Source organism: Sabethes cyaneus, chromosome 2, assembly GCF_943734655.1.
Source record: "Sabethes cyaneus chromosome 2, idSabCyanKW18_F2, whole genome shotgun sequence".
NCBI classification, from domain to species: Eukaryota; Metazoa; Arthropoda; class Insecta; order Diptera; family Culicidae; genus Sabethes; species Sabethes cyaneus.
Window position 1 is genome coordinate 146,938,186 of NC_071354.1, and position 133,234 is coordinate 147,071,419.

The 133,234-nt window shown below is 39.6% G+C and overlaps 7 protein-coding genes across 15 annotated transcripts; 3 read left to right on the forward strand and 4 right to left on the reverse strand.

Moving 5' to 3' along the window:
- Positions 1-17,812: 17,812 nt before the first annotated feature.
- On the forward strand, positions 17,813-29,614 carry LOC128736925 (aldehyde oxidase 1-like). Its single transcript, XM_053831437.1, has 7 exons — positions 17,813-17,965; positions 18,037-18,895; positions 18,960-19,669; positions 19,731-19,944; positions 27,311-28,458; positions 28,891-29,479; positions 29,544-29,614. The coding sequence occupies exons 1-7, from the start codon at positions 17,873-17,875 to the stop codon at positions 29,612-29,614; spliced, it is 3,684 nt and encodes a 1,227-aa protein (XP_053687412.1). The 5' UTR covers positions 17,813-17,872.
- A 577-nt stretch (positions 29,615-30,191) lies between these two features.
- LOC128734350 (pre-mRNA splicing regulator USH1G) lies at positions 30,192-60,359 on the reverse strand. Of its 5 annotated transcripts, none has more exons than XM_053828506.1 (8): positions 60,087-60,359; positions 52,056-52,204; positions 45,181-45,324; positions 44,889-45,110; positions 44,509-44,837; positions 30,798-31,146; positions 30,514-30,741; positions 30,192-30,459 (listed from the first exon to the last, which is right to left on the reverse strand). In XM_053828506.1, exons 2-8 carry the CDS (start codon positions 52,076-52,078, stop codon positions 30,294-30,296), a joined length of 1,461 nt encoding a protein of 486 aa, XP_053684481.1. In that variant the 5' UTR covers positions 52,079-52,204; positions 60,087-60,359; the 3' UTR covers positions 30,192-30,293. The 5 variants fall into 5 exon arrangements, with proteins under 5 accessions (XP_053684481.1, XP_053684482.1, XP_053684480.1 ...); XM_053828507.1 differs by having other exon boundaries at positions 52,056-52,253; XM_053828505.1 differs by having other exon boundaries at positions 52,056-52,265.
- Positions 60,360-66,922: 6,563 nt separating this feature from the next.
- Positions 66,923-69,236, reverse strand: LOC128734441 (UDP-glycosyltransferase UGT5-like). The gene is made up of 2 exons (XM_053828643.1): positions 68,840-69,236; positions 66,923-68,778 (listed from the first exon to the last, which is right to left on the reverse strand). The coding sequence occupies exons 1-2, from the start codon at positions 69,078-69,080 to the stop codon at positions 67,457-67,459; spliced, it is 1,563 nt and encodes a 520-aa protein (XP_053684618.1). The 5' UTR covers positions 69,081-69,236; the 3' UTR covers positions 66,923-67,456.
- A 4,965-nt stretch (positions 69,237-74,201) lies between these two features.
- On the forward strand, positions 74,202-82,418 carry LOC128734138 (UDP-glycosyltransferase UGT5-like). 3 transcript variants are annotated; one of them, XM_053828172.1, is made up of 5 exons: positions 74,202-74,335; positions 75,949-76,073; positions 76,131-76,218; positions 76,286-76,471; positions 81,066-82,418. In XM_053828172.1, the coding sequence occupies exons 1-5, from the start codon at positions 74,284-74,286 to the stop codon at positions 82,190-82,192; spliced, it is 1,578 nt and encodes a 525-aa protein (XP_053684147.1). In that variant the 5' UTR covers positions 74,202-74,283; the 3' UTR covers positions 82,193-82,418. The 3 variants fall into 3 exon arrangements, with proteins under 3 accessions (XP_053684147.1, XP_053684149.1, XP_053684148.1); XM_053828174.1 differs by having other exon boundaries at positions 74,225-74,335; positions 75,930-76,073; XM_053828173.1 differs by lacking the exons at positions 74,202-74,335; positions 75,949-76,073; positions 76,131-76,218; positions 76,286-76,471 and adding exons at positions 76,814-77,012; positions 77,078-77,162; positions 77,309-77,494.
- A 70-nt stretch (positions 82,419-82,488) lies between these two features.
- LOC128736163 (protein SHQ1 homolog) lies at positions 82,489-83,984 on the reverse strand. The gene is made up of 4 exons (XM_053830643.1): positions 83,795-83,984; positions 83,545-83,719; positions 82,777-83,472; positions 82,489-82,719 (listed from the first exon to the last, which is right to left on the reverse strand). Exons 1-4 carry the CDS (start codon positions 83,947-83,949, stop codon positions 82,489-82,491), a joined length of 1,257 nt encoding a protein of 418 aa, XP_053686618.1. The 5' UTR covers positions 83,950-83,984.
- Positions 83,985-91,625: 7,641 nt separating this feature from the next.
- LOC128737177 (peroxisomal membrane protein PEX14) lies at positions 91,626-93,653 on the forward strand. 2 transcript variants are annotated; one of them, XM_053831763.1, is made up of 5 exons: positions 91,626-92,004; positions 92,062-92,376; positions 92,790-93,013; positions 93,078-93,275; positions 93,379-93,653. In XM_053831763.1, the coding sequence occupies exons 1-5, from the start codon at positions 91,921-91,923 to the stop codon at positions 93,383-93,385; spliced, it is 828 nt and encodes a 275-aa protein (XP_053687738.1). In that variant the 5' UTR covers positions 91,626-91,920; the 3' UTR covers positions 93,386-93,653. The 2 variants fall into 2 exon arrangements, with proteins under 2 accessions (XP_053687738.1, XP_053687739.1); XM_053831764.1 differs by having other exon boundaries at positions 93,078-93,653.
- A 2,890-nt stretch (positions 93,654-96,543) lies between these two features.
- Positions 96,544-125,236, reverse strand: LOC128733966 (CTD nuclear envelope phosphatase 1 homolog). 2 transcript variants are annotated; one of them, XM_053827890.1, is made up of 6 exons: positions 124,971-125,236; positions 124,601-124,903; positions 113,971-114,228; positions 101,010-101,192; positions 100,747-100,941; positions 96,544-98,361 (listed from the first exon to the last, which is right to left on the reverse strand). In XM_053827890.1, exons 2-5 carry the CDS (start codon positions 124,703-124,705, stop codon positions 100,750-100,752), a joined length of 738 nt encoding a protein of 245 aa, XP_053683865.1. In that variant the 5' UTR covers positions 124,706-124,903; positions 124,971-125,236; the 3' UTR covers positions 96,544-98,361; positions 100,747-100,749. The 2 variants fall into 2 exon arrangements, with proteins under 2 accessions (XP_053683865.1, XP_053683866.1); XM_053827891.1 differs by having other exon boundaries at positions 113,971-114,219; positions 124,601-125,236.
- Positions 125,237-133,234: the final 7,998 nt, after the last annotated feature.

The window sequence follows — 133,234 nt, forward strand, 5'->3', positions numbered from 1 at the left end:
ATGCACGTGTAATAGCAACCCATCCATTCTAGATTGAATTATGGCTTTCTGGCTTCATTGCGAACGAACAACCTGTGAATTATGGTTTTACTCTATAGGAATCATAAGGCTTGCTGCTCACATTTGTCCGGTAACACTTGAATGATTTTACCTTTAATTTACGGTACCCACGCGATAACCTAAGACATTAGCAAGCAAACACTGCACTAACTAATCGGAGCCACCGAAAGCCACTGAATAAATGAATGAAGCTCATGTTTTCTACTATCAGTCTACCCCGGAGGTACCAGCTACCTACTAATGACTGGAAACTTAAATGCAAAGGTACCAATTAATGATCGGATATGGAAAATGAAAGCTCTATTGGAGTAGGAGAAGCTAGGGTTAAATCAAAAATATCTACAAATAGTTTATTCAATTATGTTTGCTAAAAACCTATACAATGCAGATCTAACAAGCCAGTAGACGTATGTTCGTATCACGGCTAGGCGGTGCTGCTAGAGTTAGAACATTGCTCTAGCGTTTTTCAATCATATTTATTGTTTTCATTTATATTATAACTAGCTGACCCAACAAACTTCGTATTGCCACAAATTAACCTGTACAACCATAAATCATGAATCTCGGATGATCTTTGTCACAATCTCGAGTTTTGCAAGCCCCCCAGTGGGCGGCGCTTCCGACGGCGGGTCACCGGCAACACTCGCGACCGTCTGTTCCTGAATGATCTAGTGTTACTATAGATAGTTTTTGTGGTCTTGTATTGACTAATGTTTTATGGAAGAGTCTCGAATTTCTCGAGTTCGATTAGTTTTTGAGTTTCGCAAAAATTTCTGTTTTATTTGTATGAGAGTCCATATCCCCCTACCACAGGGGTGAGAGGTCTCTAACTATCGTAAAATAAATTCAAGACTCCAAAATCTCCCACATGTCAAATTTGGTTCCATTTGCTTGATTAGTTCTCAAGTTATAAGGAAATTTGAATTTCATTTGTATGGGAGCTCCCCTCTTAAAAGGGGAAGGGGTCGTAATTCACCATAGAAAAAATTTCTGCCATCTAAAACTCCCACATGCCAAATTTGGTTCCATTTGATTGATTAGTTCTCGAGATAAGAGGAAATTTGCATTTCATTTGTATAGATGCCCACCCTCTTAAAGGGGAGATGGGCCATAACTCACTTTCTAAAGAAGAGAGGGATCTCAATTCACCATAGAAAAAAATCTTGCGTCCAAAACCACTTACATGTCAAATTTGGTTCCATTTGCTTGATTAGTTCTCGAGTTATGAAGAAATTTATTTTTCATTTGTATAGGAGCCCCCCTCCCTCTTAAAGTGGGGAAATCCATAGAAAATATACCATAGAAAATATTCTTGCATACAAAAACACCCACATGTTAAATTTGGTTCCATTTGCTTGATTAGTTCTAGAGTTATGAGGATATTTGTATTTCGTTTGTATGAGAGCCCCCCCTCTTAAAAAGGTAAGGGGTCCTAATTCATCATAGAAAAAATGGTTGCCTCCAAAAACACCCACATGCCAAATATGGTTCCATTTGCTTGATTAGTTCTCGAATTATGAGGAAATTTGTATTTCGTTTGTATAGGAGCCCCCCCTCTTAAAGTGGGGAGAGGTTCTAATTCACCATAGAAAATATTCATGCCCTAGAAAACTTTCACATGCCAAATTTGGTTCCATTTGCTTGATTAATTCTCGAGTTATGAGGAAATTCGCATTTCATTTGTATAGGAACCCTCCTTCCTAAAGTGGGGAGGGGTCCCAATTCATCATAGAAAAAAATTTTGTCTCCAAAAACACCCACATACCAAATTTTGTTCCATTTGCTTGATTAGTTCTCGAGTTATGAGGAAATTTGTATTTCGTTTGTATAGGAGCCCCCCCTCTTAAAGTGGGGAGGGGTCCTTATTTACCATAGAAAATATTCTTGCCCTCGAAAACTTCCACATGCCAAATTTTGTTCCATTTGCTTGATTAGTTCTTCAGTTATGAGGAAATTTGTATTTCATGTGTAAAGGATCCCCCCCTCCTAAAACGGGGAGGGGTCCCAATTCATCATAGAAAAAAATTTTGTCTCCAAAAACACCCACATGCCAAATTTGGTTCCATTTGCTTAATTACTTCTCGAGTTATGAGGAAAATTGTGTTTCTTTGGTACAGGAGCCCCCCCCCCCTCTTAAAGCGGGGAGGGGTCCTAATATACTATAGAAAATATTCTTCACATGCCAAATTTGGTTCCATTTGCTTGATTAGTTCTCGAGTTATGAGGAAATTTGTATGGAAGCCCCCCCCCCTTTTAAAGAGGAGAGGAGTTATAATTCCCCTTATAAAGAGGGGAGGGGTCTCAATTTACCATAGAATAAATTCTTGTCACCGAAAACACCCACATGCCAAATTTTGTTCTATTTGCTTGATTAGTTGTCGAGTTAGGCAGAAATTTGTGTTTCATTTGTATGGGAGCCCCCCCTCTTAGTGGGGGGAGGGGTTTCTAACCATCACTAAAACCTTTTCTGACCCCAAAAAACCTCTACATGCATATTTTCATGCCGATTGGCTCAGTAGTTTTCGATTCTATAAGGAACATACGGACAGACAGACAGACAGACAGACAGACAGACAGACAGAAATCCTTCTTTATAGGTATAGATTATGACAAGTGAATTTTCAAGTTAAAACAAGCTCTACAGATTTGGTGAATTGTACTGCCTAATAATAGAGAAACTAATAATAATGTCATTGGATCGATAAAAAAAATGATATGCTTGGAATCGTCGATCATAGATGATAGTTTTAATAAAACGGACAACAATCAAAAAAATACAAAATTCTTGAAATTATACAATACTTTAAATTAATTATGCTGAAAAGAAGTTACAAGGTTATAAGGTGCTATGGAAGTCGAGGACATATCATGAACATATAAAATATAGAAAGCGATTATCTATTGATTCCCTCTTAAAGTTATTAATAATTCAAAAGCAGTTTTGATTTTGACTTGTTGAGTTGAGTGTAGTTAACATATCCAAATTATAGACTGAATAGTCCTGCATACAAAATTGTTTCAAATGAAATCAATTTGAAATAAAGTGAAGTCATGCTAATTCATTTTGGCAAATTATTGCATTTGCGATGAAAGCAAAATATGCTTATCGAGATTATAAGAATTTTGCAACTGTGCTCATTTGTTAAATAGTGTCATAAATAAGATCAGCCTATTGTTATCATTATGCATACAGATATAACCAAACCAGGATGCATAATAACAGTTACAGTGAGTAAATAAATACAGTACAATGTTTGATGAACCGATGTATTATTGCAAGTCGTTAAGATTACGGCCGTTGTAAGATAATTCAAACAAAACTGAATTACCGCTGTGATATTTTATTTGGTGTAGATTGTAACACCATACATGGGTTACTATTTGAATATTTATCTGAGAACCATATTAGGAAATGTCTGAGGAAGTAATCACAAGCAATGAACAGCCAACCCGGTGTAGGCTCAATCAATTTTAATGTAAATAACCCAGGTAATCAATAAGCATTACCAATGTTATTTTCAAATGCAAGACAATAAGGTTTTAAATCAACATAAAAATAATTTTGGTAAAATATACGGGTATTTTGCCGCTACCAAACTTCTTATCACGGTGTTCAAAATACCGTTATTAAAAAATAAAATAGGCAATTTAAACGGTAAATGCCAGTTGGATTGCCATCCTACACCTCTGAGCCAATTTTTAATAAAATCGGTCGACGAATTTTTGAGTTACGCCGTTTTGAAGTTTTAAAGGGCAGATTGCTCATATAAAGTAAATAAAAATCTATGGTGAATAACCAACTGGTTAAAACCACATTAAACAACAATAAAAAAAATAAAAATCTTCAATGACACTTCCAAAATGAACGTAAATTACAGCCGGTATTAGTTTTTTATGCAACATATGCCAATTGCCGACCATTTTAGGAGTTTTTTTTTTACGCTGTATTGGGACTAACTGGAAATGTTCCGGATTAAGTTATCGCTGTGGACAATAGCCAGTATCGAGCATGAACAATCACTTATCATGCAACACCTCAAATTACGCCAGAATTTAAAAACTAGATCACTGACAGTCAGATTAACTACCTAGCACCACGTTGGTTATATATGGACAAATTTCGGGGCATCCGGGAACACCCAGACCAGTGGCCAGTTTTGTCCATAAACAAAAGCTTATTGTGCGGCACCTTAAATCACACTAGAACTCAATAACTAGAACCATGAAAGACAAATTTGCTATCTAGGCTCAGGTTTGGTCATATCTGGACATATTTGGGGGACTCCGGAAAACCCTAGAAAATAATTAATTTCGAACATGAACAAAAACTCATCATACGACACCTTAAATCACACTAAAACTTTTAAAATAGATCCAAGTAAGCCAAATTGAGTACCAAGAACCACCACAATGGCCAATTCCGAACATGTCTTTATTAGGCCATTACAAATATTTTATAAAGTTTTTGTCCTTCCGGTGTTCGGCCACTGAAGGGGGGGGGGCGAAAAAAAACAAAGTGAATTTTTTAATCGAGCAAAAAAAACATGGATTTTAAGAATTTTTATTTAAGGTTTAAACGTGAAAACTGAATCTATTCTTGCTTATAATATATACGTTATTATTTTCTATGCAAAAATATACGAAAACAGACAAAAACGAAGGAAAATTTTGTTGGACGATTTTCGGAAATTCCATTGTTCGAATTTCCATTTCTGTTTCGTGCTAGAAGCGTTAATTCAACTCGGAGACTCATTTTTCGAGTTTTTCAGACTGTAGAGCCCACAGACAATTGATTAAATAAAAAGAAATTTGACTCATATCCAACAAATTATTTTTTTGCCCCCCGATTTTTCAAGCCAATTTCCAAGGGAGGGAGAGGGGTTGACAAAAACTTTAAATAGGATTTGCAATGGCCTTATCAAAAATGTACCACATTACGTTATTCACTTCCCAAGGGTTCCCGGGGTCCCCCAAATATATCCAGATATGACCAAATCTAACCCTAGATAGCAGATTTGGCTTCCATTGATCTAGCTATTAAATTCTAGTGTCATTTAAGGTATCGCACGATAGGTTTTTGTTCATGGACGAAATTGGCCACTTGTCTGGGTTGGGTGTTCCCGGAAGTCTCCAGAACTTGTTCATATATAACCAACGTGATGCTAGGTAGTTGATCTGACTGTCAGTGATCTGCCCTTTAAAACTCCAAAACGGCGTAACTCAGAAATTCGGTGATCGATTTTTTCAAAAATTGGTTCAGGGGTGTAGGATGGCAATACAAACTAACTGGCATTTTCCTCTAAAATGGCCTATTTTATTTTTTAATAACGGTATTTTGAACACTGTATTTTATAGTGCTGACAATACTTATTTGCAGCTGAGAAGTGACTAGAAGAATTTAAATAGAATTTTGGATGCCAACTTACAACGACTATGCAGTCAAAAATCCAATATATTTATTATAGCTAATATAGTTATTAATGTGTTTTGTTATTAGAAACTGATCTAAAATGGATAAACCGCTTGGAACCAAGCTTCCCTAAAAATGCAATTGTTGGAGCGGAAAGTCTATACAATGCAGCCGATCAGTTGGTTTTAGCAGCACTTGATCTACATTTACGAAAAAAGAAACCTCCTACACTTCTGCGCGATTTTTATCGCATACCATCGTCCCTTCTGGTGCTTAGGGCTAGTCTTAAAACACCAGTAGTGGAAAGAAGCCGATGCACTTCGAAGTTTATTGCCTACCTTAGTTGGCATCTGTCATCATGGATATCGAGTTTAGTATTAATGAGAAGATTTACAGGAGTAAGTATCATAAGTGGATAGTGAAACGTGAAAAACTAGGATGTAATAGAAGCTGACTGAAACTGAAAGTGCAAAGGATTTTTCTTCATTAAAAATAGATAGCAACATTTTAGCCTTATTCAGCTTAAACATTTCTTGAATCTAAAAGTTATTAATTTTATTTTGTTGTAGTAGGTATACATGAATCGTATAAATCATAATAACAGAAAAAAACTCAAATAAAACGTATAGAGAAGAGTTTCCAAAGTAAAATGCACACAAACTGGAAAAAGTGTAGGTTAAATTAGTGTCCGTTATTTAGTTTTTGAAGATAATTTCGTATAAATTTCATTCATACTACGTGCCTGTAAGATGATCCATGCAAAAGGTTCGAATTTGTATCACTTTTATCGAGCATTTTGACTGGTATTTTACCAATGATCCATGCTATATTGTCTTCTAATGCCGTTACTGTAAAGTAACCAGATTTTTTTGCATGAATGCGGGACATATTGAATGGCTTATTTGCTAAATTGGTTCTGTTGTACATAGTACAACAGAAACAACTTAATGCGGAATTACATACATAGCTGAAAGTACTTGTTTTAAAATTTTTTCTAATTCAAGAACTTCTTGGAAGATTCTTCTAAAATGCCTGCCACCTGTAGCGTTTCAACATTCAACTGGCATGGTAAAAATATTTATTATTGCGGGATTCTTTCTTGGTCATCCGGGGCTGCCTCGCAAAACTCGTCTCCATTCAACTCGGTCTTGGGCCACTCGTCGCCAATTTCCTAGTCGTCTCAGAAGTAGCAAATCGCTTTCGACCTGGTCGAGCCATCGTGCACGTTGAGCCCCCATGTTCCTGGTGCCGGTGGGCTTGTTGAAGAGAACTATTTTCATCGCACTGTCGTCCGGCATCCTTACGACGTGTCCGGCCCACCGTAGCCTGCTAACTTTCGCTAGATGTACGATGGGAGTCTCCCCAAGCAGTGTCTGTAGCTCGTGATTCATACGCCTCCGCCGCTCTCCGCTTTCAGTTTGTACTCCGCCAAATATCGTCCGCAGCACTTTCCGCTCAAACACGGCAAGGGCGCTTATGTCCTCCGTAAGCAGCGTCACGGCTTCAAGTCCATAAAGAACTACCGGTTTAATAATGGTTTTGTACATTGTTAGCTTCGTGCGGTGGCGTATGCTTCCTGATCGTAGCGTTTTCCCGCTTGGATGCGTCGCTGGATCTCCTTACTAGTGTTGTTGTCCGCGGTCACCAACGATCCCAAATACACGAACTGCTCTACCACTTCTAGTTCGTCGCCGTCAACGGTTACCGTCCGTGGGAGGCGCGCATTTGTTTCCTTTGAGCCTCTTCCTTTCATGTATTTGGTCTTCGACGCATTTATTTTTAGCCCAATTCTTCTAGACTCCGCTTTCAGTCTGGCGTAGATTGCCTCCGCCGTCGCAAAGTTCCTGGCAATGATATCGAAGTCATCTGCAAAGCCTAGAAGTTGGCTACTCTTGGTAAAAATCGTGCCTCTCGTTTCGATGCCCGCTCGTCGGATCACCCCCTCAAGAGCGATGTTGAACAGCATGCAGGATAGACCGTCACCTTGTCTCAACCCTCGTCGCGTCTCGAAGGGACTCGAGAGTGTCCCAGAGATGCGTACGAAACACATCACTCGATCCAATGTAGCTCTGATCAGTCGCGTCAGTTTGTCCGGAAAACCGTATTCGTGCATTATCTTCCATAGCTTGTCTCGATCGACTGTATCGTATGCTGCTTTGAAATCAATAAAGATGTGATGCGTGGACACGTTGTACTCCCGACATTTCTGCAAGATCTGTCGGATAGTAAAAATTTGATCCGTAGTTGCGCGAGCCCCCATGAAACCCGCCTGATAATTCCCTACGAAGCCTCGTGCTATCGGTGACAGCCGGCGTAACAGGATCTGGGAGAGTACCTTGTAGGCGGCGTTTACCAGCGTAATATCACGATAGTTGCAGCACCCTTTTTGTAGATGGGACAAACCACTCCTTCCATCCATTCCTCCGGTAGCTTTTCCTCCTCCCAAATCCTCGAAATAACCCAGTGTAGAGTCTTTGCTAGCGTTTCTCCGCCATGTTTATAAAGCTCTGCCGGTAGGCGGTCCTTCCCAGCGGCTTTATTGGTCTTCAGCAGCCTGATTTCTAGTTTGACTTCTTGGAGATCAGGTGCTAGGACGTCACTATCTTCCATGGGCGCTCCTAGGTTAATTTCCGTTCCTCCTCCTTCTGCAACTTCGCCATTGAGGTGTTCATCGAAGAACTGCTTCCACCTGTCGACCACCTCGCTGTCGTTTGTAATTAGATTCCCTCCCTCGTCCCTACACATGTCAGGTTTCGGTGTGTGGCCCTTCCGAGTTTGGTTCACCTTCTCATAAAACTTGCGTGTGTCATTAGCTCGGAATTGTTGCTCTAATTCTTCACGATTTCTGTCCTCCTTTTGGCGCTTTTTTCTCCTCAGGATCGTGGTCAACTGGTTCGTAGCTCGTCGGTATTTGGCCAGGTTCTCTCTAGTGGCAATACTTAGATAATTTTTCCAAGCATTTTTTTTCTCTTCCACCGCTTATTGGCATTCCCCATCAAACCAATCATTTTGTGTACTCCGAGGCTCAATACCTAGTACCTCTCCGATGGCAGAGCGTATTCTGCCCCAACCGTCTTCGAGGTTTGAAGCACCTAACTCCTCGGAAGAAGGCAGTGCCTCATTCAGTACTCGCGCGTAGTTCTCGGCAGCTTGTGGGTTATCTAGCTGTCTGATGTTCAGCCGAGGAGGGCGGCTTTGACGTGTCCGGTATACGGTGGACAGTTTTGAGAGCACATGTACTGCTACTAGGTAATGGTCAGAATCAATATCCGCACCCCGACGGGAGCGTACGTTCGTGATGTTAGAGAAAAACCGGCCCTCTATGAGAACGTGGTCAATTTGGTTCATTGTACGTTGGTCAGGTGATCTCCAGGTGGCTTTGTGGATATCCTTGCGCGGGAAAAAGGTGCTTCGGATCACCAGGCCTCGGGAAGCTGCGAAGTTTATACATCGTTGGCCGTTATCGTTTGTGTCGGTGTGCAGGCTATGGGGTCCTAGCACCGGTCTATACATTTCTTCCCTACCGACCTGGGCGTTCATATCCCCGATGACGATCTGATGTCCCGTAACGAGCAGCTGTCGTACGTTGCCTCCAGCCTCGCGTAGAACGCTTCTTTCTCATCGCCGGGTCTACCTTCGTGCGGGCAGTGCACGTTAATGATGCTATAATTGAAGAAACGGCTCTTTATCCTCAATACACACATTCTCTCGTTAATCGTCTTCCAATCTATCACGCGATCCTGCATTCCGCCCAGCACTACAAAGCCCGTTCCCAGTTCGTTGGTAGCGCCACCGCTCTGGTAAAACTGGGCCTTTCCGCCACGGATCTTCCATACCTTCTCTCCTTTACGACAGATTTCCTGCAGAGCTACGATGCCGAGTTTGCGGGGTTCCAGCTGTTCAATCAGCACCCGCTCGCAACCTGCGAAATTTAGCGATCTGCAGTTCCAAGTCCCGAATCTCCATTCGTCGTCCTTGTTCCGTCGCCTAGATCGATGCCGAATATTCCGCTCCGAATATGCTTGAATGTTGTTAGTTTAAGTTTAATTTAGGTGTGTAGTCGTACTGGGGCAACACTACCGAGTCTCGCGATGGGGCTGCCATCTTATAGTGCCGAGACTCACTATACCTCCTTTCCGGTTAGTATACGACCTTAGTTTCCACCGGGGTTGGTTACCCGATCTCCGCTAAGGTTGCTCGTATTCCGGCTGGTACCACGAGGAGGTCGGGATCGGAGTTGCTGGATAAGAGGCTAACGACCACTATGGGGTCTATATTCCGCATTATCCAACCGTTTACCAACCATTTATTTGTTTGTATACTTTTGTTTATTGACATATACATTCAACCAGAAATGAGCTTCGTTGCTTAACATACTTTTTTGTTGAAAATGCGAATAACACGCACAAAAAATCAACGCTAAGGCAGGTTATAGGACTTCAATTCTTAAACAAGCCTTATTTTATATGATTTTAGATTAAGTTAATCTGTTGTAAAATTACATCCATGCGGTCAAAAAACACAATCTCAATTACGGAAAACGATGATCGATCAACAATTCACAGTCCTTATCAACATATTGACGGCTACGGCAATAATATTCTCTTCTGGATGTACTCAGCAAACACGATTTTGTGCTTCGAAGTAGAGTTAAATTCGTGCGGAATTTGCGGATTCAACTATTGGTAAAGTGTAACTACGTAACCCGAGAGTCCACTGGGTCGCTTAACTATCCCTCGTGAAACCAACGGAGATAGTGCAATTGAATTGAATAACCAACCCCGATGAAAACCAAGCTTGTACGCTAACAGGGAAGAGAACACTCATGCGAAAGCTGAATGATGGTACGAGGAATAGCCTTTCCAGACTTGAAAGTCTGTTCTCATGTCAGGCGCAGCTGTTGACGTTGATTTTACTCCAAGGCGGAAAATCGTTTCATCATCCTAGTGAGCCTGTAACGAACAACTGCACTGCCCACCCAGCCAAAGGTAAATTTGACAACGAGAAGGAAACGTTTCATGAGCAGCTGGAGTAGTATAGGGCAGAAACACCGGTTTTAGCCATAGTACCCGTTTTGGCTATACTTGAGTTTAGCTGTTAATTGTGAAATTATATGGTTAATAGCACAACTTTAATCTAAACTAAATCAAATTTTTGATACTTCTCCAAATAATTTGCGTAAAAACTAATGCATGAGGAAAGCAGAAAAAAATTGACCTCTACTAAATTCCCACATAATCTATTGTCAGCATAGTATGAAAGCAATTTTCAATACATCATAACTTTTATCCAAAATTATTTATTTTTCATTGGTTTTCACACCTGGTATAATGGGTTATTTCTCGAATCATTTCGATCATTTAATAAACATAAAATAGTCTTTTTTCTTAAAAAAAAAAGATGTTTAATCATAGGAGGCCAAAAGCATTCACTGTTCCGCTTTTGGCCATCTGTCAAACCGATTTCAAGCTTCACGTGCTCGTTTTCGCCATACGTTATTTAGTTCTGAAATTTTGATTGTGGTTCAACAATTATTCCGTTTTTACCACTGGAAGATAGTAAGTGCTATATTGATTGATTCATGAATAAGGTGACTGATCATTGGATATTTTTGTTGAAGATTGCATACGATTCGATAGCTTCATCCAAAAACATTGCCAGTCAGGCATATAAAGAAAGTACATTTAAGGGGAAACCAAAAGTGGCTCAAAGATGGCTGGATAAATGGCTACCATTCGAAGCATGTATTGTTTTGCGCTTTAAAAATGCATCTGTATTGGCAAAGCACGCTTTCGCCACGTAATCAGTGCTGCCAGCGCTGTTATAATTTCCTAAAACTTGTAATTCAATTTATCGATCTGCTATGTATCAATAAATGCTCAGCAAAACATAATTGCTAATGGAAAATAAATTTAACTGAATATATCCCAGTAAACCATTTGGTTTGTATATCTCTATTGCAACTGAGATATACGAGATCATATCTGAACGAAAAAGTTATATTTCACGCCATATAAGAACATATATGTACCAAAGTGGAGGCGATATACGTGCGAACGCTTTGACAATTATTTGTAATTCTATTTTGCGTAGTTTTTATAACACGCAACTAAATACTCCTGAATATATGATTAAGATATAATCAAATAGTGCAATCGTCTATACTGCTTTATAATTCACAGTCATAAATTGTATATGAAGACACGCACGATTGCAAAACAACTTATTGTTCACTTCGATTTGACATACTCTAATCATTATACAATTCCAATATGAAATTGACATGAAAACGATTTAATGTGAACTTTCTATTACGATTTTGTGTTATCTGGGCTCGATCATTACGTGTTCATAAAAGCGACCAATGTATAATTTAGAATTAGTTAATAGATATTTGGTTACGCACATATTTCGTTGAACTAGCGATTTCCGAAAAAGCAGCAACACAGTATCAAACTTTCGTCACATCAATGAGCTTTTAAAGAGCTTTCAACTTTCGCCGCATCGATGAGCTTAGAGTGAAGTAAACAAACAAAACGCAAACGCAGGAATCAAAAACGCAATCCGATTCAAGCGGATTAATTAAACATCCTAGTGATCCTACGCATTATTCAGTTGCTGCTGTTAATTTTGATTGAATCGGAATGCCTTGATAAAGAAAACAAACCCTTTTTCGGGATGTTTGTGGTCAGTGCGGTTGGCTGCGAATCAGCTGTTTATGTTTGCAAGCTCCGCTATTTGACATATATTACCAATACTAATGCAATATTCAAATAAACGTTTAGAATTTTAACGAACACATGAGATGTACAGTACAGTATTTGTCGCACTAACACAATAACGTGAGCCACTTTCGGTTCCGCCTTAAGTCCTGTATACAGGATACATCAACAACTTCGGTAGACGCGGCCTGCAAAAAATACGGTATTCCGAGGTCTACAATTCGATACCGCATGAATGGAAAGTGGCAGAAAAACACAACCCAGGGTCCCGGAACGGTACTTTCCCAGACGGAAGATGAAAAGATTGTTGCCTGGCTCATTGAAATGCAACGACGCGGTTTTCCAGTACAGCGCCGTACTTTGTTGTACAAAGTGAAGGATTTTCTAAATGAAAACCCCCGTGATACTTCATTCAAAAACAATTGTCCTGGTAAATTCCACATTGTGTAAAATATTCACATTTCCTGTTAACATTCGTATACGTTAGGCAGGAAATGGTTCTCGTATTTCATGAAACGTCATTCACAACTGTCAATTCGGACTCCTGAAGCTGTGACATCAGCTAGTGCCCGAGTTAGCGAAGCTGACATAAGAAAATGGTTCGAGGAAATTTCCAGGTGAATGGACTTAGAAGGTACCACAAATATAATGTCCGACGCGTGTATTTAACGGCGAGGAAACGTCGTTTTATCTTCACCCAAAGAGTCGCGAAGTCATTGCGTAAAAAGGTTTCCGTAACGTTTACGAGGTAGAGCAAGCGAGTGGTAAACAGAACATAACCGTTATGTTTTCATTTAGAGCTTCCGGCCAAGTCGCAGACCCGTTGATTATACTCCCAGGACAGCGTATTAGGAAAGAAGTTGCTAGCCTTTCCCTCTACATGGGGACTTGGTCAAAGCGAACGCGGCTGGATGACCACTCATAATTTTAGCGAGTATATCAGAAAAATATTTTATCCATTCCAGAATTCAGGGAATGGATATTAAAGTTAAATTTTTACATACGTTGTACAAAATGCAACAGAATCGTGTCGAATAATTTCTACTAAGCTTCACTGAAAAGAGAAAAATAACTGTCGTTTTGTTATTTTTTCTAGAAAACCAATTTGTAAGTCTTGCGAAAGTAATGAGGACGTTAAAGAAAGGGTTAAATATCCGGTTCCAATACTGGTACGATGCAATTTTGTATTAAAAACTACAAGGTATACAGCCCTAAGGGTTGTGCGAAAGGATGACGTAGGACTATATCAGATCATTAGATCAAAGACTAATGTAAACATCATTTCTGGCATATGTATGTACATAAGAATCATTGTTTAAGTGGATGTTTAAAAGAGAAGAGCGAAATGTTCAGATTTAATTCTTCATTGAATGCAATGATTGTTTTGAAAATACGTGGATGGGGGTTCATAAGCACAACGCCTGCAACCATTGAGACATAGAGATTTCTTTAAGGTTAAAATAGTAATGAACGACCAGCCCACAGACCATCATAAACCATCCATCACCATCAATAAAATAAATGCATGCCTCCAAAAACCCCCATATGCCAAATCTGGTTCTTGATGCTTGATTAGTTCTAGAGTTATGAGGAAATTTGTATATTATATGTATGGGAGCCCCCCTCCTAAAGAGAAGAGAGGTCTCAGTTCACCATAGAAAACAAATCTTTCTACTACCTACTGAAACCCCCACATGCCAAATTTGGTTCCACTTGCTTGATGAACCTCACAGTTGGCCTCGAGGTAAGACGCTGGTCTAATAAGCCAATCGTCGTATGTTTGGATCTCGGCTGGGAGAGGCTGTTAGAGTCAATAGGATCGTAGCACTGACCCCGCACTGTCCTGTATTCTAACAGCTGGTTGCGAAGTCTGTCGTATAAAAATTTGACCTCAAATTTCGATTACGGAATTAGACCCAGACTTTGCTTTTTGCTTGATGGGTTCTAAAGTTAAGAAGAAATTTGTATTTCATTTGTATGGGAACCCCCCATCTTAGAAGGGAAGGGGTCTCAATACACAATAGAAAAAATTCTTACCATTAAAAACCCCCACATGCCAAATATGATTCCCTTCGCTTGATTAGTTCTCGAATTATAAGAAAATTTGTATATTATTCGTGTGGAATCCCCCCTTCCTAAAGAGGGGAGGGGTCTCAATTCACCATAGAACCAATTTTTGCCTTCTAAAACCCCTACTTGCCAAATTTGGTTCCATTTGCTTGATTAGTTCTTTAGTTTTGAGGAAATTTATGTTTCATTTGTATAGGAGCCCCCCCTTTCACGCCCTCCTTAATATTGCTCTCTTACCCCTCTATAAAATTGCTGGTCATTTTATCTATCCAACGACATATAAATTGTTCAGTTGTGCTCAGTAGTTTAGTAGTTATTAGCATTTGAAATCTTTCATTCAAACGTTACACTTCTATTTTCGTTTTCAAAAAGTGCTACCCAGTCCCAGTATAGTAAACAAAGACGTAGTCCTACGTCAAAAGATGACTAATTCAGTAAAATAGATTACCTGGTGCATTTATCATATTTTGCAACACTTTTTCTGCAGGGTGGCCAAAATAGGAACACAGAGTGGCGAATGCTAGAACAATATGGCCAAAATAGGAACCCATCAGAGATTTTTCATTTGATAAAAATTAAAACAAAAAAGTATATTTTCCTCACATCAACTAATACAGTATGAATATTACAGCGGAAATTACCTATTGATGATATTAAACATATTTAGTTTAGTCGGTTTTGATGGAACATGATCGATAACGGGGAATGTTGGACAAACTATGGCCAAAACTGGTGCTTTTACCCTACAACAATTGTTCGCCACGAGGCATCAAGATCTCCCAGGTCGCCCAGGGAAGCAATGTATAGACCTGTGATAGGAGCCCATGGTAATAATGATCAGCGAACAGGATACTCCATTGCAGCTCCATCGTTAGAGTCAACTTTTGCTACATTTAAACTATCGTTGTCGTATGTCCGTAATGTGATTTCGGCTCTAGATATATCTAAAAGCAGTGGACCAGATGGAATTCAAAACTCTGTGTTAAAAATGCGTATGGAGGGCTTCTTAGTTCCATTACATAGCTTATTCAGTGTGTCTTTCGCAATAGGTTTATTTCTAAAGCTATGGAAAATATCGCACATCATACCAATTCATAAAAAAGGTTCTAAGTTACTGGTTGAAAATTACAGAGGAATTGCCATTCTCTCGGCCATACCGAAAATGTTCAAACATCAAACCCATGATTCATGAGCATTTGTATCGTGTGATTGAACCAAAAATTTCAATTCTTCAACACAGTTTCTTTGAAAGATGCTCAACGGTAACTAATTTAGCGGAATTTGAACCTAAATTAAACGAGAACTGCACGATGGATGGTGGATGGATGGCAAGTAGATACAATTTAGATAGAATACAGATATGTCTAAGGATTTTGACGTAATAAATATAGATGCGATCACATCATTGCTCCCAAAGTGTGGAATAAGTGGTATAAATATAAGGTGGAATAAGTGGTATAAATCTAAGCGATTATCTAAAGAAACGATCGCAATATGTCAAGAATGACAAGAGCAAGTCAGTTTCGTTCCCGGTATGGTCTAGTGTGCTTCAGGGAAGTCATCTTGGACCATTGCTTTTCGTCACAGTCACAAACGACCTCCTAGAACTACTCCCTGGAGTTTACATCTTAATTTACACACACGATGGGAAGATTATTCTCCCGGTAAAAACTTGTGTTAGACCTTTTCGTTTAACAAATAGAGTTTAAAATTACCGCCATCCGGGGTGAGATTGTGCCAAAAACCAAAAATGTTTATTTGTGAAAATTTATTATATCTAAAGAAACTGGTGACCTAAATTCAAAATTATGATGAACATAACATATTTATTCATAACTTAGAATGGAACACAGATAATATTGCAAACTATTTAGCCTAACCAGGGTTTCAAAGTTCGCGATCAAAAATACTCGGAAATAACGCTTGTAAAAAATGTCCCGCATAAACCAACCCAAACAAGAAATCGCATCAACTTGCTATCTTGAAGGTATATAAACTAATCATTTACAATGTATTGAAAGGTTATTATGCGTTGGATAAGTTTTGATTACGAAAATAATATTTTTCGAAACTTTGTACTTTTCGAGCTTCACGGGGATGAGATTGTGCCAAGCCATAATGATCGATCCAATTTGTGGATTTCACATATACAACAAAAATACGTCAGGAAACACCAGCACACTCACATTCTTTACTACTGAGCACATCATTTTGACAGATTAGATTAGATCATCCATTTTGGAGCAAACAGCATCATAGGTCTGCTAAATAATTTAAACTAATTTTTACTTTTTCTCTGGAAATTTCAGATACTTTGAATAAACACTCTAATATAAGACAAATATATTATACCGTGTATAAACTGCCAGTTTTAAGCAGGGGGGAGGGGGGTGGTATAGGCCACATGTTCTGCGGCCACGGGTTCTCGAACGAAGTAATGGTCACTTTTGTTAAATGATCAAATAGGTATGCCCCCTTAGAATACACCCCTTCATATATCTCCCCCTTGTTAACCCTAGAAACGCTACTGGCTATATAAAGGCTATCCATTGACTACGAACTCATTTTTAGTTATTTCAGACCTCTCCAGGTTATTTTCGTTCATACTTTTTGTATGATGCGTTGTTTTTGGCCGACCTCCTGCCTCTAATAGTCCACTTAGTTCATGTACGGCCCCATGTGAACTACTTTATACTGATATTTATGTGTATTGTTTAAAAACATGCTAATGTTCACTGTTTAGGTTTTTAGCCTAACTTTATGTTTTTGGCACAATGTCACCCCCTAGAAGGGGTGAGATTGTGCCAAAGTGCATGCACTTCCAGTAAAATTAGGTTTCATTGTAACTAAACCATCTCTACGGTAGTTGTTAATTGAACAATTTAGTATATATTGACAGGTTTGAAATCAACTTAGTTCCTAAATTGTGTGTATAAATGTGTGTAGTCCCGGCTCCCAAATACTGCAGTCACAGAAGGAGAATCAGACAAGGTTGTTGATTGTTGAATTAAGTGTTGATCTATCTTGTGTAATTGCGGTACACTCCCGATTCACATCGAGTGCTATACAAAGAGCGCTCTTTGTGCGCAACCGGGTGTGAACCGGAAATGCGCTGTAAATTCATAAGAACTAAAATAAGATAGAGTTATTGCTAGATAGGGTATGAAACGTGAGCTGTCAAACCAAAAACAACATTGTCGATGAGTAAGAGCGTGGTGTGTGTGGAATGGTAAAATTGAAAGAGCGCAACAAAACTAGAAATTAGACTACCGGGATGCGGAGGTGGTGTAAAGGCATCACACTATGATCAGCACCCGAGAGATGTGGGTTCGATTCCCACCTGCCATTGAACAACCCAATGTATTTCCGGTTTATATATCGAAGCTTTTCAGATAATCCAATTGATTTTTTTTGCATCAGGTACATGTTTCCTTTCCAATAATGAGAAAACAAGCTGATTTTCATTTCAGTTTTCAATTTGTTGATTAATTGTATTCACACCAATTTTTTTGCTATTCAAATTTTAACAGTTGATCCACAAAACGTTCCGGTCGATACCTCGCTGAACACCTTTATACGTGATTACACCCAGTTGAAGGGAACTAAATTCATGTGCCGTGAAGGAGGTTGCGGATCATGCGTTGTCAGCGTTAGTGAAGTTCATCCGATCACCGGAGATATTATCACAAAATCCGTAAACTCGGTGAGTTGAACCACATAGGAACTAAGAGAATTCAGTATTCGTAATTTGTTTGTATTCTTGAAACATGACAGTGCCTTCTACCGGTATACTCCTGCCATGGTCGAGATATTGTAACGACCGAAGGAATTGGCAGTAAAACCACCGGCTATCATCCGGTTCAACGGCGGCTAGCCGCTTTTAATGGGTCCCAGTGTGGCTACTGTTCGGCAGGCATGGTGATGAGCATGTATAGCCTATTAGAGGCCAACCAGGATGCAGTCACCATGCATGAAGTAGAGGATTCGTTGGATGGCAACATATGCCGATGCACCGGCTATCGACCCATTCTTGATGCATTCAAATCATTCGCAACGGATGCCAGTAGCAATATCGTCACATTGTGTCGCGACATTGAGGAGATAGGAATAGGAAAGGATTGTTCGAGGAAAATTTGCAAGAATGTTTGCGGAAAGCTCCGCAACTCATTCGGAGAAAAAACGATTCATTTAAAAGAAAAAGATGGAAAAGAATGGTATAAAGTTTTCAGTGTTAGTAGTATTCAGGAAATATTCAAAACCATTGCCGATAAACAATACATGCTAGTAAATGGTAACACAGCACATGGAGTTTACCGTCGACGAGATGATTTGGAAGTGTTTATTGACGTGAGCTCGGTAAAAAGTTTACACGAAAGATCAATCGGACAGGATCTGACTATCGGGGCTAATGTATCTCTTAGTGAGTTTATAGAAATAATGAATGAAGCCGTTCGAGAAAATCTGCGATTTCAATACATGAAGAGTCTAATAGAACACGTACGGCTGGTTGCGAATCGTTCAGTACGTAATTTCGGAACCATAGCCGGCAACCTAATGATAAAACATCAACATCCTGAATTTCCCTCCGATATATTTCTTTTGCTTGAGACTGCTGGAGCAACAATATTAATTGGTGAGTTGAGCTACCTATTTTGAAAGATTTCTTAACATCTGATAAACCTTTCCAAATATTCAAGAAACGGATTCGCTGCCAATCGTTGTAAGCCCAATGGAATTTTTAACAGTGAATATGACTAAAAAAATCATCGTTAGCATTACGGTGCCTTCATTAGATCCTACCAATTCCGTGTTTAGATCGTTTAAAATTATGCCAGTTGCCAAAAATTCTCGTGCCTATGTCAATGCCGGATTCCTGGTGAAATTTTGCAGAACGGGAAAAATTTCTGAGCAAGTGACTATTGTGTTTGGTGGCATAAATCCTGCTTTTGTTCATGCTTCGCAAACTGAAAACTTTCTACTCGGAAGACCACTATTGAATAACGACACCCTGCAACAGGCAGTGCAAATATTATGTACTGAGCTGGAACCTGACTGGGTTCTACCGGATGCTTCACCTGCCTATCGGAAACAGCTAGCAATTTCATTATTTTACAAGTTTGTATTGAATCTGGCTGTCGATGATTCTGTTGAGCTAGATCCTAAGTTTAAAAGTGGGGGTTCAAAACTACAGCGCCCACTTTCAATGGGCAAGCAAAGCTACGATACATATCCGAAGAAATGGCCATTAACGCAAAATATTCCAAAAATAGAGGGTTTAGCGCAAACCTCTGGAGAAGCCGAATATATCAACGACATGCCCCAGATGGTGAATGAACTGCATGCTGCTTTCGTATTGGCTAAAGCGGTTCACGTTCGAATCGTAAAGATCGATGCATCGAAAGCGTTGGTACTAAATCAGTAACAAATAATGACATCTTTGACTAATCGTATCGTTTTTTTTTCTTCAGGCTATTGAAGGCGTGATTGCATTTTATTCGGCCAAAAATATACCGGGCATTAACAATTACATGCCTCTCGAGCTTGGCAATAGCGAGGTGGAAGAAATTTTCTGCAGTGGAGAGGTCAAATTTCATAGCCAACCGATCGGTTTGGTTGTTGCCGAATCATTCGAGCTGGCGAATCGCGCTGCCGCATTGGTAGACGTATGTTACGAGAGAATCCGTAAGTATTTTGTATTATAAATTTTATTTTCTACTGACTTAACGGAAAAACAAGACAATACAGCCTTTTGACTATGACCTTGAGCCGATCAAAAACGAATCGTAAGCTGCCCGAATCTGAGCTTTGGCACTAAAGAGAACTTGATTAAATACTGACGAGCAAGGAATCAGTTGACCACCAGGGACTGGCAACCCTATCCCTACTCAATGTGTTTGACAGTAGCCAACATCTACTGCCGGCGTGGGTATTATTTGCAAAAATCTGGCTAAGATTTGAAAATACTACCCATCTGCTAGCATACCGGCTTTGCAGAGTGCAACGAACAGAACGTATAGCGGTGTCATGCTGTTTCATTTACGCAAATGGTTAGATGTTGACTGCAAAAACATGGCTGCCTAGCAGGACCGTGGTTGACCACGATCTTGAGGTTTAAAAAGCGCCAGAAGGAGGACATAGCTCATGAAGAATTATGATAATTATACCGAGCTAATGACACGCGCAAATTTATGAGAAGGTGACCCAATCTCGTAAGGACTACATACGAGAAACCGGGTTGCTGAAGATCAACAAAGCTGCTGGTACGGACTGGCAGCAAAGCTTTATAAACATGCAACCTTCGCGGCGTAACACTGGTGAACACCGTCTACAAGGTACTCACCCAGATCATGTTACGCTAACTGTCACCGACAGCACAAGGCGTCGTATGGAATCATTAGGTGAGGTTTGTGAAAGTTCGCGCCACTGCGGACCATATTTTTACCACGCGACAGATCTTGTAGAAATGTCAGGAGTACAACATGCCCGCGCATCACACCTTTAATGACTTCAAAGCAGCATACGATACAGTCGATCGTGATCAGCTATTGCAGATAATGCACGGACTCGGATTTTCAGTTAAACTGAAGCAGCTGATCAGAGCTATTATTGGATCGAGTGATGTATTTGGTGCGCATCTCAAGTTTCCTCAAGACGCGACGAGAGTTGAGACAAAGTGATGGTTTATCCTGTAGGTATTTCAGCATCGCTCATCGTGATTGTCGTGACTAACCTCGCAAGAAATAAATAATACACGAGTGCTGCTATGAGAGGTTCATCGCCGTTTGCTCGAGTATACTGGTTATCGTTAATCGTTAAAATGCGGCTTTTTACCGCAACAATCTCTATTACGGGGGTGATCCGCAGAGCGGGCATCGAAACAAGAGAACGATCTTTAGCAAAGTTAGCCAACTTCTAGTTGGCTTCGAGGCATGACGCTGGCCTAATAAGCCAGTCGTCGTATGTTCGAATCTCGTCTGGGAGAGGCTGTTAGAGTCAATAGGATCGTAGCAACTGACCCTGCGATTGTCATGTACTCTAAAAGCTGGCTGCGAAGTCTGTCGTATAAAAACAGAAGGTCAAGTTTCGATAACGGAATGTAGCACCTAGGCTTTTAGCCAACTCCTAGGCTTCACAGATTACCGGTAGATATCCGGCAGCGCCTTCTGTTTGGAAACATCGACGGCATTCAGGGTCTTAGTGTGTGGGCAGCGCAGTTGTCTCAAGCTCATAGAGCCGCTTCAACCTACTGAATTCTGCATTTACTAACAATGAAGCCTCTGACAAGGCAAGTTATAAGAATGGTATTTGCCACCTGAAGTTCTAAATTCTGGGACCGAGCGAGGTCCGCTGGCGAACACACGACATCAACCGGGCAAGTCTTGCTCTACTCTCGCATACGAGATGAAAATGCTACTCGAGAAAGAGGAGTTGGATTCCTACTGAATCCAGGGGTACATGCGGCCCTGATAAAGTGGGAACCGGTAAACGAAAGAATAATCGTTGCCAGATTCAGAACACAGGTTAGAAACTTTGCAGCAAGCTAGTGCTATGCGCCAACAGATGCAACCGACCTGCAGGAGAAAGAGAGTTTCTATAGCCAGCTGAACAGGATAGTTTGTCGATCAGCTACTTATTTCTTTTTAGTCACGAAATTATTATAGTAGATCCTCCGCGTGAGATTCACCCCAAAATTTTCTATTGGTCGCAACTGGAGGAGAGACATTGGGAGGGTTAGCGGTCTACGGCACGACGTTTGATGTTTTGGCATTTCGTGCTGCATACCTTCCCATTCGCCGCAAATCCTGAAAGAAACAACAACGGCTTGGACCTTCGCTTCTCGTCTAATCGTCAGCTACAGAAGGACCTTCTTCGGGAATTTAATGTAGGAGATACATTTGGCATCAGCGCCGTTGTTGCCGTTCAGCTTCAAGGTTTTGTCATCCATCATGACAACCATCCATTAATCAGCTCCAGGCCGTAGTTTCCTCTACTGTACGAAGAAGGCGTCTCCATTCTACTCGGTACATGACCGCAATTCGTCAGCCACGTAGTTTGCGTAGGGTCCGCAGGTCGCCTTCCACTTGATTGAACCATCTTGCTCGCTGCGTGCCCTGCCGTCTCGTTCCAGTCGGAACATTATTGAGAGCTTTTTTAACCGAGCTGTCGTCCGACATCCTCACGACGTGCCCAGCCCATCGCAGGCGACCGATTTTTGTGGTGTGAGTGATGGTTGGTTCCCTAAGCAGCTGATGCAATTCATGGTTCGTGCGCCTCCTCCACGTTCCGTCTTTCATCTGCACTCCGCCGTAGATGGTGCGCAACACCTTCCGCTCGAAAACACTAAGGGCGCGTTGGTCCTCCATGAGCATAGTCCATGCCTCATGGCTGTAAAGGACTACCAGTCTAATCAGCGTCTTGTAGATTGTTAACTTCTTTTTTCCTTTCTTTTCAACGACGTATAGCAGTCGGCTTTTTACTTTTCTGTTGGGAAGAATAAATGCTTAATGCGAGAAATGTAGATTCAGGCAAACTGAAAATTCTTGATATTAGGCCAAAAATATAGACTTAGCGAAGGTGAGAGTCGAACTCACAGCTCCCAATCTCTAGTTGAGCGTGTTGTTTAACCAATTACACCACTAAGCCGTCTATACTCTGTGGTCTTATATCAAGGTTTTGTTATGACGCTTGCCTGATTCTATCATTCATTCGCACATTTATCCAGCGCGAATATATTTTTGTTGACTGTATGTGTTGCGACCGCACAGATTGATAGACATATAGCTATTCGGTTTGTGCTTAACAACGTCTCAGTCGATAACCGTTCGAGCCAGCGGTTACATGTAGTGTGAGGATCCACTACGTATTGTTCTTTTTTCCTTTCTTTTCAACGACGTATAGCAGTCGGCTTTTTACTTTTCTGTTGGGAAGAATAAATGCTTAATGCGAGAAATGTAGATTCAGGCAAACTGAAATTTCTTGATATTAGGCCAAAAATATAGACTTAGCGAAGGTGAGAGTCGAACTCACAGCTCCCAATCTCTAGTTGAGCGTGTTGTTTAACCAATTACACCACTAAGCCGTCTATACTCTGTGGTCTTATATCAAGGTTTTGTTATGACGCTTGCCTGATCAACAAAACATATATTCGCGCTGGATAAATGTGCGAATGAATGATAGAATCAGGCAAGCGTCATAACAAAACCTTGATATAAGACCACAGAGTATAGACGGCTTAGTGGTGTAATTGGTTAAACAACACGCTCAACTAGAGATTGGGAGCTGTGAGTTCGACTCTCACCTTCGCTAAGTCTATATTTTTGGCCTAATATCAAGAATTTTCAGTTTGCCTGAATCTACATTTCTCGCATTAAGCATTTATTCTTCCCAACAGAAAAGTAAAAAGCCGACTGCTATACGTCGTTGAAAAGAAAGGAAAAAAGAACAATACGTAGTGGATCCTCACACTACATGTAACCGCTGGCTCGAACGGTTATCGACTGAGACGTTGTTAAGCACAAACCGAATAGCTATATGTCTATCAATCTGTGCGGTCGCAACACATACAGTCAACAAAAATATATTCGCGCTGGATAAATGTGCGAATGAATGATAGAATCAGGCAAGCGTCATAACAAAACCTTGATATAAGACCACAGAGTATAGACGGCTTAGTGGTGTAATTGGTTAAACAACACGCTCAACTAGAGATTGGGAGCTGTGAGTTCGACTCTCACCTTCGCTAAGTCTATATTTTTGGCCTAATATCAAGAATTTTCAGTTTGCCTGAATCTACATTTCTCGCATTAAGCATTTATTCTTCCCAACATTGTTAACTTCGTGCGGTGGCGAATTTCGCTCGATCACAGCGTCCTACGGAGTCCCAAGTAGGCACGATTTCCTGCCATAATGCTTCTTTGTATTTCTCTGCTGGTGTCGTTGTCTGCGGTAACCAGTGAGCCCAGATACACGAACTCTTCTACCACCTCGATTTCATCACCGTCTAAATGAATCCGGGGAGAGAGGTCAGCATTCACTTCTCTAGAACCTCTCCCTTTCATGTATTTTGTTTTCGATACATTAATGACAAGTCCAATCCGTGTGGCTTCAGCTTTCAGTCCGATGTACGTTTCCGCCATATTCTCAAAGGTACGTAGTACGTGTAATGATGTCAACGTCGACAGGGAAACCAAGAAGCTGGACGGACTTCTTGAATATCGTGCCACTCGATGAATAAATGATGCGTGGGCATGTTGCATTCGCAACATTTCTGCAACACTTGCCGAAGCGCGAAAATTTGATCCGTGGTGGCACGGGCACCCATGAATCCCGCTTGATATTGCCCCACGAACTCCTTTGCAAATGGTGATAATCGACGACATAAAAGTTGGGAGAGTACCTTGTAGGCGGCGTTCAACAGTGTAATTGCGCGGTAATTACAACAATCCAACTTGTCGCCCTTTTTGTAGATCGGACACACGATGCCTTCCATCCACTCCTCCGGTAGTAGCCACTCCTCCCAAATCTTGACAATGATCCAGTGCAGTACTCTAGCCAGTGCGTCACCACCGTATTTCAGCAGCTCGCCGGGTAGCTGATCAGCCCCAGCCGCTTTATTGTTCTTCAGCCGACCGATCTCTTCTGTTACCTCCTCGGGGGGTGGTATTCTGTCGTCTTCTGCACGTGCTCCAAGATCTATTGCCATATCGTCACCTTCATGTTTAGCTATACATCGCTGTTAAGGTGCTCGTCATAATACTGCTTCCACCTATCGATCACCTCACGTTCGATCGTGGAAAGATTACCGTCTGTGTCCCGACACATATCGGCCTGCGGCAGATAGCCTATGCACGCACGGTTTAACTTCTCGCAGAACTTCCGTTTATCGTTAGCACGGTACAATTCTTCCGTCGCCTAGCGATCTTGTTCTTCCTGTTGGCGCTTTTTCTCCGGAAAAAGCTGCATTCTTCTCCTGCACTAGTTGCTCGCATTCACCTTTCGAACCAATCGTTTTTTCGGTTCGAATTCATTGTACCTAGTGCCGCTAGAACAGTACTACCGATGGCGGTCTTAATGCCTTTCCAACCATCTTCAAGAGTTGCTGCGCCAAGTTGCTCTTCCGTTGGTAGCGCTGCTTCCAGCTGCCGCGCGTATTCCTGGCCAATTCGGTGTCTCGTAGCTGCTCGATGTTGGGTCGCGGCGAACGACTTCGACGCGTGTTATACACCGTCGAGTTTTGAGCGCATGCAGACTGCAACTAGGAAATGGTCCATATTCGCACTACTGTAGGTGCGAACGTTTATAACATCAGAGAAGAATTTACCGTCGATTAGAATACGGTCAATTTAGTTTTCTATTCGTTAGTCTGGTGATCTCCAGGTGGCCTTGTGGATATCTTTACGGGGGAAGAAAGTACTTCGGACTACCATACCGCCGGAAGCTGCAAAATTTACGCATCGTTGGCCGTTGTCGTTCGTTGCGGCATGCAGGCCGTTTGGCCCGATCACCGGTCTATATATAGCTTCCCGTCCTACTTGCGCGTTCATGTCACTGATGACGATTTTCACGTCCCGTCGCGGACAGCCATCATACACCTGCTCCAGCTGCGCGTAGAACGCCTCCTTCTCGTCATCGGGTCTCCTTTCGTGAGGGCAGTGCACATTGATGATACTGTAATTGAAGAAACGGGCCTTAATCTTCAACTTCCGCATCCTTGCGTTGATCGGTTGCCAACCAATCACACGCTGGCGCATCTCTCCCAGTTCTATGAAGCCCATGACGGTTCCCAGCTCGTTAGTGGTGCCACAGCTCTGGTAGAAAGTAGCCGCTCGATGCCCGCTTTTCCATACCTTCTGTCCTGTCCAGCAAAGTTCCTGCAGTGCTACGACTTCGAAGTTTCGGAGATATAGTTCATCATAGATTATCCTATTGCAAGCCGGGAAGCCGAGCGATTTGAAATTCCATGTCCCGAGTTTCCAATCATAGTTCTTATTTCATCGCGTAAGTCGACGCCGATTTCTCCGATCCCTAGTTTCTTCTTCGTTGTTGGTAACTTTTTATTTTCCAGGGCGGCTTGTTGGGCCTGCCCCTAACCCCCTGTCTCGCCGGAGGACCATCGTGCACAGCACTGTTTAGAGTCCCCGCTGGCACGAGGACGAGTATGATAATTAGTCGCCCCTAACATGGAGAACAGACGCTGTTTTAGCCTCACCCCCTTGGCGAACAGACGCACGTGTTTGACGAAACATTTCCTCTACCGTCATGCTATCGTTACCGCGCCAGTATTCATGACAATCACGACGTCGCGTTTCATCGGAAAGATATTTTTCACCAGTAGCAGTGGCCTTTACTTATGGGTGATTGTGTGCTGCTTAGATACGGCTGATCTCGAACTGATGCTTCCGCAAAAAAATGACCATTTTGGACGGGTACTTTTTCACCGTTTAGCTGGTAGCTCTGACCTCCCGATCCAAGGCATGGAACGACAAGGCCATCTTGCTCTCAGTTTTCCTCTTTAGCTTTAGCTGGACTTAACGCTCGTGCAGCACTGTTCGGCGGCCGGGACCTGGCTTCCGTTCGATGCTCTCGCCTTTCTCCGATAAGAAGACGATGTTGTAAGAGCTGGATCTGAATCGGTTATATCCAGTGAACACGAAGTACCTCACGATGTCCAACGTACTCCATCCACTGGTGTGGAGCTGACACTACGAACAAAGTATCGAGCGTTTTCACTATGACCCACACTTAGTTTTGTATACAACAGGGTTACTACGATTGGCGATACATAAGTAAATTCACCCCCAGGTGGCAGGGTAATTGCTTGGTAAAATTAAATCATCTGTAATTCGTCCCAAATTTTCATAGCTCGGGCTAAATTCTTTCAAAACTTAATTGAGACGAGGGTTTGAATAACCACTATTGGTCATAAATATCATCATAAGAGTGCTATAAAGCTCAAAATGTTACTTGGACAATGACATTACATATGTGGAAGATACTTTGTTTTCCGATTTAGTTACATTAACGTTCTTTCTCTATCTTTCACCCTTAGCCAATATACCACTGTACGTCACTGTTCAGCAAGTATTAGAAAACCATGCGTACCATCGAATTGAGAACCAAGGCTTCGATCGCCACGGTGCTCTGTACAGCAGATCCAGCGCACAAGGACCGATTAAAATCCAAGGTTATCTGAACTTAGCTGATCAGTATCACTATTCGATGGAAACCCAGGCCTGCTTCTGTGTGCCGAAGGAAGACGGCATGGATATCTATTCAGCAACTCAATATACTACGCACGTTATGATAGCAGTTTCTGAGGCTTTGAAAGTTCCCCAGAGCCGACTTAACCTAAGCGTCCGTCGATTGGGTGGTGCCTACGGTGGAAAAATTGCGTATTCAGCACAAATTGCTTGTGCTTGCGCTGTGGCTGCGCATCTGTCACAGCGTCCCATCCGCATGATATTGCTCATGGAATCTAATGTGTCCGCCATCGGAAAACGTATGGGGTCACGCTGCGATTACGAAGTGGATGTAGACCGTGATGGAAAAATCAATCGATTAAACTGCACTTACACTCACGATGGAGGAGCTTCAACAAATACAAAACTCGCCTTCATGACCAGCGATGTTTTTAAAAATTGTTATCTCACTGATCGTTGGAACTTAGTGGGTAACATTGCGCGAACTGATGTACCTCCAAATACCTGGTGTCGTTCGCCTGGCTCGTCAGATGGAATTGCTATGATAGAGAATATTATGGAACATATTGCTCACGTCACTGGCAAAGATCCGTTGGCGGTTCGTAGGGTGAACATGTCGAGGGAAAATAGAATGATTGAACTAATGCCAAAATTTCGAAAAGATGTCAATTTTGATGAACGCAAGAAGGATATCAATATGTTTAACACGCGAAATCGTTGGAGAAAACGTGGCATTGCGATAATTCCGATGGAATACCCGTTGGAGTATTCTGGTACTAGGAACGCTTTGGTTTCAGTTTACAACATCGATGGTTCGGTGGCGGTTACACACGGTGCCGTCGAGATGGGTCAAGGTGTCAATACGAAGGTAGCACAAGTGATAGCTCACTTTCTTGGCGTTCCGTTGGAAAAGATCTCCGTGAAACCAACCACATCGTTAACGTCACCGAACGACTCTGCGACCGTAAATAGTAGAGCCAGTGAAACTGCTGCTTTTGTAAGTATGCTACGCACTGGTTAAGTGCGGACACACTATATATAGTACACCATCTCGAACAATAATAAAATTGGTGGACAAGACACAAACACGTATCACTCTTACAACATTTAAGGATAAAAACAATATTAAAAGAAATTATTTTTACCTACGCGTCGACCGGTTTCAGGCATTCTAAGCCTATCATCAGGACGATGTCCAACCCGATGCCGATGGATTGGACATCGGCATCGTCCTGATGATAGGCTTAGAATGCCTGAAACCGGTCGACGCGTAGGTAAAAATAACTTCTTTTAATATTGTTTTTATCCCTAAATGTTGTAAGAGTGATACGTGTTTGTGTCTTGTCCACCAATTTTATTATTGTGGTGCTCTTACGGTGGCACGAAAGCAAGAAAAAGTGACCATCTCGAACATTTAAAAAAATTACAGGCAGTCAAAAAATGCTGTGATATTTTATTGGAGCGTCTGAGACCTTTGCGGGAAGCTAATCCAACCGCACCGTGGGAACAAATAACTGCTCAGGCCTTCGCTGGTAACATAGACCTTACGGCATTCTACCATCACAAACCCTCAGACCTGGAAGCGTACGTTATCTGGGGTCTGACCTGTGCCGAAATCGAGGTAGACATCTTAACCGGAAATGTTCAAATAACTCGCGTGGAGATATTAGAAGATGTTGGCGAGAGTATGAGTCCTGGAATCGATATCGGACAAGTAGAAGGTTCGTTCATCATGGGACTTGGATATTATCTCACGGAAGCGTTGGTATACGATTTCGCGACTGGCGAGCTAGTGAACAACCGTTCGTGGAACTACAAAGTTCCCGGGGTGAAAGATATTCCGATCGATTTTCGGGTGCAATTTCTGAGAAACAGCTCCAATCCCCACGGTGTACTACGGTCGAAGGCGGTGGGAGAGCCAGCGTTTAGCATGACGCCAGTGCTGACGTATGCGTTGCGGCACGCTTTGCGTTCTGCCAGAAAAGACGCAGGACTAGCCGATGATTGGATTCCAATGGGTACGTCGAAAGCAGCGTCAAAACTAGATGTAATTGTATTGACTGTTATTCGCTTTTATTGTAGGTACCGGAATAACTCCAGAAAAGATCTTCTTGATGGCTGGAAACTCAATCGATCAGTATAAATTAAATTGATTTTCTTATCCAAGGTCGTCATTTTACAAATTAACATGAAAGTCAGTAGGCTCTTGATTATCACCAATTGCTGGGCAATCTGAGAAAACTATGGAGCTATGAAAGAAATAGTAAGACATGTTCGATAATTATGATAATTCCAAATTTGTGTAATATTTACTGAAGGAACACAAAAGATTCAAAAACTAGTCAACTTGATGTACATCAAAGTAAGAAAGCTCTCAAAGGTCCCACAAGTATCGAAACGTTTAATTAAGCCCGCTGATAACCAGAAAAATAGGTTTCCGGTATAGTCCAGACACCAATTCAATTAGGTTGTGTCAATTAGGACACCATTCCCATTTAGAAACAAAGCTTCATCATCTTATAAAATGACAACATTAATAATTTCATTACTTTTAGACTTTTTGTAGCCTAAATATTCAGGCTTGTATATAAATGATAGTAGCGGTAAATGGCAAAATGACCACGTCATTATTTTACAAATTAAATTAGTGAATCTCACATGCCCACCATAATTAACTGTTAAATTGATAATCAAAGCATGAAACAATACCAGGTAATTAAAATTATTCGTAGTTTATTCCAGTATGTACATCGACTGTGAGTTCATCATATTATTATTTTTTATATAGAAGTGTGTTTAAAATTTAACTCCCAAACTTCAAATAGTTTCACTTCACAGCCGGCTGTCCACTATAGTTCCGGGATTAGCAAGAGCTTCTCTTCGTTCCTGAATTGCATTGCACAATTTTCGGTGGGGACCAATAGGAAGGTCTAGTGATTTAATGTCCCCTTCGGTAAGAAGCATCAATGTTTCCATGTCGATCTCGTTTTTCTGAAAACTAAAAATGTACAATTATAATCAAGAACTACGCAAAAATTAAAACTTGTCTTACACTGGGTAGTAGTCTTCGAGTTTAAATGCGACTAAGAAGCGCAACATTGCTAGTGACTCGTTTTCCTCGTTGTCAGAGCTATCATGGTCGCTTTCGGAGTCTGAAATGACCAACTGCGAACGAGGCTTAATGGGACCAAGCTTCATTTTCGCTTTCGTAGACCCATCGGACGACTCATTGGTTGATTGTTCATTGCCAAGCTGTGCCAGCACAGTCGAAACTGATCGCCTAAAAAGTATTAAAATTAAACCATTGAATTATGGATGCACCGGAAGACCACTCACGTCATTGCCAAATTTCCCGAAGGTCTATTGAAAATACTGGGTCTACTTTGTAGCAAAACATCGTTCGTAAGCTCATCGTTGAGGTTGGCCAGGAAATCCGGTTGGCTCACGGATCTCGAGATGGTGTTGAATTTGTGAGCATTCGATCCACCGCTTTCACTGTCCTCGTCGTCTACCTCTTCGTACCCGTTGGAATCTACATCGAACACATCCTTCAGTTTGCCACGTTTTCCGCTATCCTCGACGGAACCGTACGTGCCAACGTACAAAATTTCAGAATCCCTCTGCAAGCCCTGTATTGATCGAATGCTGCGTTTGCCTGTCGGTTCCATTTCGCCTATTTTGAAACCTGAAAATCATTATGCGGGGTTAACGATCAGAGGGTCGATTCAGTTTTAAAACTAGTCCACTTTAGGTAAATGGTCGGAAAGTGGTACGCGTTGATGAACGTTAGCTTAAAACATGAAATATTTGTCATTGAACGCACAACTTACGGTTAAACGGAAAAAATAAATAATTAATCTGGGTTATCCCTTACAATACCGATTCATATCTATCAATTTCCTTGAAAGTAGTTGATAGCAGAATCCATTAAGACAGATTGATTTGAAGTATAATTGTCTTTCAACTAGCACGTAGACAGCTAGTTAAAGTTTTGCCGGTTGAAATGTCATGAATAAGCTACCGTCCTCCGCACTTTACTACTTTTTTCAGATATTTTCATATATGACAGCAATACATCGATAGTATGTGAAAAATAGCAAGCAAAGCAGCAAAATAAACGCTCAAAACCTATTTTCAGATAAAATTGTCGCTAATCCTACTCCACTTTGAGAATTATTCGTCACGTCACATGCACAAATATTGCGTTAACCCTATTTTCATACAAGACATCAGCCTAGAAAAAAATTGACACTTGTAGTTTTGTATCCCATCGGGCTAGTCGCTCACTAATTTATAACGGTTCACTTTCAAGACATCAAATTGGTCTAACGTCTAAGTTTATGTTGATGAATAAAACCGGTTGAAGTGGACAAGGCTTTTTTACTCTTTGACAAAATGGTTTACTTTAAGGATCTAGCTTCACACTGTAACGGAGATAACCGGAATGTCTAACCAAAACGCCTAAATGTATCTCTAACAGTATGTAAATGAATGAGATGCAACTACGTTACTGATGCTTGTCTTTACCGCAATCTGGCATAAATGGTCTTTGCGTTATGCAATTCTTATTACAAAAATATGGCGTCTTGCCAGGGGTCTGCTTTTGGTTACAGACGAAATAAGAGGCTTATAGGAATAGATAGATAACTCTTAATGATGATATTGTTCAATTTTTTTCCAATGTTAATTCGTTCTGTGTTCTGTGTGGCATATAATGGATAGATGCTTAGAGTTGATCACATGTTTTTGGTGCATTACACAACTCAAAAAAAAACTTCGCCGCAGCGTGCTGCCCGAAACGTCCTTTCCGAGTGCTTTTTTGACAATGCGCTGACTACTGTGTTAGTTTTTGGAAGATTTTTTCGTCTAGAATAGCATTTTTTTGTAATTATTCATGTACATTAAGTTGCTTTATTCGTCATGATAAGGGATGAATAATTCATCAACTTGTCGGTTCCACGATTTCCAAGAAGCGAAACCAGAAGCAGAAATTTTTGTTTTGTTTACTATTCTATGCGAATGCTACGAGATTATATCGGGAAAAGGAAAAGAAAAAGGAAAAACCTGTCTTGGCGACAGGCAAAAGCCGGCAGTGGAGATCTCTAATTTCATCCCTTTCTTCTGCCGATCCGGCGAACATAGACCAATAAATAAATAAGTGTTGAAGAAAGTCGGACAAGGTTTTTCAGTCCAGAACACCACAGGTAGGTAGGCCAAGTCAGAATTAGAACCAAATACTTAAATTCTCTAGAAGAATGGAAAAACTGCGAGTGAATAATTAAAATGGGTAATGCTGGTTTCCACTTAAGTACTCAATTCAGTTACTAAATTGCATGGATTTTCAAGTGACATTCAATCATAAGTAAATGCACACTGGAACCAGAAATGGTACCTAATTTCATTCAACACGTTGAAATCAAGAGAAAGGAAGAAATCGTGGACCCTCTGTACGAAACAATAGGAAACATGTTTTATATTTACATTTGTTGGGAATAAAAACTTGTCACATATTCACGTATTTAACATGGATGAGACGGCAGTATGAAAGGCTTCCACAAAAGGTTCCTTTAGTACACACGAAAGTAGGTAACTCAGATAAAGATTCATGACCGTGCTCTTTGGTGCAAATGCATCTGGACATTAGCGCCGACCTTTATGATCAATGCAAGCAGCGTGTACCAACTGGTAAGTAGAGCAGTCTTCCAGAAAGTTTGGTCCATTAGTAGAAGATTTTCAATAGGAAACTTGAGTTAAAAACTTTCAATTCTGAGTTTCGATACTTCGCTTTTTAGATTTTTTTGGGTATTTCGGGTAGCACATGTCATTTCGTTTGGATATAAAAAGAGGTCAACAAGAAACATTGAAAACAACAGGACACTGAATAAATTAACAATAGTTGACAGCAAATTAGTTGAAAACACAAAAGAAATTACCTAATTAAGCGTTCCAAAGAGACTCAGGAATGCAGAAACAAAGATATGAAGCAATTCCTCATTTATCATACTAGAAATATCTTCTACGGGGCATGTTACTAGGAATACACCCAGGTTGATGTCCCGAAAGTGAAGCATATTGGAAAAGAGCTCCAAATACTGGCACAAAGCAATCCTTGTAGCTTTCCATGAGCTGATCAGCCTACTGTCAGCTTGATTTGACATTATTTGCAGGTGAAATTTACAATGCCGATCTGCCGCCGGTACAATTCTGGTCTAACAAACTAGTCGTCATATGTTCGAATCACGTGGAACTGCCGATCTCTCAACTTCCAAGGGAGCACTCGAGTGCTCTCCGACGTATTGAAGAGCCGCAAGTTCGACGTCGTAGCGCTGCAGGAGGTGTGCTGGAAGAGCTCAACGGTACGTACGTTCAGAGATGGACATACCATCTACCAGAGCTGCGGCAACACACACGAGCTGGGTACAGCTTTCATAGTGATGGGCGAGATGCGGAAACGGGTGATTGGGTGGTGGCCAATCAATCCTCGAATGTGCAGGTTGAGAATCAAGGGCCGATTCTTCAACATAAGCATCATCAACGTGCACAGCCCTCACCTCAGAAGTACCGATGACGACAAGGATGAATTCTACGCGCAGTTGGAGAGTGAATACGACCGCTGCCCAAAACATGATATCAAGATCGTCATCGGGGATTTCAATGCTCAGGTCGGCCAGGAGGAGGAATACAAACCGGTGATTGGAAGGTTCAGTGCACACCAGCGAACCAATGAAATGGGCCTAAGACTTATCGACTTTGTCGCCTCCAAGAATATGGCCGTACGTAGTACCTTTTTCCAGCACAGAATCCACCATAAGTACACCTGGAGGTCACCAAATCAGACAGAATCACAGATCGACCACGTTTTGATCGACAGTCGGCACTTCTCAGACATTATCGACGTCAGATCCTATCGAAGCGCTAACGTTGACTCGGACCACTACCTAGTGATGGTTAAGATGCGCCCAAGACTCTCCGTTGTGAACAACATTCGGTACCGTCGCCAGCCTCGGTTAGATCTCGCACGGCTGAAGCAGCCAGACGTCGCCGCAAACTACGCGCATTCACTCGAAGCTGCACTGCCGGAAGAGGACGAGCTGGACGAAGCCCCTCTCGAGGACTGTTGGAACACTATCAAAACAGCCATCAGCAGTGTAGCGGAGAGCTCCATCGGGCATGTGGCCCGGAATCAGCGGAACGATTGGTTTGACGATGAATGTAGGAGGGTGATGGATGAGGAGAACGCTGCGCGGGCGGCCAAGATGCGCAGTGCCACACGTCAGAACGTGGAAAGACACAAACAGAAAAAGATGCAGCGAAACCAAATCTTTCGGGAGAAAAAGCGCAACCTGGAAGAGCAGGAATATGCGGAGTTGGAGCGGCTGCATCGTTCTCAGGAAACGCGGAAGTTCTACCAGAAACTGAACGGATCCCGCAAAGGCTTTGTGCCGCGAGCCGAAATGTGTCGGGATAAGACTGGCAGTATTCTGACGGACGATCGTGAGGTGACGGATAGGTGGAAGCAGCACTTCGACGAACACCTGAATGGCGCCCAGGCGGAAAACCATGGCGGCGGGGAAAGCGATTTCGACGGTGCAGCAAACGGGGAAGAGGTGCCAGCCCCAACGATAGGCGAAATTAAGGAGGCCATCATGCAGCTAAAGAACAACAAGTCAGCTGGAAAAAATGGCATCGGAGCGGAGCTTATTAAAATGGGACCAGAAAAGCTGGCCGTTTGTCTGCACCGACTAATTGTTAGAATTTGGGATACGGAACAGCTACCGGAGGAGTGGAAAGATGGGGTTATCTGCCCGATCTACAAAAAGGGCGACAAGTTGGACTGTGAGAACTATCGAGCGATCACCGTTCTCAATGCCACTTATAAAGTGCTGTCCCAAATCATTTTCCGCCGTCTATCACCAATTGCGAATAGATTTGTGGGAACTTATCAAGCCGGCTTCGTCGAAGGTCGGTCTACAACGGATCAAATATTTACACTGCGGCAAATCCTCCAAAAGGGCCGTGAATACAGAGTTCCCACGCATCATTTATTCGTTGACTTCAAAGCCGCATATGATACCATCGACCGGAAAGAGCTATGGAAAATCATGGACGAGAACAGCTTCCCCAGGAAGCTCATCAAACTGATTAAATCTACGATGGATGGTACACAGTGCTGTGTTCGGATTTCGGGTGGATTGTCAAGTTCATTCGAATCACACAGAGGGCTTCGTCAAGGTGATGGTCTTTCATGCCTGCTGTTCAACATAGCGCTACAAGGTGTTATGAACCGAACGGATATCAACACGCGGGGCACGATATTCAACAAATCTAGTCAATTCGTCTGCTTTGCCGATGACATGGATATTATCGGCAGAACATCTGTGGCGGTGGCTGAACAGTACACCAGACTAAAGCGCGAAGCAGAAAAGATTGGGTTAAAGGTAAATACGTCTAAAACAAAGTACATGCTGGCCAGCGGAACCGAGGCCGAACGACACCGCTTGGGCAGTAGTATATTGATAGACGGCGATGAGTTTGAGGTAGTCGATGAATTTGTCTACCTTGGCTCACTGGTAACGGCGGACAATGATACCAGCCGTGAGATTCGGAGGCGTATTATCAGCGGAAGTCGTGCTTACTATGGGCTCCACAAGCAATTGCGGTCGAGCAGACTAAGTCCCCGTACAAAGTGCACCCTGTACAAGACGCTTATTAGACCGGTTGTTCTCTACGGGCATGAAACATGGACAATGCTCGAGGAGGACCTGCGAGTGCTCGGAGTTTTCGAACGACGAGTGCTAAGAACGATCTTCGGCGGCGTACAGGAGAACGGAGTATGGAGGCGGAGGATGAACCATGAACTCGCACAGCTCTATGGCGAACCCAGTATCCAGAAGGTGGCTAAAGCTGGACGGATGCGATGGGCAGGGCATGTTGCAAGAATGCCGGACAACTGCCCTGCAAAGATGGTGTTCGCCTCAAATCCGGTAGGAACAAGACGACCAGGAGCGCAGCGAGCAAGATGGTTAGACCAGGTGGAGCGAGATCTGGCGGAGAGTACTCGGTGTCCGAGGAATTGGAGAGCGGTAGCCCTCAACCGAGTTACATGGAGAAATTTTGTTCAACAGGCTTTGTCTTAGGACGGCAAGCCACCTAAGTAAGTAAGTATGTTCGAATCTCGGCTGGGCGGTGCTGCTAGATAGAGACAGTGGGATCGTTGCATTAACCCCGTAATTGTCTTATTTTCTGAACTGTAAATAATCTTAACGCTCGATTCAAATGCTTGAAAATGAACAGCTGTATCCATTTCATTTTCACTCGTCCTTCCATCCATACACATTTCAAATGGAATCCACGTCATTCTCGAGTGATTTAACATTAACCATTACCCATTAACCATTAACATTAACAGTAGTAACGTAGTAACGCAAACCAAATAACATTTGATGTCCATATGGGCAACAACGAACATTGAAATGCTTCACCATTTCTGGTTTTAGTTTTCAAAAGGTCGCATAATTAGCCCTTTTGCAAGCATTATGCGAGCTTCTGAAAACTAAAACCAGACTTGACTTTGTGTTATATAAGGTGCATCTGCTATTCAAATGTGAGCCACATCAATTGAATATATGCGGCTCATGACGCTCATGACGGAGCTGTCAGATTCAAAATTCAAAATGGCTGCTGAAAATAATGTGGTAGAAAGAAAGCTGCTGCAGCAAAAATTTAAAGAGTACGGTTTGCCTGATGAAATTTCTGATATTTTGATTCGTAAGTATTTTTAACTTTCCAATTACTGCTTCATTATTTAAAATGCTTATGATTATTACTTGTTTGGAGTAAATATTTTTATTTATTTTTATTTTGTGAATGTGCAGTAAATGCTGAGGGTGAACTCGAAGGCCAAGATTGTTGAAAACAACGACGAGATAACAATAATACTGCAGGTAGTTAAATAAAATTTAAATCGTATCAAGGTATTGTGAAATAGGCACCAGGTGTCGCCAGCACCAAATTGGAGTTCGGATTCGGAATAAAATGCAAACGGTTTTTCTTCCGTACCGTCTATTAAACCTTGTGTTGGAACCCAAGTAGCACTTGTAACTAATCATAAAAATAAAAAAATAAAAAAAGGTTGCACAGCAGTTACATTTAGGATACTTGTAACGAGTTAGGTTACATAAAATTAAAAATAGTTACTTTTTAGTTTTCTAGTGACAAAAATCTCAAAAAGTTACCAGGTAGTTACTAAATGACCAAATTAAAACCTTTTTTTCGAACTGTCAACAACTTGGTCGTCGCAAAACAGTCACCTTTCAGTTACGAGTTACCAAATAGTTATCAAGTGACACAAATGAAACCTTTTTCCAAACTGTCATCAACTTGCTGGTCGCAAAACAGTTAATTTTCCGTTACGAGCAGTTACGAAGTCAAAAAAAGTCGGCTAGTAACATTTTCGCAACAATTTGTTCACTGTTCCTTGTAAACACAACGGATTAAGGAAAAACTAGACCTGAAGAATATTGCTAATGGTAAAGATAAACAATTGGTACACGGGTTGTGAAATGCTCTTGTAAATGCGTTTATTTACTTAATTGATGGTACTTGGAATCTTCTCCGCCCAGACATTGGTATTAAGTAAACAAATGATGATTATTCTCAAACGTCAAAACGATCAAGTTACATCGAAACGAAACCGGCAATGAAAATAGGTTACAGTGTAACTTAGAAATGACGACATAAGAAATAAGTGACTACAACAGATTTAATATTGGTTACCGTATAACCGATACCGTAACCAGGTCGAAGGCTAAGGTTACGTACAACTAGAATGTAACTGAAATGTAACCTTCTATGATTAACACTGGTGGTAACTGTTTTATTCAAACTGAAACTATTCTTTGATATTAAATTAACACTTTCTTTTTACAACAATCACTAAAAAATACCTTTTCCCGATATCAACAATGTGAACAATGAACAATGGCTGCTTAAAATCATTTCATGCAATATGCCGAAAACGATACAAAACTTCAAGGACGATGGTGTAGTAGTTAGAACCAAAGGCAAAATGGCTATGAATTTTACTGTGATAGAAGTGATAGCGAAAACAACTTGATTTTTAATGGTTTCTAGGTGAATGCTCCACTAATTCATTATTGCTAAGAATAAATTTAAAAAATCAAAAAATTAAAATTTAAATTTTTATATTTGATTTAGAAAACATCAATTTTTCAAAGAAGTAAGTAACGAAAAGCTATATTAAATGAGAGCGCGTGAATTTTTCAAAGCTAGAATCATGCATTTCACCATAAATTTGAAACTGCATTAAAATTTGTGTTGAAATAATAATTTATACACTCTTCTATATTCAACAGTTAAATTTACTGCTTGACGTTGACAGCCATAGATTGAAATAATAAACCTGCTACATTTTCGCTATGCAATAAAAGTTACAAGATAACTAATTTGCCACCAATTGAAAGTCAATTTACAGTTTATGTGTAACTTCAATAGTAACCATTTTGTAACTATACATGTTACATATTGGTTATTGAGTAACTGTTAATGCAACCAGATTTAGTTACATAAGTTGCGCTATTTCGGTTACACAACTGTTATATTTTAGGTTACTGTAACCGAAGTTTTACATTTAAATTTGTCGCATATCAGCCGCTGCGACTCAATTGTGACAACGTGTGCTACTTGGGAAGTAGTGTACTGTAGAGCAAATGAGATGCGCTAATGTCCCATCCTTAAAATTTAGACAAAGTTGATGTCCTGAAAGTAAACCGTTGAAGAAAAGAACGCACCTATCTCTTCTCTTCAACCGATTATATCGATATGTTATAAAAATATATTCTAAACTGAAGTCTTGTATAAAAACGTGGTAGATGAAATATTTTAGCATGTGACACATGCTTGAAGCACAAATTTTCAGCGTTTATTTAAAGACTAGCCATGAAATTATTTACAAGTTTTTAATATTTATAACTGCTGTAAAGTATAGAAATAACTTAAAAATAAAAAATAAGAAAACTTATCCAATTTAATTCTACTATGTGTATTTTATTCACGACAGATACGTATTTCGCCTACGATTTGCAGGCTTCCTCAGTGTCTGTTTGTCAATAGAAATAACTGAAAAGCAGAGTGCCAAGAAAACCTCCAATGTATATAGAACGATAATATTAATTGAAAATCTTGTTTCTTGCGTAATTTTAACTAGCATTTTACATGTTAGTTGAAAGACAAGCATACATCAAAGCGATATGTCATAATAAATGGCGTTTTTAATTATTTTCGAATAAATTTATTAGAGTGAATTAGTTTTGTGAATGATAACCCAGGGCGGGTGACATTGCGCATCTCGTTTCGAGTGATTTTCGTTCGTTTCGACCACGTTAAACAAATGGGCGTCTCGAACGAAAATCACTCGAAACGAGATGCGCAATGTCATCATATGATTATTATTTGCTGTTTAGCCAAAAGTTTTGCGTTTAATGACAAATATTTTATGGTCTAAACAAGATTTTAAAGCCAATAAACGTATATCGATTGTCAACTGGTGTGTAGTTTTCAACCAGTTATCCAAAGTTACCTGGTGCTACAAGCCACTCAAAAATCTACAAAATGTAGTATCACCAACAATCACCAAAGGATGTGTGATTGTGACTTGATGGTTTAATTCTTTATACAACTATAAATAAGAAGAAACTGATACACAAGATATAGGGAAAATATCATCTCGACCTCATCTAACGAAGTTATAAATTTGCGTAATAAACTGTGGAACATTTGAAAAATGTCCAGCGATATCGAATTGCATCTACATTCGTAGTTCTATGTTAGCGCAGCGTTCGTGCCCTTAGGTACAGACCTTCATACTTTTTTGGCCTCCTTTCATATTTTCAATTTGTAGTTGAAGAACAGTTCCCAGTAGTCACAAAACTGGTTGGTAAATGGTTGGATAATGTGTAAAACAGACCCCATACTAGTCCTTTGCCTCTTATCCAGCAATTCCTATCCCGGAATACGAACAACCTTAGCGGGGATCGGGTAAGCATGCCCGATGGAAACTAAGGACGCATACCAACACGGAAGAAGGCACAGCCTCGACACTGTATGATGGCAGCCCCATTACAAGACTCGCTAGCGTAAGCCCTAGTGCGGCTACCTATCTAAAAACAGAACACTAAAAAGAGTCAAGAAAATTCTACTCGGAGCATTCGGCATGGACAAAGGCGACGAAATAAGGATGTGGAATGAAGACTTGGTACCTGGAACTGCAGATCGCTAAATTTCATTGGTGGCGACAGGGTGCTGCCCCGACAGGGTAGAACCCCGAAACTTTGGCATCATGGCACTGCAGAAGATCTGTCGCAAAGGCGAGAAGGCGTGGAGGATCCGTGGCGGCAAAGCCCAATTTTTCCGGAGCGATGGAGTGACCAACGAGCTGGGAACAGACTTCGTAGTGATGGGCAAAATGCAGGATCGCGTAATGGACTGGAAAGTGATTGTAGAGAGGATGTGTGTGTTAAGGATAAATGGCCGTTTCTTCAACTACACCATCATAAACGTGCATCGTCCACACGAAGGTAGACCGATGACGAGAAGGAAGCATTCTATGCGCAGATGCAACGTACGACAGCTGCTCAACAAGGGACATCAAGGTCGTCATCGGGGATATGAACGCCCAGGTCGGCAGGGAAGCAATGTATAGACCGCTGATCGGCCTCATAGCCTGCACACCGACTCAAACGATAACGGCCAGCAATGCATCAACTTTCCAGCTTGTCGAGGCTTGCCCAGATAACACAAGATCGTAATAGAAAGTGCACATTAAGTCGTATGCATGTCAATTTTACATTGGAATTGCATAATGATTAGAGTGTGTCGAGGCGAAGTGTTCAATAAGTAGTTTTGCGGTCGTGCATATCGTCATATACAACTTATGGCTGTGAAATGTAAAGCAGTATAGATGGTTGTAGCATTTAGTTATATCTTAATCGTATATTGAGGATTATTAAGTTGCGTGTTTCAAAAATTGTTGTATAGAATGCAAGATAGAATTATCAAAATTTTTGCACGTATATTGCCTCCACTTTGGTACTTATATGTTCTTATGTGGTGTGAAATATAACTTTTTCGTGCGGATATGATTTCGTATCTCTCAGTTGCAACCGAAATATACAAACCAAATGGTTTACTGGGTGGTGATCAGGAGCACTTTCTTGCCCCACAAAGATATCCACAAAGCCACCTGGAGGTCTCCTGAACAACGAACCTAGAACCAAATCGATATTCTCATCGAGCGCCGGTTTTTCTCGAACATCACCAACGGACGCTCCCTACGGGGTGCGGATATCAACTCGGACCATTACCTAGTAGCAGTACGTGTGTGCTTAAAACTATCGACGATTTATGCCTCGCGGCAAACCCACCCTCCTCGGTTAAACATACGGCAATTAGACAATCTGTGAGTTGCCGGGTACAGGATGAAGCTCTGCCTTCCTCTGTGGAGCTAGATGCTTCGACTCTCGAAAACGGATGGAGAATGATACGCTCGGCCGTCAACGAGGCCGAAACCACGGTGGAAACCTCGAGTACAAGAAATGATTGGTTTGACGGGGAATGATCTAATCACAAACTAACGCGAGGTGGTCGACAGGTGGAAGCAGCATTTCGATAGCACCTCAACGGCGATATGGCAGAAGGAGACGCAACGGAAGATAACCTCGGAGTGCCTACAAATGATAGCGTGCCGGCTCCAGATCTCGAAGAGATCCAGCGAGAAATTCGTCCGCTGAAGAATAATAGAGCCGGCAGAAAGGACCGACTCCCGACAGAGCTCTACAAATATGGCCAAGAACCGCTAGCAGCGGCACACCATTGAATGAGGATTTGGGAGAAGGAGAAACTACTGGAAGAATGGATGGAAGGTGAAGGCTGTCCCATCTACAAAAAGTGCGACTAGCCGGTCTGTAATAACCGCGGCATCACGTTAGTCAACACCGCCTACAAGGTGTTCTCCCAGATTTTGTTGCGTCTATCCCCAATAGCAAGAGTAGTGTCAAGCAGGCTTTATAGGGGCTTGTGCTACTACGGATCAAATTTTTATTCTCCGACAAATCCTCCAGAAATGTCGAGAGTACAACATGCCCTCGCATCATATTTTTGTAGATTTCAGAGCACCATACAGTTGAACCTTGGAGCAAAGGGATAGTCTGTCCTGTATGTTATTTAATATCGCTATTGAAGGTGGGATCTGTTGAGCAGGCATCGACACGAGAGGAACGATTTTCAGCAAGAGTAGTTAGCTCCTAGCCTTCGCAGATGACCTCGATATCATTACTAGAAACCTTGGGACGGCGGAGGCAATCTACGCCAGCCTAAAAACGAAGGATAGGGATACAAATCAATGCGTCGAAAACGAAATATATGGTAAGAAGAGGCTCCAGACAAAGCAACGTTTACCTCCCACGGACACTGACTATTGACGGCGGTGAACTGGAAGTGGTTGATGAGTTTGAACATTTGAGATCGCTGGTCACCGCCAACAATAATATGAGTAAAAAGATACAACGACGCATTCAAGCTGGAAATCGAGCCTACTTTTCCCTCCGCAAGACGTTTCGATCAACAAGCATATAGGCCGCCGCACAAAGCTAACAATGTACAAAACGCTAACCTGACCAGTAGTCTTCTATGGACTTGAGATAGTAACTTTGCTTACGGAGGACCCTACGTGTAGTTGTCGTATTTGAACGAAAGGTGTTGCGGACTATTTTTGGCGGAATACAGTCGGAAAGCGGAGAGTGGCGGAGGACTATGAATCACGCACTGCAGGTACTGCTTATATGTACAACAATAGTTTGATTATCGTGGATTAGCTTCATGTAGAATTCATGATTTACAGGAGGTACATATTTTATCAGCGTTCAACATTGTTGTACTTCGTACGAAAAATTTTGCAATCGTTTAAATGCAAAAGTTCCATTTCCGTTTTAGTGCATTTTTAGCTCATTTATTTTCAGGTGACCCAGCTTCATCCGTTCCTTACCGTAATATCGAATAAAGGGGGAATATATCAGATGGAGAGGATTTACCGCAATCTGTTCTAAGACAAATTTCATCAATTTCGGCTGCTAGTAGGGACAGGAAACAAAATCAAATACCTATCCACCACTTCAGAAACTTCTGCTGACAAAGAAAAAATTTACCCACAGCAAGATGCCATAATTGTTACCGAAACTGTCATGATTATAAAATTTCAAGCGTTGTTGGATCATATTTCATCAACATTTCGCAAGCTGCAACTCCGGAGAATAATTGAAAATATGACTTGCGATGTTTATAAAGTACGGCTGCGATGGAACAGCAGATTTAAGAGAATATAAACCGACTTTGTTAGAGGACGATTTTATGGTGTAAGCTTTTTTGCCACATCTACTGCTCCGATAGGATCAGCAGTAAATGGAAATAATTAGTTTTCATAATTCACATCCATCATGTCAACCAGGTTTGTCTTATTAAGTTTGTACATCAGTTTCGACTAGCCGAAACTGATCTTTCTTGACTAGGTATTGCCAGCCATTACATCTTTTCAATTTACCAAGAAAACGATTGCTCTAACACGGAAAGAAAACGATAGTGTCGTCAAATCAAAATAGAATAAAATGTACAGATGGAAGTTAGCAGTCATGCAGTTATGCGCAATGCTTGAAAAAAGCTGTTCGAATGCCTTGATGTTTAATGTTCTAAAAATGTCAGGAATATCATTCCAGAAATTTGTTCCCAAATTTAAAATTTTCCAATATAACTCAAAACACATAATATTAGGCATTTTTAAATTATTCTAGACACCAAATTGATAGTTTTTGACTTTGCCTAAAAAGAATGTCTATCATAATCTTAGAAATAACAAATAGGTACGTTTTATAGTTAAACTTTTGCAAATTTTCTCCGGTTTGTTATTTAGAAAACAATGACATAAATTGTTAAAAATAATATAGCATTGAACGTGCAATTAGAAAACCAAAGTACCTACCTCCATTTTCGATCTGCTGCTTCAATTTGGTAGCCTCAGCTCGTTTTTTCACGGCCCCTCGTGCTCCGCTAACAGTGCCACCCACCAGCGCGCTAAATTTGGTCCCGTTTTGATTATTGGCGTTATCTTTGTGGGAATTTTTCAGATTTCCATGACTTCCGGACCATATTTTGTGCTTCAACATCTGCAGCATGTTGGAAGGTCGATGCGGACGTATCCGGGTGTCATCGTCGTGTCCCTGGTTAAGCTTTTGCTGTCTACTGGCAAACTCTCGCGCCCGCTTTTCAGATTTCTTTTTTGCTTTTTCTTTAAAATCTCGCGCTTTTTTCCTGGAAGAGCATTTAGGTAGATTTTATAGAAACAATATTCTAGTTGCTTACCTATCAACAACTTCTAGATTCGCAACGGCAGCATCCAGATAGCGAAGGATGTTTTCTCGATTATTGATGGCCGCCAAATCCTTCGCACTGTGTTTGTCAATGTCTAAAGCGTAAATATTGGCACCGAACTGTACCAGAAAATCTACGCATGGCATGTGACCTTTGGCTGCAGCTAAATGTAATGCTGTGTTACCAAATTGGTCGGATTTATCCGGATCTCCACTAAAATAAACAAATCAAGACCACATTGTTCATTTCATGGCGTTTCTTTGTTGTACATCAAATAACTCACCCTCTTCCGACCAGCAATTTGAGAGCCTCCAATCGACCCTCGAATGCAGCCCATAGTACCGGAGTCATCCCATCGACATCTTTGGAGTTCGCTTCTGACCTGGTGGCCTCCCTGAGCACATCCAGTAGGCCATCTTTGGCCGCTCTGCAATAATTAATAAATTGTATAAATTATTGTTAATTTTGATTCTGATTTTTACATAAAGATTGTCAGCCAAACGAACAACCCAGTGAGAGATTACGAAACGATCTTATTTGACAGTTCTGAGAGATGGTTTTCATAAACTTAGTTGCTTGACAGAGTTTCTTCAGAATACTTTTCCTTATAGCCTTTTGTTATAAAAACAAAACCTAGGGAACCTGAGACAGAAAATCAGGGCAAATCTTATTCTAAAATCCAACACTATGTAAACGACCTCCTTGACTTGTGAAGAAAAAGAGAATGTGTGTAAGGATTTGCGATCTTTGTACTTAGTCTGATATAAACAGACTGATAAATTTGATTAAAATTTTAAATTAGAATATTTCATTTTTTTATCTGGTAAAAGTTCACTTGAAATAAACGTCTCGCCTTTTTGCTTTTTACCGAAATAATAGTAGGGTAAATTAACCATTAGTGGACCAGTTAGTATTTGAGTTGCTTTCTTCCATGAATTATTTTAAACTGGTAACGCTAAACACGCAACCGATGGCACTTACAATACGAGTAACTTTCGATTAAGCCTAAAAAAATATCAATTTATGTTGAAAATATCTATATTTTGCACATTCTTTAAACAGATTGGAATGTCCGTTTTCTTTCAATGGACCTTGTGGTTTACAATAGGATAGCGACCGGGTCTATTATAGGAATTCTAGTGTATTTTGCATTGAGAGGGCCCACTAATGGCGCCATCTTTTGCGTTGTTAACCTATAATGGACCCTCACTTGTTGAAAATATCGATTTTAAGGCATTAATAATTGAATGCAGCAAAATCTATAAACTGGAATGTGTGGTATGTTTAGTACTTTCTGTTTCATGTCATATTTTCTCGGAAATAAGTAGCACAAGCTAATAAACGCCGAAACTGTACCCGAGGTGCATTATAGGTAAAGGATCCACTAAAAGATAGCTCACCCTAATATTCCGCTGGTTTTGCTAAGATTTTTCGATTAAAATTTAAATCTACATAGCTGCTGAAAGTGGGTTTGAATGTTATCTTTTTCTGATATTATTTATCAATGAATTTAAGAAATTTAAATCTGTCGAGCATAAAAAGTGAGCACATACTGTTATGAAAACAAACAGAATCAGTTTGTATAAATTTTTATTGCAGAAATTGAATGTTCAATGTGTTGCCTACATTATGGGTGCACGATGCCTCCACTCTATGAGCTTCGGTAGAAACCATACCACCACTATAGGCAAAACACTGATGGTATTAATAATCATTCTTTTTAACTTTTGGTTTTAGTGATGGCGTTTTGGTCATCGGGTTACTAGTAAACTAGATTATTTGCTGTCTAGGCCAACGTTTCAAGGACTTTATTTCCTCTTCATCTTGTCAAGTTTGTTGGGGTGGGTTTTTCCTACTATTGGTCGAACTACAACAGTCATTCCTGTACACAACCGTACTGTGTTGACAAACTTGACAAGAATTAGTTTAATATGTTTTTGCCCTGATGAAGAGGAAATAAAGTCCTTGAAACGTTGGCCTAGACAGCAAATAAACTAGTTTACTAGTAACCCGATGACCAAAACGCCATCACTAAAACCAAAATTAGTATCGTTGGTCAAAAAAAAAATCTCTCTACATTCTTTTTAACAAAATTCAAATTTTCAATGATTCCTACAGTCAGTTTTAGTAAGATCAAGAATGTACTAATCATGTCGTGTACATGTACATGTATATTTATTCTTATATCACTATATTTTGACCGAAAGTTTGAAATTTTACAACTAAATGCGCCACTACTGGTACGCTTACCCTATGGTATGGTAATCAGAGTTAATAATACAATTATTTGTGTTGCTGAGTAGCCAATTGTATTGCTTCGGTATTTTTGACAACATAGGTCTATTGAAAGCTGTAAAACACCAAGAGTAAACAATGTGTCAGAAATCCACAGATTATCAAAATAGATAAAGAGTCGCGAATATATTTCAAATTAACGTAATAAATCAAAATTTGTATAAAGGTAGATAGATAAGAATATAATTAGAAGGTATGAGTCAGAGACGCAATGAGAGCCGAAGGGCCCATCTTTCAGATTAGGGGCCCCATTTTCCAATATTCTCGTGACAGCAAATGTAGAACTATGCTGAATATCATCATAAGATATCATTCGCCTCCGGATCCGGAGTCGGATCCGCTGAAAAATTGCGCTTCGATCAGAATACAACGTATGCCATAACACACGTCGATTGAGACGTTTCTGATCGGAACGGGTTGAGGCCATTGACTGACAAAGCCCCCTCTGGGATTCGAATAAACACGGCAATCCTCCTGAAACCTGTACACAGCACTGCTTACCATTCAACGTAGCTGTTATCAGTTCGATCAGCTTTACGGAGAAGTCGTTCTCGTCCATGATTTTTCATAGCTTTTCGTACGGTTGATGGCATCATACGCAGCTTTGAAATTAATGGAAAAATTATGTGTATAAACTCATATTCACAGAATTTTTAGACGACAGCCACAGCCTGAATATTTACTTCGCCTTCAACGATTTACGATCAGCCTTCAACGAGATAACTGAAATTAAGCGCTTAAAAAACAAAACTTTAAGATCTAAAAAATTCAGTCAAGAGTAAGAAAATTGACTGACAGGTTAGTCGAGTCACCATTCAGCACTGCAATTCACAAACAAATTGTTTTGAAGAGTAGAAAACTGCGCAAGACAAACACTGTCAGCAGTTCAGAAGGCATGTCCATGAGCTGACTGTTAACATTTTATCGCTTTATTGGAACAGGTTGCACAGTGCTCAGGTTGCTCATATGGTCGTCTGTACTAAGAGAGAGTACAAAAAAACCGACAAAACAAAATGGAGAAGAATGCATCGTATTGAAAACTAAGCAAAGTGAAAATACTCCTGTTCTCTTCTTTGCTCAAGCATCTGTAGACTAGCATTTGCAAACTACATACAATAATATTATAACAATGTTTAATTAATACTATACATTATACTTATGGCTAGGTCGTAGTTTATTTTGTATTCTGGACATAGTGATGTCAATTCTTTTGCAATTTTTATTATAAATGCGCATCATCTTTGTAACTCACGTTGGCGTTGGTTCATGTAACTTTTCTATATTTGCACACTGCATATTTACACACATAAGCCCTCCAAGACGACACCCCAACAACCATTTGCCATACGGACGGTTGCCATAAGTACGATTACCATATAGACGAATGCCATAATGTATGTTTGCCATAATGGACGGGAACCATAATGTACGTTTGCCATAATTCATATTTTTGGTATGGAGGTCCAGAACTACGCTTCGACCAGTCCAAAGCTTAAAGGACCAGCGCGACCAGAGGCCTAATTGATCCAGTTTAAAAAAATCTCGATGCGAGGACTAGTGAAAACTAACTATAGGACGGTAAACCTAGGAAAACGGATAGACCTAGACAGATGTGATTTCTGCGGGGGGGGGGCAGCTTCTGACGGCGGGTCACCGGCGAACACTCGCCGTTGCCTGCGGCCGGCTCGCCCTGAATCATCTAGGAAACGGTGAATATATGGATTATGGCAAACGTCCATTATGTCCAAATATACATTATGGCATCCGTATGTATGGCTCCCGTCCATTATGGCAAACATACATTATGGCATTCGTCTATATGGCAATCGTACGTATGGCAACCGTCCGTATGGCTATCGTATTTTTGGCTCTCGCCCAGTCACCGTCCTCCAATAAGGCAAAGGGTAGTGCTGGATGCCCACCACGATTTACAAGTTGTCCATTAACTAATAAATTTGAATTTTGGTATATTGTTAGAAGTTCTAACTTAGAACCTAGTATAGGCTAGACAAATACTAAAGTCAAATACAAATACAAATACTAAATACTAAAAATGACATTTTGTGTTTTAAAAAGAACACTTATGCAAAGTTTCAGCTAAATCAAATATGATGAATCAAAAAAAAAACAATTTCGTCATTTAAGAAGGAATGCCTCAGCAAGTGAGCTGCTTGAGGCGATTTTGTTGTTGTTTTTGATTATGTTTTTAATTATGTTTTCACATGTTGCAACAGGACGGCTCGAATAAAACTGTTACGAAATTAAGATTATCAGAAAAATAATTTGTTTTTATAGCGATCTCAATGAAACAAATTAATATGCTGTAAAATATTGAGCATACTCTTCATCACCACAATCTAAGTTTACTGTTGAGTATTGTACTGCTTTTATAGTAACCATTTTTACAAACGAAACTGAAGGAAAATGAATATTTTGAGGTTATGCTTCGGAGTCAGTCCCGGTGTATTGGTTAGCATTCACGCCTCTCACGCCGAGGACCCGGGTTCAAATCCCAACCCCGCAGAAGTCACGAATGACTTAAAAGTGTTTAAGTGAAACCGCTTTTTTTGTTTGTGATTTGAGATACGCTTAAGTCTCGTTTCACGTCCACTATTGGGGGACGAAAAAGAAAATCGGTCGTCAAAAAAGAGGAGAGTCAAAAGAGAGGGTATTTATTCGCATTTAGAACGTAAAAAGAAAAAAAACGTTATTTCGAATTTCCTGAAATTACCTTACCATGGTAGGGTACGGGAGGGTATTTCCAGCCCATTAAGCAGTGGCCTGAACAATATTCAGGAATTACGTTGAAACTATATTTATTCGAGACAAGATCTTTATACCAGTTGATAGAATAATATTTACTGAATATAGGCGTATATTTTGGTCTTAATGAAACGCTACTGAATTTGAGTTATAGTCGCGAGAAATGATGAAGGCGCTGCGGCTTAATTGGGCCCATTTTCTATAGTGGTGTCTGTGTTTTTTAAATCCGACCGGCCGAAATAGCCTGCCCAGGGATTAGATGCTTTGCAAAAACAGATCAAAAGAGAGACCGATGGATAACCTGTCGCTATTGCCTACATTCCGGGCTCATTGGAGATAATTAGTTTTGCAGTGGCAGCAGCTTGCTGCTGGCGTAAGCGAAGCGAATGCTGCTGGTTTTTTCAGCCTGGTTACGTGCTAGTGAAAAAACAGTGGTTTTGATGTTTATTGAATAAAATTTAGCAAATTACTTACATTTTTATAAAAATAGTTATAACACATTAAAGCCTATGAGTGCAACATTCGTTTCAGAATAGTTATATAGCGGCAAAGTTTTTATTTGGGAAAGTTTAGCCAAAAAAGTAATGTATGCCGAAATAAGTAGCGTGCTGGGATTACCCTCCCGTACCCTACTTGACGAGGACGTTAACCGTTATGTGTGCGACAAAAAAAAAACACCTTTAGCAGGGCGACAAGGGTACCCATACCCAAAATTGATATTGTTAAAACATCAACAATTTTAAACCGATTTTGATGAAATAGGTGTCATTTGATTCGTTAATTTATCTAGTTTTGAATTATTTGGCCGTTTGGTCATTAAAAGACATACGGGACCCGAAAATCCAGAATTCCGACAGAGTGATGTCCGCTGTGAGGTAGAGAATTGATTGTATTGCAGGAGCATCAGTCAAGCGGATATCAAAACTCTTGAAATTCATCATCATACTATTTCATATAATGGGATGAATCAGTGGCCAGTCTAGGATTGGAGGTAAAACCTAGCAATATGGGTATAAAAGTTCTTGGAATTGGGTTGATACACATTTTTACATTTCGATGTACTTTGATTGGTTATTTCGAAAATGGCTTCTACGGGGTCACATATGATACCGTAGGATTCAAGATAATGCTTAGCATTTTTGGAACAGTTCACAACGTAGAACCATCCGTTATACATTCGGGACCAGTTTCCAGAAATTATCAATCAGTACTAAACTGACAATATCAGTTCAAAACTGGCCATCTGTAACCCTACAGGAACCCAATTCTGGAAGAGCCAATGCGATCTAAAGTGACCAGTTTATATCATTAGGTGAAAAAAGGGTCCACAATGTCAAGTTCAAAGCTAATAGCTTTGCAGAAAGCTGATATTCTTTCAAAACAAGCGGCTTCCCACCTTTTACCGGATATTGCTCCGGATTTATCGATTCCCGGGAAGTGCTTGTCATTTGATTACCAAATGCTTTACCTATTCAAAACTGGATGAATGTACGAATCAAATGCCACTGGTTTCATTCAAATCGGTTCAAAATAACCAAAGTTATTGACATAGCCAATCATGGGTACCCGGGTACCCTTGTCGCCCTCTTACGTAATAAAAAAAATCAAATGCCTCTCATTGCTAATCCCCTTTATGGATATTCACCAAATTACCTCAACTATGTAAGATCAACGAGTTTTACGATGTCGCAAAATTTCAATGACGTATGTTTTAAATTGAATGAGTTATAACTATTTTTAAACTGAAAAGGTACCTGGGTTCCCTGTTGCACACATAAACGGTTAATTTCAATTTTGGACGTAAAAATTTGAATTAATAAATTAAAAAAGAGGTCCTCTCTTTTAATTCAAATTACGGACGTAAAAAAGTGGACGTAAAATGAATGGACTTAAAACAGGTTCTAGTTTAGTTAGGAAGCTAGTGAGACGACACTGACATTAAGAATTATTATCAGCCTGGATAAGACCGTACGACAACTGCCTTACAAGTCGACACATGTATTGAAGTGTCTATCGATTCTAAAAAAATACAAATTAAGTAAGCATGTTATAACTTATAGCATGCTTCACCAAATCAGTGCATAATGATTTTGGACTTACCTGTGTATCCTATCTGATGACATCACTCCTGTTATCTGCTAACTAGCGGCCCCTTCCGTTGTCATTGATGTTGATTGATTAATTTACTCGAAGAAGTACTAGCACCGACGTAAGCTCCGTTTCACTTAGTTTTATCACCCGCACAAGATCTTTTCCGTGGAAAGTAAAAACAGTTGTTGAGCGTTGAGTAGGTAGATACTGTAGGAAAAACTAACATTGTTAGCATAATTAGTGGTGTGATGCATCGTTCCTCTTATTTACTATATCACTTTCTATCTTCATATCGTTGTTCACTCTCTAGTTCGGAACACCCTTTATAATACATTTCAAAACGAAAGAAAAGAATGGAACAAGCTAGAAAACCAACGACGATTTCCTCGAACGCGTGCACTCTTCGTGATGATTCTGAACTCATGGATTGAATTATGAATGGGAGTAGTAAAGATTTACCTTTCATGATAGGAAAAGCATCTGTGCTCGTGTGAAATAAGCTGAAAGCTAACCGAAGGCAAATGGGAAACCGTTAAAAGATAGGTGCACAATTTCATTTCGCGAAAAGTGGCGGAACGAAATGTTATTGGAGGTGTGAAGCGAAAGTAAGAAAAACAATAGTTGCTGCCGATACAGATAACTTCTAGCTAATAAAATTACATCACTTGCATTAGATAGGCAGATTATTATGAGTCTGCCAATTTGTGTTTTTTATTGTGTACGCTGCTGGGGCGGTACATTCAATAAAAGTATAATCTGCATGAATCGCACCACACATTACAACATGTATTAGATAAAAAGTATTGTATTTGGTTTTATGAGTTTAGTATGAACGAGAATGTTATATTACAAGAAATAATACGTATCTCATATTCACAGCTTTGAAGCAATATGCACGAAAAAGAATTGACTAGTAAATATTTTTTCCGCATTGCATTTTAAGTTGTATTTTTCGATACTAAAGTAAAAGCTATATATCATATACCAAACTTAAATACTAACCATTGTTACGGTCGTTTCGCGTTAGAGTGAATAATTAACTTCATTCAGCAATAGCTAACACCCTTCGAACAATTTGCTCGGAAACACGAGGTGACAAGATGTTTAACCTTCTACCGCTCTGAAATGGTCCCATAGATATAACTAATTACTGAGTCGTTATGTTACTTATTCAGCAAAATTTACCTAATCATGTTGATGAAGTATTAACAATCTAATTTGGCAAACAAAATTTCTTTATTTAAATGCGATGCATGGTAAATTTTGTATCAGTAAAATTGTTATAGTGTTATATAAAAAATTGTTAGAAAATTGACATAAAATGTTGCAGAAAAAATACTCAAAGTATTTTAATGAACATAAATACTACCCTGAATATCGATTCTCGGTACTAAATATTGGGGCTCAAAATTTAACCGCAGTCTTTATGTACCTTGGAAACGGAACATCACATTATGCAGAATCACATATCCATTGGAATGTGTTATTCATCTTCGGCAGCCTGAAGGGTTAATTGACCCTATGAACAAGGAAAAATCAAATTTGAGTTAATTGGATCAATTTCGCTTAGTTAATTATACAGATTCAAAATATAATATAAAAGCCTTATTCGCAGCGCATATATAGTTAACACTATAGCTCTTTTTCGGTCGCCTCGATGCGATGCTTAGACATATTCAGCATTGGAGAAAACACCGGAATCAGAATAATTGTTCATACGAAAGAGGAAACCATAACAAATCAGGAAACACCAAACCGAACTCCATTCACCCATCGTCTTCCGCAATGAACAAAAGAAAAAAATGGAAATATAAACCTTTACAAATCCACCTACTTACAGTATCAGCCTCAAACAGCATTTAGAAGTGACAGAGAAAAGTCCCATAACAAAAAAAAATTAACCATCGATATTCCCCAACTTATATTCCAAAAATGCTCATTTTCTGGTTTGATATTGTGATTATTCGGTTTTTACCGTTGTACTGGTGTCATAATCGTCAGTTATCGATCAAAGATTCAAAGGTGTAAATAGTAATATGTACTTTTTTTAACAAATTTCGCTATTTGATTCATTTTGTTTGAAAACATCATATAGCTAATATTTTAGTGATCGTATTGCCAACTCAGAAGGTTGGATTTTATCGAAACTTTCCTTCGAATGCATCCGGAAACTTGATTATCACACTGATTTAACGGGAAATCCGCAGTAATTAACTTTTCGTCGGAGAGCCCAATTTGGGAAGTAGTTTTTAGGCCCAAAAGCGGGATTCTGGAATACCTCATGAGTTCATTTTTGGAAAAAATTTGGATTTTGATTCCCATTAGCAGGACCATGATTTGTATGATCAAGATATATTGTGTGTGATGATCTCATAGATTAGAACTGTTTCTGTTAAATGTACCAGTTACATATTTACGTTAAATAAGGTAAATTAACCTATAATGGACTCTTTACCTGTAATGGACCTCGGGTACTATTTCGGCGTTTGGTAACTTCTTATTTCTACACTCAAAATAATTTTCACGTCGAAATTATTGGAAAAGCTATGTTAATATTTTCCATCCAACTTTTCCTGTACTATTTACGTGAATTTCAGGTAATTCGCACACATAAACATTAACACATTAACGTGAAAATCAGGTTGATGTTATTATTTTTTACAATAACAATCAGCTGAAAATCACGTAACTCCCTGTAGAGAAATCTACGTGATTTTTCACGTAAAAAGGACGTGTGGATTATTTTGCGTGTAAGTTAAGCATTAACTTCTTATTGCTGAGGATATATGACATTAAACAGAAAGTACTAAAAAGAACACACATTCTAGTTTATCAAATTTTAGTTGCATTTAATTATTAATGTCATAAAATCGACATTTTCAACCAAATGAGGGTTCATTATACGGTTAACAATGCAAAATATACTGCCATTAGTGGACCTTCTCCACGCAAAATACACTAGAATTCCTAGTCGTTATGGTATTGTAAACCACAAGTGTCCACAAGGAAAACGGACATTGAGATTTGTTTTGAAAAATATGTGGAATATAAAGATTTGTAACATAAATTGAGATTTTTTGGGTTTAAACGAAAGCTACTAATATTGTAAATGCCATCGGTTAGATGCTTAGCCTGTTCAAAATAATTCATAGAAGAAAACAACTCAATCACTGAAGGGTTCACTAATGGTTAATTTACCCTATACAAAATATAAACGTGTAACGATCTGTCCAAAAGAGACCAATCACTCTACATTTGTTGATGAAAATAGTTACAAATAGGATTTTATAAGCTGCAGGGTGCTTTTACAACTATTAATTCTAACGGATTTTGTAAACTACCGCAGCGGCATTATTCAATACAAAAATGGATTGTTTATAAAAAAATAACCTGCCTAAATAAAACGGCCAAATTGTGGGCATTTTTTGACCCGTTTCTCGTATAATTCAACGTGGTTTATATCATCTAAGATCACGTGAGTCATAAGTTTTATTTATGAGTACTCGATGTCTTCCAATTTTGAAATTGTATTTGATTGAAACTGTTTAAAAATGAGACTTAAACTTTCAATACCTCGCAAAGCTGATATTACCCAAATTTTGTATCGCGACCCCGGTAAGGTAGCATACCGAAACTTTTATTTTCGGGGGGGGGGGGGTTATAAGAACAAATACGATATAGCCTAACCGTAAGCAGCTTATTCAATGCAGTATTATTTTCAGTTAAATACTATTTTGGTTGAAATTGAGTGTTCTTCATCAGACATATGCCGCTTAGTTGGTTTTGAGGTACGATGCTGGTCTAACAAGCCAGTCGTTACATGTTCGAATCTCGGCTAGGCGGTGCTACTAGATAGAGTCAGTAGGATTTTTGCACTAGCCCCGTAACTGTCCTGTACTCTAGTAGCCGACTGCGAAGTCTGTCGATGGAGAAGGATCACGTCTTAGAAAGGACGTTTAATCCCACGGCTTTGCTTTGCTCATCAGACAAAAAATCAAATTGAAATAACAGAGTTAAAGTTATGGCTTCCCAGCCGGCATTGAGGTACGTTGTATGTTCGAATCTCGGCTGGGAGAGGCTGTTAAAGTCCATAGAACTGAGTCTCTTCGAGACGCAGCGAGGGTGCTGAAGAACAACTTATCCTGTATGATTCTCAACATCGCTCTTAAGGTGATCCGACGATCAGATTTCGAAAAGAGAGGTTTGATTCTCAGTAAATGTAACAAACTTGGCTAAGCAGATGACTTTGCCAGGTGGCTAAGCAGGTGACAGAAACTTTGCCACTACGAAGGCCATGTAGGTAGAGCCTAGCAGGATTGGGCTTTAAATGAACGCATCGAAAACCAAATACATGAATGATAATAGCTCAAATGGTCGCTGTTAAGTCAGACCGAGCCAAGTGACAAAAATCTTATTTCAAGAAAAATGCATTCAAAGTTTGCTGGTAAGTTTTGTAGCTATCAATTGTTCGAAATCATCTCATAACACTGACTGTTTGCAACATTTATGTAGTCTTATTGTATGCATGTATGTATGTATGTTTGGGGACTACCACTTATCGCAGCAGAACAACCGTTCATAGCAAAGGGCTTATCTGACAAGGGGTATTGTACAAACATAACCATTGGTCACGTTCATCAGGTCCTGTATGAAGGGCCAAAAGGATTTGCAACATTTATGTAGTCTTATTAGAGTAAAATGTAGCTTAAAAAATTCTTGATCTTTTGCTGTCATTAACGCATTCTTTTAAATTTTGCGATTTTTCTGGTCTGATTTAACGCGGACCAAATGAGACGAACGTGCTTTTTTTGCGGACGGTAATCGTTGACGGCGACGAACCAGAAGTGGTAGATGAGCTCGTGTATGTGGGATCGCTTGTAGCCGCGGATAACAACACAAATAAGAAGATCCAGCGGCATATTCAAGCAAGACAACGGGCCTACTTTGAGCTTCGCTGCGCTGCGCTGAGCGCTGCGATTAAGAGGCATAAGCCACCTTAGGAACCTGGCAATGTACAAACCCCCTATTAGACCGATAGACCATGCTCACGGAGGACTTATTTGACGAAGTACAAGCTGAAAGCAAAGAGTAGTGGAGGTGCATGAATCAAGGGCTGTGGAAGAAGCGTACACGCATCTTAAGCAGGAAGCTGCGAGGGTAGGGCTAATAATAAATTCTACCAATACAAATTATACGGTGGCTGGTAGAGAGTGTAGTAGCTCTTCGGGTTTTGGAACTGCCGTGGTGATGGAGATACTTTTGGAGTGGTCGACGAATTTGTTTACCTTGGTACGTTAGTGACATGTAAAAAGCCAAAGCAAAGCCATGGGTTTATACCGTCTTTAGACATTACCCTTCTTTATCGGTAGACTTCGCAGCCGGCTGTTAGAGTACAGGAAAATTACGGGGCCAGTGCAACGATCCTATTGACTCTAACTAGCATGCACCGCCTAGCCGAGATTCAAACATACGACGACTAGCTTGTTAGACCAGCATCGTACCTCGAAGCTAACTGGGCAGTTAGTGACATGTAACAACGTGTGAGTCGTTAAGTAAAAACGCGGATAGCGGCTGTCAACAGGGCCTTCTTGTATGGATTACGTCGCCAGCTGAGGTCCCGTAGCCTGCACGCTGCACCTCCGCAAAAAACTCGCACTCTATAAGACACTAATTCTCCCGGTGGTACTCTACGGTCACGAAGCGTGGACGTGGAAAGAGAGCGACCGACGGACTCATCAGCTCTTGATTTTGAACGTAATATCCTGCGAAGTCTTGGCGGCATATTAGACGAAGGAGTGTGGCGCAGGCGCATGAATCATGAAATATACCAATTATACAAAGATGTAGATATTGTGAAACGACTAAAACACGACAGGCTACAATGGGTTGACCGTGTAGCAAGGATGCCGGATGAGAGACCAGCGGAAACAATGTTTAGCAGAGAACCCGACAGAGGCTGACTCCGTATCCGTTGGATCAGCGCTGTTGACGAGAATGCTAGAGCAGCGGATGTTAGGAATGACTGGACACCGGCATCCCAAGACCGAGAAACGTGGAGATGTTTGCTGAATTCGACACGGAATCGATAAGCTCGAGGAAAAACCATCGATGCATTACATGTACACATGTTTACCCTGCATCAATTACATACTAGACGAGTTTCGGCAGTACAACTTGCAAATTCATTATTTGTTTGTGGACTTTAAGGCGACGTACAATTCAGTCAAAGGAAATCAGCAGTGGCAGATAATACTAGAACATGGTTTTTCGTGAAACTAATTAAACTGATTGGCGTGACGCTAGATGGGTCAAAATCATGCTCCAAAATAGCGAGTGAGACCTCAGTCGCCTTCGTGACGTTGAACTGAACTGGGGGACTAAAGTAAGGGGATGCACTCTCTAACCTGCTATTCAACACATTGCCTTGGAGGGTGTAATACTAAGTGCGAACATGGAAAGAAACGGGAGTATAGTGAAGTGTGAAGTAAAACGACGAATTGCAGCTGCGAATCGGGTTTTCTACGGATTAAGTTCCTCAGTTTATAAACTCGCACAAAATTGACGCCCACTAGAACACTAATCCTCCCGGTGGCCCTTTAGAGACATGAATCACGGGCGCTGAACGACGAGTACTTGGGGTTTGAGCATAAAATTTTGCGATCTATATTTGTTAGCAAAATGGAAAATGAAGTGTGACGCAGACGCATTTATTTTGTAATGAACATAATAAATTGGCACGAAGACTGGTCGTCCACCATGTTCAAAGAAATAAATGACAACTTTCTAATTTTCATTCTTTTATTTTCATACACAAATTCCAAAAGTTTACTAATCATATATCTCGTCAAGATTTTGGTGAAATTTTGGTTGAATAAACAAACAAATAAAAAAAGAGGTCATTTTAAACTACCAAGTTCTTACTTCTTGTTAAAAAAGTCGTAGTTTTTTGACAGTTCAATATTTTTGCGATCCATGTAATTTTCAAACAAGCACTCAAAATAAAGGAATCCGTTAATGAAAGGCCAGTTATTTAAAAACTCAGAAAAATGTTACCGATTTCAGAATTATAAATTGTTTTTAAACAGACACTATCTGTCAGAGACAACAAAAGAACATAATTATCTCAGACCTGTTTGAAGGGTTAGATTTTAATATTTCAAAGAGAAAAGTGTGCGATATTTTCTTATTTGATTAGGTTTGCTTTACAGAGTAGGTAATACCTGCACGTGTCAAAAATTTCTATTTGTTCAGCACAAACAGAGATTCACTGTGGCAAGCCTTATTTCAGAACAATAACACCGTTAATAATTGCCACAGCGAAACACCAATTGCGTACGCAAACGAATCACTACCATCTGATTATAATAAATTTGCGAGAGCAGATGTTAAATAGGTTGTTTGGAATTATCAATACTCGCTTACGTTTCATCACCATTTCACATTTTCAAGGATTTATCATTCTTCTCACTCAGAATACACGCCAATCCATCATTGTTACGTTCACTGATGTGCCAAAAGTTCAATCACTACTCATGTTTTGCGTCACTAAAACAACCACTCAAGCTCGGAGTCTAAAATGTACCGAAAACGAATATGTACTTCAATTAAACAATCTAGACGATTTGGATTGTCATATCACTAAAAGCACCCCCAATCAACCGATCTCGTTGAAGTTAAATGAAATATTCCAGTATTGCTTCCTTATCAGGTTATTACTCACCGATAAGATACGCTTACTGACCAATCGATAAGTGTTTGAAGGTTTCTGCTAAAATTCTATTGTCTGAACGGGTATGATAAACAACACTCAAAGATATACGGCAAATATTGGTCACTCCAGAAGCGAACAAAGACAAACACCGACCATTTTTCCGATATCTACCGAGCTTCCCTGTAACATTTCAATGAAACCACACTTTGCAATTACTAGCTGAATACAGTGAAAATGTTTGCACAATCAACTGAACTGTCGCCCGAAGCATCGATCACCAAATTACGGTTTCATGGAAACCAGTTTACAACTACCGCACATTAACTTACTATGAAAATCGTTCTCACAAGTTAACTTCGTTGCACTTGAATACAAAATGTGTTAACATTGACACCATAGATGCACCTTTGAACTGAAACTGTAATTAACGCGATCTCAACCGGACGCAATACTGCGTTTGGAGTGCCAAAAGCGAAGAACGGTTTTATCCACCGCCACAACCGCAACCCAGAAGGTGCCGAAACAGAAGAATCGTCAGCAGCTGCTAAGCAAGCACCGCATCTACCTTCCACGCATCTCGAACCACGACTACTGCGACTGCGATGCGAGGCGAGCTACAATGCAGTGGGGCGCACCACGGAACGGAGAACAACGAATGGGCGCTAATGTATTGTTCAGCCAGCCAGCTGTACCGTACAGTCGCCGTGCGCTCAGGTGTAATTTCATTACCAACACCGACGCGATCATTCGCAATTGATGGTGGTGCACAAGAACCTACGGTCTGGGTTAATCGTGCAATAGTAGGAAGCGAAAGAATCGGCCAACATTGTCTGTACTCGCGTGCAGCCAGCTGTTACACAAACACATCAGAACACACTTGGGGAGGAGCTTTTTCTTACCGACTGAATTTAAGACCAGGTAAAACGATAAAGTCGGCGAAAAAGCTTTTATCGAAATGGAGCTTTTGAAGAGTTCATTTATCAATCATGTACATACTGTAGTATAGAAGTGAATTTTGAATAATTCTTTGATTAACTTTGTTCAGCATTACTCGTAGTTTGAAGCCGTCGATCATTACAGGTTACACATTGATCTGTCGAACTTCAAATACAATAATTCCTTGATCTCGGAACCCCTCGTTCAGGAACAAATTCGCGAATTGTTTCAGTATAGTAGACCATTACTTAGCAGTCGTTTGATTCACGTTTACGTTAAAAGCGACACAATCAAATTTCAGAGGCGCAATTACATTGGGCTCATGTTGTCTTTCTTACAGCGGTCAAAGTTACCGTTTTCGATGACCCACCTTCTGTTTTAAGCTTGATAGGGTAGCGGAGCATTTTTAGCCTGCTGCTAAATTCAGCCTACATCCCTTTTCTTTTGTTGCGCTTTCCCAAAAAGTTTCGCCGCGATATGCCGCCTGAAAAGAGTGTAGCGTCCGTACGCTTTAATGTGTTATAATTATTTTCACAAAATTTCATAAATTTGACTGGTTTTTATTAAATGAACGTCAAAATTGTTCATATACCTTTTTCCAAACATTCTTCTTCATTCCTTATCACAGAATCTCAAATTAGAGAGAGTATGTACATGATTCTTTCAAACCTATTAGAAAATAATGGTGAATGGGGCAAAATGGGCTACTTTTCGTCATTTTCGCGCGTTGAGACCATCGCCAATCAATTTCTCGTGATTTTTTACATAAGAAAAGTCACTTAAAAGTGAGTAGCGGCAACAAAAAGTTCCGTTTTTTGGTCGATTCTGCCTACAGTAAACTGGTTCTGCATTAGCACTTAATAAGGTTGAAGAAATAGAACACACATAAAACACATGAAAAACACACGATCTGGTTCACATTTGCTTATTCTAGAAATTAAACAACTGTTAATAGAGTATAGTATCACAGAAGAATTTTACTTCTTTTTATCATGGACGAGCACAAAAATTTCATACTGACATGAAAGAATAAATCAATTTGCATTCACTAGATGAAAATTCATCTCGATTTTAAATCCAGCCTAAACCCAATAGATCCTACAATGGTTCTCAGCCTCTTATCCATTATATCTCTACAAAGACTATAAACTACAAAGGCGACAAGGCATTCGAAAACCGTTAAATTTTGAATCAAAACGGAGATTTACCTTTATTTCTCTCTATTTTGTTTCAAATTTCAGCGGTTATGCCTTGTCGCCATAAGGGAGAATTTGGCCAAGTATCAACGAGTGCGGTACGAATTGACCACGATCTTGTGGAGAAAAACGTATGAAAGTCTGTGCTAAGGACACGGACGCGTTTACTTAGAACTACGAATGTAGGTAATATTCGACTATACGTTACATTTTACAAAATTTTGTAATTTTTCTGTATTATTAACAAATGCTTTGAAATATCCTTTTTATCAATTCGCATAGCCAAAAGCATGTGAAGAATTGCAAGCCACTAACTAGCACAGATCTTTGAGCGATTCTTTGATTCTTCGCTCAGAGAATTGCTACGTCACATCACATGCATGAATATTCCTCGTTTTCCTACAAGAGCTCACCCTACTAGCACAGTTGTTATAAACTAGTTGTAGTAACCGATTAATGACCAATTTCAGTCATAAATAGGTTGCTGCAACCAGAAATGACAAAAGTGCGCTACTTGGGCAGTTTCGTGAATATTCTTAGAATTATTATTGATGACAGGAAGGGATGGTTGCTCTTTTCTACGACTTTCAAGACATCAACTTGTTCTAGGTTTAATTGAAACAAATAAATCTTTTCCTATTGGACGGGAAAGCCGTGTCGCTTTTTTCAATGTTGAGGTAGTTAAATTCACAAGTATATAAACCTACCGTCGCGACGTGTCGCGGGTCTGGGAAGCAAAATCATGCTTACATGTGATTGGTTGATTCGTTAATTCTAGACAGTGATTGATGCTTATGCTTGTTTCAATAGTGATATTACAAATTTCTATCATATTTGCTATATCGAACAATTCTTAGAAACATTTCTGATCGATTGATGCAAATATCTCTAAACCCCGTTGAAAAATGGCTGAGTTATAAGCGTGCAAAACATAACCACTTTTCGTTACATGTTTATTTCTCGTACTTTTAAAATGCACCCCAATATAGAAAACAAAAACGAACCGTTTAGACCAAGAAGCATACGCCACCACCTGAAGCAGACAATATACAAACCGTTAATCAAGCCGGAAGTTCTCTACGGAGTTGAAATGCACACAGTTAGTTAGAGAAACAATAAGCAAATTGAAAATGCTTTGAACTAACGGAACGAATTGAAATGCACTGGAGGCATACCCACGGTACGGTTGACCTTACAGCAGGAGAAATGATGTGAGCGACTAATGATTTGACACTGAGTGACAGCCACAGTTATACAGATCGAGAGAAATTTTCAGAGATAACTAGAGGACCCGGCGCGCGTTGCTACGCCATTCTAAAAAGGGGGTCCATGCATAATCCTGAAGATTTGATTAATTGTAATCTTGCAACCAAGAGCTTTCTTTTTGACTACCCAAGATATTCCTAAATCATGCAGCAAATTTCTAATCCAACGCATCAGCATTTGTGACTCGAGCAGCCCAACGTAACAATTTGGGTTTTATTACCAACCCTTAAAATGGTAATGTTGGCAAAATCGTAATAAAACATCAGTGCAATTCAATTGAAACCAGTTGAAAACTGGTCAGAAACTATAAACTTAGTGTAATCTCAACATTATTTTCATCATATTTTCATTTCAACAATGTATTTTCTCTTCAATTTTCTTTTTAAAATAAGTATTATATTATCTTACTTTTATTTAATTTGACCCATTATCTAGGCTTCACCGATTTATTCTTAACAATTTTGTTCCAAATTTATCTTATATTTTAGTATGAACGGCAACACTCGCGAGTTCGATTACTTTTTGAATATTGCTAACAATTCTGTTTAATTTGTATGAGAGCCCTCCCCTCTTCCAGAGGGGAATCGGAATCTCAATACGCCATAGAAAAAAAATTCTGCCTCCAAAAACCTTCACATGCCAAATTTGGTTCCATTTGCTTGATTAGTTCCCGAGTTATAGAGAAATTTGTGTTTCATTTGTATGGGAGCGCCCCCCCCCCCTTCTAGAGGGGGAGGAGCCTCAAACAACCATAGATAAAATCATGTCTCCAGGAACCCCCAAATGCCAAATTTGGTTCCATTTGCTTCATTAGTAATCAAGCTATGAGGAAATTGTGGTTTTATTTGTATGGGAGCCCCCCCTCTTCGAGAAAGAAGGGTTCTCAATCTACCATAGAAAAAATTTCTGCCTCCAAAAACCTTCACATGCCAAATTTGGTTCCATTTGCTTGATTAGTTCCTGAGTTATAGAGAAATTTGTGTTTCATTTGTATGGAATCCCCCCCCCCCCCCCCTTCTAGAGTGGGAGGGGTCTCAAACATCCATAGAAAAAATTATGTCTCTAGAAGCCCTCACATGCCAAATTTGGTTCCATTTGCTTGATCAATAGTCAAGTTATGAGGAAATTGTGGTTTTATTTGTATGGGAGCCCCCCCTCTTAGAAAAAGGAGGGTTCTCAATCTACCATAGAAAAAATTTCTGCCTCCAAAAAGCTTCGCATGCCAAATTTGGTTCCATTTGCTTAATTAGTTCCCGAGTTGTAGAGAAATTTGTGTTTTATTTGTATGGGAGCCCCCCCCCTTCTAGAGGGGGAGGGGTCTCAAACATTCATAGAAAAAGAATCATATCTCTAGAAGCCCCCACAAGCCAAATTTGGTTCCATTAGCTTGATCAATAGTCAAGTTATGAGGAAATTTTGGTTTTATTTGTATTGGAGCCCCCCCTCTTAGAAAAAGGAGGGTTCTCAATCTACCATAGGAAAAATTTCTGCCTCCAAAAACCTTCACGTGCCAAATTTGGTTCCATTTGCTTGATTAGTTCCCGAGTTATGAAGAAATTTGTGTTCCATTTGTATGGGAGCCCCCCCTTCTAGAGGGGGGGAGGGGTCTCAAACCATGCTAACAACATTCCTCACATCAAACGCAATGTGTATGCCAAGTTTCATCAAAATCCGTCGAGCGGTTTGCGAGTCTATACCGGACACACGAACAGCATTTCATTTTTATATATATAGATGGGAAAGGCTGCTATGAAACGATATACGTAGAGCAAGTCAACCAGAGAATGAACAAATTACTCAATAACTCGAATCATTAAACCAACGACATGCACTGATTACGTGCAAAGCGTGTCGCTGGTTTGATGACGCCAAGTACTCACGGGCTACTGAGTTACCTTGGCCAGTCTTTCAATTGAGTTCTCTAGATATACGGCATCAAGAATCAGAACTAGCCTCTTGCCCTCACAAAATGGAACCGTCAGCTATCCATGCATCCAGGTAATCAATAAGAATTTTCAATGCCATTCAAATACAAGACAGCTTTTAAGTCACGTTAAATGCTTCCTAAAAATTGCTTTGGCAAAATATACAGCTACTTTACTGCTAACCCTCTTCTAGTGCTGGCAATGCTTATTTGCGGCTGATTACCGACAAGAAGTCTCAACTCATCGTCGTCGTATATTGATCGTCGGCAATGACTTTGAGGTAGTCGACGAATTTGTCTACTCACTGGCTGACTGGCTGAAAATGATACCAGCCGTAAGATTCGGAGGCTTATTATCAGCGGAAGCCGTGCTTACTATGGGCTCCATAAGCAATTGCGGTCGAGCAGACTGAGTCCCCGTACAAAGTGCACCCTGTACAAGACGCTTATTAGACCGGTTATTCTCTACGGGCATGGACAATGCTCGAGGAAAACCTGCGAGTACTCAGAGATTTCGAACGACGAGTGCTAAGAACGATCTAGGCCGGCGTACAGGAGAACGGAATATGGAGGCGGAGGATGAACCATGAACTCGCACAGCTCTATGGCGAACCCGGTACCCAAAAGGTGGCCAAAACTGGATGGAAACGATGGGCAGGGCATGTTATAAGGATGCCGGACAACTACCCTGCAAAGATGGTGTTTGCCTCAAATCCGGTAGGAACAAGACGATCAGGAGTGCAACGAGCAAGATGGTTAGATCAGGTGGAGCGAGATCTGGCGGATACTACTCGGTGTCCGAGGAATTGGAGAGCGGTAGCCCACAACCGAGTTACATGGAGAAGCCTTGTTCAACAGGCTTTGTCTTAGGACGGCAATCCACTTAAGTAAGTAACTAAGTAAGTACCGACAAAAAGAATTTGAATAAAATTTTGGATACCGATTTAATGCAGTTAGCACTTTATAGGCAGTCAAAAAACAAATAAACAGCAACGTACAGTATAAAATGCCAGATATGCTAATAAGTGGCTGATTTACGGCTTATATTAATGCCTATTGGTTACCTGGGCAAAAAAGCAGTTAGAGAGTTGAAGAACGGTAAGGCAGCCGGTAGTGACGGTGTACCGTGCAAGCTTTTGAAAATGGGAAAGCGAACAGTTATACTGGGAAATCAATCGAATCATCCTACCAAACTAATTAGACTAACTTAACTATTGTTACAGTTTAAGCGTTAGTAGAGCAGTCATCGGACTCAGTCGTAACTTGCAAAAATCGAACCTATTCTAGATTCTGATAGCAATTATGACTGAAACTATAGGTTATCTCATCGAAATAATAAGTTTTTTTAACAGAAGAGTTAGCTACATATCCTAAATACAAATTTTATAGTATTATACAAGTATACCATGAAAAAAATGCTCGAAAAATATTGTTTACAAATACTTTTATGTTGAAAGTTGTATTAGAAATCTATACGAAAGTCGCTGTAATGACGACACTTTGATAGTGACCAGTGCACTTAGCGCAAACTACACACTTTTATGCGCCTTCAAGTAGACAAACGTGGTGCGTATGGTGTTTTGCTAAGTACAGAAATGACATCGGTCACGTGTGGATCCGGCGCAGGTCTTCACTAGGTATAAAAGAAAAAGTGGAGAAAATATAAAACTTTTTTGTTTAGTTCTATTTACATTAATTTATAGAGCAATTGCATTTTATTACTTTATAAAGTAGGAGAATTAAGCAGAAAAACTAAGACTCTACTAAGATGCTTCGTTCAGATTGAAGAAGAAAAAGAAGATGAAGAAGAAGAAGAAAAAAGATTACTTTAAAATACTAAAAAATAAAATCCCATCCGATTAACATTTATTTTACGAAGTTTTTAGTATAACATAATTTATTTTCGTATTTGAGATTTCACTATATTGGCTATCTATCGACAGGAGTGACAACGAATTAATTTTTATCATAATTTAACTAACTAAGTAAATCAAGTAGAGAAGTTCATAGTATATACATTATATTACTTGTTGCTTGTTACTATGCAGGACTGTAAAAACTACAGTCAAATTCCATTCTAAACCATTTAGATTCAATGTCGCACTAATGCCAGTCATTTAATATGACTTAATAATAGTAACACACATTTTACAGGTATTTAAATCTAAAATCAATCCTATTAACAAGACGGAAATAAGGCGGCAAAAAGTTCATTACCGGTTGTGCGATAAATCCTTTTCATTTGAAAAGTTGGCAATCCAATCGTGTACGTAACGCTTTGACCACAATTGATAAGCGTGAATTATTAATCTAATAGCATACAGTATGTGTATGAAAACTGATAATTGACTAACCTTCCCCGCTCTAGCTACAGATTTCAGTCTAGTTTATTTTTACCACTATTTCCGTAGTTTGGCGATCTGCCAATCAACTTTGCCACACGCCTTAGCACTAAAACTATACTTCCCACGGCAATCACAACTATTAATATCATTAATCCGTACACATCCAACAGATTGCTTTCAATAAAAGACAGTTGAACGGCCACGGAGCGTAACTGGGGAGCGCCACGATGTCGAATAATGTACTCGACCCAAAATACGGTTGCTTCTGCCGGACTCAGAGGTTTGTCTTGAAATCGGTTTGAGATCAACCTAGCCTTCTCGGTGAACGAAACATCATCGAGGACGGTTCTGATACTTTGATAAATGTTGTCCTCATCTATATGTTCGTACTCAATATCAATTCCGTAGCCGCCGTTTCTAGCACGGGCCATATTCAGTCGTTGATCTCCATAAATCGGAACTCCCATCAAAGGTTTACCATGATACAGTGCTTCCGTGGAGCCAAGAAGTCCACCGTGGGTGACGAATAGCTTAACTTTCGGGTGAGCTAAAATATCATTCTGAGGCATCCATTGTTTAATCAGAACGTTTTTCGGTTTGTCTGGCAGACTAGTATTTTCGTATTTCCACAGAACGTTTTCTTTCAATTTGGAAAAGGCTTTGATGAAAGCGTTGCGTTTTTCCACGGGAAAATTGCAACCCTTTAGCATGGAGCCCATGCTAAAGTAAATAACACCATGTTCAGAGTTATCGATGAACTTTTGAATGTCCTCAGGGAGCGCTTTGGGTTCATTCATTTGAATTCCACCAATTTCTATCATATTTGGCGCATAAGGATGCGGAAAGCTCAGTGTGAAGTGTTGATTAAGCAAAACCAAACTAGTGTTCTTCATCATCTGTTCGAATGAGAGCTCAGCATTTGGAAAATATTTGTTGTACATTTCTTCTTGGCGTGGTAGATACAAGTTTCGATAGTAAAATCGGTCTGCATTCCACACCAGTGTATTGACTGTTCTTTCCATCAACGTCATGCGATCGGTGTAGCTTAAAAACGTGTGTGGAATTTGAGAGTAAGGATATGGCGTTCCTACGAGGTCGTTTGCCCACATGGATGCACCGAAAGGTGAAAAAACGATAAGAGGAGCCTTGAAGTGTTGTGCGAAACCGTACAGAGCTTCGCTAACGAAGCACTCAACAATGACAGCGTCAAATGTAGCATCTGATTGTAGCAACTCTTTCACCTTCGGGTGGCTTAAAACCGTTTCTGATAAACCCGGTCCTATCAGAGTATACAGCAGATAAAGCACTTTCAAATATGGGTCATTACGATACTGGAACAAATCGGGTTCGGCACCTAAACAAGTTGGAAATTAATAGCAAAAACAACTAAATACGGCTGCATATTTGTAAATCACCTCCTTTATCAAACACAAGTTCTTCTAACACGATACTGCGATAGTTCTCCGGAGCCTGTTTCCAATGATGCGCTCCCACTACTGTTACTTCATGTCCTGCACGTGCTAGTGCTTTCATGATTCCTTCTCCAATCGCATAGTGCGACCACCCGGCGGATGGTAAAATTCCTAGTATCCGAGCACATTCGGTTGACCGCCAGCTTAGAAACAGCACAGCTAAACCCAGCAATCGCCCGTGCATTGTCACAGCCAAAATTGAACTGAATTATTCAATCAGTCTCAAATCACGGCCAAGATACTCTTATCTATACCGACATGTATGTACTAACAACACCGCAGCGTACAGCGAGACAAATTCTAAAAGCGCGCCATCGGTGTTCATATTGGCTGACGGCAACCGACTTACCAGAAGTACGCTGAAACAGCAGTTATGGCTTTAATGCACTTTCTTCCGTGAAGAGTTTACAGTTTATATGTGAACTGAGTTTGCTCATTTCGATCGAATTTTTATTTCAAATAGATGGACACTACAACTATTCCTTATTGAAAATACATTTGGATGATTTATTCAACTGAGTTTTTTTTGGAACGTCACGTGGGTACTTAACTTTTACAGGTAGATAGCAAATATGCCGCAGAAATGCAATTATTTAGTGGCAATGTACGCTAACAATATAAAATCAAAAGGTTATCAATTTCGGGAACGATGTAAGTAACCCCAATTTTAATAATTTATTGATAACACCAATTTCATGGATGAAGATGTGAACAAATTATGCTTTCTCTTTCAGTTTCTGTATTTTGTCTTACTCAGTGACGGATGCAAAAAACATATACTTATCTCAATGCATTTCAGCTTTTACCTCAGTTTCAACGAAATAAAATATAACCCTATAGTAAGCAAAATAGTGTCATTCTAAATCAATAATTATTAAGCCAAAATGCCTATTCAAAATTTCATCATGAGTTATATTTACCATCTTGCTAAAAATATAACAATCGGCCAAAAATCAACAAACTTTTGACACGTTCCAATATTACGGGACATAATTAGCAACCCTCTTGTTGTGTGAATTGGTTCAAGTTTCACCAAATTTTAGCTGGAAAAGACGTGACTAAAGGTGAGCTAATTTTTTAGTTCTGTGTCAGGGATTTGGAGAAATAACCGTAACGCTGGAACGTGTCTTTTGCACACATTTTCACACATTAAATGGTAAAAACTAAAACTTTGCCAATGTTTTACCTCTACAAATAAATTAGGAAAATAATGACATTTCGTTACTTCTATTTTGTACTACCAAACATTATCTTTTAAAGATAATTCAAGTTTCCAGGCAGTAATTGTTTTCATAACAAATGAACATCAATGTTGTTTCTTTGACCAGTTTAACAAATGTTTTACAAGCACGTTTTTTACTTCACTGTAATTGACATCACAAACTGTGTTAGCCATTTATATCTATTCCAACACGTATGGACAGGAAAGGAGTCTAGCTTAACGAGAAACTAGCAGTCATTAACTTTTCGTCGGAAAGCGCAATTTCGGAAGCAATTTTTGGGTCCAAAAATCCTGTTCATAAAATTGTAAATACTGCATTCTTCTTGCCAATCTAAACACAGCGAATATATTTTTATGAATAAAATTTTTGTTCCAAATAAAAAAACTGCTTTTGAAATTGGTAGAATCGATGACGACTAATTTCACCTTAAGCGTTCTATAAACTATAATACAATGTACCTACTTATTTTAGTTGCCTGGCGCTGGAGTGACTTGTGCTGTATCAAGAACTCGTCTCCACTCGGTTTTGGACTGTTTGCCGCCAATTCATCAACCGTCTCGACACACGCAAATTAACTTCGATTTGGTCGATTTATCTAACACGTTGAGCTCCTGTATGCCTGTTGCTGGTGGGGTCCTTGAAGGGAACAGATTTCATCGCGCTCTGTAGTGCGGCATCCCGGCGACATGACCAGCCCATCGTAGTTTGCCGACTTTCGCTTTTCCCAGCTAGAATTTTTGCTTGTATATAAAACTAAAAAATCAGCATTACATACAGATATCCCAAGCAACAATGTAGGTTTTATGACACTCTTATGATGGCTTTTATGCAGGCTTCATTTTCGATTTTCTGCGCAGTAGATGCTCATTTGACTGCAGTGCCTCAACAAAGCAAAATTCGAAAAAGTAGTGTAAAGGGCAATTGTAGAGCTAATTATTATCTACATTATTGTTGAAGAAAGTATAGTTTTATCTTTTGTATTTACGGCACTATGCGATTGCTACCCCGTTGGTAGCCAAATGAGCGCTCTTTTAGCTACCAACGAGGTAGCAGCCCCATAGCGCCGTAAATACAAAAGATAGAACTATACTTTCTTTAACAATAATGTAGATAATAATTGCTCTCTACAATTGCATTTACACTACTTTTTTGAATTCTCTTTCGTTGAGGCGCTGCAGTCAAATGAGCATATATTGAGCAAAAAACTGAAAATAAAGCCTGCTTATATGACCAAAATTGGTCATGGAAACCGCAATAAGAGTACAATAAAATTTACATTGTTACTTGGGAAGCGTGCTAATAAATCGTATTTGATGCACAAAACTGGCATATCTGTACTATTTTGGAGGCGATATATGTATTAAGGAATATTTATACGCATTTCATCTATATAAGTAGTCATATACGATTATATCCGATTCAGCGCGACTCGCTCCATATTGCTATACAAATCTGTACTGAAAATCGTATGTGTGTCAGTTATTATCATTATATACTGTCTCACACTTTTCAGGTCTTGCTCACTTGATCTAACCACCGAGCACGCTACGCACCTCCACATCTGGTAGCAACCGGATTCGAGGCAAATACCATTATTGCGGGGTTGTTATCCGGCACTCTCGCAACATGTCCCGCCCATTGTACCCTTCCAGCTTTAACAACTTTCTGGATACTCGATTTGCCGAAGAGCTGCGCCAGCTCGTAGTTCTTCTCCTCCATATACCGTATCCATATACTCACATACATCACCAAAGATGGTCTCAAACACACGACGTTAAAAAACGGCCTGTGCTTTCAGGTCCCCGTCGAGCATTGTCCACGTTTCGTACCCGTAGAGGACTACTGGTTTTATTAGTGTTTTGAACATGGTACATTTGTTACAGGGGTGATGCAGGGGTGACGTTCTAGTTTTATACGACAGACTTCGCAGCCAGCTGTTAGAGTACAGGACAGTTGTAGGGCCAGCTGCTACGATCCTAGTGATCCTAGTAACAGCCTTTCCCAGTCGAGATTCGAACATACGACGACTGGCTTATTAAGCCAGCATCATACCTCGAGTCCAACTGGGAGGCTTGCTAACGCTGGATTAATAACTGGGGAGCTTGATAACGTGTCCGAGATCCTCACACAGCGCTGTACGCCATCCATGATTAAGGCCACATCAGTCCTGTCAGCTTCCCGGGAAAGGCGTTTTCTCGGTCGATAGTATTGTAGGCGGCCTTGAAATCTACGAATAGGTGTGCAGGGACTTGATATTCGCGAAACTTTTGGAGAATCTATCGCAGCACAAAGATTTGGTCTGTTGTCGATCGCCCTTGCACAAAACCATCTTGATAACTTCCCACGAATCTACTTACTGGCGGCAATAGACGGCGAAGGAAAGCACTTTTTAGGTGGTGTTGAGAATGGTGATCGCTCGATAGTTCTAGACATTCCAACTTGTCGCCCTTCTTGCATATTACTCTCTCATTCCACTCCTCCGGTAGCTGTTCTGTTTCCCAGATCTTGACTGTTAGCCGGTACAGACAGGTAGCCAACTGATCCGGTCCCATCTTGATAAGCTATGCTGCGAAGCTATCTTTATCAGCTGCCTTGTTGTTTTTAACTTTTAAGGTGCTTGACGGCTTCAACTACTTCACCTATTGTGGGGGTCGGCACTTCACCGTCATCCGCCGTACTCATTGTAATGCTGCTGCTGAGAACGACACAGCTTAATACATATGGATTTTGAGTCACTGTGGAAATTTGGGTTTTTCCAAGGATTCTGTCAATTTTCCGCAGCGTATTGAAATGTAATGCAAGATGTTAGGGCCTTAATTCTTCTGTTCATAGTGATCTTTTCTACAGCGAATTATTATCGACTGCAAGAAACTCAGTTTCAGCTTTACTTTCGCTGGACGGTTCTCAAGAGTATCCAGAGTCTAACCAGAGCACCTCAGCTTGGTCGTCTACATCAAGACAACGCAGGACCTTTCCGACGCGATGTGGTTCGTAAAATTTTCTAAAGGCGAATTCTTCCGTAGTGCTCGGTTCATGTGTTTACACCTAGGTTTACGTCAATATATGCCTCATCAGAGGATAAAACTTTATTTGAGCTTAAAAACAATCACTGATCAATGGTTAATGCTAGTATGTATAAGTAATTCAATATTTCTGTTTTTGGTATGAAAAAAAACTTGTCCACGTGGACATTTTTCATACCGCCTCCTCCCTTTCCGTGGACGAGCGTGAACATATTCATACCCCCCGCCCCCCTCTAAACTGTCCGCGTGGTATATGGATGACCCCTAATGATGCTGCGCTGAGCAAATTTATTGTCGCGCAAAATTGGGCTGTTCCCAATATGTACAATATGCGTTACAATGTAACGACATCTGTTGTATTCAACAGGGAAACATTGATAGTTTCAAGCATACTCTCACGCATAGCGCATGATGAGACACTAGCGCCAACTTCTGTTCTTTATTATCAGAAACAAGAGGCGGTATCCTATTGCGTTTCCGACTTCGCACAGATCGTAATGTAGCGCTCGTTGGATCCAAGAATTACTTTTAAATTTCGTGTAGATCTGCTGTGGTAAATTTGCCCCGCAAACATTATCTATCATTGAGGAAGCCTTTGGTGATGATTATTTTTCAGAATGTCAAGTGCACCGGTGGTATAAGGCCTTTCTTGAATGCCATGGAATTCTCATTAAAATAGTTGCGTAAAAAATCTTGTAAAACGCGATTTCAGTGTAATTTCATTATTTTATTTTTTTTCACTTAATCATTTTCCGCAATACCGAAAGATTGTTTATAATAAGCAGAAAGGTATAATAATCATATGAGAAAATGCTTTGCGAACTCAAGCTGAATGTTTCTACCGTCGCAATACGAGCCACTGAACAAGCAATCACACTGCCTAATAGTATTACAATCATAAATACCTAGGTAGTACTTAAATGTAAACATAAATAAGTGCAGCGCTGTCATGCACAGAATATTACGATGCGAATTTATTTTCAACGATGTGATGCCACATCGTCTATTTGTTTGTATGAACTAGCGTTTGAAGTTGTTAGTGCGCTGTACAAGCTCCATCGAGTCTATTCTGTTCTGTAGCTGTGCGGTTTGTCGTATTCTAAGACCAACAAAGAGGTGTTTTACTTATCAGTTACACCGTATGTTTGTAAAGATTCTCGAGTGCAGCGATAAGCGGCATCCCAGCCCAGACGGTAAAGTTTGCTTTTGTTAAATGTAAACTGAAGTAGCCGTACCCCGCATGTCAACACGGGAGCACGTGCACGCTAGCGCTCGTGGAATAATGAAGATTCTAATGATTTGCAAATGACTAGATATTTTTCATAATTATCTAGAGCATTACAAACGTTTTCAATTGGCATTTGTATGTCGAATTTAAAGTTTTAGTTTTCAGAGTCTTTGCTGTGAGTACTGTTTTTGCTAACATTCATATGAGCAGAGAAGTATGTATGTGTGTTTCTTGTTGGCTAAAGGTATTAGCAACGACAATGTCAACTTGCTGAAAACTACAACTACCTATCTCTAAGTTGATAATAGATAAGCGATAGATATCAAACGTGTCAACTTACATCAAGATAGGGTGCTGGATGGGTTTGTCTATGGCGGGACTTCGTCTACTTTCCAGACATACAATAAACCAGCATTATAACCAATTTTGATGCAAATTACATTCAAACTAACCTGGTATTGATATTTATGGATTGTCTCTTCGCTATCGAGGAAAATATTATGTTAGAAAATTACTATTTTTTACTATTTGTTCAAAAAATAGAAATCCTCTTGGTTTTCATACCAGTTTTGAGTATAACGAAGAGAATCTGTGATTCAAACTATTTCCACTTTTTTTTTATAGTAGTTGGGTAGCTCTTGCACACGGCTCAAAGAATACATGCATAGATTTTTGGAAATAATTGCTGTCTGTCCATGATAAATGAAAGAAATCTTGCTTATGACGAAGTGAATTTTCGTATGACAAACTCCCGTTGGAGCATGAAAAATTGTTCCACTGAGAAATGAAAGTTCCGAAATATTTTTTCGGGCTAAATGGGTATACATGTATAGGCAAGATGTGCCAGATTTATCTGGTGTAAAAAAAATGGAGCGGATTAATTCTTATAAAAACTCGCAATAAAATATGGATCGTGTTTACGTATGACGAACAGGGTCCGTAATGCTTTATTAGCGTGATATTCGTTTTGCAAACAAAATTAAGGCCCTAAGGCGCTTTTTTACTCTTTTCAAATGGCACGCAATCATACTTATCTTGTTTTTAGAATTACACATTCGAATAAAAATATGCCCCAATATTTTTAAGCAATGCAATGATCGAATTTAATCAAAAACAATTTAGAATACAGAATCCTAATTCAAACATACAAACATACATTGACTTGCAAAGTTAGTAGATAATAAAAATTGAAATATTGAGGGGCTTGAAAATCTAAACTATATCTATATCTGTTTTATAATTTTTAGTAAAAACAATAAGACGCTAACAAACAAATTCCTTTTATTGACGGTTAAATTTTGATTGTGATTGTGTAATTGTTTATGATCAGTGTGACTCATAATTATGATCAATTGCCAATTTCGGCCAGTCATGATTCCAAACGTACAGATACTACATACATTGTAAAGCGCTATCGGAATAAAAGCTAGGACAAAAGCGATAACCGGTTTCTGCGAGTCATTCATTACCAAAAATCACTTATCACGCGCAGGTTGCCGTGTTCAGTTAGATATATTTTTGTTCAGAAATATTAGTGTTTTGAAATGAATTTTGTTCAGTTGTTCATTTTGGCATTAGGTTTACTATCATGGTATCCTGGTGTAGAGACGGCAAAAATTTTGGGACTGTTTCCAACATCCTCAAGATCTCATTATATCGTTGATTCTGCATTGATGAAAGCTTTGGCTGAGAGAGGACACGAGGTGATGGACACACTATGTACAAAATCAACAAACAATTACTTAACTTTGTTTACTTAGGTTACCGTGGTTAGTCCATTTCCGCAGTCCAAGCCTTTGAAAAACTATCGTGATGTAACAACAACTGATATCTGGCAAGCTTCTGAACGTAAGTGAATTTGAACCTCTTATTTACATTACTCATATGCTTTTTTTTCTTAATTTTTCTCTTAAAGCATTCATCTCAAATATTTTGAATTTCAACCGCAAAAGCCCCTTCGCAAATATAATGCGAATTTACAACTTGGGACACGCGATTGTTAATTCTACCCTAAATGATCCTGCGGTAGTTAAACTCATTGATTCCAAAGAACATTTCGACCTTGTCATACTGGAAATATTCATGACGGACGCAATGCTTGGTAAGTACAATTTACCAAATAAATTTTATTTACTATAGAACTATACTATATATAAATTAAACTTATAAAAAGTCAGATCGCTAATTATTTTTTTTTTATTTTGGGATATTCAAAATAAAAAGCAAAATGCGATTCATGTGAGTTATACCCACATAGCATAGAGCATAGAATGTTGACTTAAGCGATCAGCGAGAGCGGTTCGAACTATGAATGAACCACGCTTTTTTTATTTTTGTTTGAACTTCATTCTACGCATGAGTTTGATGGTTCCAAACAAATTTAACTATGAATTAGCGATCAGTCACTGTTGAGAACTAGAAGTTTCAGTTTGTGCCATCTCTTCCTAACTGAACGAAGAACGGTCGAAGTCAAGGTCAACATGCGGCTCGTGTGGTGGTTGTTAACTACATCTGTTATGATGATTGCTTCAATAGTATCAACAGAAGCGGCTAAAATTCTCGGTGTCTTTCCGTCAACTTCAAAATCGCACTACTTTGTAGGATCTGCGTTGATGAAAGCATTAGCCAGAAAAGGCCATCAGGTTAGCGGGCGGGTTAAATTTTGGTGCATCGATTATAGTGAATTTTGATCGTGTTAAATTCGTAGGTAACCGTTATCAGTCCATTTCCTCAGAAGCAACCCTTAACAAATTACCGCGATATAACCACAAACATTTGGGAAGCTATTTCACGTGAGTTGAGTGTCATAAAAAAAGCAAACTTGTTCTACAACTACCATCATCGGTGCCGGTGGTGGTGCAAATTTGATCCTAGACAACTAATTTTGTTTTTTTGTTATCGCCGTTTTGGTTACTATCTTCGTTCCAAATCCGACCAGCCATCACATCGAATCTTCTGAGTATCGCTGACGATGGTGTGCTTGAGAGTATAAGGAAAACCTACGCTTTTGGACATACGACTGCCAACGAAACGCTTAAAGATGCCGCCATTACGGCCCTACTCAATTCGGATGATAAATTCGATTTGATAATTTTGGAGATATTCATGAATGATGCAATGCTAGGTAAATTTAAAGTAATGTTTAAACGACGACTTTGCTTGAAATTTACTTTTCACTTAAAATTGTGTATTTTCAAATGTCAAATTGATTGATTACTGTATCAGAGACTTCGTGAGAATTTAAACCGATAAGTAGAAGGACATTTGTTTATATATCAACAATCAAACGCATAAGTTTACATTTGCTTGTATGTGGTATTAGTTTTTAAGCGATGTGTTTTGCGATTCAATTCGGTTCGGTTTTATTCTTCAAAAAAAAAAAAAGAATTTGTAGAGGAATAGCTTTAGGAACGTTCTGCTATTGATTCTCATTTCTTCTTTCAACAGGTACTTTAAAAAGCCATAGTTAGTGACCTAGATGGCCAATGGACAACTATTGTAACTTGTTTAGACTCTCACATTTCACGCATTTCAAATAATGTCAAATACGATGTCAAAGTTCATGAGATCCTTTTAGGCTTCTTACAAAAAGACACACCGCTGTTGACGTAGAACAACGTTAAGCGGGGTTTTGCGTTACTTATTCAGACTAATCTCAAGTTTTTAGTCTTGACCTTGAAATGCGGTCATACATATATATTAATAATTTTTTTTAGAAGCGATGGTTCTTCAATCGATTAAGGGACGGTAGGGGAAAGAAATGAAATTTTTGGCGAAGGAGGGGGAAGAGCGGAAAGGTAAGGAGAGGGGTGGGGGTTTTGGTAGCTATGCTTAACAAGTAATCGGTTTTGCAGAATCCTTTTGTCCAGCGCCTCTATGGTTCAAAGGTACAAGTACCAGCGAACCATACACCCTGGCGGGTGTTGTGGGTTCGAATCCGGTTATAATCTCAGATTATAGTTTGGTTCGACTCATGCACCTTCCAGCATAGGACAAAAGGTAGGAGTCAAAACGATTACTTGTTAAGCATAGCTACCAATACCCCCCTCCCCCTCTCCTCACCTTTCCGCTCTTCCCCCACCTTCACCAAAAATTTCATTTCTCTCCCCTACCGTCCCTTAATCGATTGTAGAACCATCGCTTCAAAAAGTTACTTATTCACCCAGGTGCTATGTCCGTTACGACTACATGTGCATTATGATGTTCCGCCCACATATTTTGTACATGGCTGTATATCTCCAATTCCTTGAGGGTCCTTCCTAGATCTGGCTTCGCTGGGTTTAACCGGTTATTCTACCGTTCCAGCGGCTATCTGAATACTGGGTTTCGCTGAAGAGTTGCGCTTGCTCATGGTTCATCCTTTTCCTCCATACACCGTTCTCCTATATATCCCGTAAAGATAACCCTAGATATACATACGACGGTCATAAACGGAAACAGCTACGATCCTGAGAAGGAAGAAGCACCAGAAAAAGGACAAAGATCGTGAAGAGCTAGAACAACTATTCGGGGCTAATAATACGCGCAAGTTCTAGGAGTAGGTGAACCTATCTCGTAAAAGATACACACCGAAGACAGATATGTGTAGGGACGAGGAGGGAAAACTGGCCACAAACGACTGCAAGGTGGTTGACAAGTGGAAGCAGTTCTTCTATGGGTATCTCAGTGGCGATATAACAGAAGGAGATAAAGTGGAAGTTAACCTAGGAGTAACTACAAACGATAACAGGGTCCCACCTTCCAATGTCGAAAAGATCCGGTGAAAAATCAGTCAGCAAAAAAATAATAGAGCAGCCGAAAAGGATTGACCTTGGGCAGAACTCTACGCTGACGGCGATGAACTGGAAGTAGTCGATGAGTTCATATATTTGATATATCTGATCACTGCGACAAAAATACGAGTAAGAGGATTTAACGACGCATTTAAGTTGTAAGTCGGGCCTACATTTCCTTCCACAGGATGCTTCGATCAAGGAGAGACTATTAGTTTACTTAGAGAACGTACACTTGCCATATTTTGACGAATAGTGTTGCTAACTATTTTTGGCGGAGTATAAAGGGAGAGTGGTGGTTGAGAAACGACTGAGTAATGCGTACCATCGGTGCCTTGCGCATTGGGCATAAAATAGACTCTACAGTGATCCACAGCCTCCTACCCAGCAACTCCTCTCTCTACCTCCTCGTGGTACCAGCCGGGATACGAGCAACCTCGGTGGAAACCGGGTAATCAACCCTGGTGGAAACCAAGGTCGTATGCTGACAGGGACAGAGTAGTGGTCAGGCAAGCCTGAACCATTAAAAAACCAATGCAAAGGACGATGTAAGTAATAATAACTCTAATCGGAACAATCGGCAAAGACCCAGGTGACGAAATTGGACTAACGATTGCAAATTAGGTACATGGAACTGTCGGTGTGTAAGTTTTCTCGGAAGTAGTAATGTGCTGTCTGAAGTAGTGAATAACCCCAAGTTCGACATCGTAGCACTGCAGGAGGTGCTGGCCGATCTATCCCCGAATGTGCAGATTAAGAATCAAGGGCCGATATTAGCATAATTAACGTGCACAACCCTCACCTCAGAAATACCGATGGTGACAAAGACGAATTTTACGCGCAGTTGGAGCGCGAATACGACCGCTGCCCAGGACATGAAGTCAAAATCTTCATCGGCTACTGTAATACTGATTGGGCGGTTCAGCACACACCCGCAAACGAACGAAAACGACCTAAGACTTGTCGACTTCGCAGCTTCCAAGAGCATGACCATACGTATTACCTTCTTTCAGCACAACCTCTACCATCGGTACATCCGGAGATCACCCAACCAGACGGAATCACAAATCGACCACGTAGTGATGATAAGGATACGTCAAAAACTGTCTGCTGTGAACAACATCAACAACATACCACAGACTAACAGACGTAACACTTCGAACAAATTTTCTTACAAAACATCGTTTCATTGACACCCCTAAAACTTGGATCACTAAACTAAAACTAGCATCTAACAACAGCGCCAGCGCTATTGGAATGCCGTGAAAACAGCCATTCCCAGCGTATTGGAGAACGTACTAGGCCGTGTGGCACCGAATTGACGTAACAAATGGTTTAACGAGGAGTGCCAACAGATATTGGCTGAGAAGAGCGCAGCGAGGGTACAAATGCTACGTCGAGTCACCCGTAAGGATGTGAAGCGATACAAACAGAAGCGAAGACAACAAACCCGATTCGTTTTCGACTCTTCCAGGAGAAGAAGCGCCACCAAGAAGAGAAGGGGTGCGAAGAACTCGAGCAGCTGGACCGCTTTCACGACACACGAAAGTTCTATCAGAGACTCAACGAATCTCTCAAAGGATTTGTTCCAAAATATGCAGAGATAAGGTGAAGGTACCCAGGTAACCAATAAGCAATAGTATAAGCAGTAAATCAATCGTTTATTAGCATCTCTGGTGTTTTTTATACTACAGGTTGCTCTTTATCAGGCTTTTGACTGCATAACTGTTGTAAATTGGCATCCACAATTCCAATTAAATTCTTCTTATCGGTAACTAGCTGCAAATAAGCATTGTCAGCACTATAACAGGACTAGCAGTAAAGTTGCCGCATATTTTGCCAAAATAGCATTTAAGTAGCATTTAATTTAATTTATGTCAGTAATTAACTCTTAATGTCACATGTGTTATTGATTTATTTTAGGTTTTGCTCACCACTTCAAAGCACCGTGCATAGGCATATCAACGTTCGGGGCCTCTAAGTGGACAAATGATTTGGTCGGAACACCCGCTCCCCCGTCGTTCGTTCCAAATCCTTTTCTCAGTTTCACCGATCACATGAGCTTTGGCGAGCGTATGATCAATACTGTCATGAGTGCGGCGGAAGTGCTGATTGAGCGCGTTCTGGATTATCCAGCGCAAAATGAAATGTACGAAAATTCTTTCCCTGACCCAAAGCCATCCCTACAGGAGCTTAAAAAATCGGCGGTTTCCCTGGTTCTGTTGAACAACCATTTCTCGTTGAGTTACCCGAGGCCTTATGCCACTGGAATGATCGAAGTTGGGGGTATGCACATCAACCGGAGTCCGAAACCTCTGCCAGACGATATTCAAAGGTTCATGGACAATGCGACTGATGGTATAATCTACTTTTCGATGGGTTCCAATATCAAGAGCAAAGATTTGCCTCCCGAAAAGAGACAAGCTTTCTTGAATGTATTTTCAAAGTTGAAACAAAAAGTGTTGTGGAAATGGGAAGATGACAAACTACCATCGAAACCGGATAACGTTCGAATACAAAGTTGGTGGCCTCAAGATGACATCCTTGCGCATCCCAACGTACGGTTATTCATAACGCACGGGGGTCTTCTGAGTACCACCGAATCTCTTTACCATGGAGTACCAGTTATCGGCATACCGGTTTTCGGTGATCAACACTTGAACATGGCTAAAGCGGAACGTGGTGGTTATGGATTGTCGGTAGCTTATCAAGCCATTTCGGAAGAACGGCTGTCTACGGCAATTGACGCCATCCTCAATGATTCGACGTTCAAGCAAAACGCACAAGCCATATCCCAACGATATCGGGATCAACCACAGAGTCCACTGGAATTAGCCGTCTTCTGGGTCGAATACATCATTCGTCATAAAGGAGCGCCACACATACGAACTGCTGCGATGGACCTTAATTTTGTGCAGTATCATAACTTGGACATCATAGCAACTCTCATCGTTGCACCTATTTTGATAATCTATTTATTAAGTCGTTTGATATGCCGTAAAAGAGCTCCCAAAAATATTCGTAAGAATGATCGGAAAAAGCGTAATTAAATATCAAGTCATAAATTCGATTCCGTAAATCAGACGAGTTGATGTATGCCAATTAAATATACTAATATTGAAGTGTAATTTCTGGTTGTCCTTTAAAGGTAGTGTACGAGTAATTTCAAAATTAATCAATAAATGATGTAAGACTTATACTCACTTAAAACTTAATAGAGGTGATGTTGCAAGCAGGTAGTTTTAAAAAATGGATTTCGATAATAAGACGGTATAATCAACTTCCGCATAAATAAAATCTTTATGCAAATACTTATACACATTTGTAACTGAAAGTTTCCAGGCAATCAAATCTGTAAATTTATATTTTTCAACTTATCTAGTACACTTTCTACAGAATCTGAAACACCTTCATCGTCAGTACTGGTATCTGTTTCGGTACCATCGTCTGTACTGGAGCCGTCCGTATCATCAGAATCAGTCGTATCATCATCATTATCCATAATCGATTTGATCATCTTGAGAGCAATAGATGCTTCTCCAAGCCCTAGCGATCCGGTAAAAACCGATGGCGAAAACTAAAAATAGAAATCAGTAGGTATACATGATCAATATAACTTGTCAAGCAAAACTACCTCGGCAATTTCCTTTCCAAGGTCTTGAATCCGATCTCTCGATAGCGTCGATTGAACAAATCTTACAAAATCTTTTATATAGTAATGATTTAATATAGTACACTCATTTCTTTTGAAAGCTTCATAACAATGCAGCAATTTCTCCAGAATCCAATCGACAAAATCATTTGATTTCAAAGCATCGATCAGTATTCTTGTACACATCAGTGCCAAGTTTTTACTTCTGTACAATGGATAGATACAGCATCGCCGATAAAATGCAATTAAAACCTGATGGATGGAATCATGTTTTTCAAAGTACGACAGCGTAGCCGATAATCGATGAATGTTGAAGTGAGATATGGCCTCGTTCAACTCGTTAGAGTTGACCAATTTATCATACAACGTTGCCAATAGAATATCCACCAAACCAGCCAGAACGGTTAAATCTGGGTGCTGCCATGTATACCGATTCAAGTCGCATTTTTTCCTATCCATAATCAATTCTATCTGGTACCTCTGCTCGTCAGTAAGTTGTATGTCTAACGGTACACCGTCTGGTCGTATCCCAAAACCATCTATCATATATTGGACGCAGTCCATTCCGTAGTGTTCTTCGTTAAAATCCTTCTGCTCGTCTGCAAGTCGCTTAGCCCTTCTCTCATCGTTGGAGAATTGTTCCGGGTTTGACAAAGTCTTGAAGTCCTGAGTAGTTTGCTGGAGAAAAGGTACAATGATGCGTTTTTGTAATATGATATGCGCATAATTTTACGTTTTTCATACACTTACAATATTTAGCACGGAATCATAAAAATCACCGAATCCATAATTGAAACCCTTTTGTGGCGGTTCATTTAAGTCTTTTTCAACACTTAGTGGTATGTGGTAAGTGATCGCACTTTTTTCATAATCTATGTTTGTTGGAAAAACTTCTCCGGGTACTAGAGTATTTTTGGAAGGTATTCTGGAATATTATAGCAAGTATATGAATGCAGTTCCTAAATTAAATAACGGTCAAATTATCACTTATGTACTATACCTTTGATAGTGAGGCGGTGCGGTGAATACAAGCTCCTGATCAAACACCTCCAGGGAAAGGATATCTTCATGTTCCACATCCAAATCCGGTGCAGTAATAACAAGAATTGCTTTTGCCTCCGTATACTGAAGCGAATAGGTCAATTTATCGCACATTTTTCATTTAATCACATTACACTTTGCAATTCGTGAAGCTAGCACGTTATGTTTGTGCTTGTTTATGTTTACAATCTGCATCTACACGTTGTTTCATTTTGGGTCAATAATCAGTATTATTAATATATACACACTCAACATTTTTCGTTGGAATCTAGCAATTTTTTTCTGGATCTGACCCGATGTGAAGTAGTAGAGGTGTGGAACAACGTACCGTTTGTTTGTGTTAGCAGCGCAAATAATGTAAACAGCAAGGGTGACGTCAATCTCGCCCTATTCTTCTACGGGCATAAAAAAGCATAAACATTGTGCCGTACAACGATCACACTAACACAGCTATACTTTTTAGCATATTACGAACACAAACATGCCGCGTTTGCCGTACCTAAGTAATAGTGTACATGGGATCTGACCGAGTCGTAAAATCTAGATAGAATTAACAAAAGGGCGAATGTCGCAAGCGTAAACAAACCGAGTGAGGGTTGATTTTCATATGCTGGTCCAGCAAAAAGTAACTCTCACCCGATTTGTTTACATTTGTGACATTCGCCCTTTTGTTAATTCTATCTAGAAATGAGCAATAATCCATCAGCAAAAGAAAAGTTGGTGTTTTATACTAGGTTTTATCTAGCAAAACAATATGACAGAACTAGACTGTATTTTCCTTAAACTGGACTTTTGTTTGCTGTGTGACCATCATCATCAAACCTATACCGTACATATTTTGCCGTATTTCCAGTAATTTTACAGTATTTACATGTTGCTGTAAAATCAGCACACAATCAATGAAAATTTTATGTGAAATCTTATATATAAAAATGGATTTCTGTCTGTCGGGATGTTCCTTATAGAATCGAAAACTATTGAACCAATCGGCGTGAAAATTTGCATGTAGAAGTTTGGGGCCAGGAAAGGTTTTAGTGATGGTTAGAGACCCCTCCCCCCACTAAGAGGGGGGGGCTCCCATACAAATGAAACACATATTTCTGCATAACTCGAGAATTAATCAAGCAAATAGAACAAAATTTGGCATGTGGGTGTTTTTGGTGACAAGAATTTATTCTATGGTAGATTGGGACCCCTCCCCTCTTTAGAAGGGGAATTATGACACCTTCCATACAAATGAAATACAAATGTCCTCATAACTCGAGAACTAATCAAGCAAATGGAACCATATTTGACATGTGAAGGTTTTCGAGGGCAAGAATATTTTCTATAGTGAGTTAGGACCCCTTCCCAGAGGTGGCATAAACCGCAGCGCAGACCAAAAGACACACATTCTTAAACAACACAACACTCGCCATGCGGTGTGTGTTCGCCCACAAATTCCCTTCAGTGTCTCTTTTGCTAAACACGCTCTTTCGTGTTTTATGCGCACCAAAAAAAGGCAGCCGCAAACGCAGTGATAAATTTGCTGCGTGCTTTACCACACCAAGAGCCGCACTCTGCGCGGCTGGATTGTACACCCTGCGCTGGGTCAGTTGAAGTGGTGTGATTGAAAAAAACATTTTTACTGATGCGGTGCCTGATCCGTACTAACATAACATAGACCATATTAGTTGTTCAGTGCAGCGTGTATTTTCACTTTTAAAAGGGCAGAAAATTTGTAAATACAAAACAATTTTTTTGCGCAATTCCGCACGGAGTGTGGCAAAGGGCAGCACCAAGTGCTGTTTGTCACTCACTGGGCGATTTTCACCGAGTGCTGTCGTTCGCTCCCACTCCGCTTTCGCTCGTACGCTGTGTGCATATTAGCTGTAGAGGTGTGTTGCCGAATCGCTCTGTGCGACAAGGCATAATATTGGAACATTGGGCGCATAGTGTGAGCGAATGACAGCCCTGCATGTGGGAGATTTTGGAGTCTTGAATTTATTTTATGATAGTTAGAGATATGGACTCTCATACAAATAAAACAGATTTTTTTGCGAAACTCAAAAACTAATCGAACTCGAGAAATTCGAGACTCTTCCATAAAACATTAGTCAATAACAAGACCACAAAAACTATCTACACTAGATCATTCAGTAACACTAGATCATTCAGGACGAGACGGTCGCGAGTGTTGCCGGTGTCCCGCCGTCGGAAGCGCCGTCCACTGGGGGGCTTGCAAAATTCGAGATTGTGACAGATCATCCGAGATTCATGATTTATGTACAACACAGGTTAATTTGTGGCAATACGAAGTTTGTCGGGTCAGCTAGTATATAAATAAAATTAAGATTATGGAAATTATGGAAACTTCTTCGGATATGCAGCGATCCAGCTCTGCCCATGATTCCGACACAGTAGCGTATTTTAATTCAGCTCACAAATGTTGGGAAATTAGTTTTTAGGGAATTTTATATTTATTGCAGGCTGTTCGTTAGTTGGGGGTTCGTTAATTGGGATACATTTCAACTAAAAGTAACAAGAATGTCGAAATTCTATGGTTTTCGAAATTTATATCAACTGTCAGTCGGCTCAATAAGCGAACACGATTCGACAGTTGGAGTGCGGTTGTGACTCAATTACGAATTCAGGCTGTATCTGAATAGTTTACTTTTAGATATTTTTATCCATAATGTTACACGTAACATTATCGTTCAAAGCCCCCTCTGGAATTTACGTGGTTCATTTTTACCCCGTTTTGATTTACCAGGAACGTAGGGTAATCAACGTATTTTGGACCCCATCAGCAGCTGTACATAATATGGACACCTATAGCAAAATCAAATGGAAGTTTCCAATTTATGTACAGCTGTTGATGGAGTCCAAAATAGGTTGGTTGCCCTATCCTTCGCGTAAAAAGCGATTTGAGCGATGTATATTTCTCCACCAAATCTTTTGACGTAGTACTACGTCTTACGGCACGTTTGGAGATAGGGTGTCATTCCAAAAAATCGAAAAATGCGAGCGTCACGAAAAATGAAAAGTTTTGAGCGCTAATAGCACAGCGGTTTTCCGATCGATTTTCAATATTCTTACACCAATCGATCGGAAAATCTTCTAAGAATTGACCCAAACGAAGAAAAGTATGGATTCTTGATGTTGAACTATTGAAAAATTGAAAATAATGAACCTATGCTTTACCAGAACTCTTGTTTCGTGATTGGTTGGAAGATTCTTTGTGATCTAAACCTATACCAATTTGATATCTGTGCTTGGGAAGTAAGCCAAAACAAGTGACCAAGTTTCCTCATTTCAACAAGATTTCTTAACACCGCGGTTAAGCCTAGACCATTTTGATGTCCTTGCTTGGGAAGTACGCCAGATAGAGTGACATAGCTCGCTCGTGCCAACAGATTTCTTACGAACGCGATTAAATCTAGTCCAATTTGATGTCTGTGTTAGGGAAGTGTGCCAGAAAAAAATGACACAAGTTCATTATCCCGACAGAACGCAAATTCTTTACTGCGAGACGATTAAACCTCGACGAATTTGATATCTGTGTTGGAAAAATGTGCTACAGCCAGGGATGGTTCGATCACTTTGACTCAATTTTGATTCATTTGACATGAACGTCTCAGCCGAGCAAAATTTGACAAAGTGGTGTATGAGACATTTGTAGAACTCGTTATGATCTACAATTTTGCTGAACAAAGTGTTGCTGTAAGTTTTGTAGTTACGACGCTACAATGCTAGTACCTCTTTAGTAACTAAATGAACGTTCATTTAGTTACCAATGAAGTACTAGCATTGTAGCACCGTAACTACAAAAGATACAGCAACACTTTATTCAGCAAAATTGTAGATCTGGTTATTATCTACAAATGTGCCATACATCAATTTGTCAAATTTTGCTCGGCTAAGACGGTACTGTCAAATGAATCAAAATTGAGTCAAGGTGATCGAACCATCCCTGGCTACAGCTGTAGTGTTCGGTTATAATACGACTCTGTGAATACGCATGCTTGCCGTTTCATTAGAAGTTTCATTAGATTAGAAAAGATGTGCTGTTGATAAAATAGGATTGAATTGGTAAAATCCCTTCAACGTGGAAACCATGGGTAATAAAAACAATCTTTAATTTCAGTAAGGTAGCAGGAAATCTTTTGAGAATTGAACGTATGCAATGTTACTACTTTGATAAATGTTACATACAAAGCATGTGGCATGTATATATGTTGCATATAGCATGTATACATGAAGAATCGAATGATTACAAGCATGAATACATGCTACTATCATTATAAATAGGTTTACGTAGTCCTGCGTCACCTATATATGCGGTCGTGTCTTGTACACAACCCCTCTGATTTTTTTATTGGAAATTCACCAGGGTGTCGACTCAAATCCAAAAATAAAATTCCCTGACTTTCCCTGATTCTCCCTGATGCTTCAAATATTTTTCCCTGACCCTCAAAACTCGAATATCAAGCTTATTTGGGCGATTTCTGGCTTAAGTTTTTAACCCTTTAGCATGGCTTATGCGAGCTGCTGAAAAGTAAAGCTAGATTTCGTCATGATTTAAGAACACATATCAAAGATTCTTAACCTATTTCTTACCAGCGTTTCGAAAACGCCCTCTTCTATCGAGTCTAGGGACAGTTATGTTTGAGGTATCAACTTGAATCCAAAGAAACAAAGATTGAGAAATAATCTAATCCACCTGTTTTTGCACAAAGCTTAGATGTTACATACAACAAAATTACAGCCGTGTAAACATAACAAATCTTGCTAATTTTCAGTCAGCTCAAACTAGTAACTTTGCCGCTGGAAGGTGGACACATGTCTGCGGGTTTTCAGTTCAACTAAAACAAAACTTTCCTGGAAGTTTCAGCTTGTTATCTTTGCTGCAAAAAGTATGGGGTTAAGGAGATGATTCCTCAAAGATTTTTGGTACAAAAATGTGCGTTTTGCTGGCACGGCAGGTACGGGAGGTACGGCAGAACTTTAGCTAGATATATTGTTATAAAATGTCCAAATGGCAAATATTTTAACCCTCAATGGTGGACAGTATGCGAAGTTAAGACTATAAGACTAAAGCTGTGTGTCATGATTTCGGATTGCAACTATCGAGGCTTGAGAGCAACAATGACTCGAAGGTAGTTCGGTGGCCGGCCGTTCGGTCCGATGACCGTATATGGGTGTTGAGAATTAAGGCAAATTCTTCAACTACAGCTTAATCAACGTATAGTCACCAACAAATCATAAATTCGACGATACTAGGAACGAATTGAACCGCCCAGTTAGCTTCGAGGTACGATGCTGATCTAACAAGCCAGTTGTGTTCGAAACTCGGCTAGCCGATTTTTGTTACATAGAATCAGTAGGATGGTTGCACTGACCCCGTAATTTTCCTGTACTCTAACAGCCGGCTGCGAAGTCTGTCGATAAAGAAGGATAATGTCTAGTGACGGTTAATGCTCAAGACTTTGCTTTGCTTTGCTAGGGACGAATTCTATGACAGGTTCGAAAGGATTTATGGAGTGGGCACGACTTGAAAATTCAAGACTCTAGCTCCCAGATCGATCCTGTTTAACGGTCAATACTTTTTGGAAGTCACAATATACAGTCTTTTCTTAGCGACTTTGACCACTATCTAGTCGTAAGATCCACGCAGATCCACTCCACGTTGCAGTGGAGTACACCAGAAAGCTTGATCAACGAATCGCAGAACAGCATGACGAAAGGGAATAAGACGTAAGTAGGCTGTGGAGGATCCGCCATGGCGCCAGCAACTACGAGGGAAGTGATAGGCACCAAGTGGGGAAGACAATCGCCCTTATTCTGCGAGTCACGTGACTCAATACGATAATTGTCTCTCGCCGTGACTCGCCACGGCGAGTCGAATTGAGTGCTGTCACTTAGGTGACAACCGTGTAACCTAAGTAACAACCCCGTGCCACCTAAGTGACAAACCGTGTCACCTAGGTGACAAAGCGAGTCACTTAGGTGACAAAGTGAGTCACCTAGGTGATAAAGTGAGTCACCTAGGTGACAAAGTGAGTCACCTAGGTGACAATTATCACCTCATTCGCGATGACTCCAAATTAGTTACGTCACTCGCCTCGCAGAATAAGGGTGAGTGTAACAGCTTGTTTGATGTCGAATGCCAGAAAATGACAGATGAGAAGAACCAGGCCAAGAGTCGCATGCTCACTGCGGATCACGTCAGAACAGAGAAACATGTAAGCTTTCTGCGTAGTACGTAACCAGCTGAACCAGTCCCGAAGGTTGCCAACTCGCATAAACGCAAATTCTACAGAACGTTAATGCTCCCGGTAACCCTTAACGGACATAAATCATGGACACTGAAGGAAGATGATCAATGCTTGGGGCTTCTGAGTGTAAAATTCTGCAATTGGTGAAAACGCTGTGGATCGTGTGTAAATAACAGTCTGTATCCCGGTTTGTGCTCTAGATGTCTGCACCGTGAAGTGCGTGAGGCCTGCCATTGCCGATTTCGAGCACTACAGCGAGTGAAGTCTGACAATTGTACGGCGCAAAACAAATAAGAAATTTACGGCAAACTGAAAGATAATCGACTCGCCACTAGACATGTAACAAATTTTAATTCAACCGATCAATCTGCGTATATTTTACACGAAAATTGATTTGATTCTAAAGTTGATCAACAATATTGCCGGGTAAACAAAATTTCCCTGATAGAATTTAGAAATTCCCTGATATTCCCTGATTTCCCTGATCCAAAAATGAATTCCCTGATATTCCCTGATTTTCCAGGTTTTTCCAGGAAATCGGCACCCTGTTCACTATAAAATAGTGTAAAAATTACAGTGAATGAACCACAAAATCCATTGTTCTTTGGTTTTATTTGTATGGATAAAAAAAGTCGAAAACTGTTGTGTAACAGTATACTTAATCACCCTCCCATGCGTTGTATGTAAACCATGGGTGGTTTACATTAAAATCTACTGTGAAACAAAAATATTTGTTTACCTCTTTCAATGTGGGTTTTCAAAATTTTCAAACAGTGAATAACAATGTGTTTTCGCTGATACATTTTTATTCGGGTAATGACCGGTCGTGCGTCGGGAACATTTTCGGGGGACGTATGTGCAAAACGCAAACCGCTCATGAAGTACACCACCACGCACACATATTAAGATTTTTTGACATTAGCTGGGGCCCTCGCTGAGGCTGCTTGCGGTAGGAATAATATCAACAAAATCAAATTTCAAACTCCCGGATCCTCTCCTCCACTCTTTGCTCCCCTCTCACTCCTACATGAACGAGCCCCAGCTAATGTCATTCTCGTTAGTGACGACACCGCAAATTACTTCATATTCGGCATATACGTCCTTTTGAAACAAAAACAAAATTAATGTCTTCTACACCAGTTCATACTCATTGGTCCGGATTCTGACAGCTATACGATGACAACCGTGCATGATCAGGCGTGCCAGATATGCAGACTGTTAGAGTTAATAAAAGATAGACAGTACAAGCTTTTTCTGTATAAATATTTTATAACTTTTAGAGATTTCTACAGGAAATACTACAGATATCTTATATTATTTTAGTCATTCAATTCTTTCAGTTTACCATGCTTTCATGAGACAGCAGAGTTTAAAATGTAATTTAATATTTATTATCTGTTTTAGGATTTTTGGCATCTCTGCTTAAGATCACGATTAAAGATTGTCGGCATTGTTTTTTTTATAAAAATCTGCATACTGATTATTGAATTTAATAAATTATTTGACAGATTCAGACTTCCTTGTTCTTTTTGATGAATATAAGAAGTGTACAATCGTAGGGCATAAAAGTTGAATTTATAATTTGTGGTTTTATACCGTTAAGGGGGAAAGTTATGTTATAATCCATGTTAATCGTACAACTTCATTCGTCAGATCATTGCTATCAGTAACTTTTGTTCGTCGTAACCAAGCTGATAAGAGGGCTCTCATACGGACAAAATTAACACTACTAAAAGAACGTGCTAGAAATAGTACTTCGTAACTCTGTTGCTAGAAAGTAAGCTTATTTCAATCGACATCCAAGATTAACCTTTCGGTGGAAATCAGCATGAGTGAGAGTGAAGAATCTCCGCCAGCTACGAATAGTGCAGAACCGGTGTCTCCGCCAGCCTTGCCATTACGAGAGCATTTGGTATCACGTTATAAATTTTTGTAATCGAAATTATTCGTAACATTTATTGATTTACAGATTTCAACCGCGGTAAAGTTCCTCAACAATCCGAATGTAGTGCGCAGTGCCATCAATCAGAAACAAGCTTTTCTACGATCCAAAGGTTTGAACGAGGAAGAAATTCAGCTAGCATGCGAACGTGCCGGGGTTTTCACAAAAGATCCAACCGTTACCAATCACCAGACTGTCATAAGCATGGGAGTGGAATCTTCCTCAGCCTTCTCAAAGTACGCCGTCCAGCCGCAGCAAGGTTGGTTTGGCAGAGTCAAAGAAATGCTCAGTTCGGTGGCACTAATCAGTGGACTCATGTACGGGGTGTACCTATTCTACAAGGTATCTAGAAAGGCTTACTTAAAAAATAAATTGTTCAATATATGGTGATGGATAACTATTTGCAGAGAACTTATTTTTTAGACTATCTGTGAGAGGTTTAATGTCGAATAATTTTATGTTATATTTTAACAATTGCGCAATTCATGTTTTTGACCAATCGACAGATGTCCCGAAATGTGTTACTAACAATTGTTTGGTCATGCTTCAGACAATCATGGCTGTAATAGCCCAAGTTTCCTAATCTTAGAGTCTTTTAAATGACCAACTATTTCCGGTTAAATATACAGCCTGACAGTACAAAATGAGAAAATCCTATGAAATTTGGTTCATTGCATAATTTCTTATAGTAAATTTAGCTTATGCCTGAACATAATTGTCCACAATCCTCTCAAATCCGTTTTTTATTCTTGCAGAAATATATAGAACCTGTGATTTTCCGAAATAAAGTCAAAAAGCCAGTAGATGAACAGATCGCCGACTTAAGTAAGACTGTCGAAGTTAAAATTGATAATCTTAACCTGGAGCTGATAAAAATCAAGGACGAATTGAATCGGGTAAATCAGACACAATCGGCTGCCAAAGAACTTGCCAACTTCAAAACAGATCTAGACTCAATCAAAGGGCTTCTACTAAACAGGTGAGTAAATTATATTGAATATAAAGCAAAACGGATTTATATAAACATTTTTCTCGCAACTTAGAAAACAATTCGCTTCTCCTGCTCTACCCGTGGTACGACCTTCGATCCCTGCATGGCAACTGCAGTCTCAGTCTCAAGAAAGAACACCTATCAGCGAGAGTGAACCTGAGAAAAATGACGACAATGACACCGGTTCCGGATCTGGTTCAAGTGACCATGATGTGGTGCTGAAGAACAGCGACAGCAGTTTAGAGATAATGTAATTGCATGCAGAAAACAACCGCTGTTCCTGACAGTATTGCACTGTTGTTCTGAGGTAGGAGCCGGTGTACCAATGAATACTCTGCTTTCTTTTTTCACAGATCGTAAAAAATTGGCTAAGGTTGTGGCACAGGATTAGGCGAATGCGCGGTGGAAGTTGTAAAATGGTATTTTGTAATTTTTGATATTTCAGTTAATATACAAGCATGAGTTCTTTCACGAAGAAGCGACAGGAAGAGCATTTCGCTTTTAGGTGTAGTGTACAGTTTAATAAGAGGGATGCTTCCTTTTTTGAATTAGTTAAAACCAATGTTAAGACATAGTGACAGACATTGCTCTAATAAATATGTGGCAGTTTTAAAGAGATTAAATAAGAGTCAGCAAATTAACTGTTTTCAATAAAATAATTCCGAATACCTATGCCGTGCTATTTCAACAAACCGTTCTAAAGCGACGTGACTGGATCACATGAGACAAGTTTTGCGACGCTCCCTGGGCTTTGGTATAACCCTGGGGATTGCTTGACTGGTCTAGCTTTACGTAGATGAAAACAGTAGTCTAGAATACTGCGCACGAGCGAGCAATACAGGGTCTTCATACTGTATCAGCAAAGAACTTCGTATTACTTTTTAGGAAGTTCAACATTATATATACCTAAGGCCAATTATTTCGAACTGTAAATTATTGTAAGAAGAAAACTTACCCAATTTAATTCTACTATGTATATTTTATTTACGACAGAAGGGCGCGTCAAAATCCTCTCCGACCTTATATGAGGGGGTGAGAAGGAAAGGGGTGTAAGTGACAAAATTGAAAAAATCGAGATAATGGTAGGAAACGATACTTTGAGCATGGTTTTATGCATGCTAGAAAATTCACATCAAAATTTTACCGTTTAATGACTTTTTTTAGAATCATGAAAAAAAAACAACAAAATAAAAGTTGGTTTTCACTTGGAAGGAAAGGGGTGTAAGTGCACTATATGAGCAATGCCAACTCAACTAACAAAATCGATTTCTTAGATTACTAAGATCATGAGCTATGAGTAGCGCAAGATACAGCCCACACAAGTACATTACATGTACGCTGTCGCGACGCAGTGAGACACTTCTGTACTATTTTCCCTACTATCAGCAAGGCTGCCTCCACTGTATTGACTTGATTCGGTTAACTCCATTTTGGTAGTAAGGATTTCAAACTGGAGCGCATTATTCATGATTGAAACAAACTAATGCACAATAAAGAGCTTTCAAGCAGTAAATATTATTGAAGTTATTGCCCAAGGTTTCTGTACGGCTTCTCGACGATGAACGCATTGTGCTGTTTGAAAGTAATCTTAAAATCGCAGTACTACGAAAGTTCAATTCAATGGATAAAGTGTGTATTTTTTTTACTATAATCTATAATTTATGTATTTTTTTTACTATAATCGCTATTGAGTGAGCGATATGCTTATTAAAATATTATGCGTGCTTATGTGTATTGGAGTCTACCCTTGCTTCCAAACTTGCTCTACTTTACCCACTCGTTCCTGGCAGCCAGCACTATCCCATAGTTTAGCGGTTCCTGGCGAGAACTAATTGCGTTCCTCTGACCACTACACTTAACTTTAAGAAGGAGTTTTGCGTTGTCATGAGGTTTCATCGGGTAATATCGAATTCACCATGAAGAAAGGGTAAATGAGGGGCTTGAGAATAAAGCCATGCTAAAGCCACTAATGGCCTGATGAATGGCGTGATTCTACTAAGATTACAACCCACGATCACTCGCTCGTCAAAGCAGATTCAGTAACCTTGTGGCTAAGGAGTCCCCCGCAACCTTGCGAAGGGAACTCGGAAATTTCTTTAGAGCAGCTTTCCTTTCCGATTTGAGACGTTGTAGCATAGTGTTTAGCTCGGGTTTGGTTCTGCGCGGGAACAGTTCTTTTAGCAACGTGACGATACTGGGTGGCAAGTGGATACGAAAAACCAAATTCCCTGATTTTTCCAGGTTTTTCCCGGTGTTAAATAAAATTCTAGGTTTCATATTGCGATATAATTTTTAACTGAAAATGTGTTTCGATCATTGATATTTGAATTTTTCATCAATCTACAAGGTAAATTGAGAAAAATTTCCCCACCTACTCTATTTCCCTAGGTGAATTCTTCAATCACTTTCTCTTATTCTGCCGACCAGCAAATTACACTCCTCCCGTGAGTTCCTTATCTGTTCTTTTTCCCGCGCAAGTTAATTCCCAAACTCAGGCGCAAGTGGAGTTTTAGTGCTCATTGCGGCTAGCTCTCGAACCCGCCGTGGCGCTTTTCCTGCTAGCCACGCGGAAATGTTCATATTTTTGTTCTCCGAGCCATAATGTCCGTCCTGAAACTTCAATGTCATTCGATTCGACATTGACTAACGCCAAATGAAACGCGCAAAGTGAGTGCAAAATAAATTTGTTATATCACTTCACTTGCCTCGCAGAATAAGGCCCTTTGCAAAACACTGAGCTAATTATCGATAACTCAATCCCTGGATCCCTGGCCACCCTGGATAACGTAATTCAAAATATTAGAGAAGGTCCTAGCGGCAGTCATTATCCAAAACTGCGCACTAATTGATGTTATTTAAAACATTTAGAATAACCCGGAAATCAGCATGGACGAAGTCATGGAGTATTTGTTGACTGATAGTAACTAGCGGAGTTGGATTAGGCCGAACATGCTTGACAAGCGGAAAAGACGCCATCGTCACTTTCGACATAGATCAAGAAGGCACCCATTTTCGTTTGGTATATCGTTCACTTGCTGGCCGGTTGCAGTACAATAGCAATCGAGTAATTCAATAGTGCTTGATGGGAAAGGTGGTAAAGTTGACGAACCAAGGTCATCGCTTTCGCTTTCATACCACTAACGTTTTGGTAATAGACTTGGATAGGATTGAGTTCTGGGAGAATAACTTCGATGGCGATAAGCTAACAACGAAGAACGGACCAACAGTAAAGCTGGGATCAGCGATATCAAACTTGCCTGGCAGGCGATTTTAGAAATTCCGTTCTCTGCACCCGCACGCAGGGCCGAGACGGCCGCAAGTCGCTGGCTGGAATGGCTCGACTGCGGCAGGGAGGTCGAAGGTGTCCATAATTCCAACTACAGTGCGTAGAGGTGAGTCTGAGTAGAATCACTAAATCAGTACAAGCTAAATTAAGAATGCAGGTATACTGCTACTCGGAATATTTCGGAGAGTCTTAGTGAGTGGTTTCAATAGACACAAATTGTTCATTTACGGCTTCATATTTGGACTTTGTTTTCTCATGATCGTTCTATCAAACTATATTTACAAAATACTACCTATTACAGTTTAGGATTAGTTGAATATTTGTTTACTTTTTGTTTGTTTGCATGGTTCAATGTAAGATTTGTGTTTAGTCGCTGCTCGTGAAAAGCGATAATTACATGTGTGTGCTCATCTATCCAATGTTTATCCAAACCGACATTCTCTGTTGAGCAGAGTACTGTCCGATTTACTGATGCTCTGTAATTGTAGTATCTGTTACAGTTTTCCAAAATAGTTTATGTTGATTCTTTGTTTACTTAGTTTGTTTCTAAATTACATTACTATTAAAGGAGTGTCCTCGAATACGGGGAATACCACCGGTAAAACAGGACTTGAAACTTCGATGTGATCGAACAAAGTAAACATGTACAACATAACAAATGCAGTCTGCACTCAAAGGAAGAATTTCACGATTCGTCATACAATTAACAGTAATGTAAATCAACTACTGAACATGGCTCTTGAAAACAAGATAGCCAGGAGCGAAAAAAAATCTTAACGAAAAATTCCAAATAACATGAAGCGTGATACGTTCAGTAAATTTTACAAATTTTTAATGATTACAAAAGGTATTAGCACATTTTTTTCACCAAACAATACCTATAGTGCGTCAAAATGTTCTAGAGTACGATTCATTTTAAAATAAAACTGGTAATTACGATAAATTTTCAAAGCTTCCAAACAGTTTGTAGCGTTTGAATGATAATACAGTTCGAAAAATACATTAGCTATTGGGTGCTGTCAGTAGTGTGCAACTGAAGGTTGTCATTCATTGCAAATTTTAGAATGCGGAAGATTGAAGTCTGTTTCTTTCAATCGACACAACCGATAGTGTTCAGCGTAAGTTCTCATTTTTTTGGTTTTATAGCGCCCGTTCCTAGGTTTCTAGTCAACTTAGAAGGACGCTGCTTACAATAATTGATAGTATGACCACTCGGTTTTAGAGGTCCGCTTACATGTACGAAATTTAGTTGATTTGAGTGTTATTTTGTTTAATGAGTGTTTGCTTAAAGAATATCCTAAAAACTAAAATCTTATGCCTCCAAGTTTACACCTGGTGTTAAACCGACAGGAGGTAACCTCATGATTTTGCTTTATTTCCTAATTTGTGTCACTCTATATTTTCATCTTATCAAGACATACAGTTCTTAAGTATTCACCTTTTACTTTATTTTACACTCATTAAATGGTACAATCATCCGTATAAATAAATTTGTCTTCAACTTGTTCTTAGCTAATTAAACAATCATTCAGGTAAACTTATCGAATAATGTCAGTAACATTATTCTTGTAATCAGCATATAGGCCCGCTACTGTAAACCTAACGTTCGTTCGTTTTGTGAACGGTATGCCTCGGAAAGCTACTAGCAGCAGAGCGGAAGAAATGGATTTCGAGCTGTACCTGATTTTCGAAACGAAAATTTAAAATATATAGGTAGGTATATCATCTGAACAGACAGTTGCGAAAATATAACAGTCGTTACGGCGATGAAATAAAAATGAACACGAAAAAATTATTAGTGAGGCGACAATACTTTAAATAAGTTACTATTACTGTTACAAAATGAGCTATTTGTCCATCGAAATTAGGTTAGATATTTTTTACTTTTGTGATTTTTTTTATCATTACTGTTTTCAATTTATCAATTTTTTTTTCAAAATTTCCATCAAATTTGTGTTTTTCATTTCGGTATGAAAAATTAAAACAAAATAAACGAATATTTGTAAGATTTAAGAAGTCTCACAGCGCACCATAGAATATTACTTAAATTCTGTAAAGACAGGAAAAAAATAAAGATGTTAATAGAAACAGTTTTTTACTGTAGTTAAAAAAAGCGTTGTAGCTGTGTATGATGATGAATTACAACAAAGTTAAATCGAACTTTCTTATTCTTAGCTAGGGATGAAATTAATATCGTAGGTATGTGAAACCATGTGGTTTGCGTGTGGAATATGTAGACTGGTGCTCGTCAAACTGCGGTTAGCAACAAAAGTTATGGATGTGCGCTAACGACGTCTAGGTTAGAAAATCATTTAGATTAAACTTGGCCAAAAACCGCTAGCAACGACACTACACACTGAATAATTTCAAAGATTTGAGAGAAGGAGAAACCCCTGAAGAAGTGGATGGAAGTTATCCCATCTACAAAAAGGGCGATCGGCTAGATTGTTGTAATTACTATGGCATTACGCTGGTCAATGCTGCCTACAAGGTATTCTCCCAGATTTCGTCTTATATCCCAAATAGCAAGAGAATTCGTAGTGCAGTACCAGGTGGGCTTTATGAGGACTCGTTCTACTACAGATCAAATTTTTACACTCCGACAAATCCTCCAGAAATGTCGGGAGTACAACGTGCCCACGCATCAAAATTTCGTAGAATTCAGGGTAGCGTACGATACAGTCGAGCGCGAATAGCTGTGGCAAATATACGGTTTTCTGGAAAAACTGAAGCGGCTGGTCAAAGCTACGCTCAAGCGAGTAATGTGCTACGTGCGTGTTTTGGAGGCACTCTCGAGTTCTTTCGAACCGCGCAGAGGGTTGCGGCAGCCCGCCCGGTTAGCTTCGGGGTACGATGCTGGTCTAACAAGCCAGTCGTCGTATGCTCGAATCTCGTCTGGGAGGTGCTGCTATAGAGTCAATAGGATCGTTTCACTAGCCCTGTAATTGTCCTGTACTCTAATAACCGGCTGCGAAGTCTGTCGATAAACAAGGGTCAAGTTCTCAACAGGACGTCCATACCCATGGCTTTGCTTTTTTTGGTTGCAGTAAAGGAATGGGTTGTCCTGTATGTTATTTAACATCGCCATTGATGGTGTCATCCGGCGAGCGGGCATCAAAACGAGAGGAACGATCTTGGCCTACTCCTAGCCTTCGCAAAGGATTTTGACATTATTACTAGAATTTTTAGCAACCTTGGGACGTCGGAGGCAAACTACGCAGAACTAAAAACGGAGGCTAGGAAGATTGGGTTACAAAACAATGCGTCGAAAAGCAAATATATGGTAGGAAGAGTCTCCAAAGAAAACAACGTTTGCCTCCTACGAACAGCGACGATTGGAGGCGATAAACTGGAAGTGGTTAATGAGTTTATATATTGGGGATCTCTAGTTACCGCCGACAATAATACGAATAAGGAGATTCAACGACGCATTCAAGCACGCAGAGGTAGTCCTCTATAGACTTGAGTCTGTAACTTTGTTTGCAGAAGACATACGTGTACTTGCCGTATTTGAATGAGAGTTGTTGAGGATTTTGGGCGGAGTACAAGCGCAGAGCGGAGAGTGGCGTAGGCTTATCAACCATGAGTTGCAGACATTATCGTACACATCGTACACATGTCGAAAGTTGGGAAACTACGGTGGGCCGGCCACGCCGGACGATTGTGCCGGACGAATCTTTTCTCTTCAAGAACCCCACCGGCACCAGGAGAGGGGCCCAACGCGCTAGGCGGCTCGATCAGGTTAATACCGACTTGTGTGTGTAGAGACGCTCAACGAATTGGCGACGACTAGCCCAGGACCGAGTACGGTGGAGAGGAATTGTTTATACGACAAGACAAGAGACACCATGTGTCCGAGTTTCCTAATTAGACATGAGTTTTGCACCCAACAGGTTTTATTTGATTCCGAAAAGGTCATGCCAACCTCTGGCCGACTTGACGCCAAATCCTTCAACTGCGGTCATTTGGAACACACAACAGGCATTTCGAAATATAATAATATTTGATCGATTCTGAAAATGAGACCTTTCAAATAAATAGGTTTCGTAGATATAGCACATTCAGAAAACTGACCCATACACTATAGCGCCGTGAAGTTGAGGAATTGTAAATTAATTAAGGTGAAATTAGCAGCCATCGATTCTGTCAATTTCTGTTTGAAACAAAAATTCTGTTCGTGAAAATATGTTCGCTGTGTTCACATTGGAAAGAAGAACGCAGTATACACATTTTTACAAACAGAACCCCACTTTTGGGCCCAACAACTGCTTCCGAAATTGGGCTCTCCGAAGAAAAGTTAATGACTGCTAATTTCCCATTAGTGCCCAATTCCCATTCTGGCATACAAAAAAACAGTTATTGCAGACCATAACTATTCACTATCAAATAGATTAAGAGTGATTAATGGCAGTTTTAAATCAGTAAGCTAGCTTACCTGCTACCATAAACGATGTAAGTGCAGATTTCTCGATAGCACTGATCGTACGTCGTTTGTGAACCTTAAAGCATCTAAAAGAGGTAACAATGACAACAAACAAATATCCATTGGGTCCGAAAACCAGGACTTGATCGGTATGGCATTATTTGGAAAACAGCGATACGCACCGGGAGAATTGTCTATGATAAATATCTGAAAAGAAGATTTAATACTTTTTAAGCGAAACTATCTAACGTGGGATTCGTCGGGTTGAAACTTACTCTGTTAAGGTCGCCACAGATCGCCGATAAATCCTTGGTGTAGGAACCAAAATCTGGCGTACAGTGCTGCCGGTAATAACGACGTTTCAGGATGTTTCGTCCGTTGTCTAGTTTATCGGCGACCGCTGCGCCGTAGATTTCCATACTAGCTGTAAAGACAACTAGGTCATACCACTGCGATACCTGAAACGATTCGGAAGATGATTAATTTTATTCCAAATGGTTTACTTTTTCGTTATTTAATGTAATGGAATTAGAACCGTTTCATGGGCTGAATAAAATATGCTGGGAAATCCACCTAAAGTTGTACAAACTATAACAGTGGAATATAAATCCAAATAATATTCTCCGAGGTGCGATAAATTAATTCGTATTGTGGTCTTCTTTAATCACCGTACGTTATTCTTTTCGGATTTAAATTGATTTTTCTCGGTGAAACCATTTCAAAGAATTAATTCGTATTGTTATTGTTTAATTTTTTATAACGGTAGTTTTTTACCATCGAGGGAAGGGACGGTAGAAGTAAGTAATGAAACAAAGATGTTGACAGTATCCAGAAAGGGACAAGGCGTAAGGAGAAGAAAGGAAAATTAGGAATGTTTAAGTTATGATTTTTTATTAACTGTTCTCTGTTTTTTAAGTTTCAAAAAATAGTACATAATAATTAATCATAACAGAAGCCAAAAAAAATCTATGTACCCTCTAAGAAGGTTAATTATTATCACTTATGCACAATTTTTCTAATTTAAAAATCATGAACCCACAATTGGCGCACGTGGATGTTGTTTAATAATATATATGATAGTTTTTCTCTCCATCATAGCATTGATCATGGCGAAAAGCAATCAATTATCACATAATTCAAAATCGTTATGTTATCGTTTGTCATTAAGAAAACAACATGATGCGTTACTAACACTTAAGATAAGTTTGTTGGTTATATATTTAGTTACCGATTCGATTGATACGCGTTTCAAGTCAATACAATCTAGAGTCAATTTACCAGTAGTAGCCCACTTTCGTGACAAGAAGCCTCGTGTTGAATTCAGTCAATAATTGACCGGTAAAAAAATGACGCAGAGCGTACTGAACTCCATAACCATATCTTTACTTCAGAAACCTTTGATAAAATCCTGTTTGTTTAATATAGAAATCATTGATAAAATACTTCGAACTGTCTGTACGATGCTATTGAAGACCATAAGTAAATAAAAAGATATGATAATGGAGGACAGAAAAGTGGAGGTAACCGAAACTGCTACTGCAGTGGACAAATTGACAAACAACACTACAAAGACACTACAACATTTACACTCTAAAACTAAGAAGTTTTTAATTTTGTACTAACTATTCAAACCACCCCCGTCATATTTAGCAGCAATCAATGGGGCAATCTGTTTTATCAGCTCGGACTAATCTGCAATAATGAATCATTGAAACAATCAAGTGCCCATTACAGGTTAACACACCCTATCTATGGCAGAAAATAACATCATCAGCTGCTGTCGGGTTTGATTCGAACTTTGAGTAGTAACGCGTCCGGCAAAATGAGCGATAAGCCTTAGGTAAAATACGTCACACAGTCTTATCACCCGAAAGTAAACAAGATAAGTGTAAGTGTACCCCGTAAATTTTCATGTGTTGTTGCACTGATGAGAAATCAAAATTCTCTCAACAGTTGGAGTGTTGATTGGAGCTGTGTTATCTTTGCGAAAGTTATCACTATAGTTATTAGGGCTGAAACAAAACAGAAATCAACCGATGGTGGAAAATTAATTATATTAAAAGCATTGGATATTTACAATTTAGTTCAATGAGCTTAAATCTTAAAAAGATACATTATAACAAAAAAAATAACAAAAACGTATTATTTCTGGTTCTAAATTCAATTTAAGCGGATATAACGGGTGGCACCTAAAATTTTGGAATTTTTTTCTCAAGCTGTCAAAAAAAGACAAAGATATGTAAAGAAGATCTGATTTACCGAAATTAAAAATACATTATCCATTGTTGAAAAAAAATTAGTGTACATTTGAAAACGGTCCGTAATCGGCCGTTCGGCGAAACTTATGTTGAACCAGGCGCATTGTACGGTCGTCATGTCAACTTTGCGAAAGCATCTCTTGATTCTACCAATCAACTGTTTGCGATTCGTTCAGTTATTCAATTCAGTTATTTTTGTATACAAGAAACTCAAAATCCCGAAGAAATCTTCGATTGGGCGCACTGAGACAGATTTGTCGGGTCGTGGTTTTTGAGTTCAAATAGGATTGAATGGGACGATTCATGGACGATTGTGTTTTTTCGGCGTAATGTGATGATGCTCTATCCGGCCAAAACACGTATTTAACATCTGCATGATATTTTTGTAGAAACGGGATTAAAATTTTCTTCAAATATTCGTCTGGTGCACATCTTAATTGACAGCCAAATCAGAGGGCTTATAGTTGAAGGCACTAGAAAGAGAACGATGTCCTTCTGCGTCCATAATTTTGGCTGGTCTTCCACTACCATGCTTGCGAATGGTTGTTGTGCATCTTAGGATATGGTAAACAGTCGAAGCCGCAACATATTCGCTTTTTCAATGTTGTGCCACATACTTTTTGCTGACATTTCTGTGTCAGTTCGTAGGAGTGTACAACGCGGTCCCGACATGCTTCTTGTTTCGACGCCATTTTAAGCAAAACTGGGTAAGCATAAACAAAACAAAAAATATTGACAAAAAGAAGAGAAAGAGAGCTAACACATACATACTCTCATTTCTCTCTGAGCTCGTTTGTTGTTGAGTATAGGGGCCGCGAAAAAAATCCAAAATTTTAGTTGCCACCCGTTAGAGTCTACTTTAATTGTTCAAATCGTAAAACTGAAACATACCTTCTACTAACGGCATAATGGTGTATTGATAAAAGCCCTATTAGTGCGTAAGAATCATCTTCACGGAACGAATCATCCTTTGTCGAAAACAATTAGATTTAAGAAAGTTCGGCCACCATGCGAACAGTGTGGTATGTTCTTTCCGTCCTTGGGACGCGCTCGCAAACATCAACTGATGGAGCATAAAAATGATGTGGCAGCCGAGTGTAAGATCTGCTTGAAAACCGCCGCAACGATTGCCAACCTACGACGGCATATGGTAGTCCATAGCAAGGAACGCCCGTACGAGTGTAACATTTGCGGCGTACGCGTTAGAATTAGCAAACTTATCCTTGACGATTACCAGGGTAAAACCAATTACCATTGTGATGCGTGTAACAAACCCTTTCAAACCAAGAATGAATACTATGCGCACAGAAGTCGCGTACATAACAAGATGACTCTTAAGCCTCCCATGGACAGTGACTAGTTATTGACAGTGACGAACTGTAAGTGGTTGATGAATTCGTATATTTGGGATCTCTGGTCACCGCCGACAATAATACGAGTAAGGAAATTCAACGACGCATTCAAGCTATGAATCGAGTCTACTTTTCCATCCGCAAGATCAGGAAGCATTCGCCGCCGCACAAAGCTGACGATGTACAAAACGCTAACCAGACCGGTAGTCCTTCACGGACTTGAACGTTCACGTAGTCACTAATGTGTTACTAGCATTGCAGCACCGTAACTACAAAAGACACAATAAAACTTTATTCAGCAAAATGGTAGATAATAACTAATTCTACAAATATCCCATACAAACTTTGTCAAATGACGGAACTGTCAAATGAATCATAATTGAGTCAAAGTGATCGAACCATCCCTGATTCGTTTCATAATATCGGTATCTTTGTATACTTGGTAAATTTCGTGGGTCATGCGCCTGCGTCACACTTCTTCTTCTACTAATAAACCACCAAGAACTGATCCCAGGATCTTACGCTCAAAAACACTACACCAAGAGCTCATCGGTCGCTCTCTTTCAACGTCCACGCTTCGTGGCCGTAGAGCACCATCATGAAAATTGGTAGCTTATAGAGCGCGAATTTCGTACCAAGTTACAGGCTACGGAATCCGTAGAAGGCGCTGTTGGCAGCCGCTATCCATTTTTTTACATCACGACTCACATCGTTGGCACAAGTCACAAACCCAAGTAGCACACGTTGTCACAATTGAGACGCAGCAGCTGATATGCGACAAATTTAAATATAAAACTTGGGTTACAGTAACTTAAAATATAACAGTTGTGTAACCGAAATAGCGCAACTTATGTAACTAAATATGGTTACATTAACAGTTACTCAATAACCAATATGTAACATGTATAGTTACAAAATGGTTACTATTGAAGTTACACATAAACTGTAAATTGATTTTCAATTGGTGGCAAATTAGTTATCTTGAAACTTTTATTGCATAGCGAAAACAATGCAGTAGGTTACATATTGCTAGAATAAAAGAAAATTATTTCAATCTACGGTTGTCAACGTCCAGCAGTAAATTTAACTGTTGAATATAGAAGAGTGTATAAATTTCGCTTGTTATTTCAACACAAATTTTAATGCAGTTTCAAATTTATGGTGAAATGCATGATTCTAGCTTTGAAAAATTCACGCGCTCTTATTTAATCTAGCTTTTCGTTATTTACTTCTTTATAAAATTGATTTTTTGTAAAACAAATATGTAGCATATAAAAATTTTAATTTTCTGATTTTTTCAATTTATTCTTAGTAATAATGAATTAGTGGAGCATTCACCTAGAAATCATTAAAAAATAAATTGTTTTCGCTATCACTTAGTAAAATAAAATGGCTATGAATTTGGTTTGGTTTTAACTACTACACCATCGTCCTTGAAGTTTTGTATCATTTTCGGCATGTTACACATGAAATGATTTTAAGCAGACATTGTTCATGGATGTCGGGAAAAGGTATTTTTGAGTGATTGTTGTGAAAAGAAAGTGTTAATTTAATATCAAAGAATAGTTTCAGTTTGAATAAAACAGTTTATCAGCAGTGTTAATCATAGAAGGTTACATTTTAGTTAAATTCTAGTTGCACGTAACCTTAGCCTTCGACCTGGTTACGCTATTGGTTACGGTAACCAATATTAAATCTGTTGTGGTCACCTAGTAACTAAAATATTTCTTATGTCGTCATTTCTAAGTTACACGGTAACCTATTTTCATTGCCGGTTTCGTTTCGATGTAACTTGATCGTTTTGACGTTTGAGAATAATCAAAGTTTGTTTACTTAATACCAATGTCTGTGCGGAGAAGATTCCAAGTACCATCAATTTAGTAAGTAAACGCATCTACAAGAGCATTTTACAACCCGTGTACCAATTGTTTATCTTTACTATTAGTAAAATTCTTGAGATCTAGTTTTTGCTCCGTTGTGTTTACAAGGAACAGTGAACAAGTTGTTGCGAAAATGTTACTAGCCGACTTTTTTTGACTTCGTAACTGCACGTAACGAAAAATTAACTGTTTTGCGACCAGCAAGTTGGTGACAGTTTGGAAAAAGGTTTGATTTGTGTCACTTGATAACTATTTGGTAACTCGTAACTGAAAGGTGACTGTTTTGCGACGACCAAGTTGCTGACAGTTCGAATAAAAGGTTTCAATTTGGTCCTTTGGTAACTACCTCGTAACTTTTTGAGATTTTTGTCACTAGAAAACTAAAAAGTAACTATTTTTAATTTTATGTAACCTAACTCGTTACAGGTATCCTAAATGTAACTGCTGTGCAACCTTTTTTTATTTTTTTATTTTTATAATTAGTTACAAGTGCTACTTGGGAACGTACCAAGGTAAACAACTTCGTCGACCACTTCAAAACAATCTCCATCAATCACCATCGCAATTCCAACACCCGAAGGGCTACTACGCGCTCTACCAGTCACCATATACTACGTTTTGGTAGAGTTCATGATAAGCCTTATCCTCGCAGCTTCCTGCCTACGTCTCTTCCACAGTTCTACGGTTAACACCAATGATGTCGATATCATTCACGACTCCTAGAAGCATGTGCGGTTTCGTGATGATAGTACCGCTTAGGAATTTGGAAAAACTAAAGGTACAGTCTAACTGGAATATTACCTCGAATGCCCGGCAATCGAAACGTTTCATAGAGCCAAATGCTCTTCAATCACAAAAACTATTAAACCTTTCAAAATCCGACTTGAGCACATACACCGGTTTGATAACAGGACATTGTCCTTGTAAGTACCACCTGAAACTCATCGGTAAACTTAATGAAGCTAACTGTCGCTTTTGTAATCATGAAATTGAAAGCTCCGAACATTTGTTGTGCGACTGTGTTGCACTATATCATAAACGACGTAGATATCTTGATAAGGGGCTGACTCAGCCCTGTGATATTTGGAATGCTGCTCCTAATCAGGTGATAAATTTCATACGAAATGCATCACCTGATTGGGATAAATGCCAACAGTAGTTGAGGTGGTTCATCAAACTTTGATAGCTCACTGATACGACATGGCATAAATTAAAAGAGGACACACCACAATAGATCAAAATAATGGTCGCAGTGGTAAGTCCCCAACACGGAAAAAAAAAAAAAAAAAAAAAAACCGCTTCTCTGCACGCCTGCCCTTTCGAATGTTGTATAGCGAATTCGATAGCCGTCACCTTACTTCAAACGAGTCCGACGTCTCACCTGCTACTCTGGCGCTTGATTTTTAACCATCAAGGGTAGCAGGTACCAGCCTAATCAGTTTTGTTGGAATGTTCAGGCTTAATCTTCCACAGCTCACTTCGTTTAACTGAATCGTATGCCGCCTTGAACTCTATAAATAAACGGCGAGTCTGCAAGTTAAATTCCCGGAATATGTCGCAGGGTGAACATTTGGTCTGTCGTGGAGCGTCCAAAAACTGCACTGCTTCCTCCTTGTCGTTGCACATAACAGGAGTTGGCACGGTCGGGTTTCTGATTTCGCAGATCGTTTTAAAGAAACTTCTCGTATCGTGTCTCTCGAAACAATTCTCCGCGCCTTCGCAAGAACGCAAAGTGCTGACGTTTCTAACGATGGTAAATTCTCTTTTCGGCAGCTCTAGTATCTCGGCATATCTCTCTGCTCTGGCGTATCACAGTTTAGTTACAGCCAATATGTGAGTTCCGACTCGATTCGTCTTCGTCAGTCACTCGTTGGCACTCTGCGGAGGTGGCTGCAGCAGCAGTATCCAACATTTCTCGTGCTGTAGTACTGTTCGCATCGTGGATGTGCTTCCACTGCTCGTTCAGGATCTCTGCAAGTTGTTCACCCATCCGCTCATTAGTTTACCGAGAGTACTCTGTAACAACTCTCTCTGCTGATATACGGAGAATATTCAGTCGTATCTTCCTCGTTGGCCTTGACTTGAATACGTTAGACAACCGAGTGCGGACTTGCTTACTAGAAGATAGTGGTCCCAGTCGACGTTTGCTCCCAGGCGGGATCGCACGTCTGTGTCGTCCAAAGTAATCGGCCATCAACCATAACGTGGTCGATCTGAGAAAAGGCCTCTCCGTCGGGGTGTTTCCTAAAGGGTGTCCCAAATTGCACAACGGAAGAAACGCTGTAGAAAATTACCTTACGGACCGATTGTTTTCAAACTTTCAGACAACAAAATATAGCTTATTAATGCTTTTGGCATATTTGTTTCATTCAACTTCAATACCATAACCGTATGCTCGCACCTTACGCTTAACTCCACTCATAAAGTAAGCTTAAAGCTCATAAAGCTTCATCTGTACGAAAATCCACTTTTTCTTCATGTCTTTCTCAGATTTGACCTCCTCGGGATGCTTCTGTAGTGCCTGCTTCATAATAGGCCTAAGGCCTTAGTGCCGGTACGTTGGAGACGCTCATGTCCTTGGGTACAAAAGTGACTCCGTTGGCTTCGTACCACTCCAATACATCCTTTTAATATTGGCACGAAAGTAGATCCCACCAGAAGATCGTAGGGCCCTCGTGTTGGTCCGACAGAGGAAGCAGGTGCTTCGGTAGACAATCTTTGAGGTAGATCTGCCGTTTACAGTCCCGGTAGTCATGAACGGCGCACTCCGTTTATCACATGATGTATTTCTTGGCCAAATCATGTATTTCTTATCAAACTATGAAAGTTTCTGCATCCTAGCTTCCTCCGGAACATCAAACTTGTGCTGGGCGGTGAAGTACAGTAGCCCCGGAAGCTGTCGGAAGTCCACCTTGACGTAAGTCCCATCATTCATGATGAGAGAGTTGAGGATCTTCCAGGTGTTTATGCAAAGTAAATGAAAAATCTGCTAATAATTTTATTTGAGGTCCAATTCTTAAGTCACTTCACCTCGCCTTGCAGTTACCATTTCATTTGTGCTGTCACTTAGGTAACAGGAGTCATCCAGGTACTTTCAACATCACTAATTGTGCTCTCATCTAAGATCTATGAGAATAGGGCCCTTGTAAAAATGAACAGAGTTAGCGATTGCAAAAATTGGAGTGATTCCAAACGACAACTGGCGAAAGTCGGGAGGCTACGCCTACGATGGGTCGGCAATGTCGCAAGGATGATGGATGACTGTGCACCGTAATCTGTTCTTTTCAAAAACCCCACCGATACCATGGATAGAGGGGCCCAACGACCAGGTTGAAGCCGACTTCGAGAAGCTCAATGAATTGGTGACAAGTAGCCTAGGACCAAGTACAGTGGATACAAGTTTTTGATTCAACACGAACCCCCGGTTGTACGCTGCTAGAGGAGAAGCTTGCAAAATTCAACTTTAAGATGCACAGAATATTCAATGTACTGTTCACCATGCGAAAACGAATCTGTCAGACGCTGAAACTGCTTTCTTAGAAAGTATAGCTGAAGGGCAGGCTGTACTCAGGGTACCAAAAAGCATACTTGCTCTTCAATCTTTGAGTTACATCGAAGCGAATTCATTCCGCAGAGTGTTTTGGTGTACAGGTCTAATCGAATTCCTTAAAGCTTGAACTGCTATAGGCGTCTGAAGCCCGTTCTAATTTTTCCTTCATGATCAGCTGGCCATATTCATTCCAATAATTAACGCTCAACAATTTCCTCAATCTCGTTACTGGTGTTAAATCGTTGTAGTAACTCATCCGCTAGCTTTATCAAAATATAGCGCGTAGTTTTAGAAATTATTTTAAAATTGTTATCTTCGATTTTAAGGCCGAATGTTAGAAAACATGCATAACTGATCAGTACCGAAAGTACCGGTTTTCTCTTGTACCAGTACCGGTATTTCGGTACTGGAAAATCAGCCGGTAGTACCGGTATTCCCGGTTCCGGTACTCCCGGTATCCCAACCCTAGAAGATAGAGAGCAATGTTGCCAATGATAATTGCGCACTGTACCAGCTTCGCATGACAGCCTTGCCAACACTTTCATTGTTAAGGGGGAAGGAATGCTCAAATATAGAGTCCTGTATGCACCGCACATGTATGTACCTCACACAATACACTCCAAACTACATATACTCAAAAAGAAAAAATACCCAACCCAACCCTTTAGTATGCTTCCGAATATTCCGTCATGCAAAAAAGGTTCTACAAATAATCATTCTTCTGGCTGCAGTGAAGTTGATTAGCCTCAGAGCATTGCCCTTTGTACCGCTTAGCTGGTTTCGAGGTCCGATGCTGGTCTAACAAGCCAGTTATCGTATGTTCGAATCTTAGCAATGCGGTGCTGCTAGATAAAGTCAAAAGGATTGTTGCACTAGCCCCGTAACTGTCCGGTACTCTAATAGCCGCCTGTGAAGTCTGTCGATAAAGAAGGGTCAAGTCTTCAGAAAACCGTTTAAGCCCAAGGCTTTGCATTATTGTTTGTGGCGGACTTTCTCTACTAGTAACGGGAGGAAAGAACTCTTCGTGTCTGACCTGTGAAGTTGTATCCCCGATTACTATCTTTATGTCATGTTCCGGGCACTCTCCATATGTCCTTTCGAGAAGATCATAGAACTCCTCTTTCACATCATCGGGTTTGCTGTTCCTCACACATTGGGGTACACATTTATCAGATTGCAATTAAAGAATTTGCACTTCATCCTCAACATGCGTAGACTGTCATTAATGAGCGTCCACCTAATGATACGCTTCATTTGCTTTCCATGTAATACGAATCATTTCACTGTCATTTAAAACTCGAATCATTCTGCAATTCGGAATGAAAGCTTTCTATTAAATTCATAATGTCGGAATGTGGTAACAACTTTTTCCAAAGACCATATCCCAGGCATGGCAAGTTGGCTCAATTATTAAAAAACGGATTTCACGCAGGGTGTCGATTATCCAGCGAAAATAAAATTCCCTGACTTTTCCAGGTTTTTCCAGGTGTATTTCCAAAAAATCCAGACGCAAAATATCTCGTTAATTCCTCTTTTTAAAGTGTTTATTTGACTTAATTATACTCCTGAATTATTATTTTCTAATGAGTTCATTTTTTTCAATTCAAATTCATCTATTTATGCGAAATTTCTATGTGCCAAATTAAAACTATAGTTACTATATATATAGTTCGGCGGATAGAAAACCAGGCGAATTGGCATCCCTGATTTTCGAAATTAAATTTAAAATTATGGAGAAATGTGCAGGTTTTTACGGAAAATAATCGTTAGCGGGTGTTGAAAATGACTAGTTCTATGAAAATAAAGTGTGTTTATTAACATTACTCCCACAATTCGAATTTTCAAAAACGTTTGGCTCCGCTTTTGACGTTTGATTGGCTCCCGATTTTTTTATCCGTCGAACTATATATATAGTAACTATAATTAAAACTAATTCCAACACAAATAACGCACATCGAAATTAAAAAATTGAGCTAAATAAAAATTACAAGATGTCTTTTCAGCAAAAATGAAAATAGTTTACTGGCTTATCTAATTGCCAAAAGGTGGTGGGATGAGCCGTTTTGTCTGTTTAATGATATGTATTAGGAGCTTTGCCCAAAGTTAAACGCAGTCTAAAGGAAACACCGCGCTAGAACTGTTGCCAGAATGTGGTAAATAAACATGTTGTTCGCATAACTGTGTCGCCAAAAGTAACTAAAACTTTATGATTTCTGTGTAATTTCTTCCAATAATATCAATATCGACCCGGCAACCATGAAAGAGCATTTCATTTTTGAGTGACGCGGTGGATAACTTTCAATGAAACTCACAATATAATGAATGGGTATAAATCCGCTTCAAACATTTAACTATGCAAAAAAATAAGTATAAAAGTTATTGTTCTTTAGCTTAGAACACAATTTGAAGAAGTTTTCTGACACAAAACCCGATTTGTCTGAGCAGCTATTTCGATTTGTTATCAAAATTTGAGGAAATAATTGTTGCTCAGGAATTTAAAAAATTTTGATGCCAAATGATTCAATTGATTCAATTGTTTATGCCAATTGAGCAACGCAGCATCGTTGCATTTTTTGCTCTTATTCAACTTACTTGCAGCCAACTTTTAATATTCAGGGAAATTTCCGTTTTGCGACTCTATCGAATCTCTGCTCGCAGTCGAGTTTCAAAGATATGACTGATTTGTCAGACTAAATCAGAATTTTGAGGCTGAGATGGTCTTTCATTCGAATACGCATCAAGCGTAGGTTTTCACTAGTGATTAAAGACCTGATCCGATCAGGTTGAATACCGTAGCAAATTCTTAAAGACTGCTCTTGGTTCAATTTGATTAGTCCTCGTTCCATTTACAGTCTGATCCCGGTCTGGAATTATCTAGAGGCCAAATTTGCTTGTTTTAAATGCTGAGTTTTTTTTTCTAAATATCTATGAATATTTTTTTCTCGAAGCTTCGAAGAGTGATTAACAATCTTGCAGAATTGGCTGCAATAAAACAGAAAAAGTATTGTTCCAACAAAGTATGCGCTTTGCGTGTCAACATCCACCAGCCTGGTATGGTCTTTTTATGCCACTTTCCGTACAAATTAAGCAAATTTCTATACACAACTTTTAATCTAAATTTTAATCTAAATTAATCTATCCGATTAATATCGAAGAGTCCAAAAGATATTAATAATGATCAAGTGGATTGTGAGTTTCTTTCTTTGAAACGAAAATCGATCAAATCAAACCAACCGTTGTTGAGAAACGTGATCTGGTTTAAAGCAGGTTAGTCGCATATTCATTAAATTCAAAATTTCGAAGCTTTGGAAAATATGTAGGCACACAGCAGATTGATTGCACGCGAGTAAAAATAACGTGCCATTCTTATTGATTTGGGCATACGCGAAAGCCTTGAATAAAAAGGTACTAGATACTAGAAGTAAATGTTATCCTTGCGATGTCATAACTTTTCCGGTATATTTTCTGCACATGCCAAAAATCCGTGACTTCGAATGAAATTCCCTGACATTCCCTGACTTTTCCAGGTTGAAACGAATTTCTCTGACATTTCCAGGTTTTCCCTGATTTTCCAGGTAATCGACACCCTGTCACGACAACTTGTCTAAAAATTTGGCAGTAGTGTTCGACATCGGAATGAAAATTGAAGTCCGGGTTCCGGTCCGGTCCGGTCCGATTAAAAGGCGGCACGAACTTTGTTATTCCGACTATAAAGACTAATAATCCGGTCAGATTTGTCTCTGTTCAGGTTCCGGAACCGGAACAGAGCCAAATCAGACCGGAATAAAGTCGGAATAACAAAGTTCGTACCGATTTTTACCGGACCGGACCTCAATTTTCGTTCCGATGTCGAACACTATTTGGCAGCATTCTCTCAAAATTCAATGAAGCTTTATGTGCTTATGAAGCTTAAGGTGTTTCAGTATTTCCGAAAATTATAGCACCTACAAAAAACTATCTATGAGTTTCGCTTGTGTCGGACGACGTCTGTCCGACGTCGTGCGATAAATTTTTTACTGGGTTTTTTCATTACTTTCTTCTACCGTCCCTTCCGTCGATTGTAACTACCGAACTGTAACTACCGTTATAAAAATTAGATTAAATAAATTCAAGCGGTTCTTATTACTAAGAGACAATGATAACATTTTAATGGATTTATTCAATGTAAATAGCAACTACGCAAAACCGATACTTACGATATCCAAAAAGTAATCCACGTGGGGTCGCTTGTGCACGAAGAACCGCACCGGGTGCCGGTCGATCGTCACTTTGACGGTGAAGTCGTGCGGCGTTCCAGGCTTGACGGTGTTCCGCGGCATCGCGTCATGGTGCGAGTGTATCAGCGTTTCGTCCAAATCCAGCACCAAAGTTTTGCGCTGAACCATGCTGAGCCGGTGCCGAGACACCGGCGAAAGAGGGAACAGTTCATATTTCACCGGTTGATGCTGTACAAACTAAGTCAGTTGATTATCGTAGGAAGAGAAAAGGCAAATCATTTGGTGTAATGGCGGTGGCGGAGCATGAGCTTAACTTCATTTACTTTAGCAGCAGAAACAGACGAAATAAAAGTTACGGTGTGTCTCGGTGTTGCGGTTTTTTTTTTCGAAAGCCAAAATTAAAAAGAAGCAGCAAACATTAAGGGTTTTAAAAACTAGTGTAGAAATACTAAGCTGTTATTAGGTTAAAAACGAATTTATACTCTTTTACCGCCACGGTTCTTTCTCCAGACGAAAACAAATATTATACTCTTATTATTGCTCTCAATCCGTTTAGGATACACAATCATAAATCGCACACAATGCAAGGTGTAAATTATTGTTGTAGCTCTTTGCATCCCAAGCAGGCAATTTAAAAACGGAAAAATCAATACCAATGAATAAATAATGATATGTTCTTGATTTTGAATTCGACATCGATAGTGTACATAATCAAAAACTTTGGGATCAACATGAAATAGCAAAAGATACCATACTATGATACCAGTAAAGATTGAGACTGCTCATGCTACATTACCAGCTGAGCTATCTGATAAATAGGCAACTAATGCCCGGTTAAATGCAAGATTTTTTTTTCGGGGGGCTCGGTGGATTAGCAAAAAAAACGATTTTAAATTGAAATTAAATTCCCTTTTCGGCAGCAACAAGAAATCTGATACAATTGGATATTTTATAGTCACTCGAACTAAAATTATTTGCAATCCTGCCGCATGCATGCATACAGACAGTCACGAGCTAATTTTCTTTTCTCGGCAGGCTGCAACTCTGATACACATCTGGTTGGCGTTAATTTTATAAACATTATACATTGCATTTAAAAATCGACATCCGTGCATGTAGAACAAATGCAACTTTTTCATAAATAACAACAATATTCTTAACGTTGTACTTACTAGAATACCGCCCTTTAACGATATACTAAGTTTTTTTTGACGTAGGACTACGTCTTACTTTAATAGGGTGGCATGCTGCGAAAACAAAAATGCTCGTGATACCTACGACAAAGTGATAGATTTTGAACGACAATAACTCAGTCAGTACTGTACCGATTTTTGTTTGATTATAGTCACTTTAACAGCTTAGGTCATTCGTGACTTCTGCATGGTTGGGATGTGAACCCGGGTCCTTGGCGTGAGAGGCGTGATATGCTAAGTTGTAAGGAGCTATCATCAGTATTAAAAGAATTCATGAATTCAATAACCACCTAGTCTATATGTTAACCCCTAAAGGATCACAAATTGTAGACTGTTATTTTTTAAAATTATAGGAAACTAGCTAATCCGACAAGCTTCGTATTACCACAAATTAAACTGTGTTATAAACTGTGGTACATGAATCGTGAATCTCGGTTGACCTTAGTCACAATCTCGAGTTTCTGAGAAATACAACGTTAGTTGATTCATTTTGGCAGTTACGTAACTATGAAAGCATGGGTAGTTAAATATGCAAATTTGCTATTTTTCCTCACAGTAAACCTAGACGGAGGTGATTTCTGCGGGGGGCAGCAGATAGTTTTTGTTGGTCTTGTTATGGACTATTATGTTTTATGAAAGAGTCCAAAATTTTTCGAGCTCGATTAGTTTTTGAGTTACGCAAAAATTGGTTTTATTTGTATGAGAGTCCTTATCCCCATAGGGGTGAGAGGTCTCTAACAATCATAAATTAAATTCAAGACTCCACAATCTCCCACACGACAAATTTGGTTCCATTTGCTTGAGTAGTTCTCGAGGTATGAGGAAATTTGTATTTCATTTGAAATTTGTATGGGAGCCCCCTCTCTTAGGAGGAGGAGGGGTCTAGGTAAACCATAGAAAAAATTCTTGCCTCATAAAACCCCCACACGCCAAAATTGGTTCCGTTTGCTAGATTTGGTCTCGAGATATGGGAAAATTGGTATTTAATTTGTATGGAAGCTCCTCCTCTTAAAGGGGGAAGGAGTCATAATTCGCCATAGAAAAAAATCCTGCCTCCCAAAACCCCCACATGCCAAATTTGGTTCCATTTGCTTGATTAGTTCTAGAGATATGAGGTGACTTGTATTTTATATTTCTTAGAGAGCTTCCCCTCTTAAAGCGGGGAGGGGTCAAAATTCGCCATATAAAAAATTCTACCTCCTAAAACCGCATAAGAGCTTTCCCCGGCCCCAAAAACCCCTACATACAAATTTTCACGCCGATCGGTTCAGTAGTTTTCGATTCTATAAAGAACATACGGACAGACAGACAGGCAGAAATCCATTTTTATATATAAGAATACCAGAAACATAATTAAAAAACAGGAGTGATTCAACAGTGTTACAGTACAGTAGCATTGGATGGATTAAATCGGGCTACTGTTACTTACGAAAACTGTATTCTGGCTGTATTATTTGTACCTTATAAGTAAAAATGACTGAAAGTGTTTTGTTTAAAATCGTCAGAGGTTCATCATAATCGATTGATGGCTTCGAAAGCCCAAATGCTCCTCTTTGATGAATCGGTACGGCGAACAGCTCGGAATCGCACATTCAACCGTATTCCAAGTTATTAAAACTTTCAAAAAGCATTAGACTACCACGCGGAAGTATTGAAGCGATGGAAAACGTAGTCTCGCTTATCCGAAAAATAGCAAAGAGATCACTACCAACTAGTTCAACTAGTTCGTAAAGCACCGAACCGGAATGACAAACATAACACGGTGACCAAAACTCGCGCAAAGAAGTTGTACAGGAAGCGGGCATCAAAACCGCTTCCTGTTTTATCCTTGTCCTGTCCTGTTTTCTGTGTTGTAATGTATGATGAAACGTACATGTAGGCTTACAGTTCCCGAGAATGTACGGAAAAAGTTGTCAAAATTTACTGAAAAACTCCTTGTGCGACAAGTAATCTGCGGATGTACCAAAATGAGTCAGCCGTTCATCACATCAGGAACTGTCAGCGGACAAATCTGCAACGACGAATACCTCCAAAAGCGGCTCTTGTCCTTTTAGAAACCTCTCTTTTTGGACCCGTCTAAGATGGGTTTAAGAAACCTCGAAATTTTTATATCACACGTGGTTTGCGATAACTAGCCTTTATTCGTTCCGAGTAATTTTACTTGTGAGAACGCGTGAACGACCGATCTGGTGATTTATTAGCTACTGATCGTATATCGTATCGTAGATCGTATATCATGAACAAGCTGCTGCAGTGCTGTAGTGCTGCAGTCGATTTGTGGGAACTTCGGCATAATCCATATCGGGTATTGCCAGAAAAGAGGTGCCAGGAGGTGAGAAAATGCCCGGGAGTGGGAATGTTCAGTTTGTCTGGATACTCTGACAATGAAGTAAGCGGGTGAGCGTTCATGACTTTGACGTTCATGACGTTCATGAGCGTTTCGACCTGGCTGAGAATCGTTGTCATGTCCTCGAGTGAATGTTGTCTTTGACCCAGAACTCGAATGAGTGACATCTTTGCAGACTTTACAGCAGCCTTCCAGAAGCCACCACAGTTAGGTGCACGCGACGGAATCAACTTCCACACGATGGCACGTTGGGAAGCATCATTGGCGATCTTGGCCGACGTAGACGGATCGTTCAACAAGTCGTATAACTCTGGCACCGTGGAAATTGAGGTCTGAAAGCTGAGGTTTATCCGAATGAATTTCGGCGGCTAGCTCGCCCTTTCTTAGATTGGTACTAGAACAATGCTCGTTTTGTACTCAAAATGAACGACCCTCTAAACATTCCAGGAACTTCACCTTATCGAGAACTTTCGGACAATTTTAGAGATTAACCTCCGTAAAAGCTTCATGATCGACAATGAACTTGAGTTGAAGAAAGTGTGGTTGAAAGACTCTAAACAAGTCGGGCCTGCCACTGCTTGAACTTATGCTGCATTGGGGACACACGGAAGGAGTGCATTAAACTGCTTAAATTAAAGAGAAGAGGTTCAATAAAGTAATGCTGTCAAAATGTAACCATTGATCCATTCAAGGAACTGGCAATCTTATTCCAGCTCAACGAGTTTGACAGTAACAACTAACTACTGCCATAACGAGTATTATTTACTAAAATCTGACTAAGATCTGCCATCATATCGGATCGGCTATGCAGAGTGAAATATATGGAACATATAGCGGTGTTATGCTGTTTCATTTGGTCAATGGTTTGATGTTGACTTTGCAAACATGGCAGCTTAGCAGTTCTGTGAATACATTATTTTCATAACGTTTGAAGAGATTCGAACAAGCGAAAAAAGTGAGAAACTCATCTGTGTGTCCATTTTTTTCGAATACAGTCTTTAGTATGTATGATTAATCGTCACTCATTCATATTTATTCGCTATGTGCGCGAAACGGTGCTGCCACCTTCCCAAGTTTGTTCTATTTGTGAAGTCTGTGCACAGGTTTGTTAAAGAGTGAAAAGGATAGACAAAACTTTGCACCAAATCTTCACAAACTTTCCATATGGCAGTTCCATGAGAGTACAAGAGATCGATTTGTGCTTACATAGCGAATTGCAAAGCAAATAAGCTGTACTGTGGGACACCTCTAGTCTAGGGGATTAGCCATTGTCAATACCCTCTTTTTGGCAAGGTCGGAATCACTACAGTTTACGCCGATAGAGATGAATATAAAATCTGCTATGATTGCCGTCAGGTGGCATCAGTAACGTTATAATAACTGGCAGCTGTCCAGCATGTCTACGAAGGACGCCATCTGTGCTGCTTGTAATAGTCACTTGAACAGAATGTAAACCAGAGTTAGCAACAGAGCGAACCCCGTAACAGAGCGGTGTGCCATCAGATAATGAAAATCGAAAGGTGTCAACTTTTTGCACGTAATTTAGTATACTGCTAACGTACAGTGGATGAAATAATTAAAGATTTAACAAATCTTTTATTGGCTATCAAGAGGTCTGCTTAATTACAACCATCGAGGGTAGTATACTCGTCATCTCGAAGGGAACGATACACGCACGTACACGTTGATCAAGGTTACCGCGCCGCCCGGCCCGTGAACAACATTAATCAACTATGCGCGAGCGCATCGTGCAGTGCATTGAAGTTTGACTAGCGCGTGGAGTAAAAAAGTATTGCTTTTCCGCAAAAACGCTAAACGGCAAGCGACGCGCTATGATTGAAATAAATAGACCACCTGCTGTACAAAGGGTTGACAGAATGTTTTTACTGGTTTTAAATCCATGTAAAGTGTTGTATACACACTTCATTTTTTACAGGTTTCGGCATTTGTCTTGGGTTGAGTGATAAATATTATCTTCAATCGATTGCTACAAGAAAGCCGGCAATGTACAGCTAGGTTGGTTTTCACAATTTTATTAACACAGAAATAAAGAGGAAAATGACATTATTTGTTATGTTGGATTAGAGACCTACCGATTGGAATTGCAAGTGGTAAGTATTCAAAATGTGCCAAAATTTAGAAAGATCATAATATTTATTGTGTTTAAATTAAACAATATTATTTTCTTCGCTGGTTAAGGAGGTTTAGTTGGATAGATAGACCGAGTAGTTGAATGATCGTGAGTGACCTGTACCGGTGTCCGGTGATTAGAAGCTTTATCGTAACGTAATTTCATATAGTTCGCCACTTTTCATATCGTATTAATCATTTCATAGCATGTCGGTCGACAGATATAGGTTAGTTGTGTGCATAATGTTGTTTGTGGAGGAAGCATAAACTTTTGACCTCTTTTTTAGCACGCTGCAATTGCTTTCGAACACGGTATTAATTTAGCCGGTTCGTCAATTACCTAATCATGTCGCAGTATCAATGCGAAAATAAACAACCTATCATTTCGAGTCCTACACCTCTCGACAAACAGATAGTAGGCCATACGTCACCGTCTGCTGCGTACGTAACGAACGAAAACGTAGTAGAGATCCGATCGGCACTGGTGCTAACGAACTGCGGTTAATTCGTCATCTGTCGCAAGTGTATTGAATTTCAGCTCAATTAGAGAACGTTTAGTGAAACCGCAAATCGCGGTCGAAAATCAAAGTGACACATAAATCGCAGCATCAGTCCTTCATCCCTGTGAAAAACAAATAGAGGGTTGACGCAACAGTACTTGCACATAAGGAAGACGATTGATAATAACTTTTAACTGCATTTAAACTAAATATTTAATGCTTTTAACGTTTTAACAATCTTTTAACATAAAACATATGCTTGCCGTACCCTAATATGGGTAGTTGGGGACATGCGGCCCCTATACACGTTTATAGTACTCGACCTAAGCTTTAAGGTGAGGCACTGATTTCATAAATCCACTTGACTCATTTTACCTCATAGGCTCGTGAAGATATGCGATAATTTAGCAAATAAAGATCCAAGAGATTTACGGTCTTCTGCAAAAACGTGTATTTTGAGTAATTAGATAATTGCCTAGAACAATGTATTCTTGTAAAATGCAACTAACAAAAGCTAAGTATGAAAAACTGAATTTTAATGAACTTTCAAAGAAAATGCTCTACAGTTCTGCACTCGGTAGAGATAGAAATCTTATTTCTTCAGCAAAGCTACCTGGTTTTACATTGTTTACAACTTTGCCGAAGAAACTATGTCTATATTACCTAACACAAAAACGTTACTTTTTTTATAATTAGCGATGACTACTTTTTGACACTTTCAGATTATAGGGGCTATATTTATATTAACAAACAAAAGCTTCGAAAACACTATATGGCTAAAATGAAAGCAACGAACGGTGGAAAAAAAGTTCCACTTTGCGGTCTGTTGGACCACTGTGCAATGATCAAACTGAGTAGGGTGAGTTAACCTATAGTGGACACTCTACCTATTATGGACCCTCGAGTACAATTTTATTTATTAGAATGTACTTCTTATTGCTGAGGATATATGACATGAAACGGAAGGTATGTACTAAACATAACATGCATTTTAGTTTATAAAGCTAGTCTTGTCTTAAAATCGATATTCTCAACAAGTGAGGATTCATTATACGGCTAACAATGCAAAAAATATCGCATCCTTAGATCCTTTCCATGCAAAATACACTAGCAGAATGTTTCTCTCAAAAAGCCATACCTCGGGTTGCATATAAACATGAATCGATGCGTTATCTTGCTAGAATACAATATTTTCAGTAGCATTGTTTATGCTATAACCAGTCAAAACGTTCTCCAGTAGTTCCAGATACATCCCAGAGTCCATTCGGGTAGAAATTCAACTAACATGTGGTACGATATGATACGGAGAAAGTTCCCCAAGCAATTAAACTCCGCCCCCAAAAGTTTCGCCTTGATCTCACAATGCTCTGTTGCTTCAGATCGTGGCAATGACAACTTTAAGAGCTCGGCCTACCTAAGTTAACTTTTTGTCGTGTGAAAAATCAACATTTCGTCATTTGGATACTTTCGAGCGAATTTGAGAGCTTCGGGTTTCCTTCATTTTCTTCTACTTGATGTTCAGCGATGATTTCGGGATAGATGCCAAATACCTGGGTGTAAACAGAATAATGTGTTGCCGCTTAATTTGTGAGAACCGTGTCAGGCGTGTCCCATTTGACTTTTTAGATTCACGGACATTTTGGTACGGCTCTTTGTAGAACATTTCATCCCATATTTTAAGCCTTCATTCAGGAAATTCCAATATCCCTTGCTCACAAACATTGGTATTATATGACATTCTTCCATCGTCAATCGAGTACCTGTGTCCATTCTTCACAATTTAACGATATTCATTGCTCTAAGTAAAATTTCTCATCGATTTTTTTGTGTATACCAAAGTTAGTTTTGATCATCTATGGCAAAACGAATGTCTCGAGAAAAAATTACCTTTGTCTGTTAACAAATGGGTGTGTGTAGGTAGGTGTGATACACTTATAATTATCCATAAAAGCGTTTCAAATACGCTACCTTATTAAAATTATCAGTTGTTAAATGTTATTAAATAACATTTCTAATGTTTTTTCGAATAATTATGCATTTTATCAGGTGCAACTAAACGAATGTCTGCCGCTGTATTAGAGGTTTCTAAGCGGGCATTACAATTCCCACGTTAATTGTGTTAATGCGTTAATTGCTAACATAAAGCAGCGCAAAATTTGTCATTCAGAAACGTAAACATGTGACCAACTAATGGCATTATTAAACGATGTTTACGTTTTACACATGTGAAATCCCCTGTAGCCATAAAATTTAATCATTCATTACACAATAAGCGCATTATGATTTGAAAAGAAAAGAAAATAATAACAGCTCAATTAAACTAAAAATAAATGATTACTTTTTTAGCTTATATTCACATGCCGCCTACTGGCTTATTGTTTCTGTTGCTGGCCCACAAGCCTGCCATGCGCTTTTTCTTCAAGCTTATTTTTAATGTCGGCTTGCCGCGAAGAAAAGCAGTAAAGTTGCCAATGGTGAAAAATTTTATTTACGTTTCGCTCAAAAAAAAAAAAGTAACAGTCCATTTAAGTTACCGTCATTGTCGGTCGTGCGAAAAGGTTAGGACTTATGAATGAAATCTGCACCGCGATTGAAACGAAACAACTGAATGAATTACGGCTTTAATTTGCTTGCACGGCTTCTAACGGGGCTGGTATACGGAGGTTATGCCCTGCTATGCATATGTTCCAGTGAAAAGTGCCTATTTAATGCCTTCTGTAGTTATTTGCGTGCAAGCGAATATTGGAATCTAAACAGCAAATCATTCGTAAGCGTTATGCACAATGGTTGAAACAAATTAATGAGTGAATTCTAAAATTATAGTTTAAAAATTAGGAGCAGATCTGCAAAATAAAAACCTAGCTAAGTCATGATATGGAACATTATTGCTTTTAAGGCACCCACAATCGGATCAAAATTTTGACCGGGTTCGTTAATATTTGTTATAGAATAAAAATAAAAATTGACAATCATAAAGCATCATTATGACTGTGGAGAAAATGCCAAACTTTGCTGAAAATGGAGCGTAAGTAGGTTTACAGACCTCGTTTCCTTATACTTAACAAGATCCGTACAATATTTTGAGTTAAAAAATATACTTGTAAGTACTTATGTACTCATGTGTTAAATCACAACTCAAAATTTGAGGTTTCAACTGCAGAGGACTCTAACACTTCTTCTCTCGATTCTAGGGAATGCCTGGTTTGATGTATCAACTTGACACATGAGAAACAAAGAAAGATTGTGAAAAAATCTAATCGATCCGTCTTTGCTCAACATTCAGACGTTACATGTAACAAAATTACAAGTCTTGCTACGATGCGGGTCTTGAATATTGTCCTTGCGGCCCGCGGACTGATTTGAAGGATGATGGACGGAAACTATAGGTTGAATTTATTAATGTCAGAAATCATTACGGGCCGCGGATCTATTGAGGAGATCTGATTTAGCCCGCATTATGCTAATACCGTGACCACCACTGACGTAACGCATAAAGTGAAATTCTCAATTGCAGCAGAATGGGCACTTGTTTGGGGTATGCTCATACTTGAATAAAATACCGATTGTGCAATGTTCCTTCATGCTTTCTGCCTATTAGAACACACAATGAATACATTTTAAAGAACAGAACTATTATTTTGAGTATAAAAACTGCTTTCGAAATACAAAGGGTCAATGGCAACTGTTTAAACCTGAAGCTTAGTCATAAAGTCAATGAATCCAACGACGAAAGATGACATAAAATAAAGGCAAGAAAACTCTACCTGGAAAAGGACCTGGAACAAACATGTTTAAAGCGACCTGGCGCAGGTTATAAACCTATTTCTGGCAAGAAGGAGTTAGCACTGAAAGGAGCATAATACGCACTTATCATTAACGCCTACGAACAATAAAAAATTGAAGTGCGAAATGTGAGTAAGCCCATAACCGAAGGTCTTCAGGTATGGGTAACTAAAATTTATGCTTCTTATATCACAATTAGCACGGGTAGATGTAATTATTCAAAAATTACCGGTGGTAAATTGATCAGCTTTTTTCGGAAATTTTTAGTTCATTTTATATGGAAAGCATACGTAGATATTCAGTATTAAAGCGATACATCATTTTTTATAGTTTTCACAAATTCGAATACAACTTAACGATTGACGCTAAGTAAGGCAGAACCATTTCGGAATCATTTTTCTAAGAAATTGCATTGCTTGTACTTGCCCGTCGATCCACAATTGGAGAAATGCCCAAATCTTTGACTACTTTTTTATGCTCGTTTGGAGAAAGAACCGGCTGTCAGAACTTTGATTAAAAACTACAATTAAAAGCTCAGTGCAAAATTTCGTCTTGGCGGTAAAATTTAGCAGCGAAAAATGATGAACAGTGTGAAGTAGATTTTGCCAGGCTACAAGTGCTTATGAGATTCCATTATTGAGCAATCATTCACTTACCGCTCTAACCTGTCGGTTGAACATATAGCAGAGGCAGGTCCATATCTTCGATGCCAGCACCAGAAACGCACGAAAGTTCATTTGAAATTGAGACAACATTGGCATCGTCCACCAGCACAGCTCCCGTATGTTCACTTTCGCTCGGCCCCCGTTACACCCAAAGGGGCTGCTTATCCTTCGGTTGTTCAATCTCAGCGTTCGAATAATTACACAATTGGAACACTTCAGAATCACAGAATGAAACTCACTTCTGAATTTGCCAACAAATACTTTCGAGGTGGGCTGACTGCAACTGGCTTGTGCCTGAAAGTAAATCACATCTTTTTGACTTCTTCTCAGATAGTTGCGTACGAAAATCGCAAGCACATACACACCGCACACCAAAAATGAATATTGCAAAATTCAAGTCAGATATTTTACACCTCAAGATTTACACAGCCCTATCTGCTGCCTTATACAATATCAAACGCTTTTCAGTTTTTCTCTTTAATTTGAAGTTAATTTAAACTACACAAGCGTTTTCTTTACAATCTTTTCTCCACCGAATAACCGAGCTGTCCTTCCTTGCGAAGTATGTGAATTGCCACCAAAAAAAAGTGCTTAGAAGAAATTACCGAAGCCAAAGCATGAACCGCAACCGCACGCAGAAGGAAAGACTCGAAACTGTGTGCGTGTGAAATAACTTTTCCGCTAGTTGACGCGAGTTGAGAGATGACAGCAAAGCATTGACATTTATATTGACGTACTAGAGCGTGTACCCTGATGGCAGTTTTCAAATTTGTTCACACTCTACCCAAAAACCAAGCCAAAAACTACCCAAACGTGAACCAACAGAAATCCAAGCGGAAATCACTTGAAGACATTGTGCTTCCCGAGAAAATATTTCGTTTTTCAGCTTTATATAGTTGTGCGCAAAGGTAAATCTAAAGAAACTGACTAAAGAAAAGACACTGGAGCTCAGTCACTCGCGGCCTCCTGTCATCATTAAACCTGGTTTGCTCAACGATGATTGTTGTGCGTGACTCTGTTCAAAGTTGCTAGGAAAAGTTCGAACAATATTTTTTCGAGTTCAACATTTAGGCGATTTTATGAACTGTACGATACAAATTTAATTGCCTGGTGTTTTCATTAGGCAGCACGGATCGATTTCGTGATGATACGATGATATTTGTTGCCGTTTGCTTGCAGTCATTATTTTCAGCCGCGTTCATCGACTGATACTCCGCAAGTTTTCGAGCAAAAGATTCAGAAGGTTTCATCGAGATTCATGCGCACTTGGTTACGACGAAACGGAAATGAGTTACCTGTCACTTCTTTAGTCAGTTTCTTTAGGTAAATCATGTATTATTGACAGTGTCAATCATTTGGATTTGGACATTTGGACAACGTATTTTGGACCCCCTCAGCAGCTGTACATAATTTGGACACTTACAGCAAAATCAAATGCAAGTGTCCAAATTACGTACAGCTGCTGAGGGGGTCCAAAATAGGTTGTTTACCCTACTGTTTCAAACGTTCCAAAGGTAAAAAAATGACTAAATTGGCAACACAGTTCGTAATGTTTTATCGCCATAACTGGCAACACAGGCTCATTGCGTTTCTGTCGCAACCTTAATCGTGACTTCGTGTTAATCATACAAAAGCATTAAACAAATTGTTTTCGAATACGAACGTTATTGCTTTGTTATTGCTTGTTTGGATAATGAAGGATAAACTACGCTTTATTCACTATGAAATTTCGGCAAACCGGCGTTGAAAATACAAATTCATTTCATGCTGAATTTCATTCCGTTTCTTCTGATAGAACGGTAATTCCTAGGTTTATTTACTTTGCTCGATTGGTTCCAATAATGAAACAGCGATGATGACACAATTTGACATTTTATCTGTCAAAAGCTAAAAACGACCCTTTTTACGACCGTTCAGAAACACGACTGTTTCAACCGTCGTGTCCAGTAAGGGAATACGCGCACAATACAGCAACGGGAAGCAAATATTATTGTTCCAGCGGACGTTTTGCGGGCCAAAGCAGATTCACTTTTTAAAGAATTTCAAAAACATGATTGCTATAAAGACAGTACATTTCTTGCTTCCCATGGTTGGGTCTATCGATTCAAGCACCGTTTTGGCTTGCGAATGGTTACAGCAGCAGGAGAAAAAGCATCTGCTGATGCGCAAGCGTACGTAAAATTTAAATCGGGTTTGATGCAAAAAATTCTCGAAATGGATATAACTGCAGCACAATTATTTAACGCGGATGAATCGGCGATCTTTATTAAGCTGATTGCATCTAAAACGGTAGTGTTATGGAATGAAAGAGCAGCCTTTGGTAAGAAACTTAATCGCACTAGGTATACGTTTATGCCTTGTGCTAATCTTGATGGCTCCCTCAAACTCAAGCTGATGTTTATCGGAAAATCATGAAGAGCTACCAGTATCGTATTACTCCTCAAAGAAAGCTTGGATGACGCGCGTGCTGTTTCGAACATGGTTTGAGAAAGAATTCGTACCAGCTGTAAGAAATTTTTGCCATGAAAAGGGCCTTGAGCCAAAAGCATTATTGGTTTTGGACAATTGCTCTGCGCGCTATGATGGTTGCGATTTGAAAAGTGACGATGGTTTAATCCGCAGGTTATTAATCACCTAATTACCCAAGCAACCAAAAGTTCGAATTTTACTTAAGAAACAAACTTGAAAGTTCATATTTGGTTCAAATTTAGTTCCGCAGAACTTTCTAGCTGAACAACCAGACACTACATTTGTAAACCGAACTTCATTCTCATTAAAGTACCGGTAATATCTATAGCACCTTGAAAGTCCAACATGCAGCTTGAAAGTTCAACACACAGCTTGAAAGTAACTTAGAGTTCGGATAATGGTGTCTAAGGAAGGTTAACAAGCTTTATGTCTATGGATCTATAGCTTGCTAAGCAGCTTTACTTGTAATTAACCGAACTCAAAGTTGCCTTAAGTTCGCTGCATAGAGCGCTAAGCAGCTTCTAAAGAAACTTTGGCAAAAGTTTATAAAACAGCACTTTTAGTTCTATTTTTATACTTTTCTATTTTCTTCCTCCGCCTCCTCCTAACTTTTGTAAAGTCGGTTGCGTCGGTCATGCGATTAAGATAGACCATATAAAAAAAAGCCTAACTAACACCGACCGCTGCTGCAAGCAGCAGCAGCAGAGCGTTCCGCGTTGCAAGCCTATCCTAATGCAGTGCACCATCTCTGACGCCGCTAGTGACATGAATTTTGCCGATGAGTTGTTATTAAGTGTAAGTTCGTTTCGGGGCTGTGATAAATGAGAAATTAGCACATCGAGTAAAACCGACGCATATCGCATATTCCAGCAATGGAGCAGTGGTATGCGTCTGAGTCACCGAAAAGAAGTACTCGAGTTCAAATCCCCGAGATTTTGGTTGGTGGTGTGTGGTAAGTTACAATAAATTAATATTAAAAAAAAAACAGTCGGTTATTAACCGAAATTAAATGCCTTAGTTAATGAGAAATGTCATGAATCTGCAAAACAGGAAGAAGTGGGAAAATATTCCCCCAATCTTTTTTTATTTCTAAAATTATTGGAATTTCTTTTTGGGCTGAACAGTGTTCTACATAGCGACTTAAGTATACTTTTTGCGAACTTTCTAGTTCTGTTAGAAGTTACTTTGTATTCCCTTCGAAGTTTAATCATCAAATACGAACTTGAAAGTACGGTTAATTACTTAAAAATGAAGTTGAATAGAGTTCTATTCATAATCATTTCATTGGCTGATTAAGCCAAAAAATCCCCTTTTATCGGAACTTTTGGTTACTTGGGTAATACCCGATTAAACGTCTTAATAGTAGATTCATTTTTCTCTATTCATCTAGGTAATTTATCTTCCGCCAAACGTTACCAGCGAGTGCCAGCCAATGGACCAGACGGTAATTAACGCCGTTAAGAAAAGTTATAAAAGAAACTCATGCTAAAGCTTGTTCTGGAAGATGAACACTTATCGTTCGATCAATGCTTGAAAAATATTTCGCTGAAAATGTGCTTGGATTGGCTGGCCTGCTCATGGGAGGAAATATCTACTTCTACAATAAGAAATTCGTGGAAGAAACTCATTGATGAGTTTCCAGGTTATATTCCTGATGACCTCAATGTTCGCGAACAGGATTTTCCGGTACAAAATGTACGGACGATATAAAAAAACTCATCAGCGGCTGACAAGATTGTTGGAACGCAGACAAGTGACAGTGATATTAACCGATGGTTAAATGACCAAGTCGTCGATTCGGAGGGGAATATGTTACGCGGAACGAGTCAAGTATATACCAATGAGGAAATAGTGAATGGCCTCCTCCGTGGTTTTGACGAATCAGTATGCATCGAAGAAGATTGGCTGGACCAAGGGCTGGACGATACCGACGAACATGTGACAGGTATCACTTCGGACCACGCACCAGGATCAGAGCTAATGTCAGTAAGACAGGAATCTACCGCAAATCAAAATTTGGCCGATGTGATAAAATCACTGGACCGAGTCATTCTATACGTCGAAAACGACGTATCAGAGGCTACGCGACTCAAATCTTTGAGAACCAAGCTCATTGAAGCTAAGTGGCGTAAGCGAAACTGCTAATAAGCATTTGTTATTCATTTTTCAGAAAAATTTAATAAAAGTAACCTTTATTTTATGGGCGTATTTATTTTCGAAAATAAAATTTTAATTTCTCTTTTAGTCTTTTAGCAATATTAAGAGTCACCAATGTTCCAACTTTGACACGAACAGTAGAAGGGTAAGTTAACCTGTAGTGGACCATTTACCTATAATGGACCTCGGGTACAGTTTCGGCGTTTATTAGCTTGCGCTTCTTATTTCCGAGGATATATGACATGAAACAGAAAGTACTAAACATACTACAAAATTTAGTTTATAAAATTTTAGCTAAATTTAATGATTAATACCTTGAAATAGTATAATCAATATATATAGAATGCCAGTGTCGCTGCAGTGCGCGTGGTAAACATCACACATGTTCAGATAATGTATTTACATTATATATGCATATGTGTGTGTGCCTGAGATACATCAAAAGAGGAATCTCATTGTCAAACTTTGACAACCAGTTTAAAATTTCAAATAAGGCTGCCAAGTAATGCGATTGGAAACTTCGCTTGCTTAAAATTTCTGAAAAATCGGTGCAATAGGACGCAGTTGTGGGATTCAATTCATCCGGACGAAAAGAAAAAGAACGTTTAAAAACATTTTACTGGCATGAAAACACAGCGATGAGCGCACTGATGACAGCACCAACCAGCGCACAGATAAAGAACAGATAAAAAACAATGAGCAACTTTGACAATGAAGTTCCCGATTCACAGACTTAATACAGATTGTTAGCATCATGTTTATCACAATGAGTCCTGTAGAAAAACAGCGACACTGGCATTCTATATATATTGATTCTACTCTTGAAATCGACATTTTCAACAAGTTAGGGTCCATTTCATAGTTAACAATGCGAAATGTCGCCATTAGTGGACCCTCTTCGTGCAAAACACAGTAGAATTCCTATAATGGACCCGGTCGCTATCCTATTCCTCTTGCTCAGCAGCTTTGGCAATATAGCTCATATGCAACTTATTTCTCTCCAGCACTCAAAATAGACTATTTTAATTGATGCCGTGTACCCCCGTTCGTATGACCATTTTTAATCTGAACACTTTTTAATTTGAACCCCGTTGGTTTGCACGACGTGCAAATTAAAAATGGTTCAAACGTCATTCTCAACATGACATCATTTGTTTATGCAGACAATGCACATAAACACGATTTGTTTCTACTGACCTAGCGTGTTTAATCGGTTTCACATGTCGTTTTCCTAACGATTAAGATAGAAATCCGATCAGAAAATGCAATATTCGCACTTGCAACTGCCAACTAAAACAAACCACCAAAACAATAACAAAGAGCAGGGCGGACAGTTCACACAGGTTTCAGCATATTTCGGGTTACCAGTTGTTCAAATTAAAAAGTAACCCCGTTAGTTTGCATGAGGAATCGTTCAAACGAACGGGGGTCCACTGTATCCTGTTGCAATCCACATGAAATTAAGATGTAAGTTTTTAGAAATGTTTCACCACAAACTATCCAGCTTTCCACGAGCGATAATGGCGGTGATTGAGCACAAGTGGGCACAATCTTTTGACATTCATTGGAGGAGCGTCGAGTTCACCCTGACGGAGTTACTATGGAAACATCCATGATTGTTTGTTGTTCGACTGTAAAAATGTAAACATCGTTAAGTTTTGCAGATCAGCGGAAGAGGAACATAATTGAAGGGAAGCAAACTTTTGTGGTTTGTGGCCATAATTTCCTGAAAGCACCGGCTCAAAAAATCCCCTTTAGTATTGTGCGAATTGAATACTCGCATGCACTCAGACAAACATTAACTTTATATTGGTCGAGCCATAGCCAAGTTGGCCAGCGTCTCGGTCTGATAAGAAACTTTCCGTTGCGCATTTGGACGTTATTCCCAAAGTATGCGCAAACTACGAATCCATAAAACTTTTTATCTGTTCAATTATTCATCGTACACGAAAAGGTGGAAAATTAGCAATATGTTTCGCTTCATGTGCGAATACTAAACAATGTTTATTTTTTTACACTTGCACAACAAACAATCATGGATGTTCCCATAGTAACTCCTTCAGGGCGAACCTGATACTCCTCCAATGAATGTCGAAAGATTGTACCCGCTTGTGCTCAATATCCGCCATTATCGTTCGTGGAAAGCTGGATACAGACACCACGCGTAGAACAAAAAGTTTTATAAATTGCTATAAAACAAATTTGCTAGAAGTTTAATCCATGTAACAATTTTGTATCATTAATGTGTGTATCGTTAATAATTATCAAACAAATTAACATTACTTATTTGGTCTGCATGAAAAATTGGCGAACTTTGGAGTTTACCCTTGCCATGAGGGTCAGTGCAGACTAGTTGGCAACCAAGGGTAAGTCGCTTAGAACATTGAGGCAGGCTCAATTTAGGGAACAGCTGACCTCATCGATTGCAATTGCGGTACATTCATTTCACAGTTTATAGCACACTGTGGCCCACTTTTTTGACATTTAAATTTTGAAATGTTAGAAATTGGCAGCCCTGCCAATGTTTGTTCATGTCAAAACGATCAAACGGTCAATCTGAGCGCAGGCGAATTTGACAGGTTTCACATGATCAGCACCTCGGCAGCACAGTAAAGGCACAGACTGAACAAAATTTCCATGAAAGAGGTGAACGGAATGTTCTCAGCGACTTACCCTTGTTGGCAACCAATTTAGCTGCGTTTGTCCAAGATTTTCGAAATTTATCTATAGTTGTTGCTTGTTATTTGTGCTGGGACAGCTCTCTCTTCACCAAAGCCCAATACCGCTCGAAGGGGCGTAACTCTGGACAGTTAGGTGGATTCGCCTCCTTCGGTACAATATGGACTCCATTACCCAAGTAACCAGTAAGCACTAAACACTAGTCCTTAAACAACATTGTATAAGCATACAGAACTATGATAAAAGCATATTTAACTTTATATACTTCTGTAGAACTCACATAATGCTAAAAAGGCGAAATAGCGGGTTATTAAAATGCTACGCCACAAGCATTCAATAAACATTATTAGTGTTTGTTTGGGGCTTAATCGAAACGTCATTTTGTCTACATTATCGACGTATCGAAAAAGTATCAACGGTATATCGTTTGCTTGCTTGGAAAATAAAAATAGATCCGGTCGGGATTTAAAAAACTAAAAAAGCAAGCGATTTTTTTGCTGCATCACAAGGGGAGCAGGATAAACAGAACCATTTTTTGAAATGCTGAATAATGTTACCACCTAGACAGGATTCGAACCGGGAGTTAGTCATGCAACCTCATTCGTTTCCTTGCACCTTTGCTATCTAAACCATAGCGGACGTGATAGAGTGAGTTCAAATTAGTCGTATTTAAATCTTGGTGATATTCCCTCTCATATCATAGCTACTTGTCCTGCATTACCAATAGGGTAGAAAAAGACGGCATCCGTTAGATGGAAGAGGACACGAATAGTGGTCTTAGAATAGCAAAATAAGAAGTCAACTACAAGCCGTTTATCAACGCTTACGGCTCGTTTTAATGCAATTGACTAAATTCATTATATTGTTACGTTATATGCGCATATATTGCTTTCTTTAATGTTGATTTACGTTAATGTTTCTATGCATCAACAATGTTAATATACGTTTTATAAGCATTAAGATGGCTAATATGCAAAAGTTTGGCACTAGAGATGCAGAATTATTTCCAATATACGGTTTTGGATTAATGCTTATGGTTACTTGGGATAATTTTTATGTGTATAATTGTACATACTATTCATACGCGTATAATATAATAGTGTGTATTTCTGGGAGGATTGTGTTTATATGCGGCTCATGATAATCATATTAGATTTCATATGGAAATTTACTATTAGTTATGGGCAGAATATTTTGAGTGTAGCTCTCACTCGTTCTGTTTGACAGTTGGCTTATCCACCCTTTTCAAATTTTGGTCGACATTTGTCGACTAATATTTGAAAGGGGCGGATAAGCCAACTGTCAAACAGAACGAGTGAG

What these genes read in the sequence shown, in the direction of transcription:
- LOC128736925 (XM_053831437.1), top strand. Translation starts at nt 17,873, where the DNA reads ATGTGCCGTGAAGGAGGTTGCGGATCATGCGTTGTCAGCGTTAGTGAA. An exon ending in TCACAAAATCCGTAAACTCG is followed by an intron (nt 17,966 to 18,036) that starts GTGAGTTGAACC and finishes GAAACATGACAG; the next exon opens with TGCCTTCTACCGGTATACTC. An exon ending in TCGATGCATCGAAAGCGTTG is followed by an intron (nt 19,670 to 19,730) that starts GTACTAAATCAG and finishes TTTTTTCTTCAG; the next exon opens with GCTATTGAAGGCGTGATTGC.
- LOC128734350 (XM_053828506.1), bottom strand. Translation starts at nt 52,078, where the DNA reads ATGTCATCAGATAGGATACACAG. An exon ending in AAATTGCTGGTCGGAAGAGG is followed by an intron (nt 45,111 to 45,180) that starts GTGAGTTATTTG and finishes TGTTTATTTTAG; the next exon opens with TGGAGATCCGGATAAATCCG. An exon ending in GCAGCAGATCGAAAATGGAG is followed by an intron (nt 31,147 to 44,508) that starts GTAGGTACTTTG and finishes AATGATTTTCAG; the next exon opens with GTTTCAAAATAGGCGAAATG.
- LOC128734441 (XM_053828643.1), bottom strand. Translation starts at nt 69,080, where the DNA reads ATGCACGGGCGATTGCTGGGTTTAGCTGTGCTGTTTCTAAGCTGGCGG. An exon ending in ACTTGTGTTTGATAAAGGAG is followed by an intron (nt 68,779 to 68,839) that starts GTGATTTACAAA and finishes CAACTTGTTTAG; the next exon opens with GTGCCGAACCCGATTTGTTC.
- LOC128734138 (XM_053828172.1), top strand. Translation starts at nt 74,284, where the DNA reads ATGTTTGTAAAGATTCTCGAGTGCAGCGATAAGCGGCATCCCAGCCCA. An exon ending in TGGCTGAGAGAGGACACGAG is followed by an intron (nt 76,074 to 76,130) that starts GTGATGGACACA and finishes TTGTTTACTTAG; the next exon opens with GTTACCGTGGTTAGTCCATT. An exon ending in CATGACGGACGCAATGCTTG is followed by an intron (nt 76,472 to 81,065) that starts GTAAGTACAATT and finishes GATTTATTTTAG; the next exon opens with GTTTTGCTCACCACTTCAAA.
- LOC128736163 (XM_053830643.1), bottom strand. Translation starts at nt 83,949, where the DNA reads ATGTGCGATAAATTGACCTATTCGCTTCAGTATACGGAGGCAAAAGCA. An exon ending in ATGATTCCGTGCTAAATATT is followed by an intron (nt 83,473 to 83,544) that starts GTAAGTGTATGA and finishes CCTTTTCTCCAG; the next exon opens with CAAACTACTCAGGACTTCAA. An exon ending in TTGGAAAGGAAATTGCCGAG is followed by an intron (nt 82,720 to 82,776) that starts GTAGTTTTGCTT and finishes TTCTATTTTTAG; the next exon opens with TTTTCGCCATCGGTTTTTAC.
- LOC128737177 (XM_053831763.1), top strand. Translation starts at nt 91,921, where the DNA reads ATGAGTGAGAGTGAAGAATCTCCGCCAGCTACGAATAGTGCAGAACCG. An exon ending in TGCCATTACGAGAGCATTTG is followed by an intron (nt 92,005 to 92,061) that starts GTATCACGTTAT and finishes ATTGATTTACAG; the next exon opens with ATTTCAACCGCGGTAAAGTT. An exon ending in AAAGGGCTTCTACTAAACAG is followed by an intron (nt 93,014 to 93,077) that starts GTGAGTAAATTA and finishes CTCGCAACTTAG; the next exon opens with AAAACAATTCGCTTCTCCTG.
- LOC128733966 (XM_053827890.1), bottom strand. Translation starts at nt 124,705, where the DNA reads ATGCCAATGTTGTCTCAATTTCAAATGAACTTTCGTGCGTTTCTGGTG. An exon ending in TGGATTACTTTTTGGATATC is followed by an intron (nt 101,193 to 113,970) that starts GTAAGTATCGGT and finishes GAATCGTTTCAG; the next exon opens with GTATCGCAGTGGTATGACCT. An exon ending in TCTGTGGCGACCTTAACAGA is followed by an intron (nt 100,942 to 101,009) that starts GTAAGTTTCAAC and finishes TCTTCTTTTCAG; the next exon opens with ATATTTATCATAGACAATTC.